This window comes from Talpa europaea (assembly GCF_964194135.1).
Source record: "Talpa europaea genome assembly, chromosome: X".
NCBI lineage: Eukaryota > Metazoa > Chordata > Mammalia > Eulipotyphla > Talpidae > Talpa > Talpa europaea.
The window spans coordinates 9666845-9788740 of record NC_140081.1 but is presented as its reverse complement, the minus strand read 5'-3'; the positions used below and the strand labels follow the sequence as shown (position 1 = coordinate 9788740).

Sequence of the window (121896 nt, the reverse complement as noted above, 5' to 3'; positions counted from 1 at the left end):
CTAGTTTTATTAAAGATCCTTCCCATTAAAGTCTCCTATGTTTTGTGTTGATGCGGCGGATGGCAGAACCCATTTAGAATAGGCAGGTTTGCGGGGCTTGGGCTGCCCCTCTCCCTGTCCTATAACACTAAGTGCGCCCTTAAGCAACTTTTTGTGAATACACACCCTAAGCTGGGCCAGGCATTTTGCTAGGGTCAGGGATGGAGTAGAGAACAAGGTTAATGTCCTCACTTTCCAGGAGGCCAAGGTCCAGTGGAAAAGAAAGACAGCAAACTGATACTTGAAGTTACTATTTGCGATTGTGACAGTGATGAGGTCAGGCTTGCTGTTACAATTTTTTACATTATTACAGTTTGTGATGTGACATTTATTTGTGTGATTCTATGATTAGTGTCTATCTCCTTCCCTAGGAGAAGGACGCACCTCCTGCCAACAAGACTGCGCTATTCCTGCCACCAGCACAGGTATGCAGTAAATATTTGTTGCTGAGGAAATCTCTGAATTAAAATCCCACATTCTCTTGTGAGATGACAGTCTCAATCATCTGGTTTTTGTGTTTAGTTTGGGATCCCCAGCACCTGTCACAGAGTAGCCCCACAAGGAATACTTAGTTTTTAATGACGTACCATTGTTTTATAGCCAATGAAATCTTTGTTGAATGATTTTTTTTTTTAAATTGAGAATAAGTATACCAGTTTGCATGGCTTGACTATACATAGCAGGTTCCAATATTAAGGGCATTTATTAATACATTACAAGCTCCAAAGGCTCAGAGACGTCAGGATTGTGGGGCAGCGCTTAACTTGGAGAGTCTTGGCTCTTAAGAAGATTAATGGGGTTACTGTGGCACCAGCATCCCATCCTCATATCCTCATGATCAAAGGCCTGAAGAAGTCAGTGGCAGGCTGCTCTTTGTGGCATGCCCTCCTTTGATATAGAAACCTTTCCCAGAATCTTCCCCCAGATTTATACTTTTCATTGGCCATTACTGGATCTGACACTGACCCCTAAGCAAATCACTGAACAGAAGGAGAGGATCTCATCGCAGTTAAGGTAACATTAACTTTGATAACAAAAAACTCTCCCCAATGCATAATGGCTCAAATATAATAGAAGCTTTTTCTCCCTTATGTGAAACTCACAGGTGTGCCCCATCACAACTGCCCTCTGAATGGTAATTCAGGGTCAGGCTCTTTCCATCTTGTAGCTCCCTCATCTTCCAAGTTTACTAGGTTTTTCTGCATCAAGTCAACAGGAACTACACTTCCCAGCATCCCTGGCATTTGTTCTTGCCATTGAAATGTGAGTGGAAATAGTTTGGGTCCTTGAGGGGCCAAGGTGGTTGGGAAGCACATTTCTTCTTACCAGAAATACTGCTACACTGAGGGGAGAGTAATTTGGTGGAGTTAGTTGTCTTTGCATGACTGACTCAGAACAGAGCTGCCAGCAGGAACAAATGTGAGCCGCCTGTGTGGTTTTCAATTTCCCAGGGTTGGCCCTGGCAAAAGAGGGGCAGTGCGTACTTTGTACTAGTATATAAACTACCCAGAGTCTGTGATGTTCTCTTTCCTACAATCTAAGGGAGAGTGAGAACTGATGAAACTAGACCACTACCTCTCACCATGCACAAAAATCAACTCAAAATGGTTAAAAGAACTGGACATAAGACCTGAAACCATGAAATATATAGAAGAAAATATAGGTAAAACACTACAAGACATACATCTCAAAAACATATTTAAAGACTCATCACCCAAAGCAAAGAAAGTCAAGGAAAAGATAAACACCTGGGATTACAGAAAACTGAAAAGCTTCTGCACAGCACATGAGACATTAACCAAAACAAAGAGACACCCCACCGATTGGGAAAAAAGTCTTTGCACTCCATCCAACTGATAAGGGACTGATCTCACAGAACTCACACAACTCAACAAAAACAAACAATCCAGTCAAGAAATGGGCAGAAGAACTTAAAAGGCATTTCTCCAAAGAGGAAATGCCCACATGGGATGGAAGAAAGAGGAGGAAACAAGGCCGGTGAAAGATGATACATCAACTGTCATTACCAGTGTTAAGCAACATAACCAAAGTCAGAGAGTTAATGAAAGGAAAACTCACCTAGTTCTGTGAGTCCTGAGGCTGAAGGACTAATGCAAATGCTGATGGCATGAACGACACAATACAAACCATGGATACAGAAAAATCTGGGCCAATGATGTCAAGGGATGAGAAAGTGATTTGTCCTACTTTTCCTAATTATCTTAATCTTAAACCAACATTTAAAAAAAAAGCTAGCCAGAAGGACGGCTAGAGATATGTGCCAGGGCAGCTGGCGGGTGTCCCCAGAAACTGAGTCCCTCCAAAAAATGACAGTGACAGTGGACACTTGGCATAAGTCTATATCAAAGCCTGCTTTGTTTTTTTTTAACTTTACCTTTTTTTCTGGTTTAAGAATTAGTAGCTTTATTTTTCATTTTAAAAGGACAGGTTTATTAGGAAACAGAGAAAGGAAAAGGGAGACACCTGCATAGACACAGGCAGGCAGAGAGCTGCCGCTGCTGCTTTGCAAAGGGAAAAGGTTTGTGAAAAGAAACGCCCGCACAGTCACAGGTGGGAGGGCCAGTTGCCAAATTAGTAGCTTTAAAGCAAAGGAGCGACACACAAAGCAGTACAAAGCCATGAGATATGACTGCAGAACTGGGGCTACCAAAAAGAAAGGGTGGGAGTGGGAAGAAAAGGGGAGAGGGAGCCTAGTGGACTGGGTAGAGGATTCTGGAGGGTGGTATATGGCGTGATGGCGTGCGCGTGTAGCTGCGTGAACCTAAACTCCCGCAGCTTAAAAAACATTCGATGTCAACATTATCTCAATAAATATAATTTTAAAAAAAGAGTTAGTGGTGGGCGTCCCTCGTGGCGCAGGGGTTAAAGTCTCAATGCTATTAAGCTATTGCCAGCCACTGCGGCCTGAGTTTGATCCCAGGCCAGGGAGGTGACCCACATGGTGCAGCAGACCTCTCCTGTCTCACCCAGTGCTCCCCTCAGCAGTGTATTTCAGTCCGTCTGCCTGTTCTGCTCCTCATTCTGTCTCTGGTGAATCCTCTCACCCCCTGCACCTCTGGCCTACACCTCAGTTTCGGTATGCATAAATAAATTAAAAATTCGGCCTTCCCTGTGATAAGGGAGGGTCAGAGGTGGTACTACTTGACAGCACGAACCCTGAAAGAGAAACCTGACAAGCAGTAAAAAGACTATCAGTGTCATGTCACCAGACAAGGGAGCAGGCCCGGGGTACCTCAGCCCAGTCCCAATCTCCAACACAAAGAGGACTCCACAGACACCGGTGAGGGCAGGCAAGCAGTCGGCGTTTATTGATCAGTGAAAACCTAGACTTTCATCACCTTATACTGTTGTATCTCTACAATCTTAAACTTACAAATCCATTTACTGGCTCTCATAACCCTTATCCTTGCAATCGTATGTCTCCCTTAGTCTCAATGTACTTGTTCTTCAAAGACCACAGAGACCCCACATTCCCTGAACCTGCTACCTCACTTAAGTCCCTGGCCTTTAACTTCGACCACTCTTATAAGCAGAACCTCTTGTAACACTACTGTTTGCAACTTAAGAGCAAGACAGAGCTCTGCGGAGACCTCTCTGGGCATGAGAGACTCTGAGACACCAGGGTTAGGGGTCTATATAGGTTTTAGGGCTGGGGCTTGAGAACGAAGGAATTAAATCTTACTGGGAATGCAGGGAAAGTGGACTTGGCTATAGTCCATTCATTGTTGCTGGCTGTGAGCGCCTGTCAGCAGCAGCTTGGTCATTGTGCGGGGTCGTGACCATCTCCAAGGTGAACATCCCATCCAAGCCGTGTGCTCCCAGCTCGTTTGAACCGGTCTGGCCTCAAGGTGTGTGACTCTTCTTTTGGGTCTGTAATTCCCTTCTCTTCCCATAGCAGCCAACTTGATAAGCTGGGGAAAGATAGCTGAGGATTCGACAAAAAATTGTAACAAATACAATGGGCCAAGGAAATTTATGGCAGCAGATGCCCGGACTAGAGTCTGTTGTTTGTTTGTTTTTTAACCTCTTGTTTACCAGACTATGGGAAAAGCAAAATTTTTGTCCTTAAGCCCGGTCCTTGTCCGGGAACGCTTCCTGCCTCACTCCCCCGAGAGTTCTTTCATCCTCTTTCTTCGTGAAATGGCCGTCAAGCTTCTATAGCCATTTCCTCTAAATGTGAGGGTAGTCCCTGCCTGTGAGAGGAATGAAAATCCCCCTCAAGTGAGAAAGCTCCAAGAGTGCCCACCTTCTGCCTTTGGGGCTGGTAGGTGGACTGTGAAAGGAGAGACATCAAGAGTAGGCCAAAAGAGTCCATGTTTTGTTGTTGTTGTGTTTAAAGATTGATTTATTTACGCATACAAGAACTGGGGTACCGGTCAATATTTTGGATGGTGGGGAGGTGTTGGTAATTAGGTGGTCCGGAAGGGAGGGTTTGTTTGCAGGGGCGTGGCTTACTCTGAGGCCCCGGGCAAGGGTTCCATTAGGGAGGCAGGGAGAGAGGCCATGGCGGTGCAGGTAGACCTGGAAGGGTTCTGAAGGGTTTTGGGGCCAAGGTAGGGGTTGGAAGGCCTGTGAGGCTCGTCTGTACCACGGCCTTTGCCTCCGGGCGCGCCCCGTTGGCTCGAGGCTAGAGGGCCCGGGGGACCCCGCGGCAGACTGATGCTCGCGCCGCGCGCTGACCCCCTAACCCCGTAGCCTAAGGTCTGGAGCGCCCCGCGCCTCTCTCCGGGTAGGCGGCCCACCGCGGACGGCGCACGCGCTCTCCACGGAGCCGCGGAGGTGGGAACCGCCGACAGGGGGCGCGGGCGCTCTGGCCGGACACCCGGGGCGGGGCGCCCGCTGGGAAGGCGTCGGGAGCGGCGGCCGCGGCGGGAGAGTCGGCTGCGCTCCAGGCCGCGGCCAGTGGGCGGGGCCGGGGCGGGGCGGGGCGAGGCGGGGCCGGAAGGAAGTGGTTCCGGGTCCCGCGGCCCGCCCGAGCGGCCGTGGTGCCTCGGCTGTGGGAGGCGGCGGCCGGGTGAGGGGCGAGGCCGAGGGGCCGGCGGCGGCGGCGGCGGCTGCGGAGCCTTCTCTGCCGGGTGAGGAGCTCCGGGGGGCGGTGCGGCGAGGAGGCCCGGGCCGGTGGGGAGGGCGTGTCCGCCGCCCGGGAGGGGCGGTTCTTGGGGTGGCGGTTGGGGTGGCGGTGCGGTTGCGGCCCCCAGGCTCCGGGTCCCGGGTTCCGATCCCGGCCGCTGAGCGCCTCTGGCCGCTGGGCCGGTCTCTTCTCCCGCGCGGCAGCCTGGGCACCTGCTGTCGCGGCCCCGGTGCTTCCCGGTCGTCCAACGACTGCGGCTCGGGTGGTTCGGAGCGTCTACCTTGGGGACCGCGGGGGGCGGTGTCCGGGGACCCTTGTCGCTCAACGGTCTCCGGGCGTGTTGCCTGCGGGACCCGAGCCTGGGAGCGCTGGCTTTGTCCTCCGGCGGTTCTGCCGCGCAGCGGCATCTTCCTCTGCTGGCGACCAGAATGAGCCGTGCAGGCTGCTCTTTATGTTGCAAGGCAAAGTAAAACTTGCCTTTTAAGAAACGTGTACTGAAAATTGGCGCATCCCTTGTGCTTCTGTCGGTTGTGTTAGGAAATTGGGTCAGTTTCTGGCAGGATTGTCCTGTCGGTAGGTCGGGGAGGGAAAGAAAGGGGAGAGAAACTCACTCTCCCAAATATTTTCCTGCCGCTGTGCTCTTCGAACCGCCTCGTAAGTGATTGCTTTTCTTTCCTGGAACTACAGGTAGAAATCAGAAAGGCTCCTGGTCACAAAACCGTTTTACCATTTTCGGAATGGGAGAAAACCGAAAATTTGAACTGGTTTTGCTGTGTGTTCATGTATAAGTGCTTTATTTTTGCAGTGGTGTTTTACTAGTAATGCTATGGTGCGGTTTGATGTTTCAATGGTATTCTTTTAAATGGCTGCTAGAAATTTCTTTTGAAAGCCTGGCTGTTCCTCCACCCCCCCCGCCCCCCCCCCCCTTAAGTGTCTTAATCAAAAACATTTGTACATGGAAATATTTCGACTCACCCCAATATAGAAAATTTCCAAAATATATAAAGCCACAATGAAGAAAATACTACCATTCCAAGTGACCATTGTGAATTTGGTTACACTCGCTTTACAGTCTTTTTCAATGTAGCAATGAATGCTTGGTTTTTCAATAGTGGATTCTCTTTTGTAACCTTTTTTTTTTCTGACTGCATAGCTTGCCACTATATTGCTTTAGTAATTTATTTAGTTGGTTATTTCCAGTTTTTCACAACTTCAACACATTGTTGGAGAAATGTAAAATCTGCACATCCATGATTACTTCCTTAGTGTACATTCCTAGATGATTGAATTGTGTTGGGCAGAGTATGCACATAAGGGGTTTGTTTTTTTAAATGTAAATTACTCAATTTCCCTCTGGAAAGGGGGTGCTATTTTGCACTCCCACCAACAATCTGTGCATGTCCTTTCTTACATCCTAGCAAAAGACAACATTTAAAGGATTTCTATAGGAGCACTTTTAGGCCATTTATGTTCTAACCTCCTACCAAATACAGGTATCCTTTTCTAGCTATCATTTTTTTTTTCCTTATTTGTTGAGAGCAATTCAGTTTCTCATGTCTCATTCCACCTTTACCAGTTTGGTAAAGGAAGGTTATTAGGTGAAGCAAAGGCATCGTAGAGTGAACAGATTTTGAACTCAGCACTTCCTTGAACTCCAATATATCTGATTACCTTGAACGAGTCACATAACTTTTCTGAGGGATTTCCTGAACTCTGGATGAGGGATTATAGTGCATTTACAGATTGGGTTTAAGGTCAAGTGAGACATTTATGAAAAGTACATTTCAACATACTCTGTCTTGTTGCTAATTATTGTTGTAAAAATTCCAGAGCCCAAAAGCATGTTGATTTGCAAAGCAAATTTCTGAATTCAAAAAGCTATTCTGTGATAGATACCCTTTACCCCTGTGCACTTTCACTCCTTAAATACTGCTGCCCGCTCTAGATTATATCCAAAACGTTATCAGAATTATGAAATTAGGTGAGTGAATGAATCTGTACAAAAATTGGAGGAGTAAATCTCTAAATGCATTGTATATAAAGCTGAGGGGGACAGGATATAAAGCTAAATGAAACACAATCCTTGAATTGTTACAGGGCAGGGAGAGGGGCAGCCCAAACCCTGCAAACCTGCCTGTTTTAAATGGGTTTTGTCATCCACCGCATTAACACAAAACATATGAGACTTTAATGGGAAGGAACTTTAATACAATTAAGAAACAATACAGAAAGGCAAAGAATTTAGTTCTTAAATTAAGCACCCAAAGTTACCCGTCCCCGCGTGGGTAAAAGTCCACCCATGCAGGATTGGCCCAGAGCAAGGTCTCGAAGCCTGTCACAGGTCTAAAACATCTTCCAGTGGGGACCCACAGAAAGGGGTCAGAAACAACCAGACAAGCCCGGAAGGAAAAGAGCAAAATCAAAATTAAGATAAAAACCACTATTGTCACCTCCCCACGGGTCTCACCCACATCTGTGTCACCCAGTCTGTAACAGGGTGGTCCCCAGGAAAGGGGGAGGTTCCCTGCCCCACCCAAGGGAGGGTGGAGCTGAGCAGGGAGAGGAGAAGCTGCAGAAGAGACCGAGGAAGGAAGCAGGATGGAGCCAGGAGACCTGGAGGAGGCGCATGGAGCCTAGAGACACGTGAAGAAACTGTGCTTGTCTTTTGGTCGTGGACTGGGTGACACAGATGTGGGTGAGACCCGTGGGGAGGTGACCATGGCAACCTTTATCTTGATGTTGATTTTGCTCTTTTCCTTCCGGGCTTGTCTGGTTGTTTGTGACCCTTTTCTGTGGGTCCCCACTGGAAGGTGCTTTAGACTTGTGGCAGGCTTTGGGGCCTTGTTCTGGGCCAATCCCATATGGATGGACTTTTACCCACGAGGGGACGGGTAACTTTGGGTGCTTCATTTAGAAACTAGACTCTGCCTTTCCTGTATTGTTTCCTAGTTTTATTAAAGTTCCTTCCCATTAAAGTCTCATATGTTTTGTGTTGATACGGCGGATGGCAGAACCCATTTAGAATAGGCAGGTTTGCAGGGTTTGGGCTGCCCCTCTCCCTGCCCTGTAACAAGTCCACAACCAAAAGGCAAGTGCTGTTTCTTCACGTGTCTCTCGGCTCCATGTGCCTCCACCAGGTCTCCTTTTGGCTCTGCATCCTGCTTCCTTCCTTCCTCAGTCTCCTCTGCAGGGTCTTCTCTCCTTGCTCAGCTCCACCCTCCATTTAGGTGGGGCAGGGAACCTGGAACCTCCCCCTTTCCTGGGGACCACCCTGTTACTGGATCATGGTAAATAAAACATAGCATTTGTGCCCTATAGGCTACAAAATGTCCAGGCAGCTGAAGGATATAAAGCTGCGTTCCAAATTTCGAACCCAATTTTATTTTTATTTTTTAAAGATTTATTTATTTATGCAAACAAGAGCTGGGGCACAGGCCAGAGGCGTGGGGGGCGAGAGGACTCACCAGAGACAGAGTGGGGAGCAGAACAGGCAGACTGACTGACACTGCTGAGGGGAGCAGCGGGCAAGACAGGAGAGGTCTGCTGAGGCATGTGGGTTGCTCCCTGGCCAGGGATCGAACTCGTGCTGCAGAGGCTGCAGACAGCCTCATATTGCTGCATCTGTTAACAAACCCCTTGTGCCACCAAGGAGGCCCCTGGGGCGCAATTTTAGATGTGATGCAGGACTGTCAACTTTGCTAGGGAGTGCTAAAGTCCTCTTTAGTGCTAAAGTCCAAGCATCTGTACAAATGACCAGGCAGTCTCTTCAGGGTCATCTTTCTGAGGGTAGGAGTTGCAAGGTGGGGAAATGATAGTATTGAAGTATGAGAACCTGGATTCTAGTTTCAGGCCCTTCAGGGTGGATTGGTTTCTTTCTGAGGCGTGGTTTCTTTACCTAGGAAATGAAGGTATTTCCAGCTTCTTCAAAGGCTTGTTGGTAGTAGGGGGTATAGCTCAAGGGTAGAGCATTTGACTGCAAAGGCTTGTAGTAATGATTAAATGAGATAGTGTTTGCAGCACACACTGTAAACCAGAACGTACTGGTTGCACTTGTGATCATTCTTATTCACTGAAGACTTTGTTCCTCCAGGTAAGACCCTAAAGCTCTTCCAGTCTTGTGTCCTTCACCCCTACCAGTCACGGGCACTTAGTAATGTTTTCTAAATTAGCAGAAAATGTGACCACTGATAAAAAAAAATCCAATTTGGTCCAGTGCGGAATATTGGGAGAATTTGACTGCGTTATTTGGAGTTAATATTAAGGAACCAAAGGAAACATTGACTAAGTGGACCGAGGCTCATCTCACTCTGACTGTCATTCAGTTTATATCCTCACTCTCGGCCACACCGTCCCTTCAGAGCAACAATAAATCTATTCAAGTTGCTCCCATTTCAAAGCCTCCTCCCTAGTCCCTTATCACCCAGCCCGACCCAGATTCTCTCCTCCCCTGCCAGCCAGAATGCTTGAAGGAGTTGTTAATAATTGGCTTTCTCAGTGTCTTCACCTTCCACGTAGTCTCAAGCCCTGTGTTTACACTTTTCATCCCCTTTGTTGGGTCTCTGTGGTGTTTACCATGAAAGTCTCCTTTCTGGAAACATCTTTCTTCAGCTTCTGAGACTCTGTGATCGAGCTCCCTCCTCCTTCACAAGATGTTCCTTCTCAGTCTCCTTTGCTGGCTCATCCTCCTGGAAAGAGTGCTGTTTCTGCTAAGCTTGGTCCTTCTCAGGATATACTGCTTTTGGAATAATTTATAGAACATCGAGGCCACTATGTCTTTGAAGTTTTGGTAGAATGATCCTGTGAAACTACTCGGGCCTGATACTTTTGCGTGGGGTAGTTCCTTAAAATTTTCTCTGCTGCTTCTATGGAAGTTGCTCTGTTCATGCTTTCTAATCTAGTGGGGTCACTTTTGATAATCTGTTTTTTTGTAATCTGTATTTTTCTAGCAAATGATAACTTTCATCTGGGTTTTCAAATTTATTAGGTAGAAGGCTACAAAATAATCTCTTCTGATTTAAACTTTTTCTTCTATCAGTATTTCAGTGGCTATTTCCCCCTTTCTGTTTCTTATTTTGTTTTCTCCCATTTTTCTTAATCAAGTTATATAGTAAATCTATTTTAATTTTTCAAAATTACAGATTTGCTATTATTACTTATTATCATTATTACTAAACCTAGTTTTCTGTTCTCTTCCTCATTCTCTTCTACTTTTATCTTTACTTCCTTTGTGTGCTTTCTTTGTTATTTTTTATTCCTTTGACCTTGGTTAACCTCTTTTGGTACCAGCATCTGTTCAGCATCCTCCTGGATATGCACAAACCTGCTGACCAGCCTTCTTTCTTTTTTTTTTTTTCGAGCCAAAAACGCACGCCGACTTCCCTGCAAAGTCTAGCGGCTTCTTTATTATGTGTAACAGGCAAAACCAATCAATAAACTTGTGCAGAATTTCACTTTGGTTACTCCCATCATTTAGTTCCTCCAGTTCCGATCATCCTCTTCAAAGTATCTCTCTCACGAGAGCACACCTGCACGCATCAGCCCTTGACAGTTGCTTTTGTTGGGCTCCTGCTGTCCTGCTGAAGAGACCAGGCCCCTGAGGGCCCTCCAGATTGACCAGCCTTCTTTCTGTGTTCAAGGGCAGACCACTTTGTTCACCACCTCTGGGCCTCTATAGTTCACTCTGAAGTAGCAGTATGAATGAATTTATCTTCTGTTATTAGCATCTCCTCCCCAGTCACAAACCTGCTGGTATTTCAATCTTCTCTCTCCTTCTCTTTTATTAAGCTGGTTCCTTGATTAATTTTGCTAGGCAGGGCCTCCCCGGTGGTGCAGTGGTTGAGCGCTGGGTTGCGAAGCTGCCCGCGGCCTCTGCAGCGCCGGTTCGATCCCCGGCTGCTCCCCGGCCACCAGAGGAGGGTCCCACATGGCGCGCAGACCTCTCCTGCCGCCCGCTGCTCCCCTCAGCAGTGTACCTCGGTCCTTCTGCCTGCTCTGCTCCCCGCTCTGGCTCTGGTGAATTCTCTCACCCTCCCGCGCTTCTGACTGTACCCACCGCTTGTATAAATAAATAAAAATAAATCTTAAAAAAAAATTTGCTAGGCATAGGTAAGTTTTTTTTAAAAGAGGTCATTTTATGTAAAGGACCAGATAGTAAATATTTTAGACCTAATTAGTTGCAATCTCTCTTGCTACTGTTGACTCTCCTCCTTACCTCCTTCTGATTATTCCTTATTCCCCCTTTAAAATTACAAAAAGCATTCATAGATCAGACTGTAGCTTTAAATTAAGTCTTATTCATTAACCCCCTGAGCCAGTACTTTTCATTACTAGTTGATATGCACTAAGCAATTGCAGTAGTTACCTTTTTAAAAAACAGCTTTATTCAGATATAATTTACAGGTTGAAAGTATGCATACACATTTAAAATGTATTTGCAGAATTGTGCAACCATCTGCCTAATATCTGATCTAGTCTTGAAACATTTTCATCACCCCAAAGCCTTCATTTTTATAACTTTAAGTTATAATTTATATGCAATAAAATCCACCCATTCACAACAGTGAATTGTTTGAATTTTAATATTAGCAAAGGAAAATATTTTAAATACTTTCTAAAATCACATAATCAGTAAACCTCACTTGTATACATTTTCTCCCAAATTGCTTCCATCTTTCCTTTTAAACAAGTGGTTCTGTGGTCCCTGGACTGGCAGTATCCACATCACTTTGGGAACTTGCTAGAAATGGAGCCCACCCCTGGAGTACGGTCCAGCAATTTGTGCTTTAGCCAGCATTTCAGGTAATTCCAGCACACACAAAAATTTGAGAATTACTGTTGTAAGATATATCCCTGATTGTAATGCTCTGGGTTATAAGCATGTTCAATTTCAGTGGGTACTGTTAGCGCCTTCCAAACTGGGGCTACACGCATGTCTACTCACCTAACAGTATATAAGACTCCCTGTTACTCCACCAGCAGTCTGGAATGTGTAACTTTCTTTTTTTTCTTTTTTTTTTTGGTCAGTCTGATACGTGTGAAATGGTTATGATTTTATTTTTTATAATGATTTATTTTATTTTATTTATGCATACAAGAGCTCTGGGGTATAGGCCAGCAGTGTAGGGGGTGAGAGGATTCACCAGAGACAGAGTGGGGAGCAGAGTAGGTGGATCTACTGAAATACACTGCTGAGGGGAGCAGCGGGTAAGACAGGTGAGGCCTGTCATGCCATGTGGGTCAGCTCCCTGGCTAAGGGATTGAACTCATGCCACAGTGGCTGGTGATAGCTCGATAGCACTGAAACTTTAACCCCTGCACCACCAGGGAGGCCCCCTGGTTATGATTTTAAATTTTGCTTACCCAGCTACTGATGAGGTTGAACCTCTCAGTTGTCCAGAGGTCATTTGAGTTTGTGTTCTGTGATATGATGTTTGGAGTCTTTTAAATATTGAAATAAATGCAGTTACATACACAAATAATCACATTGTATTGAAATAATTGCAGAATAATTCCAGAATGCCCAAGAAAGAAACTTGGTGGGGAGGGGGGAAGTGTTAGGAAAGAGGTGATGGTTAAGCAGACCTAAAGGAATAAGGAGTGGTCAGGCAGAGTGAAGGAAGGTCATGGGTGCATAGGAACAGTGTGGCCTGATCAGGGAAAGCCAGGTATGTGTTGTGGTAGAATGATGGGGTGTGTGGAGGAAGAGATACACCTAAGGCAAGGAGAAAGGCAGGAGGCTGCTAGATGTATATATTTTTTAATTTTTACTGATTGTTGGACATTTAGACTGTAAGTAGTGGGTTATTATTTTTCCTTCCTATAATAAATAAATTGTTATGAACAATTTAGTATGTAAAACTGCTTTTTTTCTTTTAAATTATTTTTGTAGGATAGTAAGTTTAAAATTGCTAGCATAATGGAAAGTAGGCATGATTAGTTTCATAATTTCTTACATATTTCAAGATTACCTGTCATTAGAGAAATACAAATCAAAATTATGATTCCACCCCACTAGGATGACTATAATAAAAAAGACAGACAATAACAACTGTCAGTGAATGTGGAAAAATCAGAACCCTCGTACTTTGCTGGTGAGGATGTAAAATGGTGCCGTTACTTTGAAAATGTTTGGCAGTCTCTCAAAAAGTTAAGCAGAGTTATCATATGACTCAGCAGTTCCATCCCTAGGTATATACTCAAGGGAAATGAAAGCATAAATCCACATAATTGTTCATAGAAACATTATTCATAGAAACAAGTCAAATGTCAATTGAGAGATGAATAAACAGAATTTGGTGTGCCTACACTGTGGAATATTATTCATCCATAAAAAGGAGTGAACTACTAATACATGCTACAACAGGGATGAATCTTGAAAACATGCTAAGGGAAAGAAGCCAGTGACTAAAAACTGCATTATTGTACGATTATTTTCAGATGAAAGGTCCAGTAGTCCAATCCAATGAAATAGAAAGCAAATTAGTGCATGTCAGGGAGCTAATTGAAGGAGAGGAGTGATTACTAATGGAGTTTCCTTCAGAGGTCATGAATATGTTCTCAACACAATCTTTGGGCTTATTATTTTTCTTAAACTTGTATAAATTTGACATGATACTCAATATTTCTTTAGTTACTTCATACACTCCTTCATTAGATTGTAAGTTCCAAGAAGATAGGCAGTTTTGGCCTTTTTTGTTCAATGCTGAATCTCCAGAATAGTGCCTGGCAAATAATAAGTACTCAGTAGTATATGCTGAATAAATTCATTTTGATAGAATTAGTTTGTTTCCTTTATCGTCTTAGTTCCATAGTATGTTTGAATTAATTGTTCTCTCTTGTCTTTTTGGAAAGAGGCAGTGTGTATAAGTAAATAAGTTGAACAGAATGTGCTTTTCCTATGGAGTGATCTGGTTCAAATCTTTTGACCTTATATGATTTACCTTTATTCTGAAATTCATTATAGCTTGTAATACTATGAGGATTCCTTTTTTAAACTGATGTCCACATAGTGATGATTGTGCTTTTTGTATCATTCAGTGGAAAAACTACATGGTGACAAGAAGCCATTTATATTTTAACAACCACCACAGAATCCTAAGAAATTTGTGAAAAAGAGGTTATACTATGTGAGACATATACTTACTATAATGAGACTTACTCATTCTATCCTTATTCGTTCATTTATTCTGTGCATGGTTTCGGTATGTATTATTCATGAACCCATGCATTAATTGTGGAAGCCGCCAGGGATTTAGGGCCAGTAAGTTGGGAGCTACTTAATTGTAGTATCAGAACTGAGGAACAATACTGAGATGTAAATAGTAGCGAGTATAGGAAATTAGACCCTTAATCACATATTTTAAAAAATTAGCTCCTAAAGCTATCAGTTTCTTTTTAAGACTGAAGAATATTTCCAAAATCAAATTTCTTTTAAAATTTACTTATTTGACATTATTTTGGCAAAAAACCTCAGAAACAACTGTCTAATTGTGCTCAATTATGTTTTGGTATTTTTATCTGGTGGAAGTTAAAGCAGCAATTGAGTACTATAATTAGGCTTTGTAATTCTTATTATCAGGCAATTTAAAAAGCAGGATATATCAAGTATTCCTAAACATTTTGACTGTGATTATATGAGTATTCATGTACATGGCAAAACATGGGAAGGAGTAGTGGTTGTGTTCATTGAGAGGAATTCTGGGTAATTTTTTCTTCTTTGTGGAATACTTATTTAGCAGTGCTGTGTGCCAGGCATTATTCTAAGCTTTTTAAATCACTAAACTCAGGGATCATCAAACTGTAGTACATTTGGCCTACAGGGCCTGTTTTTGTATAGTCCTTGAGCCTAGAATGGTTTTTACATTTTTTTTTTTTTTTAGAAAATATGATGATGTGGTAAAGATTTTATATGCCCTGCAAATCCTAAAATAGTTTCTATTTGGCCCTTTACAGAAAATGTTTGCTGACTCCTGATTTCCATCACCCCCCCCCCATTTTACAGATGAGGAAACTGAGGCACAGAGGACTTAAGTAACTGTTGGTGGCATTCTGTTTTTAGAGCAGATTGCAGACTCTTTCTACAAACTTGCTAATACTCTGTTTCTTTGCAGTGTAAAAAGTGGATAGTGACTCACGTGTCAAAGGATGGCACGGTCACGCTCTAGATCCCCCAGGTGGAAATACAGGTGAGCAGTTCTTAGTTTAGCGGAGTAAGCATGGGGTTGGGGTGTGCTTTGACTTTCAAATTCATCAGTATTGTTAAAAACCTATTTTAATAATATCATGGGTAATTCACAAAAGTTACTTCATAGTGATAGAGGTAATTTTTCTAGGTACTGGGAACTGATAGCTTTATTTACAATAATTATGGCAGGCAGCTAGAATTAACCCATAATAAAAATAAATGCAACGGCCTCTACAAGGGACAGAGAAACATCTTAGAGAGTGTTACATTTTTTGCATCAGTAAGTAGTTTAGAACTCTTTGGTATATTTTACTTTTTTCACAATCAATATGTTTAAAGAAATTGGGAGTTTCCTATTTTTTCTTCTTCATGGGAAAATAATAGCGGTTTAAACTACTCAGTTGTAGTTCAGCCGTCCTCTCTTTCCTGGTCCGTAGAGTCAGTAGTATAGATTGGAACAGCTCAACCAGTATTTGTTGTGTACCCGCTGTGGGCAGCTGCTGGGGCTGCTAAGGCAAATATAACATATTAAGGAAGTCTCCAAAGAAGTCATGAGATTTTAGCTGTCTGTTAAGCATGAGTAGAATTCCTAAGGGCAGAAAGAAGAAGAAGATTCCAGTTTAGGGGGACAACAGGAGCAAAGTCAGAGCTGTGAAAGTGCCAAGTGGGTTCTAGAACTTAAAGAAGGACCATGATTAGATATATAAAAGCAAACCAAGATTTTTCAATTTAATATGACTTGGCCATTGGGTTTGTTCATTATGGTTCTGTAATGACTAGTTAATCATGCTTCAGCAGTTTTCATTTTGCAATGCACCAGACCAAATTGTAAAGGAGAGGAGCTTCAGAAAGAAAGAAAAGGGAATGTAGAGAAGTGAATGATTTTACCTGGTGGGCATCACAGAGAGCGTTTCGTTTTGCCCTTTTGTGGTCGTTCCTGGTGAGGGGGCATAGAGGACTCTGCCAAGCTTAGTGTCTGGTTTCTAGATTCCACCTCAGGACGCCATCAGAGCAGTAAAGGGTCTGATACTTTACCCTCCTTGAAAACTAACACAGTAGCCTGCCAGGAGGTATTCCTGGGTGAGAGATGCAGACCTTTATTACTCATAGTGCAGCCGCCAGCCTAAGGTTCATTTTCCTGTGTTCCCTGAGTCCCTGAGGGCAGGTGCTGCGCAGTGAAGCAGCTGAGGAGCCTGAGCCACACCGTGGACTTAAGCGCACCCACCCAGCCTTTGCCTGGAAGAGATGTTGCCTGGTATCCTGGACAACAAATACATCATTCCTCTATCCCAAGGAAGCTGTATCTCCATCTCTCAGGCTGTTTGCCTTGGAACGAAAGCTTTCAGTTCCTCTACTCACAAGGCGTTCAGGATGCCAGAGACCCATGGAGAATTGTCTCCCAGCAGATTTCTTGGGTCTCTTTTGTCCCTTTAGGGGAACTGAAAAATGCTAACGACCATTCTAGCAACCTTCCTCAGAAGACGGGGGTCCTGTACAGTAAAATACTGATTGAAATAGAACATCAAAGTGGTATTAAACGTGAGGCGAGGATTGCAGTAGGAGATTGAGTATTGCATCCAGTTTGGCGATCCCTGCCTCTGGTTGCCGGCTTTGCTCCTTAGCGGTAGAAGAGGCTCAGAGGCTCCAGTTGCTTTCTGCTGTGATGAGGTGCAACGGGGTGGATGTCAGACTTTCTGCTTCAGCTAAATAACACACTTGCTAGTGCGTGTCCTTGGGTGACCCCAGAGGAAGATGTTGCCAGGTCCAGTGCATGAGCACCAGTCTGTACTTAGGGAAGCTAAATCTGCTTCCTTTCTTGTAGAAAGGACTGTCAACAAATGAATGGGTTTTACTCATGGTTGCACCAGTTGCAGAACCGCTTCTAAAGACAGGACAGTGACAGAAACTGCAAGAGCAGCTTCTTTATTGATAAGAAGACATTAAACCCTAAGAGAAAAGACTAGGAAATTGCACAGATGGGAGGAAACGTCCCCACCTGCAAAATTGAGCTTTATTGTATTCCTGATAGTGGCACTCTTCTCTCTTATTTTGAAGTCTGGGCAACCCAGACAGGTTTTCCTGGATATAGGTGGCTTCATCCTCTGTGGGAAAGAAAGTCTCCATGTTGGCAACACTGTGGTGATGGAGATGGTAGTTAGAGAAAGGATGTGCCATCCAGGGAGTGTTGCATTAAAACACATTCACCAAAGTTACATGCTCTGTTTGAACACCACTTTTTTCATTAGATATACAAGGGGACAGGTCTGGGAAAGAAAAGTAGTCTATATTAATACAACTTATGGAGGCGCTAAGCATGAGATTCAGGTTTTAAGATTTTCTCACTGTGCTCCATCCCTCCCAGTTTAATTATATCATTTTTGCTCCTCGTTGCTTTCATGGAGAGGATAGACAGTCAATTGGAGAAACTGTAGTCAGTCTTGTGTCTGAGTTTGGGCTTGCTGTGGCACCATAAACTCTCAGAATCTGATTTAATTTCAGGTATTATGCTCACTTTGCCAGAGACTCCCACACATTTCTTTGTATAGGTCTAGCCCTCCATCTGCTTGTTTCTTACCTGACTGTTGAACCTGATGTAAGCTTTTGCTTACTGACCTTTTTGCCAAAACATTGGCGTCAGCCATGTTGCAAAATGGATCCTGCTATGTGCCTAAGCTGGTCCTCCTTCAACAGTGAGGGTGTGCTCATTCCATTTGATATGCACATGGGGTACATTGGTTCACCTGGAAAGAATCTACTTGTTGAATTGGGCATAACCACAGTCAGACCCCCAAAGGACAATTTAGAATGCAGATGTAGCAAATTGATGACTTAAATTTGAGTGGAAGAAGCAGTGGAAAGCCAAGTATTTTATTTAAGTAGATCACATTTGGGCAAACATAGTTTATTATTTTTAAATGAACTAAAGTTTTATGTTTGTTTATACAGGTCCTTATCACCAGTACCTAGAAATTCTGAACACTACAAGCAAAGGCATCCTTATGGACTATATTATGACTGTGAATATAGGAAAGATCCACAAAGACCTCTTGGTTGGAGAATGGACGATGAGAAATATGGGCAGAGTAAACCAAGGAGTCCTCCTCATGGAAATATACATTACCGATCTTATGAACATCGATCACCTTCCCCAAATATAAGAAGAAACTCTTTAGAAAATGTTTATGCTTATAAGCCTCATGGAGTATATTTACCGGGAAGAGGGGACGGTAACAGAAGGTCTCAGTATCTGCCCAAATACTCAGAAGATGTACCCTACAGTTCCCAGAGGAATTGTTATCCCCAGAATGTGCAGGGAAGATACGTTCCTGATGACCACAGAGTGAGAGGAAGTGGAAAAGGAGGGAAACCACCTCCGAGGTCAACAGCAGATTCTTACAGATTCGAAGAAAAATGGCATGAGGATGAGTTGAGGTACCAGAGGATAGAAAGTGAAAAATATTCTCAGTCATTTAGAAGAGGATCCGAAGATTTTGAGAAGAGGAACTCTTTTCAGAAGAGGTATGGGCAAACAGTAATCCTGGGCAACTTGGTATAAAGCTTCAAGTGAAAAGGTCTGTTTCCTTCATGGTTGAGGATAACCACCTTGAAAGGCTTTTGTCTAAAAAGATAAAAAACATTGTAATGTAATCATGGTCTACTGGGAGTCGTGAAAGTGTTTATTTTTGGAGTAAATCATGTTAATGTCTAGAATATTTTTAAAAGATGGTATTTTCCTCTAACTGCCCTGTGCCTCTGTGAATTGGTTTGAGGGATTACAGGTTCATTTGCTACTGCATTCTGCAGTTAAAGCCAGGCTGCCCAGCAGTCCACTTATGTAAATTCTCTCTTTTTTCTAGTGCAAGTGTAAACTTCTTTATGTCAACACAGGTATCCTGAGGATCGTGATTTCAGAAAATATGCACACTCATCAAAAAGACCTAAAGATGTGGAGAGGTATGAAAACCGAGAGCCTGTCAGAAACCCACAGTGGAAGTCTGGGTATTCTCTTCTACCTTACCAAGAAAAGAAAGATCAGTGGAACGTTGGGCCCCAAACTCACCGACATCCTCAGAGGGAACCCCCAGAGTCCAGTTCAGCAACCAGGATCTCCTGTGACTATCACCACAAACGTCACAAGACCTCAGATGGAGACCAGGACTTTTCTGATGGAAGAACTCAGAAGTACTCTAAGGAGGAGGAGAGAAAATACAGTTCTCAAAAAGGTCCTATAAACAGAGAGTCCAGCTGTTTTAATGCTGGGAGAGGAAGAGAGACTGAAGGGGAGCAAGTCAAAGAACCTGTTAGACCATCCAAAAAAAGCAGCACTGCCAGTACTCATTCCAGTAAAAGTGATGATGGTATGCGGCCCTATGCTGACAAGCGGAGAGACAAAGGAAGGAAAGACGGGGACGGCAGAAAGGAGAGCAACTCTTCCAGTGACCAGCTCGATGGGACATTTTCTGCCATGAAACCTTCATCTGACTATCTGAGGAAGAAATCCCTCACAGTTAAAGTAAATGTGAAGAACATAGCAGATACATTCAGGTATTATCTTTATTTTTTTCTTATTGATATTTAATGAATATTTCTGCTGCCAGTTTTATTTGAAACTTGGAAAGTGGTATTGGCAGTGTGTTTAGAGTCCGTCGAGGGGGGAGAACACTTCAAACATGGCCTGTAAAGAGGATGAATCCTGTGATTAGACACAGGGTGAGCTCTTGCCTGCTTTCTCTACATTGTGTCTCAACATGCTTTTTAGGTGCAAGACATTCTACAGAATTGTTCCTTTTCATGAATTTACATGTTCTGATGCTACCAGATTTTCTGTATCCAGGGAAAGATAGGTTGGGTGGAGTTCAAAGAGACCTATTCCTTGTTCAGTTTCTCAGCGCCTGTTTCCACTGTTTCCTGATAGTCAGAGTATTTTTGACCTGGAAGAGACCTTCGCGAGCAGAGATTTTATAGAGAAGGCTAGTGAGGTCTTGAGAGATGAAGTGGCTTATCTGAGTCAGGGCACCGGAGGCTCAAGTCCCCATATCCTCTTGTGACTCAGGGAAGCGGGTGACTTAACATGGTTCTTGTTGCCAACTCGAAATGACTAAGGTTCAACCAACTCGATTCTGCTAGATAGTGGAAATTAGTTTAAAAAACAGCATATTTATGCTATTTGGTTTAGCTCTTACTATTTTTTTAAAAAAGCAATCACGATAGTCATAATAGACATGTTCTCCTAAAACAGGCTTGCGTGCTTTGTTGCATTGTGAACAGTATCTCTGTTTATGATTCTGAGGATAGTCAGGCACTGCAATTAGGTATGTCAATGAAGTCTGTTCATTTCCTTAATATACTACCAGTATGTGAATAGAAAAGTGATGGACCATGTTGATTTGGTATGTTTATGTTCAGAGTTGACTCACCGGTTTTTGCATCAGAAACAAGAGAAGATTAAATCTGATGTTAGGATGTGCTTGGGAGGCAGGTGAACCCACAGTCCCTTCTTTTTTTTTAAAAACAAAATATATTTTGTTTCTTACAGTTAGATATGACATTCCCCCCCCCATATGTCCTTACATTCATTGTCCTTGCAAAAAATATTTTAAATATACATACATATGTTTACATGTGCATAGAAAGCATTTATAAATGCAATTCCATTATATATGTGTGCATGACACAAATAGAGGTGAAATTCACTCATAATCCTACTACCCCAGGATAGTTTTAGTAATATTTTAGTAAGTTCCTTTTGCTATTTTTTGATGTATATTTGTACCTAGTTGTCATAACACTGTATACCCTATTTTATGTAATCTTAAATCATTTTGTTCTATATTTTCTACTAGTTCTTAAGCGTGCAAAGGTTGCTGTATTAAGTTTAAGGAGGATACTTTAAACTTTTTTTCTTTTGAACATTATATTATGAAAATGTTCAAACATACAGAAAAGTTGAAAGAATTGTACTGGAACACCTGTATACCTGCTTCCTAGAGTCTGCAATTAGCATTTTACTCTGCTTTCCATAGTAACATATTTGTCAATCTATTCATCTTTTATTCCATCATACTTTTGTTTGATGCACTTCAAAGTGAATTGCAGGTGTCAGTACACTGCCCTTTAAATACTTCGCTGTTTAATTTTTTATTATATTTTTTGAGGCAGAATTATATACGATCAAATCATTAAAATCTTGATTTTTTTTAAAATAAAAGTAATGCTACCCCATGTTTAGTAACAAAGTAGTTCACACATAAAAGAGAATAAATTGGCTTTAACACTTTTAAAGACTGTAGAAATACCAATTTTAAAGAATTTCATTTTTCATTTACCTATTGAAGATAACATTAAATTTTATAATTTGATTTTGAGAAATAGAAACTCCAATTCATGTATCACAAAAATGAACTTCCTAAAATTATGGCTGCTGTATCTCTTGATTTGAATTTACAAAGTATAATTTACTGAGATTTCATGACCTGTCAGTGGGCCTGCCAGCACTTGTTTGAATTACTTGACAGAGGCCTGTAGAACTACTTGTGTAATAAAGAACTTCTACTGCAAATCCTTTCTATTCAAAGACCTGAAGATAAATGACTTAATAAATACATGCATCTTTTCAATATGATAAAGTGTCATAGTTAACAAAATCTTTCTCTTTGATTATAATTATTTATTGATGAATGAATTGTGGAAGAGTTTTGTGAGTTTGAGTTTAATTATGTATGAACTGATGGAGTGTCCATAAAACAAAGATAGTTAATGCCCTCAGTAGAGTCATGGTCTCAACTGTTAACATAAATTAGCTTTTTCTCCACTTGAACAGATTTAGGTAAACATAGAGTGGATAGAGAGGTTTCTTTGTTGGTTAAAATCTAGAGTTTATTCATTTTGGGGAACTACTAGAATGGCTCATAGGTGTATTTTTTACTTTGTTAGCTTTGGTCAGGTATTGATATTCTTCTAGTTAACAATGTGGTTGAAAACAAGGTTATCACTTAGTGATTTTTCTAGATTTCACTTTGTATCTAGAACAGCAGTAGGTAGACACTTGCTTAAATATTCACTTCTGTTAACAAAGACTATATTCTAGTGACCCACTTTATCAGAAATTGCATTATCAGAGGTAGAAGTTACGTGAGTCATAATTTTATGTTTCAGAATATAAGTTAGGTAATCACAGTATGAACATTTATACTAAGGTCCTTATAAACCCCAGACTGTAACTGTTATATATATCTGGAAGTCTTAGGGCAGATGTAGGGAGTTTTGGTTTCATGTTGGGCAAAGTAGTTGAGAGGCTGAATCTTGGACGGGCTAGAAAGGAAGTGAAGGGACCAGGAGGGGGGTCAGTTTCCAGAGAAGAACAAGCTGGTTCAGATGGACCTGAGACTTCTTTGATCACTCCAGGTGCTGGTATTAGGTTGCTAAGATAGGAGGTTGGCTATCAAAGTTGATGGTGAACGAGTACACAGCTGCATTTGCACTAAATCCTTTTATCTCCCACTGAAGAGCTAGACAGAGGGCCTTCCTACTCCCATCAGGTCTTTCTCCATTCTGAAAGGGTAAGAGATGGGTGACTGGCCCCTGAGGACACTGAAGTCCTCATGCTCTGAGGAAGAGGGTGCTGAGTAGGCAGAGAACAATGTGAAAAACCATTACCAGGTTATTTACCACAACAGAGAACCTTGTTTACAAGGTTACCTATGAGGACTACTGTTTTCAGTCGGAGACAAAATCAACTACAGATGGAGATGTTTTGTGATACACACACCTACTGCATGGCTGTCATATATCAAAATACTAAGGTTTTTTTCCTCTGTTAATTCTCATATACATTTTTTAAAATAAAAAATTTCTTTAATGAATACCCCCTTTCATTCCGACTTTTCACTCTAGCTTCTGTTAGTATATCTTAGGGGTTCTAGTACAGGGAAGTGAACATTCTGTTGGGGGGGTGGGGGTGCATAGGATTTTGCTTCTCTGGTGGGCTACTAAGCAGCTTTGTGACAGTGGGGAGGTCACCTGGCCATACATTTTGGGACCCAAATTAACCTGTAGTTCCTCCTGGGTCTACAAGTCCCCTTGTATTGGCCCTGTGTGGATAACTATTGCTGTTGGGTTGATCAGCTCCTCATAGGATTCTCTGGTTTTTATATTTGAGGTTTTATATTATAAAAAAATAAATTTTTAAAATTTAGTCTAAAGTAAATTTTTTTAAATAAAAAGCCACAAAAGGTAAAAAACAAAATTAAAATTTTAGACCTCAATTACAATGTTGACATCTGTCATCTCTTTAGCTGAAACACTCATTTCAATTTGACTAAATCATTTTCCACTTATTTATATTCATTCAGCAGTATTTTTTGGAGACCTGTCCCTCTGTGAGAATGCCTGTGAGGGTACCCTGGGACTATAGATTGGCATAGCATTAGATTTCTTCTCTGGTCTTATAAAGATAGGGGGCATTGGTAAGTACTGTGCACATAGTGAGTGACATAGGAGGTGTTGTGTGATTCAGACTATTTCAAGCTGGGAGCTTCAGGGGAATACTTCTTTCAGAAGTTGATGTGTGGGGCCTCCCTGGTGGCGCAGGTGGGTGAGTGCCGCGCTGTGAAGCTGTCCGCAACCTCTGCAGCGCAGGTTCGAGAATCCCACATGGCGCAGCAGACCTCTCCTGTCTCCCTGCTGCTCCCCGGAGCAGTGTATTTCAGTCAGTCTGCCTGTTCTGTTCCCCGCTCTGTCTCTGGTGAATCCTCTCACCCCCCGCACCTCTGGCCTGTACCCTGGTTCTTGTATAAATAAATAAATCTTTAAAAAAAAAGTTGATGTGTAAGGTAGGCTTTGAAGGTTGGTGTGTTTTAGACACATGGAGATGAGACGAGACATTTATGTTTAATAGGTTAACAAAGGCAGAAAACATACACAGGAACTTTGAACTGTGTGGTTCTCAGCAGTCGAGGAAAGGAACAGGCACCTTGAAAGTAAGACTGCCAGCCTGATTTCACAGGATTAGTGGGCAGACAGCTGAGTTCTGGCTGCTAGAGGACACTTTTGTGAGGTGGCTTGGAAGAAGGGTATTAGAGCTGGTGAGACTTGAGAGAAAGGTAATGAGACACTGCGTTAAGGGTATAGCAGCCACCCTAACCCTTTTCCCTCAACTCCAAAAATTCTAAATGTGTTCTTTGGAAGACGTGATCAGATTATATAGTAATTGGGAAAGTGCTCATGATAGTTATTAGTTGAAAGAAAACTGAGAAAGGAAAGCTTTGTATGTGTCATGTCAGTTTTGTTATATATTAAGAGCCTCAAGAGGGTAGGGATTATCCATTGGCTTCGGTTGTTGTCGGTTTTTTGTTAGTGTTGTTTTGCTGTGCAGTTTTTTGTTTTTTGGGGTTTTTTTGCGTGGATCGTAAATGTATACAAAAGAAAATCAAGGTTTAATGTAGCTTTGTAGTTTTCTTAGAACATCAGAAAAAATCAGAAGTGGAGTCGGGGAAGGAACAAACGAACCTGAAAGATGTATTAGAAGTAGTACAAAATAGGGCCTCCCCTGGTGGTGCAGCGGTTGAGTATTGGGCTGCGAGGCTGCCGGCAGCCTCTGCAGCGCTGGTTCGTTCCCCGGCCGCCGGCAGGGGAAAAAAAAAAAGTAGTACGTAATACAGTTGTTTGGCTATATTTTAATTGTTATAAACATCTAAAATGCATGTCAAATGTTTGATCTTTTTAGCTTGGCTATTTGTATTGGGGATATCTCCTGAAATTACTAACTGGCTAATCAGGACATATCATATAGTAAAAAAGGAAAGTGTCAACCATGAGGTGATTGAATTTACAAATATCTTGAGTATTTTGTGTTCTCCAGTCTCAAGAAGTCTTTTCAAAAGACTAAAATTTCAGATTATTCTATTTTAATGTATGTAGTCTAGAAAATGACAGTTTTATTTAGTTTTAATATTCTTCATTAAAAACCTTGCGCTGGGGTAGCTCTAGGATAAATTTGTTAACTGATAGCAAATTTAAACACTAAAACCTCAGTGAGGCATGCTTCAAAGTGAACCATGGGTTCACTCTCATGGGCCAGGGTTGGGTATGGAGTGGGAATAAGAGTTATACCAATAATTAACTTGTAATAAATGACAAATAAATTTTAATAATTACCTGGAGAAAAACTGGACGCCTCTATCAACTGGTTTCTTCTTGGGAGAAATAGGTTGCAATGAAAAATATTATCTACTGCTATTCCTTTATTTATGGGGTGTTTTTTAAGCTCAAATGAGACATCTTTTCTTGTAAAATGTTTTTCAAAGCTATATTTTTAGTATGGAACAGGTTTTCTGTGTCATTCAATCCTTTTAAACAGATAGCATTTGTACTTCTTTGTTAGTGGAAGTTGTTACAAGGCCTTGTCTAGCTTCTAGTGCTTGTCACTAAATGTCTCTTTACTAGTTTTCAGGCAGCTTGGAGCAAATTAGGAAGAACAAAAGGAAATGGACCTTCTAATGAAAGTCCTTCTAATGAATCAAGGAAACCACAGCAGAGTTATCAACCTGGTGCTTAATCACTTTTCCATGTTTCTACCATCACAAGGAGTCTCTTTACAGTGCTGGTTTGAGAACAGGAAACATGGAAAGTCAGATGGAAGCCTTTCCTCTGATAAGTTAAAAATAGGTGCTTCAAACTGTCTTGTTAAGGGAGTTAATTTTTTTTTTTAGTTAATATCCTAGGCCCCTTATAACCCTGGAGCATTAAAAAAAATGAGTAAAATGTGTGCTTACACCCACACCCCAAAATGTACCTGTTTGGTTCATTTTTGTTATATAAAGAGTTAATTTATTCCATGGTGTTGCTATGGTTTAAAACATACTTCAGGCTCTCTTTTAGATTTATCCTTGGAGCCTGTAATATACCCATAATGAACCCAGTAGTTGTAAATCTTGATTCTTTGGATGGTGAATTTGATTTTTTGAAGAGCCAAAAGCTATAGTTAGGGTGAAGTACAGAGGAGTAAGATGGGTGCAAGCTGGGTAGTGCCATTTTGGGTTCAAAATCAGGTATAAATATAAAATAATGAAACATTTCCTTCTGTGATGCAAAAACTGCCTCCAGACAAAGAAGTTAAGAGTAATCTTAAGCAAGAGCAGCATTCTTGGAGTAAGGTGTAGTTTCGCTTTTAGACACTTGGAAGGATATGAATGTTCAACTCTGGGATGTAAAGCAAAACAACCAGGATATCCATTCTCAGTGCCATGGCACCTTCCTCTCGGGGCTACTGTAAAGATTAAATGAGGTAATGCCTAAAAGTCCCCAGCCCCTGTGTTTGACCCATGGGTAAGCCCTCAATAATTGGGAGCTGTGTGTCATCATCACAGCTTTGTAATGGTACCTAATGGTCAGGAGAGTTTGTAATAAAAGTTACAAAAATTCACAAAACATGAAAGTGGTAAGGTGCCTGGGGTTATTAACAGATGGTAGTATTTTTTGAAGGATATATTTAGGGGAAACATTGTAATTGGTTCTAATGGATATAACTTTGCTAACAACTAAAAGTCTGTTTGCTGAAAGTCAGTGATTAAGCTAACCTGAATGAAATTTAATTTCAAAATACCATTATAAGCTTCTCATTGCTCATACAGAGTTATAAAGATTTTTATGAAGTCAGAGAAGCTATTATGTTTGATACCAGCTTTTAAAGTGTGGTAGTATTTCAAGGTAGTATAAGTTTGCTGGATTTACAATTTTATGGACATTTGGAGTAGAAAATAATCTAATTGATTATTTTTTGAATATTGAGTATCTTCGATGCCTTGTATTTTTTGAGGGGAAGAAAGGTTTTACTGAGAATTTTGAGGATTTTATTATTAAAGTGGTGAATATCTAATAAACTCTGATTTGAACAGGAGAATTCAAAACCATGTATCGCTATTTTCTCCTCATTATTATACCTGTTTTATGGCATACAATTTAGTGTTGTAATTATAAGAAAAGATAAATTTCTTTTTAGTTTTATAGCTATCTTGATTAATTTTACTAAGTTCTTTTCTCACTAAAATAGTTTCAAATTTAGTTAAACATTTACAAATTATTCTAGGGTTGCTTCTAGCTTTTCCACAGAGAGACAGATGTCACATGATTTGGAGAGACAGATGTCACATGATTTGGAGAGACAGATGTCACATGATTTGGTTGCTGTTGGCAGGAAAAGTGAGAACTTTCATCCTGTGTTTGAACATCTTGACTCAACTCAGAATACTGAAAACAAAACTACAGGAGAATTTGCTCAGGAAATCATAACTATAATCCATCAAGTTAAAGGTTGGTATATTTTGCACATACATTAGGGATAACACAAAAATAATGTACTGACTGTTCATGAGACATAGGTAATTAACATTTCATGTGTATAGTAATTAATATTTCATTGTAAGTTAGATCATTAATTAGGAAGACTGGGGGAGAGAATAGGTATTAATCAGACGTAGTTGTTCTTTATTTGTAGTTTTAATAACCTCATGCTTCAACTCATAGTAGTCTAGAAATTGAAAGAAAGAGGTTGGCTGCTGCAAAAGACAGGCGTACTCAGAGCAGCAAGAAACAATTAGTGATAACCAAGCAGGCAGGAGGAAGCAACAAAATCCAGATAAGAAATTTAAGAAATCTGGAAGTCTAGGTTGATTGGTGATATTCTTAAAACTCCAGAGGGCATCGCTAGGACTTTGTGCCATGAGGATAATGCTAAGTGATCAGTAAGAGTCCAGTTTGACTTAGCATGCTTTATGACATCCGGGAGTTACTTAATAAATATTTTAAAGATTTGCATTAAATTGTTGTGTTTTTTTTTCTTCTGGCCAATGTCCATTAATTGGAAAATTCAGTCGTGTAGAGCAACTTTCTGCATTAATGCTGTATAAATAAGGTAATTGTGGGTGTTATAAATTGGAGACCTTCAAGAATTTCAATTTTTATTTTCCGTTTCTTACTAGATAATTGCATTAATCTTTTTGCCTTCCTAAAGCATATTTTGAAAATGAATTATTTTCTCTGCATTTCTCAAACTAAAGCATATCTTTACTTTAAAGCATGTAATTCACCTCAATTGCAGCCCCTGTCACCCAAAGCAAGTATGATTCTTGGCAAAAAAAGGAAGCTGGTATTACAGAAAAAATCCAGGAGATTGTTCTAGAAAAGGAGCAGTAAGTTAGAGAAAAGGATTGCTTAAGTAGTATTTTGATGGGTCATGTGTATTCTTTCTCTCTGTCCTATCTAAAACCTATAACATAACTGATTTCAGAGTATCTTCATGAACTTCAGTTAATATTACAGCAAAATGGCACTGAGAAGCCCTCTGTGGTATGTAAACATAACATTTAGCATTTGTTCAGAATTGTTTGATGTTTCAGAGTTGTTTTTGGAGTCATTTTTACTTTAGGTGAACTGCAGAGTGTTGGACCATCTTTATTTCCCAGATAAATAGTAAGGTCTTACCTTTGAGAGGAAACTTTCTCTCTTTGAGAGAGCCACTGTCTTTTCCCCTGACAAGTAAGCAGGCACTCAAATAGGAACAAAATCTTTGGGTTGATAAATCAGGTAGTTTTTTGTTTGGCTGTTTTTTTTGTTTGTTTGTTTCATTATTTTCTACTGCTCGGACTTGAAAAGCACATGGGCACTCTGAATTCTGTGCATTAAATTAATCTTCATTTTTTCAAGAGCAAATAGGTTGGATTTTTTTTTAATAGTTCCTTCTGTGTTTATATGTAGTCTTAAGTAGAATCAGTTTTACACTGAGATAAAACTATTTTTCTTTTTTCAGCAAATTTTTTCCCATCACCTGGCATTACCCTACATGAGCGTTTCTCAAAAAGAGAAGATACACAAGATGCAGATGTAAATGAAATTACATTGAATTCTGATCCAGAAATTCACAGGTAATGATTGATTATTTATACCTGTTTACTTATGGAATAAGCATTGACACATGTGGGAAGGTGCTGCCTTCTGCACTCACCTGGGCTTGCTATAGACTCTCTGGGACAGCATTTCCTACCTAAAAATAGGACTGACCCAACAGGTATTGAGCCAGTGCACTTTGATGAATAGGTTGTGGTAAAGCCATTGACTAACTAGCACTGTTAGAATATATAGGATTTGGAAAATATTTGCTTACATGTATTTGATTCTGCTGTGTCTGTAGTAATTGCCTACTGAAGTTATCACTGGAAGAATGAAAAACAGTTGTCAAGCCACTGAAATCATGTTGCTTCATGTGGTCAGTAATGGCTGTTCTGAGGGCAGCTGGGTGAACACGTATGTCATCGTCTACTGATACCTGTCCAAATAGGTGGTGTGCCCCGTCTTGTGAGAGCTGAGCTGAATTAATGTTAGAATGCCGTACATCACCAGAGCACTTACACAGACTAGTGATTTGAGAATCACTAAGTTGTCACTGTGATGTTCATTCACAGGAGATATATGTCCTAGGAGACTGCCATGTAGATGAAAAACCAGCTGGAAGCAAGTTTCTTTTGCTTCCTCTAAGACATACCAGCTTCATTTCAAATTCTGTTCTGTAGTAATGGAGTCAAGGCATCAGTGTATAGCAATTATTTAATTGTATCATGTGTTTTTAATTTTAGGAGAATAGATATGTCTTTGACTGAGATTAAGAGGAAACAAAGTATGGTATGTGAATCAGAACAGGTAAGTGAATACATATTGTGATGAGATTATCTTATTGTTGGTATGCTAATGGGAAGGGAAACTGATGATAGAGGGGTTGGTAAAGGGAATTAAAGTACATGAGGAAGAAAGACTAAGACACAGGAATCCAAAATTTACAAATCCCCTAGCTGATCCTATGTATCAGCCAGGTTGCAAATAACAATGAAAAAAAACAAAAATATTGCCTAAGAGAGGCAATCCCTAAGAATAATAGCTTTATAAAATTGACACAGAATTTTTGCCTTTAATATTCATTCCAAAACTTCACACTGTGAAGCTTGCAGAAAGTATGGTTGATGCCATATGGAATATATATTTTTAATTGTATGTGGAATGAATGCAGGGAAACTGAGTTTCGCATTATATTGCCCTTCTGATTACTGTCGAATGTATGAAAGATTCTATGGAACATCAACTAACAAAATGATGGAAATAACACTGAATATTTATTGTCACATGTTGTGCGTGGTAATTTCCATGCCACACCTCTCCACCCTGCCACCACTTCCTTGCAAATTAAAAAAACTACCTTGACTAACCAGGGGGAAGAAAACTAGCTCTTGTTTTAGAAAAAGTATATCATGTTCTAAAAGAACAACTTGCTTATTCATTGAGCATGAAGATTTTTTAAAAAGAAATTTTAATACATTTCTGATAGAACATACAATTTTTTCACTGTAGAGTGGTTACAGTTTTTATTTAACGTATGAAGATAGGTTAGTTTATTAAATAAATTATATTTTCAGAAAATGTTTTCTCAAAGTCCTGTAATCAGCTGTAGGAATTTGGCAATTTTTAAAGACTTATCTCTAATTTAGCCATTTAACACAAAATATTATTTGATTGTGTGGGTGTTTTTTTAAAGATTTATTTTATTTTACATATACAAGAGCTGGGGCACAGGCCAGAGGTGTGGGGGGTGAGAGGATTCACCAGAGACAGAGTGGGGAGCAGAACAGGCAGATTGACCAAAGTACACTGCTGAGAGGAGCAGTGGGCAAGACAGGAGAGGTCTTCTGCGCCATGTGGGTTGCTCCCTGGCCGGGGATCAAAGTCGTGCTGCAGTGGCTGCAGACAGCCTCATAGTGCACCATCTGTTAACCCCTTGTGCCACCAGGGAAGCCCTATTTGATTGTGTTTTTATTGCAGTTTTACATCTGGTATTTTAACATAGTTGCTGTCATAGTATATGCAGTTTTGGATGCCTTTTTTCTTTTTACTTAAACCCTAATAACACTCCTTTAAAAAAATTAATATTACTTATTTATATATATTTTACAAACATTCCTTTTATGTAAAATCTTTGACCCCTCTTTATTATTAAGGCTTTTAAAGTTTAATTGACTTTTTCCAATAAGTGTTTTTCTATTTTGACTTCTACAACATATATTACCATAATTTAAATACCTGCACATTATTCCTTTGACTTTTTACCATAAAATCATTTCTTCCCTTTAATTTTTTTTTGCACTTGAGTTGCTTCCATCTTTTTGTTATTTGAAATATAACACTTTGAATATAATTGGGTGGGTTACCTTTTCTTGGGATAGTATCCCAGAAGTGGGATTCCTGGTTTGAAGTTATGAACTTTTCTGATTCTATAGGCAATTGTATCTCAAAACATTTTTATTGGTTTGTTCTACCATTAGCAGGATGAGTACAAGATAACTTATTTTGGATTTTTACTTAAGGTTTTTGTGCAGCTAACACTAATGTGAATTGTTTGTCTTCTGTCAAAATTCCTCAGGCTCTGGTCAAAATAATAGATCCGAATGACTTACGACATGACATTGAAAGGAGGAGAAAGGAACGGTTACAGAATGAAGATGAGCGCATTTCTCACAAAGCCGGTGCTGCAGAGAGGTAATCAGTAGGTGAAAAACATTCTGTGACCAGGAACCTTTTGGTTTCAGCAGTTTTCAATATTTTGTGTGATGATAATTTTCATTTTAGTGTAGGGATCTGATCCTTCAAGTCCATATTATGGTTAAGTAAATCTATTAAAATGTTTCAGAGTTACTCAGTGATCATATGCTATTTGATTTAAACAACAAAATTATTGGGTAGGTGAGTATTTCAAGTCTTTGTAATTCCTGGGAGGAATGTAACGGCTTTATTTTATTTTATTTTTTAAATTTATATTTTATTTATATTTATTTTATTTATTTATGCATATAAGAGCTGGGATGTAGGGCAGAGTGGCACCATTTTATAGTCCCACCAGCTGTGTCTACAAGTTTCATTTTCTCTACATCCTCACCAGAAGTTGTTATTCTTCTTCTTTTAAAATATAGAAACTTTCGGGCCTCCCTGGTGGCACAGCGGTTGAGCACTGGGTTGCAAAGCTGCCCGCAGCCTCAGCAGCGCCGGTTCGATCCCGCCTGCTCCCCAGCCACCGGAGGAGGGTCCCACATGGCGCGCAGACCTCTCCTGCCGCCCGTTGCTCCCCTCAGCAGTGTGCTTCGGTCCTTCTGCCTGCTCTGCTCCCCGCTCTGGCTCTGGTGAATTCTCTCACCCTCCTGTGCTTCTGACTGTACCCAGTGCTTGTATAAATAAAAAAATAAATCTTTAAAAAAAAAAAAGAAATCAAAATGGTATAAAAAAGAAATATAGAAACTTTGGAGGACTTCCTGGTGGCACAGGGTGTTAAGTCTCAGCACTATGAAGCTATACACAGCCACTGCAGTAGGAGTTCGATCCCTGGCCAGGGAGCTGGCCCACATCGCGCAGGAGACCTCTCCTATCTCGCCCGCTGCTCCCCTCAGCAGTGTATTTCAGTGGATCTGCCTGTTCTGTGCCCCACTCTGTCTCTAGTGAATCCTCTCACCCCTACACACCTCTGGCCTACACCCCAGTTCTTGCATGCATAAATAAATAAATCTTAAAAATAAAGTATAGAAACTTTAATCTCACTTTATGCAAATTCAATTTCCTTGTCAAAATAAGAAATACATTTTATTTAACCTTTTATCCTAGAAATTCAGTTAATCAAAATTGACCATTAATATTTTTGCATAAACATTTTAGTAAGGTCTGTTTATAGATTTCCATAGAAATTCAGGAGAAATGAAATCATAAATCATAGGCTATAAGTGATTTAGCAACTGTGTAATTTTTTCCCTTAAAAAGTTGTATGCAATCTGTCTGTATTTGCTCACAACTGTGTCCGCACTGCTTAGAGCTCAATTCATAATTGTTGAATAAATGAAGAACTTTCCAGAGAAATAGTTAGGACAGAGGATGTTGGAATTATAATGTATTTACATTGAGATCACTGTTTCCTGATACCTTGGACTCTTCTTCCCAAACAAACCTAATACTGGGGCATCTTGTCTAATCTCCAGGATTCTGTTATTCTCTATTTCCTCTGATTTCTGGCTAACCTCTTACCCTAATGTCTCCATGTCTTCTCTTGACATACTTTTTCTTCCTCTTGTAACTAGTATTACTAAGTTCCCTACCTTGGTTAGAGGGCCCACCAGAGACAGAGTGGGGAGTAGAACAGGCAGACTGACTGAAATACACTGCTGAGGGGAGCAGCGGGCGAGACAGGAGAGGTCTGCGCCATGTGGGTCAGCTCCCTGGCTGGGGATCGAGCTCATGCTGCAATGGCTGGCAATAGCTTCCTAGTGCTGAGACTTAACCCCTTGCACCACCAGGGAGGCCCAGTTTTTTTTTTCTTCTTTTTTCTAATGGCCGTCCTAGTGGGCATAGCATAGTATCTTATTGTGCCTTGGATTAGCATTTCCCTAGTGACTAGTGATGTTTAGTGTCTTGTCATATGCTTTTTCTGTGTTCGTTCTTTGCATAAATATCTATTCAAAAACTTTGGCAACTTGATAATTGAGTTATTGTCTCTTTATTATTAAGATGTAAGACTTCGTTATATATCCTGAATTCTACTCCTTTATCAGATATATGCTTTGCAGAGAGGATATTTTAAAGTTTCATTGTTTTGTTTATAGAAATAGTTGTACATGGCCTCCCCGGTGGTGCAGCAGTTGAGCGCTGGGCTGCAAAGCTGCCCGCAGCCTGTGCAGTGCCGGCTCGATCCCCGGCCGCTGGTGAGGGTCCCACATGGCGCGCAGACCTCTCCTGCCACGCCCGCTGCTCCCCTCAGCAGTGTATTTCGTCAGTCTGTCTGTTCTGTTCCCCGCTCTGTCTCTGGTGAATCCTCTCACCCTCCCGTGCTTCTGACTGTACTCAGTGCTTATATAAACAAATAAATAAATCTTTGGAAAAAAAAAAGAAATAAATAGTTGTACATACCAATGATAAACATTTGGAAGAATAGAATAAAGTATAAAATAAAGTTTTTAGGGCATTCTTAATTTCATTAGTCAGAGATGATCACTACTAATATTTAGTATATTTTCTGTTACTTTTTCTGGGTATATATGTGTCTATTTTAAATAATTGAATTTATACTCAAATAGGGTTCTGTACCATACTCTTTGGACTTCTTATCATAAGCATTTTGACAGAACATGGGTTTTTTTTCTTTTAACATTTCAAAATACTCTGTGAGTGGCTATTTCATGTCCACATCTAGGGGTTGGAGCTAGAGCCCTTAAAGGGACTGTCCATAGCTCCTGTTCTGAAGGATCGCGCCCTGCTGGGTTAGGCAGACAGGTATGCCTACAGTTGCTGTTACAGGTGACACCTGTTTAAACCAAAATGCTGGTTTTGTATATAGCATGGTTACCTAGTTCACTTGAGAGGGGTCTAGGAACGCCTTCCTGGAGGAGAGGCACATGATGCTAAAACTTGAAGTTAACTAAGTTAAAAGGAAATTACAGCAGAAGGAACTGTATGTGCAAATGTGGGAGCAGGAGAAATTGTGACTTGTGCCAGGACCTGTACATCGCTAAATGTTCTGAAGCTCAGCATGCTTGTTTGGAGATTGATATGAAGTAGCCAGTGAGGCAGTAACTGTTGGAGCGCAAAGCACCTTGGGGGACCTGAGGAAGAATGTGGATTTTCTCTCAGTGTCAGTGGAGCACCTGTGGGAGGGCCTAAGCTGGGTCACGGCAGTGAGCAGTTTGTTCACCAGAGAGCATCATGGGGAGATGTGGGATGTGACAGGGAGAGGACTCCCCAAGGACTATGAAAAAGAGACCCCAGAGTTCAGAGGAGGAGTTCAAGGAACAACTTCCCTCCCCGAAGCCGTTTGTGGCCTCCTGACCTGGGATGAAAGGAGAGAGAGCTGTCAAAGACCCCTCTGCCAGAGACAGGGTCTGAACTACCAACATGCTTGTCTCCAGTGCTTTTGTCCAAAAAAAAATCTGTTGGCACGGGGGGGTCTGGTGATGCTAAGGCTTGAGAGGAGTGAGTATCCTTTCAGAAAAAACACCTCTGAATGGTCCAGAAAGCCTGTCAGTCAACCCAGATTGAGAACTTTGGTCCAGGGAATACGTTTTTCCTTTGTTGCTAACTTCCAATCTAGCTAAATAATGTTTGTAGAAAAATGAAGGTTTTAGCCTTGAGAGTAATTTTGGTAATGATAGAGCATTGATGGGTTGTTGTTTTTCTTAACTGTTGTGTGGACTTTAATTCTCTCTGAAGGGGCTATTTGGATTTTTCTTGTTTGTTGGATTAAGGTTAAACTAACAAAAGATTATTTTCTCTTTTATTAGGAATGAACAGCATTCCAATTTTTCAAGCTTGAAGAATACTCATGATGATGGATTCCAAAAACCTACACATTTTATAAAATCAAATTTTAGAAAATTTATTCAGAAACCTCAAGCTGTAAGATTACAGTTCCAAATTTTTCATTTTTATAGATTTCTTTCTCCTTCTCACATCTATATGTACAGGGATCACCAATATTTTTCATAATACTTTTAATTATTCATTAAGTACATATTATACTATTCTTTTGTATTATTATGACAAAAACAATGGTCATCTTTTGTTGGACTTACCAGGATTTTACTGTATGTTATATGGTACTAGCTTTCTTAAGATTTTTTGGAAATAGTTTTATTAAGGTATAATTTATGTGCCATAATATTAATCCATTTTAGATGTGCAATTTAATGATTTTATATAAATTTACCAAGATGTGTAACAGAACTGAATTATGATCATAACTCACGGTCCTGGTAAGAACTCCCATGCCTGTTTAATTAGTCCCTGTTCCTGCCCCCAGCTAACCACTAATCTACTTTCTGTTTCTGAAGATTTGTCTTTTCATGGGGCAGTTCATGAAATAGCCACTGGCTTCCATAAGAGCCAGCAAGTAATGGCTAGAGAGACAGAAACTAGATTATTTTGTCATTTAACCATAGAAGTGACATGACATCCCTTCTACCATAGTTTGTAAGAAGCAAGTCACAAGGTCTAGCCTGCACTCAAAGGGAGGGAGGACATAGGGGCCTGGATACCAAAAGGTGGGGATTGTTGGGGACCTGGTCAACGCTTCCTGGTACAGCCCTCCCTCTGGTCCCCAAATGATTCACATCCTATCACAAGCAAAATACATCCCTTCCCTCTCGAGATCCCCCAATGTCTCATCTCATTAACATATATCTTTATGGACTTGTGCAAATTTATACTTATTGTAATTTCAAGGTGACTACTATGAAAAGGATATGACTTTTAATATACTGAGGAGAGGCCTCCCTGGTGGCACAAGGGATTAAGCACCACACTATGAAGCAATCCGCAGCCTCTGCAGCATGAGTTCAATCCCCGGCCTGCCAAGGAGAAACCCACATGGCGAAGCAGACCTCTCCTTTCTCACCCGCTGCTCCCCTCAGCAGTGTATTTCAGTCAGTCTGCCTGTTCTGTTCCCCACTCTGTCTCTAGTGGATCCTCTCACCCCCTGCATCTCTGGCCTGTACCCCAGCTCTTGTATGCAAAAATTAATAAATCTTTAAAAAAATATACTGGGGAGAAAGATCAAGATGTGAAAAAGGAAGATTTGTGGAAATTATAGACTCCACAGCAAATGGAGTAAATAGAAGGTTGTAAGACTGTTGATGTTAGAAAAAATAAACCATCTTCAGAATGGGTTCCATTCTGGAACCTGTGGGTGTAGTGTACAGGGCTCCTTTCAAGTTAGACAAGAGCAGGACGCTTGATTGCCCTGGGGCAATAGATGTACCTCCCGGATCGGTGGGGGCAGGAGTATAGACTGATGTGCTTTGCTCCCCTGGGACTGATCAATGGAACTCCTTGTTAATAAGATTGGGGGGTGGGGAGTATATCAGCAGACTCACCCTCCCTAAAGCCCTAAGTCCAATATTCGGTTTGACCCACCCTTTTCTGTCAATAAAACGGCCGGGATTGTGCTCTTGAACAGCATCCTGCATCCTACAGCCTGCTCCATGACTCCTCTTTCTGTTTTTTTTAATCAGTGTGTGTGGTGTTGCTGACTCAACAGGAACCAAAGGATTCCAGTTCTTATAGTTTATAGTCTTTTTTTTAAAGGTTTATTATGCATACAAGAACTGGGGTGCAGGCCAGACGTGTGTGGGGCGGGGAATGTGAGAGGATTCACCAGAGACAGAGTGGGGAACAGAACAGCCAGAGTGACTGAAACACACTGCTGAGGGGAGCAGCGGGTGAGTCAGGAGAGGTCTGCTGCGCCATGTGGGTAACTTCCTGCCTGGGGATTGAACTCATGCTGCAGTGGCTGCGGTCAGCTTCATAGGTTGTGTCTTAACCCCTTACGCCACCAGGGAGGCCCTTAGTTTATAGTCTTAATAGACTAACTTATTACACTTTCCTGGTTATGGCATGAGCATCACCTCAATCAGTTATCTGAATCAGAAAATTTGCCTCATGCAGTACTGAAAATTTGTTTTCTTCTTAGGTAGTGGGAACTCCTTAGTGACTCCAGATAATAATAGGTTTATTTCTCTTTTGCTTACCTAAATAAATACAAGATTTATAGTACATTTTCTAAAAGTTATCTGTTGTGTTATACAAGGCTTTTTTTTTTCACTTCTAACATTTGTGAATTAAATTAACCCCTCAAAGCTAGCCTAGGAAGATGTGTGTATATTCCTGTAGTAAAGCTATATGCTCCCTGTTTTGTGTTCTTAATCCTATACATTTAAAATGTATGTTTTTAGTGGAAAAATGAACTTTTCTAAATAAACTTTAAGGTATATTAACCCATACTAATACTTTTTTCATGCAGAATTATCCTACTATGCAGAGAAAAGACACCATTCCTTACAAGCCATTTGAAGGTGGGGGAAACTACCAGAACACAAGAGGCTTTAGAAAACCTGTTAAGGTACTGTGTGTTACTTTCCATTTGATTCCAGCTTTGGGTTTATGCTTTGAACATACCTTAGAAGTATCAGTAAATTAGAAATCTTTCGTGATTTTTTTTTTCAAATATCTATAAACCAGCATTTATGGACATTTACAGTTAATTATAATCAATTTAATTATGATCCCTTCCTTCAGAACGTTTCCAATAATTGTTACCAGTGGAACCCTTTTTCATATATTACATGGAAATGCAAACACATAAAACAGAACAGATGGATTTGCTCTAGGTGAGGAGGTGGGCAAAATCCCAATCCCTCCCTTTAAACCTACCCTGTTACCTCTAAGATTTAAGTGCAGAGCTATAGAAATTTTCCCAGAATTCATGGGTTAAAAAACACTGTCCATAGACCCCTCAGAGGATACGCCCCTCAGAGGATACGCCCCATCATCGAGAAAGATTCTGGTCTAGCAAGTTTTGTTAAAGTATATTTCATCGTATTCTAATTATTTGTATAGCTGTGTCTGATGTGATAGTTTTATGTCAACCAACATGTTTGATTATCCAGAACACCTTGTTTCCCAAACATAAAGAATAAGAATTATAATGCAAAAAATACTGTATTTCTCTCTGCTGGCTCTCAGAAGTTAAGGTGCTTTAAAAATGCATTTTGATGGAATTTCCTGCTTCTGATAAGTACTTTGTTCATATTCTTCACTCTACCATGTCTCTTTTCTCCACTTCCCAAAAGAAAAGAATCTGAGGGGGTATGTGTGTGTGTGAAGAAATAGTAGTAGTAATAGTAGTAGTAGTGGTGGTGGTGGTGGTGGTGGTGGTGGTGGTGGTGGTGGTGGTGGTGGTGGTGGTAGTGGTGGTAGTAGTAGTGGTAGGCAGCAGACTACATAGTCTAGTTCACCTATCAGGAAGAAGTTAATATGAGCAGAAAGATAGTATAAATTATCCTCAAACCTTAGACTAAGGGGGTAGTTGAGTGATCTGTTACTCTCTGACTTCTTGAGAGTCAGAATTTCTAGATGTGGAAAGATACTTTTCCCCTTGGGAGTGATAGAATTTGTAGGCATCTCATACGTAACATTTTTAGTTAATGGTTCATATACCTGAAAACATGTGTGACATTAGTTTTTCTATGGCATATAATATAAAAACATGTTTTATACCATCTCTTAATCTCTTGAGTAATGAGCCATGAAATCAACTGACAATATGATATCTGCATTAGAGACTGTGTACATGTATTTTCAGATGACAGGGTTTCTGGTACCTATACTGCTCTTCTTATTAGTCAGGTAATTGATTTCTAAGATTATTTTAAGTTCTGTATCTTGTTACATTTTCTCCATAAGGGAAAGTTTTTAGGCATTAATTATAAATGTGTTTTTAAAAATAAATGCAATAATCTTTTGTTTTTATCAATTATTTAAACCTGTGTAATGTTATATGATTATTTAGAAGTTTACAATTATTTATAGCAAAATATGAAGAAGAAATAATCCTTCCTAAGAAAAAGAGCTATTTTATTTTGAAAAATACTTTTTATATAAAGTAGACTAATTCAAAGCCAGATAGTAATCATCATATTAGAAATGTAAAAACGGACTTTGTAAATCTCAAGATTAGCTCTGATGTATTGCTTATGCAGATAATTTTAACAGAATGACAGTATCTCATTATAATTCTGTTTAACCTGAAATTTTATATAGCCTTAAGAAGAAAATTGTAAAAGAGGCCTGGCATAATTATTTTTTAAATAAATTTATGTGATTCATTATGCATGACGCATTCATTTTTAAATAATCATGGAAAGAGGAATCTCCAGTAGTTTTAATAATTACTCCATGGTAATATACCATTTGTACATTTCCCACATGGGAAACACATAAATATTCACTGTCCTCTTACGTCTTTTGTAATACTGGACTATAACATGCATGCAGGCCAGGAAAGAGCTTTTTAAGTATAACTTTCATCTTGAAAATATTTGCTGTAACGGAATTTATATGGTAAAGAAAGATTGGCTCAAAAGTGCTGACAAAAATAAGAGTTTTGATGTTGATACTCAATTCCTTAATCCCCAATTTGGTAACTGATATATTTCACTATAAATCAGAGGGATAATTTTAGCTCATTACAAATTTGAAAGTTGTGTTTTTCTTAACATGATACATTTCAAGAATTTCTTTTTTTTAACTTAACAGTTTAGGAAATTGGTTTTATGTAAAATGTTTTTAATTATTATAAAAATTATTATTATATAAAATTAAGGTAGGAAGCTCATTTGAGGAAAGTAACATCATTTGAGGAAATTACATCATTGACCTCTTCCCTTGTAACGCCTGTAGTGTCTGGAACCAGGGGCAGCTCTAAGTACTGGACATTTTTCCATTTCTTATACAAATAAAGTAGATTTAGAAGCTATGGTTTTAACATTTAATTATTTTTTCCTTTACAGACCAACTTTAGAGGTGGCAAGCTCCAGCCCCATTTTAAATCAGACCTAGTACAGAAGAGTTTGTACATTCAGGCTAAATATCAGCGTTTACGGTTCACTGGTCAAAAGGGATTTATCACTAATAAATTCAGAGAGAAATTATTGAGGAAAAAAAAGGTTAGTTTGATTATGATCATTTAAAAATGTTGAGTGATTTTTGAACTCCTAAATTAGCTATGTTTAATAGATAAGTTGGGTTTTTTATTTAATTTTGATTTAACAACCTGGATTAAAAAAAATGTTCTTACTGCATGATAGTTGAAGAAAAATGTTAAGGAATAATGGCAATAGAATTGTGAAACTATTTAATCTTAAAATGCTTTCAGCTGTTATACCTCAAATACTTTGACTATGCCAGCTTTTTTAACTTTTTACTTTTAAATTTCTGTTGTATGACTAATCTTTGAAATGGAAATTCAGGTAAAGACTTTTAACTGATATAATTTAACCTTTTACAATGTGAATTATCTAAGTACCAAAAAATATGGAATTGACTATGTAAAATGGGTACATAATTGCAAAATATACTAATTCTTCTTTTACTTCATGTGTTTTCTTTATTGTGATAAAATATATCTAGCAAAAAAGATGCCTTTAGCCATTTTTAAGTATACATTAACATTCACAATGCTGTGCAACCATCACTAGTATATACTCACTCTTAATGTTAACTAATAAAAGTTTCTTTCCTTGATAATTTGAATTTCATGCTCTTTTAGTTGTGGGTGATTTTACTTAAATTTGCCATGTTGGTACTTGAAAATGCATTATGAATATGATATAAAATTACTTTCTACATGCTACATTTTAAATGAGAACAGTAGCATTACATCAATGAAGTGAGGCATGTTTGTCAATTTCTTGACTCATTTTTGTTAATAATTTTGGGCTAATATTTCTTCTGAGAAATGTATGTTTGTTTAGTATTGCTATCAAATAGTCCAACTGTGGTTTTATAAATTCTCTGATCATAAATGTTTCCTTAAATACTCATGCTTGTGAAACCTTTACATTGAATTTGCAACTGGAGTTGACAACTGATTTTTTTTTTTAGCGTTAGCTTTTTTTTACCCTTGGCAAACAGCTTCTGTCCTTCTCACCTCCTAATTTTAACTGAGTACTTTAGAAGAGGTTTCTAATTTTACCAGGAAAGCCATCTTTTCTTTATAAATGTGAGCATAATTGGACTCATTTTCCCCTCTTGTATATCTCCCTGCTGTTGGATTGGGGTGCTGTTTCTCTTCCTGTCTAGTGCAGCAGGTTTCTTTGCAGCAGATCTTGTAGGCATTTGTCCCCAATCACAGGTGGCAGCCTGCCTGTTCTTGGGGAAGTTTGTCTTTGATTTCCATCCCAGGGGGAAGGCTGAGGCAAGCCCTTTCCTCATGCACATGGTTGGATTTCAGATATGTGTTGTATTTCTCTTCCAGTTAGCTCTGTGCTAACCTTTGAGTGCTAGCTTCATTTAACTCCATTTTAACCTCTATTTTAAAATGATTTGGGGCTCCTGAATGCTTATTTGACTTTCTGCCTCAGCCTGTAGTTTCTGAACATTCATCGAATTTGTTCTGTTTTGTCATTCTTTTCTTTGCCTCACCTTGCCCAATTCCTGCTAATCACCACATTGACCATCCTGCCTGAACAGCAAATAGGAGCCAGACATCAGGGTTTCATCTTAGGACATCAGAAGTGTGTCTTAGAAAGCGCCACAACCTGCTATATTGGCCTCCAATATCTTTAGAGTCTATGTTTGTGTCATCTAAAATGTAGCAGTTATAGTTAGGGCTCACTGAAAGTCATGGTCCCACTCTCCCATTGCCTTCTGCTGTTATTTGGATCCTTTAGAAGTGGTTCCTAAAGCTGGATTTTTAAAAATTCAGTATCTACTATTTTTCTTGGGTCTGCCTTGTGAATACCCTTTCACTTATCTTTGTATTGTAACTACTTTGACATGGACATTTTCAGATTGGCTACCGTTAGTGCTTGCAAGCAAGCCTGTAACACATTTTATAGATTTGTGTTTGAACGGGCCCCACTCTGTGAATGATGAAATCGGGTACTTGACTATTAACACCCTACATGATTGACTAATTAATCTAGGTGGACTGGAACCTCTTGAGTTTAAAATTAGATGTGAATCTACATATTCCCACATGCCTCAAAGTCCTGTCTAAACCAAGGAGGTTTAGGTCAACCTTGTCTGGATTCCACTCCTCTGGTGAATTGAAATGCCCATGCCTGTCATTCCTGGCTTGAAGGTCTGGTGACACTTATCTGAGTATGGTCTGGCTGCTGTGCCATCAGACTATGTGCCTCCTGTCTCCAACACTGAACACCTTCAGGGAAAGTTGGGGAGATCCTAGATATTCTTCTAATATGTCCTCTGCCCACTTACCAGATAGGAGTACAGCTTCCATAAAACTGACACTTCAACTGCCTGCAAAGTGGTATGATTACCAGGTAGTATTGGGAAAGCACACAGCTGGAATTCACCCATCATGCACTCGTCTTGTTAATCCCATTCTGGCACCCAGATTCCCTTTTACTGTGTTTCCTTTCTCTTGGATTCTCTGCTCGGGCTGGAAGATGAAGGGGCAAGAGGAATGTCTGTTACTCCTTGGAATAAGACTCGTCTTTCAGCTACTGTCATTCACAAGTGCCCTCATCAGATGTCCTCTGTTCATGGTAGAAAGTTTTCAGAGACCCTTGAGGTTCTGACTATGTACCAAAATAGGACAAAGAGCCTAATAAGAATTTATGAAGCCATCTCTGGGAACTTTGCCTCTGAAAAACAGTAATTGTGTAATTTGTCTGGAAGTTCCTTAGCACATAGATTCTCCAGGACTCCTCACGTGCCTGTCAGCCAGGTGCCTACCAGAGCTGTCTGTGGACAGGAAATGGACACAGGAGCAAGCACAAAGACACTGCAGGAAGGAAGTTAGAGACTGGGATTCATGTTTGGGTTGAAAGAAACTTGGAAAGTCATAGAATAAATACAAAGATAGAACAGTAACCAAGATTAGGTAAATCAACAAATACACCTGTTGTGTCTCTTGTGCTGAAGTGTGCCAGTACAAAAGAAGTCTTATGGAGCAGATTTATCATCTTCAAACCTTTGTGGTCTGGAGCCTCCAGTTTTAGTGCCTACCTCTCTGATTTCCCTGTCTTATTTGTACTTGTGTTAGCATTCCCTAACATCATTTTCTTTCTTCTCTTTGTGTGTTTCTCTGCTTGTCACCTTTAAACAAGGTTTTTCACCCTTTACACCTGTTGATGTCTTCAGCCCTAATTACTCTCCAGAGCTCCAGATTTTCAGCTGCCTCCAGACACCCTCACATGGGTGTGAAGGCCCTCACATTTTGCATGCTCAAAACCCAACTTGCACCGACACACACTGTAGCATGAGTGACCCTTAGAAATATGACACCATGTCACAGAAGCCAGTCACAAAAGACCACATGTTGTATGGTTCCATTTATATGAAATGTTCATAATAAACCAAGCCATAGAGACAGAAAGTGGGGGTGGGAGGCTGCTTATGATTGCTAACAGTTTAAGGTTTCTTTAAAATCTGTGAGGTTTCTTTTGGGGTGAGAAAAACATTCTTAAACTGATTGTGGTGAGTGATGGCTGCACAACTCTGTGAATATACTAAAACAATGTTAAACTATACTAAAACAATGTATGCTTGCAATGGGTGAACTGTATAGCATGTAAATTCTATTTCATTAAAGTTATTAGAAATAAAATGAAACTTGCTCTCCTCCCCAGACCACTGGTTTCTTCTCCTGGTCCTTAGCTCGCACAGCTAGCCAGCCAAGCTAGAGACTGGTCCTACCAGACCTCCTCCTACTTCCAACTTTAGCCATTTTAAATTTACTTACTTCTATCACTCATTCATTACTTCATTCTATCTGTTTATTTGAATGGTAGCATAATATTCCACTCTGTGAATGTGTTCTTTATTTCAGTGCTCTTAAACTTTTTTGCTTACATATGCTAAAATGTTAAAAATTTATTTACCTTCTTGAACATTTTTTAGGTTGGTATTTCATATTTTATATCATAAGTTTATGTTGTTATAAGGATATAATTTCTGGCATATTATAAATATTGACAGCCTTAAAACTGTTACATCATTCTTTGAAATCTCTTCAATGGAATCTACACACCATAGGTGTGTAGATTCGTCTTTCAGCTACTGTCATTCACAAGTGCCCTCATCAGATGTCCTCTGTTCATGGTAGAAAGTTTTCAGAGACCCTTGAGGTTCTGACTATGTACCAAAATAGGTTTTGGTACATTTTTTAAGTATGCAGACAAACATTTTCATTGTTTTATCTCTGACAACACAATTTTGCCCTCCTTCAATTTATTAGACAAAGGCAGAGAATAGAAAACCTTCTGACTTGCAGAGATGTGCTATTTATTACTAGTTGCTTGGGTTGGTACACTTTCGTGATACCATTACCAGTATCTCAAATTGCCTCTTTCTGGGGGAACCACAGGTGATGCAAAGTACTAAGATTCAGGATGAGATGCTGTATCTTTCTTGTTGTATAAAGTAGGAGGAAACCAGCCTTAACCAATTGTGTGGGTAGGTTAATTTTGGAAAGCAAATATTGAAAATTTGAGGCTCTTGAAATTAGTTCCCTCCAATTGTCTATATCTACATATTCCTTGGAAAGTCTTCAAATAGCCTTAAGGATATGCTCACCCCAGTTTGATGATAGCCAACTGACTTCACCAGGCCTCTGTGCTTCACTTCAGGATGGCTTATCAGTGTTCATTTTTAGTAATGCTATGTGGGTCCTTCATATTTTGGCACCTTGTCATAGTACCCCTTTACACATTTATACTCTCACCGGAAATACATGAAATGGCCTGTTTACCTACACCCTAGCCAGTACTCCACATTATCAATCTTTATTATCCTCTGTCTCTCTAACATTAAAATTCTCATTTGCCTTTCTTTGATTAATGACAAGACTAGATCATATTTTTATGTGTCTACTGGCTATTTGTATTTCTTCCCACAATTTCTTTATTTCTATACTTTTGCCATTATTTCTCTTGAGGGATGGTACTTTCTTTTATTGATTTGAAAGAGCTTTTGATCTAATGAGGGTATTATTACCCTGTCATACAATTGGCTGGTATTTATGTTTTTCAGCTGTTTATGGCAACTTGCAGAACTTGTGTCATGATTCTGTCAGTTTTGTTCTGTGTGGTATCTAGATTTCATGTCATGCTTATGCTTATAAAAATTCCTTACTGTGTTTCCTTTATTAAACATAAATATTTAATTCATTTGTGTAATGTTTTATGATAGAACATTTGGTCAGGATCTAATTTTTTTCCTAATGGATAGTTTTTCTAATACTGTTTATTCAATAATTTGTCATTTCCTACCTGTTGAAAATGTCATGTTTACTATATGCTACATTCTTATGTATCCCTGGTCTATTTGGGGGGATCTTTGAAGACTCTAACTTGTTTCCTTGCCTCTGATTTTCTTATTCTATCCTTTCACTACTAGCGCAGTTATGAGCTAAATCAAAACTGGATTGAATCATACTACTCTTGCACAGATGCCTTCCAAGGACTATGTTGCCTATGAAAAAAAGAATTGTTAGCCAGGTTCAGCTGTAAGCTACCTTTCTAAGCATATTCTTCCATGAACCCTCTGCCTTTTGGAGCATAACATATATTTTCATGTATTTGTACTTTTGTTCCTGCTGATTTCTTGGCTAAAAATAGCCCTGTGATCTCCATTCTTTTCTCACTAAACCCTGCTTAACTTTAAAGACCCACTGTAAAACTTTACCCTAACTGCCTCTTTAGCACATTCCATCTGGTTTCTAACTGTTGTGGCTTATCTTCATATTTCCACAAATATATGATCAACTTCTTGAGAATAGAGGATATCTTATTAGTCTTTACATCTTCCCCTGTTGCCTTTTACATAGTCTTTAGAAAATGCTTATTGAAGGGCATCAAATCTGATCATTTATGTGGACACACACACATACATGCATACATACCACACTCACAAACATCCAACTATAGTTCTAAAAAGTTAGTAAACAGCAATCATTGTGTCAGGGGTCCCAAGAGCAACCATAGCTTTGATGATTCACTAGGAAGACTCAGAGGACTGAGCATCTGGTAGCACTCATGGATGCGATGTGTCACAGCAGAAGGCTGCCTGGCACAATCAGCAAAGGGAATTGGCACATGGGGCCAATACCAAGGGGTGCTGGGGCAGGTGTCCAAGCTCCTTCCCACACAGGATGGCTCGATTTCCCCCAGCCGTGAACCGTGACAACACCCGTGAAAGGTTGCCAGCAGAGAAGCTCCTTAGAGACTCAGTGCCCAGGGTGTTTACTGGGGGTCAGCAGCCCCTGCTGGGCACACACCCACATTCCAGACTCTCAGAAGAAAGCAGGCATTCAGCATAGACCACATAGCTTGAGGGTTTGACACTCATCAGTTCATGAAGGGAACCCCCCCAGATACCAGCCATGGGCCACCCTTGTAAGCAGGCCTTTCCACACACCGCAGTCAGGTCTGCTCTGTCCACTCTTTTTGGCACAGCTGCATTTTTGAAGAGCTTAATTTCACAGATGGTAAATACCTAAAGAGAGGAGGAAACGAACGCATGTTAGGAATGGTCAGGGAATGAGTGTTAAGTGCTCTAATTTCTCCTCTCTCCTTAGAGGTAGGTTGTAAGCTACCTGGAAGAGGGTGGTGCTCGTATACCTAGCTCAGTGCTCTGCTTAAAATAGGCTTTCAAATAACTGGAAGAATGGCGGGATCAGTCTTAGCAATGGTGTGGAAGAAGCAATGTCAAGGGTGAATATGGTTCAAAATAATTGCACATTTTTACAAGATATTTCAGCTGACCATTTTTTTAGACTTATTGTAGTTAGAATTTCCTTTTAAAGTTGTTAGTAGACAGTAGATACTTTATTTGAAGATCAACATAGATGATTTTTATATAATGAGTAAAAGAAATAGGATACAGTAAAATTTGTCTCTTTAAAGGAATGATGTTGACAAAAACATATATGCATATATTTTGAACATTTTGTTTACCAAAATAGAATAAGAATTTTCCATCAGCACTGTTTTTGTTTGGAATTAAACATTTCCATACTGATAAAAATGCCAAAAAATAAACCAACTTTTAAATTTCTTGCAGTTTTAATAATATAAGATCCTAGTGAAAGGTAAGGATATATGTATTAATAAATTTATCGATGACCCTGAAAAACATACCATTCTTCCATTTTTGCTCTTTTATTGGTTGCATGGTCTCATGTCTAGTTTGAAGTCGGTAATTTAATTTTTGCATAGCATCACAGTATAGAGTCCATATTCATTACCCTTTGATCATAGTCTTGTTTTTGTGAGTTCCTTTTCCCGTGTTTATTGAGGCCGTGCATCTTTCTATGTTGTAGGTAACCGTCCAAAAGCAAGAAAGCTTTCCTCCCTGTAATGGCTTTCTTTGCTGTTTTCAGTCCAAATAGAAGAGTCCATATAGTTTTAGAGTTAAAGATGCCATATGAAGACAAAGATAAAATACCAGTTTGAGGTTGTATTTCTGTTACATCAGGCTCTGTGCTTGAGGGGGCTAAGGTTTAAGAGTCTTCATTTTTTTGCCAGGAATGACCCCAGTGAAACTCACTCAAAATAGAGTGCCATTTTCATCAGCTTACTAATACCCATATATGGAGTGCCATGATTTCCTTTGTCCTACTGATTTATCATTTTATATCCACTTTGATGTGTTCTGTTGCTAGTTTGTATCTTTTGGGTTCCACATAACTTTTGTGGGGCTCTTGGGTACAAGTAAACTATGTAAGTTAAAATATTTTGAAAATTGTAGTGTGAACAAAAAACTAGTTCATATGTTATAACTGATGCTTCTTTTGAAGTCTGTATCTCTCTTGTTTTCTCTCAATAGGAATATACAAACGTTGCCACGGCAATCTAATCTGGAATTGTTGCAAATGGAACTGACACTACAGGACGCTATTGGGGATCATCTCTTTTTGTCAGGAGTTAGAATTGGCACTAAAGCACTAATACTGTAATTTTCTTGATAAAAAAGTTTATTTTTTCGTAGTGGAATGCTGCAACTTTTTAAAACTTAATCTTCGCTTTTAAATTGCAGTATTTTATTTAAAAGTTGTATTAACTTTTTTTTTTTTTTTTTTTTGCAAAAAGTCTCAAAAGGGCATTATTTGTGGATGAATTTTTCTCTGAGCACGGTTTCATAGAGAGAACTGAGTTATATCCAGACATTTATATATTGAAATTTTGCTTATGTATTAAAAACAAAAGTATCTAAATTGTATAGTGTCTGTACGTGGACTTTATACAGTGGCCTTATGGTAGCAAATTTTATACCAGAATTTTCTTTACCTGATGACATTTTGGCTTATAACTTGAAGTTTTCTTAAGTTTCTGAAGACTAAGGCCTATATAACTCATACGTTTCATGGTATGACATTAGAAGGTTAATGAAAAGGTGCTTCAAAATTTCCATCAGGTAGTTGTGAGTGCACTGAATTTTTACTAATTGGTTTATTAAGGGTCTTCCACAATGATTTGCTCTTTTCCAATTTCAAAATCCTATTATGGAAAATATGTAAAGATTTTATAATCTATATTCCACCTTTCCCTCAGGGCAAGCTTGTGCATATAATGTTTTTAAAGGCTTTTTAAACCTCTGACAGACAAAATCTCATTCAGAAATTGTACTTCACTACTACAGCATTACACATTTTGCAGAGTGTTTATTTTCAGTTCAGTTGATATGTATTGAGTACCTACTTTGTGTAAGATAAAATTGATTGCATTTAAATGAAATTTTAGATTCCAATACCTTATTTCTTTGTTTTCTGTGTTCTGCCTATAGTAGTATACATTTTCAGTTAAGTTTTTGTGAAACATTTATTTGTAATAAAATATTGTTGCTCCTTCTACTTGAAAAACTTGTCAGTTTATGAGAACATTATTTAATTTATATGAGGCTTCTAGAACCTGTTGATATAAAATAGTGTTCTGCACTTGCAGAGGTAGAACTTTCAAAATCTGGCAAGAACTTGATTTTTCATGACGGGATTATAAAATATCTTACTACAAATTTTTAATTTTCTTTTACTTAAAAGATAAGGGAGCCATTTCCTTGGTGGATCAGCCAAAAGGTGGGCAAGAGCACTTGATTAATTAAAATTGCGTAATAAATTTAGGTAGATGGCCCATCTCATGCTTTGTACCATCTTCATAGGTCAGGTTTTCCAAGCAAACATTCCACTATGGGAAGAATGAAATGCATGTACATGGTAGTGGTATGATAACTGTTATATTGTATTAGGTGCCCATAACATCTGCCTTAAATTTTAAAATATTTTTTTCATTTATTCCCATATCTTGGGAGAACAAAGAGCCTAACATTTAACTAACACATAATTATTGTACAGATTCCATCCTAAAACTACAGCAGTGATTAAGCGTGCAAGATACATAGAGTCTACCTTTATATAGTACGGTCTGATAGGGAAAATGGACTTTAAAATGTAAAATTTTAACTTGGTAAACAGCATTGTTCTATTTTTAGTTACTGTAGCATTTTTTAAGGGCAAGATGGTTGATTCAATATTCATCATCCCACAACTGAGTTCTTATTTAGACATACTTGGATATACTTTTGGCAGTGTCTCAAAATGCAAAGCATGTTATTTGCAAAATGCCTACTTGTAGCATGTGTGTATTAGGAAAACATTGGGTGCATACGATCTAACTAAGGGCTAAAGAGAAAGACTTTATAATTCAGAGTATGAAGTAAGGATAGGGACCATGTATGTTTTGTTGACCAGTTCCCATTCTGTTTGACATGTAGTAGTAGGAGCTCATTAAATAGTAGTTGAGTGAATGAGTAATAAATAGAATGTGTTTAGTAAACTAAATATCTAATTTTCACATGGAGTATGAACAAAAGGCTATCCACAGCAGTTTTTTGTTGGTTGGTTTTTACTGGTAACAATTTGAATTCTCCAATGCATCAGACTTTAGAAGAGAAATGTCTTTGATTTTATATACCATTTCTTGTCCACTTCCTCCTCTGTGTGTTACGCCCTTCTCTGGCTTAGGGAGGACAGAAGATAGTCCCTGCTCTGAGGAACCTCGTGCCGTTGGGGAGGAGATTCACAAAATAATGAATTGCAATATAGATTGTTAAGCAATAGACTGGACATAGATGTAAAAGGTCGAGAGAAATTTAGCATTCCTGATTGAGCATTCCCTGGACACATTTCTTTCTTACTAGTTTCACAAACCTCAGAAGGCACTATTCTATTATGGTTTTACTGTTTTTAATATCTGTGGTTTGTAGGAAACTGGGTAAAGTTTACACAGGATTTCTGTTTGTCCTGTAGCCGCATGTAAATCTACAATTTTATCAATATAAATTTCAATTTAAATCACCCGTAAAATTATTGCAGAGAAAACTGCTGTATTTTGGAGGATACATTTTCATTCTTTTCTATTAGAAAAGTTTTTACATTATGATTTATGTGGATGCATAATTACAGACCCCATTTTACCCAATATATCCTTTGTTTTCCAATTTTTTTTTTTTGAAAGACTGGAGATACTTCCAGGTGGAACCAGAAAAAAATGAAGCTGGATCAGAAACTTTTTGCCATTATCTAGCAAACTCAACCATCATCAGCTACAAATTCGCCAGCAATAACCACACCAGGAAGCAAACACTGAGTAAATAGCCAGAGTGAACAGCGTCTTGGTGATGATGGACCCCAGTATGGTCACAAGGACTGCAGGGAAGGTGAAGTCTTTGCCATGTCTGAAGGCTTCAGTGGAAGAGGCAAGACTCCCCAGGACCAGGCACTTCCCAGGAAGCCAAAACTTGCAGGATAAGATGCACATTTGACTGGGTCCATTGAACCCTGATTCTGGACATTTAATGGGAACCCAGAAGAGAAGGGACACCAGGTTGCCCAACAAAGTTCCAGTAAAAGAAATTGTTATGAGCTCTGAGTCCATTAAAATACAGGAGATTTGAAAACAGGGATTACAGCTGTAGAATTCCGGTACACTGATGGATTGGGGCGCCAGGAGGGAAAGTGAGATGAAGACGAGCTCACCGCCGCTTCATCTCTCTTGGCCAGGTGTCATGTCAAGTTATAATGCCTAGCATTACATAATACAGAAAAGCAAGTGAACAGCCTTAAGTTTTTCAGTCCTTCACACAGTGGTTCTCAAAGTGAGGTCCCCAACCAGTAGCATCAGTGTCACCTGGGAACTTGTTCCCTACCCCAAAACAACTGAATGAGAAGCTCTGGGGGTAGAACCCTGAAGTGTGTTATAATAAATTCTCCAGGGGTTTCTGGTGCAGGTTCAAACCTGAGAGTCACTGGCTTATGTGGTAGCTCATTTAGGAACCAATAGCCCTTATGATGAGACATTTTTCTAAAGTTCAGCCCCTTCAGTTTCTAAATTTTTTTCTATAACATCAAATAAAATTCACTGTAAAATTTAAAAAGTGTAATGATTCCCACCATCAATCCTGTCTGTATATATGAATAGAGAGGTCTGGAAACATGTCCACCCACTGTTAACACTGGTGATTTTTTAGTGGTGGGATTATGAATGATTGCTTTTCTGTATCGGTTGAATATAATGAATGTTGTATTATTTTATAGAATAAAGTCATTCTTTTAAAAAATGTGGCTAATGATATCCATTGTATACCTGTTACTAAAATCGATGTAAACAAGCTTTACCTCCTAGGACTGCCTGCTTCAACACAGTGCAGGGGAGCTGAACCTATTGCCATTCTTCCTCCCGCATCATAAAAGGTAAGTAAGCTTATTTTTTTTATTTTTTTTTTTTTTAGATAATAAATTTTATTGTTATATTCCCCATACAATTGCAGCGCCCCCATTCTGACCCCAATAAGTAAGCTTATTGAAGCTTGTGTTGTGTTGACTTTTTAGTAAAATTATTGATTTATCATTTATTATTATATACAATATTCATTTTCCTGCTGATCTTTTTGGTTTTCTTTCCCTCCTCTTCCTCTTCTTTTTTTTTAAAAAAACCTTTTATCCCTGACTATAAAAGTACATAGACTAGTATATAAAAGGAAGAAAAATTCATTCATAATTTACTAGCATTTTGGTATTTTTCTTTAATTTTTGGTAGATAAGGCATTTTATATATGTATATTCAGTCTTTTCAGATAGTCACATACATGTCTAATGTCTTTGAAGTTCAACCAGGTTTACCTATTTTTAGGGCAAGAGATAAAATCCCATTCCCAGAAAAACATCTTTGGAAATTCTGAAGTGTCATGTGAAAGTTCAGAGGGCTTATTATTATTATTGTTTTACACATCATTTATGATGCTAAAAACTCATTATTTTACAGATTATTTTCTAAGTCAATTATCTCAATTCTGATCCTTTTTTTAACTTTTTTAAATGATTTTTTTAACATTTATTTATGATTACAAGAACTGGGGTACAGGCCAGAGGTGTGGGAGGTGAGAGGAGTCACCAGAGACAGAGAGGGGAACAGAACAGGCAGATAGACCAAAGTACACTGCTGAGGGGAGCAGTGTGCGAGTCAGAAGAGGTCTGTTGCGCCATGTGGGTAGCTCCCTAATCGGGGAGCGAACTCACACTGCAGAGGCTGCAAAAAGCTTCACAGTGCTGTGCTAAACCCCCTGTGCCACCAGGGAGGCCCCAATTCTGATCCTTTTTGATGGTACTTAATGTTCAGTACAGAAGAAGTTGACTTTAATGCTGAGAAGTGCTTGCTGATGGCAGATCTCTGCAAGGGATTGCAGGGGACATAATGGTGCTAATTTACTGGCCTCTTATCAACTATGGCTGAAAAGTTGCCCAGAGTCTCCTCAGAAAGCTAAAGAGAATTACCATCTGGAATCAATTCCACCCATAGGTATCTACCCAAAAATTGAAAACAGGGACTCACATACCTGTATGCTGGTATTCATTGCAGCGTTATTCCATATAACCAAAAGATGGAAACAACCCGTGCCCATTGACAGTGTCCATTTTGGATACTGTGCACCCAGTGACCCGTGTCCATTTTGGATAATCAATACATGGTTTGTCCGTAGAGTGGAATCTTACCCAGCCATAAAGAAGAATGAAGTGCTACAATGTGCGCAAGTCTGGAAAGCATGTTCAGTGAGATAAGCCAGTCATAAAAGGACTATTCCTGCGTATTGAATAATACCACTTATATGAAATATTCAGAATAGGTTGGAAATAATTTTCTCTTTACTTTAAAAACATTCATCCATTACTTTGGCACCCATTCTTGTACCTGTTGACTGATTTTCTTTTTTAACCTCTGAAAGACTTAGGATTTTCTGATGTTTTGGAATTTATCAACAATGGGTGTTTTTGGTACGGCTCTTATTCACTGTGCTCAGCTCCGGGTGGCTCTCTTCCACCATCTCTCTTCTGAAGCTCTGTTATTAGCTCTCTACCCTGAGGGTAGCACTTGGCTCTCTGGACTCATTTGCTTTACTCTTTTGTCCACTCTACTATTTTTTAATTCATGTTTATACTTACCGCCCCTATCTGTTTTGCTGTTTGTGGAATTCAGTTGCTTCCCTTACAGCACCTCTGCCTTGGGCCTCTCTCCTTCAGCTCCTCTGAGGCTTCTGCCCTCTGTCCGCCCTCATGTATTGGTGTTTCTAAGAACTCAGTCCTGGGTTCTTTTCTCTCCTTCCACGTTTTTCTTGGATAACTTAGTGTGTATTTTGATACCATGGGTTCATCAATATATTTTTTTTAAATTGTCTCCAGTCTCGACATCTCTCCCCAAGCTCTATGCACTTACTTCCATTTGCCACGTAGAAATTTTCACCTGAATGTCCTACAGTGTCTCAAACTCATCCTGTCTGAAACTGAACTCCAGAAGTGTTCTTCCTCGGGTCATGATCTCAGTTAATGACCCTCAAATTCCGGAGAGACTCAATCCAGGCAATCCTCTGAGATTCTGCTTTTCCCAATTTTTGGGAAAAAATCTGTCCTTGGATGACGAGCCATCACTGGCTGTCACCATTATCCCATCTGATCTTTGTCAATACCCAATATGGTATGCAGAGCAGGTGACAGGTAATAGTATCACAACTTAGGTTTACTGGAGACTTCCCAAAGTTAAGTAGCTTTCCCAAACTTAGTTATGAGTGGTAGAACTTCAGACTCAGATTCGCCCCTCTTACCATAAGAATAACAGCTCACATGTAATAAACAGTGTCAGGCAATGTCTGGCAGTCTCTAGTATCTCATCTTCACAGGAAACTTATGAGGTAGTACTACTATTGTCCCATTACACAGATGAGGGAACTGAGGCACAGAGGAGGACTGTATAGGATTGACAAACCAATCATGTAACCACCACCACAATCAAATTACAGAAGCTTTTTCTTTTTGCCCCAGAAAGTTCCTTTGTGCCCCTTTGTGGACAAGCCCTCTCCCTATCTCAACCCCAAATAAGGATATGTTTTTCCTGTTCCTATGATTCTGCCTTTTCCAGAATGCCATATATAAAAGGAGTTACACAGAATGGAGCCTGACTTCTTTCACTTAACATACTTTTTAGATTTGTCCATGTTGCGTATAATTCACTAATGCTTTCCTTTTTATTGTTAAGTCTTTGTCCATTGTCTGGATGCACTATAATTTACTTCTTCACTACTTGATGGACATTTGTTGCATTTATCTTTTGGCAGTTATGAATAAAGTGCAGGTCTTTATGTAAACATGTTTTCCTCTCACATAGGTAAATGCTTAGAAATAAGATTGCTGGGTCATATGATAAGTAGATGTTTAACTTCATAAGAAATGACTAAGTGGCTGGATGACTTTCTACTCCCACTGGCAATATATGAGAGTTCCAGTAGCTCCATGTCCTCACCAGCTTTGGCTATTTTGTGTTTTAGCCATTCTAGTAGGTGTGATGCAGCATCTCACTGTGGTCTAAATATGCATTTCTTTAATTAATAATGTTGAACATATTTTCATGTGCTTATTTCCCTACACTCTCACCCACTCTGCTAGCCTGCCTCCCAGCAGAGTGGACCTACCCTTGAAGTCCCTCAAATGTGCCTCACAGTCCTGCCTTTACCTGCACACATGCTCTTTCCAGTCTCCATTGTCCCAAATGACCTTTCCTTCTATCTGCCTGGTCGGTCGATTCATACGTATGTAGACTCTTAAGACTCAGATTGATAGCTTTGCCAACCAAGTCTCACAGGGTTAGCTGCCCCTCCTCTGGGTTCCCAGAATACTGAAACATGTCCCTGCTTAAGCCATTAAGCAAACCAAAAGGGGACCACAACCTATTTCTTTATTCCCCCTAGCTTGGTGCCTGACAGCAGTCACTCAATAATGCTTGTTGAATGACTAAAGGCTTCTACATTAGCTAAAACCTTACGATGACTTCTTCATACCTAGAGGGAAAAAAGGGGAATCAAATTCTAGCGACTTGATTATGAAACATTTAGAGAGAAATGCAGGGAGGTGGGCTGCATTTCAGTTTTCCTATTTTCCCAACTGTATCTTCCAGGAGCCTTCTGCTTATGTTGTAGTTTCTTGAAGACAAGGAGATGAAGCATGAAGGGAACCACAAGACTGGGCCTCTGCTCCATACCAGATACTGGGAGGAAAATTGTCTCCTTGGTTGCCTTCAGAGGGCTTTCCCCTGACCCCAAGCCTTGGCTTATCCTCATCCACAGCCTCCTCCCTCCATGCCGCCAGTCCAGGTTCTATTTATTTGTCTTCCTTTCCTCATATCAGATTCTTAACATCTCCAGAACAGACATCTTGTAATTTCCCTTACTTTGTTAGTCTTGAGTCCTACGAGCCTCAGAGCAGTCCGCAGTAAATGTTACAAGAATTAAAAGGAGTAATGAAATATAGAAAAAAATTACATTTTTCTTAATAGATCAGTGCTGGGGATGGGAAACTGTCACTATTTTCAAGAATAGAAAAGCACAGTGCTATGGTTCAGTTACTTTTTTTTTTTTAAAGATTTATTTATTTATTTATACAAAATTGATTGATTGATTGATACAAGCACTGGGTACAGTCAGAAGCGCGGGAGGGTGAGAGAATTCACCAGAGCCAGAGCGGGGAGCAGAGCAGGCAGAAGGACCGAAGTACACTGCTGAGGGGAGCAGCGGGCACGGCAGGAGAGGTCTGCGTGCTATGTGGGACCCTCGCCGGTGGCTGGGGATCAAACTGGCGCTACAGAGGCTGCGGGCAGCATCGCAGCCCGGTGCTCAACCGCTGTGCCACCAGGGGAGGCCCCAGTTACTTTTTATCTCCACCAAAGTTAGATGTCTTTATCATACATTTCAACCATTTGCCTATCTCAAACTTTAAGAAATGTTTCAAACTTAACTGAAAAGTTGCAAGAATAATATAATTCCAGGATCAAGGTCAGCTTATTGGCAACGTCATTTCCACCTTCAATCTTAATTCTTTTTGCCATGTAACCTAATATAGTTACAGAGTCCAAAATCTTGGACTTGGACTCTGATTGGGATGTGAAAATCTTTGAGGGGTCATAATTCGGTACTGACTTTGTCAATTGACCCAATAATCATCTTCATAGCACAGTACAGATCCAAGCTCGGAGCACTCATTACATTTTTTTAGATGATGCTGCTTATTTCCCTTGAATCTGGTATGAACCCTCAGCTTTTTAATTGTCTTTAAAAAAATTTAAGAATACAGGCTCTCTTTAAAAACTAAAATGATATTAATTTGGGGGTTATCTAATGTTTCCTTTTGATTAGACTGAAGTGGTGCATTCCCAGACAGAATACTCTACCGGAGATGTTGTGTTCATCTCAGGGTGTCACATCCGTGTCGAACTGCCTTTTGTTGGTGATGTTACTTTTTATTACCCAGTCAAGGAGTTGTCTATTCTCTCCACATATAACTACTGTTTGTTTTTCTTGCCTTGCAATAAATAAGCTATCTTGGAGCAGACAATGTCAGACTTTGAAATAGCCTGCTTCTCATCAAAATTGCCCCAGAGATTCAGTATCTATGGAGGATTCTTATCTGAATCAATCTTTGTGGTTATGGTTATGAAATGTTTTTCCAACTCCAGTATTCCCTCTGCACCTACCAGCTGGCATTGGCCTTCTTTAAGCAAGCTTCCTCCCTTCCCTTCTATTTATTTGTTACTAAAATGACTCATTCCTACTATTTCAGCAGTTTATGATTTATTTTGGTGCTCAAGTTTTGTGCTTTGATCAGTGGGATCCACTTTAGGTGATTGCTATGGTTTTTATTTAATAATACTTTTTAACACTGGCTTTGTGACATAATAAGATGCTCTAAGCTCATCTTGGATATTCCCTGCGCCACCCTTGAAATCAGCCATATCTTCAACGAGCTCTGGGTCCTTTTAGTGGGGAATAGTATTAGAGACCAAGATTTGGATTCTAGTACCTGAAGGTGCCCAAGATACATCACCCCAAGATTCTCAGAATTGGTCTCCTCCAGATGCCCTCCTCTGGCATGCAGAGTATTTGAGCTAAGTATAATGAAAGCACTGGAGGGTGATGAGAAGCTTTTGCCTTTACCTGATGCCTTCATCCTTCCTTAATCTAAGAGGAGATCATAACTTCCTAAGCTTTCGCCTTTTCAAAATTGAAGAAACAATCACTGCTCCCATTTTTATGACCTAGAAGAATGTAGCTTGGTTGGGGGTGGGGATGTCATCCAGGTGAAGGTTTATCTCTAAACATGTCCACTATCTGAGATCTCATCTCTACTCTGAAACTAAAAATAAGGTCATCCTCTCCTTGCCATGTGTAAGGATGATGTCATCTCCCCTCGCTGTGCTGCCTTGGGCTCTCAACTCAGGATTTGTAACCTTTTACCCAACCAATGACAGGATCTGCAGAATCACTGTAACTCCCCTCTACACATTATTATTTCCTTTGCTAACCCATCTAATACTGTTTTTTTTTATTTTTTTTTAATAGAGGCATGTTTTATTTATTTGTTTGTTTGTTTGTTTTGTTTATACATGCACTGGGTACAGTCAGAAGCGCGGGAGGGTGAGAGAATTCACCAGAGCCAGAGCGGGGAGCAGAGCAGGCAGAAGGACCGAAGCACACTGCTGAGGGGAGCAGCGGGCGGCAGGAGAGGTCTGCGCGCCAGGTGGGACCCTCCTCCGGTGGCCGGGGAGCAGCCGGGGATCGAACTGGCGCCGCAGAGGCTGCGGGCAGCTTCACAACCCAGCGCTCAACCGCTGTGCCACCGGGGAGGCCCCATCTAATACTGTTTTAATTACTTGTCCAGCCCAAAAAAGAACCCAGTAGAATTGGAGATTTCCCCTGTGCCTCGACATACCCATGATTCAATATTGGGGTGTCTTTACTTAATAAGCTTATAAGCACTTTCAGCATTTATAGCTGAGAAACACTCATGTATGTTCTCGCATATTATATATACATACATATTTTAGAAATAACAAGGTCGCACCAAACCTCCCATCGAGCTCCCTGGCTCCCAACATCAAATCATTTAATCATTTTCTCAGCCCCACAATACATCTAAAATAGTTTCAGAAGGGCCTCCCCGGTGGCGCAGCAGTTGAGCGCTGGGTTGTGAAGCTGCCCGCAGCCTCGGCAGCGCCGGTTCAATCCCTGGCTGCTCCCCGGCCACCGGAGGAGGGTCCCACATGGCGCGCAGACCTCTCCTGCCGCCCGCTGCTCCCCTCAGCAGTGTCCTTCGGTCCTTCTGCCTGTTCTGCTCCCCGCTCTGGCTCTGGTGAATTCTCTCACCCTCCCGCACTTTTGGCAGTACCCAGTGCTTGTATAAATAAATAAAAATAAATCTTTAAAAACAAAAAAAGGAAAGAAGCCAAAATTAAAAAAAAATAGTTTCAGAATTGCTTCACTCATACCACTACAGGGACGAAACCTACTAAAAATAGTTAAGGGTCTGTTTGTAGTTTTCTACCCCTTACCCTTACAGATAGATGGTTTACAGATAAATACTGAATTCAAAAATCACTTGGATTAGTTTTCTCTACCCCAACCCACATAACACAATTGTGTTAATCATTGGAAATACAGTTGACTTTTTAAATTTGCTTTCAGATTTAGCTTGTTTCCCCTTCCCATCCTTGTTGATTTAATTTGATTTTTGAGTATGTAGATCATGAATATGCTTCCACAAATCAAAACTACACAAAGATATACTTAGAGAAGTGTCACTCCCTCCCATATTCCTTCAACACCAATCCCTCCCACTCCTTGTAGGCACCAACTTCTGGCTTTTTCCTTTCAATGATTCTTTTGGAAAAGAAAAGCAGATATATGTATGTTTTTTTATTCCCCCTTTTCCCTTACACAGAAGATAATATCCTCTAATTCTCTTTTGCACTTCCCTCTTTTCACTCAAGAAATCCTGGAATGGCTCCATATCAGATAGTGATTGTCCTCATCTTCATTATTGCTGCATAGTACTCCCTTTGTAGCTGTGTCATTATTCAATCACTTTCTTTTATTTGAACTTTGGGTAGTTTCTGTTATTTTACAATTATCAATGATACTACAATTAATAAAATTGTGCATATTTATTTTCATCTTATTGGAGGTAAATTTTCAGGGTGATTCCAAGAAATCCAAGAAATGAGATTGCTGAGCTGAAGGGTATTAATATGTATGTGAAATATTCTTAGGTCTTTCTAGCTCTTCTCCACAGAAGTTGTACCAATTTAAATACCCCCACCCCAAGAATTTAAGAGTGACTGTTTCCCCACAGCTTGGCCAATGACAAAATTTTGAATTTTTGCCAATCATGAAAAATTGTGTCTCATTGTTTTTTAATTTTCATCACAACCAGAAATAATTTAATTTAATTTTAAAATGTTAGAAGGAAGGCTTGGTTTCAGGTGTGATTATCAGGTACTGAAACACAGTTTATAGACTTTTAACTTGGTATTTTTGAGAAAACTCTCGAAATAGTTTTCATGCTAGAAAAATTTTAGCACACATCCTACCCAAATGGATCAGATGACTTCTGAGTCCTTCCAACTGTTCTTTTTTTTTCCTTGTTTGCAATTTGGTCTTTTCCTGTTCATGCCTTAGCAAGTGGGGACACTTGTAAAGCTTTCTTGCCCCACCTACTGGGCAAGGAAGGGAATTGAGAGCTGCTTTTTCGAATGCTGCTTAGAGATCAGTTGACTTTTTGCACCCATCAAGATATTCTGCCTCACAGATTTTAGCACAAAACAAGAGTCTAAAGTGAACAAGATATGGCGATTTATAGTCATCACTTCAACATATTTCTAGAGCATGTCTAGCTAAACCACATTTTAGAGAGTGTTAATTAATAACAGTAGTTGACATCTTTTCTTGGCTGTGCTAATTGCTACATGTGTAATCTTTGGTGACAGCTGTTGCTATAGTTAGTCTCTAGGGCTTCAGATGCTCATTTTTAAAAGTTCTTTATTTATGCAAAATGGAAACAACTTTTTTTTTCATGTATAAGAATAATGCATGCTTGATTGGGGGAAATCCTAGCAAGTACAGGAAAGCATAAAAAAGAAAATTGAAATTACCTATACTCCCACCTCTTGGTGGTAACCATAGTTAACATTTTCGTTTCATGTTTTTGTTTTTCGGGTTTTTTTTTAAGATTTACTTATTTATTTTTATATAAGAAACGGGGTAAGGCCAGAGGTGCGGGACGGTGAGAGGATTCACCAGAGACAGCGGGGAACAGAACAGGCAGAGTGACAAAATACACTGCTGAGGGGAGCAGCGGGCGAGACAGGAGAGGTCTGCTGTGCCATGCGGGATTCTTGCCGGCCAGCCAGGATCGAACCCAAGCTGCAGAGGCTGCGGAGAGCTTCACAGTGCAGCGCTCAACCGCCTGCGCCAGGGAGGCCCTGATCTCAGTTTTTATGAGCCTTGGCATGTATACCATGCACGTGTGTATATGGACACACATAAATATACAAAAACGCTCACATTTTTCTACATATAATGCATATAATGCACTTTCTTTTTTTACAAAAGATAGGCAGTAACAAACTTAGCATTTGTATGTTGTCATCATAAAGGTCCATAGCATAGTGGCTAATTACTCCCAGTAATCTTTATAAACCTTTTTATCATGAACATGTGGTTGCTTATGATGTTTTAGTATCATAAAGAACACCTATGAACATAGATTTTTGTTCACATGACTATTACATTAACCTTAACTTCTAGAACTGTTGGATCAAGTAGTGCATGTTTTTAAAAATTGGGGTATGGGCCTCCCCAGCTGTGAAGCTGCCCGCAGCCTCTGTGGCGCAGGTTCGATCCCCGGCCAATGGCATGGGTCCCACATGGCGCGACAGACCTCTCCTGCCCTGCCCGCTGCTCCCTTCAGCAGTGTATTTCGTTGGTCTGCCTGTTCTGTTCCCCGCTCTAGCTCTGGTGAATTCTCTCACCCTCCTGCACTTCTGACTGTACCCAGTGCTTGTATAAACAAATAAATAAATCTTTTAAAAAAATAAAATAAAAATTGGGGTAAGCAGAATAACGCCCCTTCACCAATGCTGTCCCTGTGTAATCTCAGACCCCGTGGCTATGCTACTTTACCTTACCAGGCAAAAAGGATTTCACAAGTGTGATTAAGTTAATGGTCTCCAGATTGGGAAATCATTATGGATTATCTAGGTGGACCCATTGTAATCACAAAGGTCATTATGAGGGAAATGGGTAGACAAGAGTCACAGAAGGAGATGTGATGCCAGGAGGTAAGATCAGAGTGATGTGGTTGCTGATGTGATAAGGGCGGCAAACCCAGGAGTGCCTGCAGCCTCTGGCTTCTAGAAGCTGGAGAGGGCAAGGAAAAGAATTCACCCCTAGAACTTCTGGAGGGAGTCCAGCCCTGCCAACACATTGATTTCAGTCCAGTGAGACCCAGTGTGGGTTTCTGATCTCTTAAGTCCAGAACTTAAGATAATAAATTTTTATTGCTTTAAGCCACTGCAGTGATGAGAAATTGATACACACAGTTTAAAAAAATTGTCCTAAATAAAGCTTTTCTCCATATGCAGTGGTCTCCTGCTCTACCCCTTTGTATTCTTCAGTTCCACTCCCCATGGTGAGCCACTTCTCTTTACCCATTTCTTCTGGATTTATTTCCCTATATCATAATAATATGCCTATACTGCTATTTCCTGATTTATTAATATTAGGCACTATTATTGAGTTCCTTTCATAAAAGATGAGGGTTCAAGTCCGTATTACTCTCCTCACTTCCAATCCCAGTCTCCTAGTTGCCATATTTTTTGTTAATTGATATTGTTTTACATTATATGACTACATAGAGCACTTGTTTCCTTTTAAACAACCTATTATTTTTATTTTTCCTGATGTTAATTGCTGCCTTGATTTTCTGATTTGCTGGGTTCTTAGAACTCATTCAAATCCTCTGTATGAGTTTCCTGTTATTGCTTACAGTAAGGCTAGAAGTCCAAAAGTGGGTCTCACTGGGCTAAAATCAAAGAGTTGGCATTGCTGCATTCCTTTTGGAAGCTCTAGAAGAGAGCCAGTTTCCTAATCGATTACAACTTTAAAAGGTTGCCTGTATTCATTGGCTCATGGCTACTTCCATCTTCCATTTTCTTTTTTTTTTTTTAAATAGAGGCATGTTTTATTTATTTATTTGTTTGTTTGTTTGTTTTGTTTATACAAGCACTGGGTACAGTCAGAAGCGCGGAAGGGTGAGAGAATTCACCAGAGCCAGAGCGGGGAGCAGAGCAAGCAGAAGGACCGAAGCACACTGCTGAGGGGAGCAGCGGGCGGCAGGAGAGGTCTGCGCGCCATGTGGGACCCTCCTCCGGTGGCCGGGGAGCAGCCAGGGATCGAACCTGTACTGCAGAGGCTGCGGGCAGCTTCACAACCCAGCGCTCAAACGCTGCCCCACCGGGGAGGCCCCATCTTCCATCTTCTAAGTCCCTGGATAATCTTCCAATCCCAGAGTCAACCGATTAGCAACCTTAATTCCATCTGCAACCTTAATTCCATATAACCTAACATATTCACAGTTTCTGGGGATTAGGATGCAGGCATCTTTGGGTGGAGGAAGCATTGTCCTGCTTGCCACATTTGCCATCGAATCTTATAAAATTTATCAGTAACACATTCCACATACTCAATTAAATCAGACCTTCCTCATGGTGCTGTCCATTCTGTTCAAACTGAACTGATTGCTTGCCGGTCCTGGTGCAGTTATCCAGATATTTTTCTCTCATTGCTCTTTCATATGCATCCTCCGTTTTCTGGGTCTCATGTCTTTTGCTTAGTTAGTATACTTCTTTCTTTTGCTAGAGCACATCTTCCTGGCATCTCTGAAGAAAGAGTACCTGGTAGCTATTCGTTTGGAGTCCTTCCATGTTTGAAAATGTCATTCTTCTACCTTCATATTTGATTGATGGGTCTGGCAGGAAACAGATTCTGCACTTAAACTAGGCCACAGATACTGGATTAATAAAGGATTATTTATGAAGTTGTGGGCAGGGTTTAGTTGAAACAGCAAAGAATAGATTAATATGCTATGGGTAACAATAATGGAGAGCTTTTACTACTTAAGGCCTAATGGGCAAAAGGAGGCGGTCTTGTTTCAAATTCTGTAAGGGTCTCCATATGGGATGGGGCAGCAAAGGGAGCTGTGTTCTTCAATAGAAGACACAGTCAGTTGGTGACATGGTCAGAAAGGAGTGGAGGAACTCTATATACCCTGACTTCCCTCCCTCTGTCCATCTCTATTCGTTCTGTATATGAATGAACTTGACAAAGAATCCATTTGCACTTCCAGGACCCAGAGCAGGTTGGAGGAGAACCAAGAATGGAAAAAGAAGATACAAACTGTATCAGGAAGACAAGGAAGCATCCCGGGACAAGGACAGAGCAGGACTCAAGGACAAAACTTTGCTGATGCCACTGGCTGGTAAACAAAAGGTTAAACAAACCTGATGACTCTAGGCCCACACACCTGCTGCCATAAATTTCCTTGGCCCATTGTTAGTGGGTCGTTTTTATGTTTTTTGGTTTTTTTTTTTTGGCATTCAAAAAAATCATGCTGTTCATTTATTGAATGACCCATTGTGTTTGTTTTTTGTTTCTGTTTTTTTTTTTTTTTTTTTTTTTTTTTAACTAATTCCTCCCTGGCCTCCCCTGGTGGCGCAGCGGTTGAGCGCTGGGCTGCGAGGCTGCCCGTAGCCTCTGCACCACCAGTTCATTCCCCAGCCACCGGTGAGGGTCCCACAAAAAAAAAAAAAAAAACAAACAAAAAAACCCCACTAATTCCTCCCCTTCCCTTCCTGTGCATTCCTGTGCTATCTCTTTACTGCTTGTCAAGTTGACTTATGGAAGAAAAGAGCTATAGTCCTTGAGACCAGACTGATTCAAACCGGAGCTGTGATCACACCGCCTCCATGTTCACCCTGGAGATGGTGTTGCAAGCCCTGCACAGTGACCAAGCTGCTGCCGATGGGTGCTCAGAGTAAATGGGCCTTAGCCACATCTACTCTCCCTGCTTTCTTAGCCAATAAAATTTAATTTCTTTGTTTTCAAATCCCAACCCTAAAACCTATCTAGACTCCTGGCCCTGGCACCTTGAGGAGTCTCTCATACCCAGAGAGGTCTCCCCAGGCCTCTCTTCCTTGCTCTTTTGCTAATCAATAAGTGCCAGCTCATTAGCTGCCCTCACTGGTCTCTGTGGAGTCCCTTTCAGCCTTGACCAGAGGGTCTCAAGTCCCTTCCCAGGCTTGGGAGCAGGGACCCTCAGTCCATCCCTCTGATTTCCAGTGGGTGGAGCAGCGGGCAGCTTCTGGTTCCCTCCCAGCTTCTCCACCTGTGGTGGGGCGTGGGATCAGGCTGAGGGTGTGGGCACATCCTCTCCCAGGCCCAGTGACATCAGTATGGGTCTGGTCAGGAAAACAAGCCTCTCTGCATGTTTCACATGTAGAAGTTTGAAGGTAGAATGAGGGGCTAACATGGGACCTGGAGGAACTAGAAGGGGTGATGAGGGTAAAGGGCTGGGACACTGTCCAAAAGGTCAGAGGAGGTGACACTGAATATCTTGGCCTAAACACCCAGGACTGGCATAGAAACTGCAGCAATTCTCAAGAACTTCTGAGAAGTTCCCAGCAGTTGCCCCAGGTTGCAGCAGTAGTGTTTTCAAGGCTTAGTGGGAAGCTGCTGTGAACCTCATCTGTCTGGTTTCCAAGGCCTCCAGGGAACTAGAGTTCAATTTCAGTTTCTCCCACGTCCTCATCTAGGAGACTCTTTCCTCTAGGCTCCTTCCACGTTTCTGGAGAAGGAGCCTCTCCTCCCATGGCGTGGCAGGGGCAGGGAGGGCACCAGGATGGATGGCTTGGCTTGATACTGGGGCTTTGGTCACTGGATCCTATAGGGTTTCATGTTTGCAGAGAACAGGGCTCCTATCTCGTGCCTGGAGGGTCACCCTGGTGGAGCAGGGTACGAAGGGGAGCAAGGGAGCAGTCCCTCAGTGTACACTGATGCTGTCTCCTGACCTCAGTCCTGAGTCTGCCTAGGATCCGCTGGGCGGCTTCCTATTACCCTTTTAGGCCTGTTACCCTTCCCAGGCTGCTGTTTGAACCCCCACAGCACTTGAAATGCCCAGTCCTTTGGTATTTCCTCTCCTGTCCCCCTCTCCTTTGGGGTGTGTTCCTGCTTTATTCCTTTATCATCATTTCAGCAGGATTCAAGAAGGAAAGATGTTAATACAAGTAGCCAGTGTGCTAAGATTAATCAGAAATGTGCATTTTTCAAGACTTTGCTATAATTGTTAAGTTAGAGACTCACTTAAAATGTCCTGCAATGATAATTTTTAAGTGTTTATTTGTTCAATCATAACATTTTTCTAAGATATTCAAATCAGGGAAAATGTGAAGTAATTAACGTAAAGTAACCTTAGAAACAAACTTTTCTGTTAATAAAATTATGCTCTTCAAAGAAAATCTGGCATAGTGCCATGCACTGTGCTGAGCACTTTACAAGCTTGACCCGTTATAGTCTCACACCAACCCACTCTCCAGATGAGGAGCCTGGGGCACAGAGAAGTTAAGAAACCTCCCCAAACTGCATGTCGGCGAGGAATGGTTGAGACCTGAATTGTTCATAGTCAGGTGACAGAAAGGAAAAGGATCAACTACAGCTACATGACTCTAAGGTGCCTTTCAACCCTTTGGAGTATTTGCTGCCACAGTTTGGCATGTATTTTCCGCTTAAAAGGCACTTGCATGGATAAGGTATGTACGTATAAGTCCTTCCTCCCCAGGGTTCTCAGATTCCATTATCAGACCACCACGGAGGAGGTGCCAGCACAAAAACATGACAATTATAGCATGTGGAAGTCATCAGATATTTTAGTATCGTTACCCATTTAAAAAAATGTCTAAAGGTAGGAAAACAAAAAAGACTGATGTTATGATTTGGTAAATGTGTGTTTTATCACTGTGTTATCAGCATTTTATATGTATACAATTTTCCTGTTGAGCCAACACAAGGATCCATTTAAATTTTATATTAAGATCATTGAATAGGAATTCTCGACCATGAAAAACATTGGGTGTTTTGTTCAATTCCAGATGGATTCCTAGCTTTTCATATCTGCTGTTCAAATGGCAGTCTTTCCCTGGCCTTCCTCTCTCCTGCTAATGTAGCCTCCCTGAACCCCCGGCTGTTCACTTGTAAAAGGGGGATGGTAACATTTACTTCACACTGTTGCTGTGAGAACTTAAAAGAGGATGAAAGAAGCTCCTTGTTCCTCCTTAAATGGTAGCGCTTATTATCTTAAGATCATCCCTGTTGCTCAGAGATATTTTCAAAAGATAGGTCACAAGCTGTGTTTTTATCTAAGGTTGAACCATTTGATTCCTTTATTTGGGCACAGAGAAAAGGTCTAGTCCCCACCTGACAGGATACTCGTGCTGTTTACAGTTGGGAAATACTGAAGTGTATGTAAGAGTTTTTAGGAAATTTAATTATGAATGCATGAAGTTTCCTTTCATGATTCCCTCTTGGTCAGGATGCTTCCTGGGAAGGGGATGGTTAGATAATCATCTTTTGATGGGACACAACTTAAGCGAGTTAGGCTAAAGATCACTAGATTCTTGAGCTGAGGTCAGCTGAGAGGCTGAGTGTGCAGGAAGGTAGCTAGTGTCCTGAAAACAGCTTAATTTCCTTATAGAATCTCAGAGAATTCCTTAAGAAATCTTACCAGGAATTCTAACTTCTTCCCATAAGGTTATGAAATACATTCCCCAAAAGTTCTATTCCAGACAGGTTTAATATTTCACAATCAAATTTATGAGGAAAAAATGACTTGAGAATCCTGCAAGAAAAAAGCTCCCTCTCCCCAAGCTTCTCAGATTCCATTATTAGAACACTAAAGAGGAGTTGCCAGCACAAAAACATGACAATTATAGCATGTGGAAATCATCATGTATTTTAGTGTTGTTACCAGTTTTTAAAAAGTCTAGAAGTAGAAAAAAAAAGCTGATATTACAGTTTTTATGATTACTCACATTCTAGGCTGGAGCTTGAGGAAGCCAGTTATAATGGGATTTCATTTTTCTTCTTAATTTTGTCTCTTCTCTTTTCCCCCATTAAAATGAGGCATCGTTCCTATTTGATGTGAAGAAAAACAACAACACATTTTTTTGGCATAAGGTCCTTGTTCTCAGCTGACCAGAGGCAGATGGGCTAAAACTAGAATTACATATTCTTGTAATTAATTCTGTGACTTTAAGGGGGGCTTTGGGGCACAGAGAGAAAGATACGGAACCCCATAGCAGGGTTACCCAGCTGCTCTTGCCACCCCAAATCCTCATACCCCCTAGGGGCTGTGCCCTGGTCTCCCCCAGGCATTCAGCCTTGACACACCAGCACAAAAACTGTGAATAACTCACCCCCAGATAGCCACAGTGAAAAATTCTAAAGCCATCTAGCGCTTGCTTATTATTAGTAACCACCTTGTCAACATCTCTTTTTCCCCCCAACACCAGCCCTTATTTCCTCTTGACCCTTCCCCCACCCCCTCCCTCTTGACCTCAGAAACCTCACTTTGTTCATTAATGACCGCTAGTTTTTATATGTATTTTTACTTTGTTGAATTGTCCACTATGTAAGTGTCCAGGATTTGTCTTTGTCTTTATGACGTGCCTTACTGCACATAATCCCCTCAGACTCCTTCTGTTTTGCTGTAAATGCACATTTCATCTTTCCTTATGGTTGAATAGTAGTCCCTGTGTGAATATGCCACATCTTCTTGATGTAATATTATGTCCATGGGCATTTAAGCTGCTTCCATGTCCTACCTATTGTTAAGCAGGGCTGCAATAAACATGGCAGAGCATATACTTTTTTGATGGTTTCACGTTGTTTATATAGATGCCAAGGAGTGGGACTGCTGGGTCTTATGGTATTTCCACTTTCAGTTTTGTGAGGTAAATCATGATCGCTTTCCAAAATGGTTGTACCAGCTTACATTCCTACCAAGAGTGTAATAGGGTTGCTCTTCTTTTTTCACATCATCTCCAGCCCCCCTTTTTTTTTCTAAATCTGTGCCATTCTCATGGGTGTAAGATGATACCTCATTGTGTTTTTTTTTTAAGATTTATTTTATTTATTTATTATACAAGCACTGGGTATAGTCAGAAGCGTAGGAGGGTGAGAGAATTCACCAGAGCCAGAGCGGGGAGCAGAGCAGGCAGAAGGACCAAAGTACACTGCTGAGGGGAGCAGCAGGTGGCAGGAGAGGTCTGCGTGCCATGTGGAACCCGCCTTCGGTGGCCAGGGAGCAGCCGGGGATCAAATCGGTTCTGCAGAGGCTGCGGGCAGCTTTGCAACCCAGCGCTCAACTGCTGCGCCACCAGGGAGGCCCTAATGTGGTTTTAACTGGCATCTCCCTTATTAAAAATGAGATGAGTAGTTTTCCATGTGTCTATTGGCTTTCTAGATACCTTCCTGGTGAATCTTCTGTTCAGATCTGCTGCTCATTTATTAATTGGGTCATTTTAAAATTTGTTGAATTGTATGTGTTTTTAAAATATATCTTGGACATTAACCCCTTGTTTGTTGCGTAATGTGTAAATATTTTCTCCCATTCAGAAGGGTGTATTTCTAGTCTACTTATATTTTGCTTTAGAAAAGGTTTTATTTTTATTTATTTATTTATTTATGCATACAAGAGCTGGGGTACAGGCCAGAGGTGTGGGGGGTAAAAGGATTCACCAGAGATAGAATGGGGAACAGAACAGGCAAACTGACTGAAATACACTGCTGAGGGGAGCAGCAGGCGAGACAGGAGAGGTCTGCTGTGCCATGTGGCTTGCTCCCAGGCCGGGGATCGAACTCATGCTGCAGTGGCTGTGAAAAACTTCATAGTGCTGACACATAACCCCTTGAGCCACAGGGAGGCCCTCTTAAAGTTTTGATGAATTTTTTTTTAAGTCTGGCCCTGGGGGCCTCCCTGATGGCGCAGCAGGTTGGGCGCAGCACTGTGAAGCTGTCCTCAGCCTCTGCAGCGTGGGTTCGATTCCCAGCCTGGCCAGGGAGCAACCCACATGGCGCAGCAGACCTCTCCTGTCTCGCCCGCTGCTCCCCTCAGCAGTGTGTTTCAGTCGATCTGCCTGTTCTTCTCCTTGCTCTGTCTCTGGTGAATTCTCTCACCCCCTGCACCTCTGGCCTGTACCCCAGCTCTTGTATAAATATATAAATAAAATCTGGCCCTGGGTTTTTGTTTTGGGGGAGATTGTTTTAATTCTGTTTCAGTTTCCATGCTTATGATCAGTTTTTTCCAACTGCTATGTTTCTTCCTGGTTTAGTCTTGGTAAACTATATTATTCTAGGAATTTATCCGTTTTTTTCAAGGTTATTGAATTTGGGGGCATATAAAACTGTACATAGTAATCTCTTACAATCCTTTGTATTTCCATACCATTTGTGGTAATTTCTCTTTCATTCTAAATTCTCTTTATTAGTGTTTTTTCTCTTTATTGTTAGCCATTCTAGAGGTTTATATTTTATCTTCTCAAACAACCAACACTCACTTTCATTGACCTTTTGTATATAGTCTTTTTGATCCCTATTTCATTTATTTCTACTCTAATTTTTATTATTTCCTTCCTCCCATTGGTTTTGGGTCTTGTTTATTCCTCTTTTTCAAGTGCCTTAGGTGTAATATTAAATTGTTTATTTGGGGTTTTTCTTGCTTCTCAATGTGGGATTGTATAGCAGTTACCTTTCCTCTTAAGACCACTTTTGCTGCATCCCGTAATTCTGGTAGCTTGTATCCTCATTTTCATTAGTTTCAGGTATTTTTAATTTCTGTTTTAATTTCCTCTTTTGTCCAATAGCTATTAAGCAGCATGTTGTTTAGTCTCCATGTATTTACATTTTGTTTTTGTTTTATAGCAGATTTCTAACTTTGTGGCATTGTGGTTAGAAAATGGCCTGTATCTCAACATACGGTCATTCTTGAAAATGTTCCATGTGAACTGGAAAAATGTGTATGCAACAATTTTGGAGTAGAATGTTCTATATGGTCTAGCCCCTCATTTAAGGCCATTGTTTCTTTATTTATTCTTTGTCCTGTTGACCTATCCATAGTTGTAAGTAGGGTATTAAAATTCCCTAGTATTATTTTGTTGTTGTTAATATTTCTCTTTAGTTCTGTTAGTAATTGTCTAACGTATCTTGTTCCTTCATTATTTGGTACACACATATTTACAGGTGTTATTTCTTCTTGTTGCATTAGGCCCTTAACTATATTATAATGTCTGTCTTTGTCTTTTATAACCTTTTTAAATTGAAAGTCTATTTAATCTATTTTACATTTAAGGTTGTTATTGAGATATAAGTGTTCATAACCATTTTTTTAAATTTTAGTCTTTGTCTTTTTATTTTTGACATCTTCCTTTTTGTTTGTTTAGGTTCCATTTCTGATGTTTTATGTGTTATTTCTATTGATTTTTAAAACTTTTTAATGATTTTTTAAAAGATTTTTATTTATTTATTTACACAAGAACCAGGGTACAGGCCAGACTCGCGGGAGGATGAGAGGATTCACCAGAGACAGAGCGGGGAACAGAACAGGCAGACTGACAAAATACACTGCTAAGGGGAGCAGCGGGTGAGACAGGAGAGGTCTGCCACGCCATGTGGGACCCTCACCGGCCGGCCAGTATCGAACCAATGCCAACGCTGCAGAGGCTGCGGACAGCTTCACAGCGCTGTGCTCAACCGCCTGCGCCACCAGGGGAGGCCCTAATGATTGTTTTATTACTGTTGTAATGCAAGTTGTTGGTAGCAGTTTACCAATTTCATTGGTGTGAAATGAGGGCAAGACTGTGACCGAAGGCAGGTAAGTCTTAACTCTGGTTAAATGTGCAAGCAAACTTTAGTGTACCTATTGTCAGGGTTGACCTTATACCACTAATATCTTGTGGTGCTCTGGAAGATTGTAATTGTAGTAACAGGATATAAATGTAAACTTTAGCTCTGCTTACACAGAACACACAATATAGTTTGACATTTTCATTTCAGCAATAAGAAATTACCATTGTCCCTTATATACCATCGTCCCTCTGAATTTAGTTGACCAAGTCTAAGAAGTCGTTATACAACTAGAGCTGACAAAGTTGTTTTTACAACATTTCTTCCCCTTAAGTTTAGATAGCTTATTTCAGTTCCACACTTTCTGTATCTTTGTCATTAATAACAAAATATCCATTTTCAATGCAATACATTTGCCCCCTGAAAAAGATGTCTGGAGGAATATTCCATCAGAAGTTAACAGTGTGTCAATAAGTGACACTCAAACCTTCACCCCCCCAAATCGGTTAACAGTGATTACCAATTATCTCTGCAATAATTCATAATTGTGATATTATGGAAGACTTTCCTCTTCTATACTAGAATTTTAAAGTTTTAAATATATTTTTATTAAAAAATAATGAGCAGGTATTATATTTATAAATGACAGTAAACACCAAATCAATCTTAACCTGCAGCTGGTAGTTTTGTTACTAAGTATCAACCAGTTCATCAGATGAGCAAACTGGTCAACAACACTTCTCATACTTCAGCCGCATCAGAAACCCCAGAAGGCTGTGTCAAATGCAGATCATGGGGCCCACCTCCCACCTGCAGAGTTCCTGGTTCAGAAGGTCTGGGGTGGGGTGCAGAATGTGCACTGCTAACAAGTTCCCACAGGCTGCTAATGCTGCTGCTGCTTTTGGTGGTCTGGGGGCCCCCTTTTGAACCTCTGTAGTCCACGAAGATGACATCAATAGGGGAATTGAAGGCAAACAAAGATGAGCCTCACTTACTTTCCACTTTTGCCTCTGGCTGGCCTGTAATTATTTTTGAGGCGAGGAACTTGATTTGACTGACTCTATTTAATAAGAAGCTGCGCTAGAAAAGGTTTGCACCTTATCTTATTAAGTGAATGCCTGGTTCAGAGACTTTCAATTAAGTCCGGTGGCCCCTGAGGCTTGAGAACCCATCTGGGGTTGACTGTGCACCGATGGCTTTATGGCCTGGAAGATGGCTGTGGCTCCGCCTCACCCTCAGTGCTGGCCACAGGACGTGGTTTCTCTAAACCCTGAAGAGGTGACATTGGGGGTGACAGGGTAGCGGTTATTGCAGGGATGGTGTCCTATTTGGGACACAGGTGGGACTGTTGTCAGAGTAGGTGAAACCCAGGGAATGCCATCCTCACTGAGCTCCATGTAATAATCCACCAATCACGGATGTCGTCATTTGTTTATTGTGGTAAGATACACATAACAAAATGGAACCATTTTAAGTTCCTAAAGTTCACTAGCACTAAGTCCATTTACACCCTTGTGCAGCCATCACCACCATCCACCTCCAGAACTTTTTATCTTCCCAAGCTGAAACTCTGTACTCATTATCACCATGTAAAGGAAGGAAGGAAAAACGTTCTCAGGGAGTGAGTTTATCCAGCGGAGGCTCTTGTGTGTTTTATTTATTTATTTATTTATTTATTTATTTATTTATTTATTTTTTAAATGATATTCTTTTTTTTTTTAAGATTTATTTATTTATACAAGCACTGGGTACAGTCAGAAGCGCGGGAGGGTGAGAGAATTCACCAGAGCCAGAGCGGGGAGCAGAGCAGGCAGAAGGACTGAAGTACACTGCTGAGGGGAGCAGCGGGCAGGAGAGGTCTGTGCACCATGTGGGACCCTCCTCTGGTGGCCGGGGAGCAGCCGGGGATCGAACCGGCGCTGCAGAGGCTGCGGCCAACTTCGCAACCCAGCGCTCAACCGCTGCGCCACTGGGGAGGCCCTCTGTGTGTTTTAGATGCAAGTTCCTGAGACCTATCAACTTTGAAGTCCATTACACAGACACTCTTTGAACATTAATTAATTAATTATTTTTTTTAAGCACTGGGAAGAGTCAGAAGCATGAGAGGGTGAGAGAATTCACCAGAGCCAGAGCGGGGAGCAGAGCAGGCAGACTGAGGAAGTACACTGCTGAGGGGAGCAGCGGGCTGCAGGAGAGGTCTGCGCGCCATGTGGGACCCGCGCCGGCAGCTGGGGATTGAATGGGCACTGCAGAGGCTGCGGGCAGCTTCACAACCCAGTGCGCTCAACCGCTGCGCCACCAGGGAGGCGCTCTTTGAACTTTTTTTTTTTTTTAAGATTTTTATTTATTTATACAAGCACTGGGGTACAGTCAGAAGCGCGGGAGGGTGAGAGGATTCACCAGAGCCAGAGCGGGGAGCAGAGCAGGCAGAAGGACCGAAGGACACTGCTGAGGGGAGCAGCGGGCGTTAGGAGAGGTCTGCGCACCATGTGGGACCCTCTCACCAGGAGCCGGGGATTGAACTGGCACTGCAGAGGCTCCGGGCAGCTTCGTAGCCCTGCACTCAACCGCTGGGCCACCGAGGAGGCCCCCCCCCCTTTGAACTTTTAAACAAAAACATGCTATTTCGGTTTTACAGCCTTCTGGCATAGCACATTTCGCCTTCTAGTTACTTCCTTTACAAAGCAAGCCTTTTCTACAAACCTTGTAGGGAGAATCATAGTTTAGCTGTCTTATAAATGATTTACTTCTCTGATTTGATTGATTTGCCTCTCCACAAGGCTTGTAAAACCAGTTTTCTGGGATTTGTTGGAAGAACTCACTGAAAAGGGGGAAAGAGGGAGTGAGTGGGTCATTCCAAAAGAGGTTATCAAGCCAGGTCAAGTATAACAGAGCAAGATGTCATTCCTAGGGCTTTGGATCTGATCCCAACAACTTAGTTCTAACCCGGTGTATGTGAAGCAAAGGAAGACGAGAAAAGCCTGCTTCAACTGTCAGCACGGAGCCTTGACCGTCTGCTTGACGTACTGTCTGCCAGTTTCTCCCTAAACTTGCCCCTGCTCACTTGAGAACTGCATCAGTTGTTACTGTGGCATTCTCATGGGGGGATTTTTCTCTTTCTCTCATTTCTTCTACATTTATTAATCGGAATTCCTCTGTAAGGAAGACTTGTCTCCTCCTGCCCTCAACTTATTTACTTATTCACTTATATTCATATAGATGTGACTTGTATTCTGCCGGCTATAATCCAGTGGAATCAGTTCTTTTGTTGCTTGAATGGTTCCAGCTTTGACCTTTGGGAACTCTCAGGTTGGTATCAGCCCTTTCTACTTGCCCCATCATTTTTATCGAGCATTTCCTTCCTTTTTTTTCACATTTTTTTACAATTTATTTATTTATGCAAACAAGAGCTGGGGCACAGGCCAGAGGTGTGGGGGGTGAGAGGAATCACCAGAGACAGAGTGGGGAGCAGAATAGACAGATTGACAGAAGTACACTGCTGAGGGAAGCAGCGGGCAAGTCAGGAGAGGTCTGCTGTGCCATGTGGGTAGCTCCCTGGCCGGGGATCGAACTCATGCCTCAGAGACTGCGGACAGCTTCATAGGTTCGTCTTAACTGGTTGCGCCACCAGGGAGGCCCCTCCTTACTTTCTGATGCTGTGAGATTTTTACTTTTCTCCATAAATCTCCTCATAAGCACTAGATAATGACCATCTTTTGTAAAGCACTCTGCATGTAATTTATATTAATGTAAAGATGATACTGATGACTATCAAAGCAAAGTGTCATTCATTATGTGCAAATTACTGATGTCCAGTCTGAGTACATGCAAAGAGCAAAGCATGACAGGCTAGAAGTGCTACATAGGCAGTGGCTCAACCACCTTCTATTTTTATCTAGAATGTCACCACCACTGAGCAACAAAGTATGACTTTCTAAGTCATGTGATATCATTTTAAGTATGAAAGCTCAGACCTCTCCATTCCCAAAATGCATTATCTCTTCTGGTAGAAATGGGAGTTCAGGGGGCAGAGATGTATTACATGCATTTGTATTTCTCTGGCAGTATTCATGAGGTGAATTCACATCGTTTGTGATATTGCACTAATCTTCAGTTAAGAAATACTCTTGTGGGGACGCGGGATGAGGATACACTTCTCTTCCTGCCAGCAACAGGATTTGAATCTTCATAGCAACTTCCTTTGTGCTGGTTAGCAGAAGTTTCTCAAAGGAAAAATAAAAGGACAATAGGAACAGTTCAGAAGACCCAAGCAACAAGTGTGTGTGTGTTTAAAAGGGATGTCAGTTTTTGTCACTTAGAGAAGCGTTAACACTTAGAGAAGTGTTAAGTCTTATGAGTAGTCTTTTGTGATAAAATGATAAATCTGTCCTAGCGGAAAGCATGCCCAGGCCGAGTGAAGACACAGTACTCTGACTCAAGAAGGGGTCAGTGTGGTCTGAAACACAAGACTCAAGGTGGTCTGTCCTCACTGTGTGAAGCTGGGGAAAAAGTTAAACAGGAAAACTCTTCCCCTGGTGGGACAGTAAGTCAGTAAGATTAAGCAGGACATAAGAAACTTTTTTAAAATTTATTTTTCTGAGTCCTGCAGAGTTCAGCCACGACCTTCTGGTTTAGCCGCACGGGTCTGTCGTGTGCACGCCCAAACGCACCCAATCACTCTCCGGGATCGGAGTCTCCTGGAGAGAGGGAAAACTAGCCGACCGACCTAGGACTGAGCAAAGAACCACCATTGCAATTGGGCAGACTTCAGACCAGGTCTATCTGGGTGAGCTTCAAGACAAATCAAGTCCTATTAAAGGTGGGCCTTGGCCAGGCGCCCAGGCTCCCATCACAAGGCCTCATGGCTCTGATGTGTCAAGGCATGCAATGACCTACGCGCCCGGGGGCCTAGAGCCTGGTCCACATCCGCGGTAAGGCAGTACTCATCCGCAGCAACGCTTCAGATTGCTCCTGTCCCTGTTGTTTAACCCCTTCCTTAGAAGTCCCGATGACAGGACTACCTCCTCAGCAGCTGCAGGGATGGGTCCTCTGCTCCTCCACTAGTGTCATGTTTGATTGCTTTGATACGTATGTGAAAAGTATTTAGAAAGATGATGCTACAGATCTCTTGTTCATAAGACCTTGGCTTTGAGGGTTTTTTTGTTTTTTAAAGCCAATGAAACAATTATAAGTACATCTTTCTGCAGAAATCCCAGGATGTAACCAATTTACAAGAGGTGTCAGTTTTGTCACCTATGGGGCCACTGATCCTCACCCTCCCCCATTTTCCAGAGAGCAATGATCTAATTTCTTTATTGTGTTACTTTGTTTGAATCTCTCCCATCTATTTCACTATCTCTTCCGACCACCAGATGGTGGAAAGGGAAAAGGAAATAAAGGACAATAAATGACTGGTGGCTGGCAGAGTGGCTATGGCAAAAGGTGAAGAATGGCCCCAAAAAGGGGCTTGAGCTAGCGCCCAATGAGTTCCCACCAATTCCAGTTTTCACTCCAGCGCCCACAAAAGGGTCGGCTGCCCAGGTCCTGGGGGGTCAATGTGGCACAAAGACGCCTATTAGGGAGGGGGCCATTCATTGAGGGGGGGGGGCTACCTGGGAAGATTGGTGAGCAACCAAACCCCACCTGGCCCAAGCACAGGGGTGAGGGCTCCATGCTGGGCCGTGTGTCCCGCTGCGCCCTTCATTCGCCAGCTGCGTCCTGCCACCGTCTCACGTGGGAAACTCGCACGTGGCCTGCGACCCCTCCCTTGCATTGACAGGGTGTAGCGTCCCTCTCCTTCCACAGGGACCCCTTGTCCTTCCCAAGCGCCCTCTCTGAGGGGCTTGATTCTGGGTCGCCTGGACCTGCCCGGGCTTACCTGCCGTCATACTCTGCAGGTGTCAGGCCGCGCACCTGCCCGGGCCCTCCCATCCCCCCGCCCGTCCTCCGCCGCTCTCGCGGCCGCCCGCCCACGCGGCCCACCCTGCCCACGTGCCCCTACCCTCGGACGCCCCCTCCCCCACGGGCCCCTTCCCTCCTCCGGTCTCGAGGAGTCTCGCGGCATTTCCTGGGGCTTGAGCCGAGCCGCCGCGGGTAGGGGGGCGGCCTCGCGGAGCTGGGTCCCTCCCCACGGGTGGCGAGGGGGGCGCCCGAGCGCCGCAGCCTCGGGGACGCCCGGGCGCGAGCCCCGCCCCTCGGGGACCACGCCCCTCGCAGGCCCCGCCCCTATCGCAGGCCCCGCCCCGCCCGCGAGCGAGCGTCCCCGGCAGGCGGAGCCGCGGGAGCACCGAGGAGGCGGCGGCGGCGCGAGGAGGAGGGGAGAGCGGGCAGCTCGGCCGCTGCTGCCGGGCGCTGGGCTGGGCGGCGCTTTTTTTTTTTTTTTTTTTTTCGCAATTTCCACTCGCAGGGAGCAGGAAACCCGGCGCAGCCGGGCGCAGCGGGCCGCGATGCAGCAGCAGCAGCAGCAGCAGGAGTCGCCCCGGGGCAGCCGCGGCAGCAGCAGCAGCAGCAGCACCAGAGGCAGCAGCGGGCGGCGCTGAGCCGCCGCCGCCGCTACACAGGAGGAAGCCGGCCCAGCCTCCGCCGCGTCCCGACCCCCGCGCCCCGACCCCCGCACCCGGTTCCGGCGTCCGGACCCCGGCGCCCGCCTCCGCCAACTTTCACGCTGCCTCGGCGGCCCGGCCCGGCTCGACGCCAATGGGTGAGTGGGGGCCGCCGGCGTCCCAGCGCCCGGGTGCCCACCTCAGCGGGGGCGCGGGGGCCTGTCCCAGAACCACGGAACCGGGGAGGGCGCCCCGGGGGCAGGCCCTGGCGGGTGACAACGCGGTGGGCCACCTGCCTGCGTTGCACTCCCCCATCCTCTCCCCCTCGCGCCCGCGTCTCCGCGGAGCCCGTGCCGCGCCGACGGGAGCCCGGTGGCGGCCTGGGCGTGGGATCGCGGGGGCTGGCCCGGAGCGGTTCGGGCTGAGGGATTCAGGGGGTGTGGTTCGCTCTTCGGGTGGGCGGGGAGAGTTTGTCTTGGCCATTTTCTCGCCCCGGCGCGTGCTCCTCTGCGCTGTGGACGCGGGCAGCCGGAGCCGGTGGGCTCCGGCCCGGTGCGGGGCTCGCGGTGCCCACCTGGTCTCACCAAAAGGGAAGCCGGCATATCGGTGTCTTGGGGAGGCCGGGTTGCCTTTGCTGGGGACCTACGTGGGGAGGGGCGGGAAACGCCCCGAGCAGTCCCTGGACGCACATCTCTGGGCGCCCCTCTTCCACCCCGACCCCCTCTCTGGCTGCCTCGCTCCCTCTCGCCTGGGTAGCTCTCCACTGGGTGATGCTCAAAGGCCAGACTCCCCAGTCCTCTAAGTCTGCAGGGTCGGGGAACTGCAAATGGTGATCCGTTCCCTGACTTACTGATCAGTTACAAGTACGCAACTAAAACCATTAAGGCCCCCTGGGTCCCATCTGGTGTAGACCTTGGGGAATTGGGCCACCTTGTTGCCCAGAGGATCTGGCACTTTATTGGGCAAAGGAATTGCAATTGCCTGGGTTATTAAACGTTCGGCCCACTCAGGTAAAATTCTTGCTGGCCGCCAGTCTCTTTTTCATGCCTTTGGTAGATTATTTTTGGGTGTTTCTAGGCCAAGCGTAGGAAAACTGTAGATTATAATACATTATAATAAAGTGACATCTTTCCCTGTTCAGGTAGTAGGGTTTGGACAGGTGAGACATTGACACTCCAGCCATCACAGGTTGCTCATGAAGACAGATGTGGTAGAACAGGGGAGATTTAGCCCTGTCACTGTTGACAAAGTTAAATATCCCATTTGCTGTCATCTACCAGAAAGGTTTTCCTTTTCTGAAGGGTGCTGATCTGATGGTCTCTCAGTTTCAGTGTCACTTTTGCGCACAGCCCTTTTCTGATCCCCTTGCCACTAGAGCCTGAATTAGCTCCTCTCTGTTATCCTTTTTCCTGGAGTATCTTTTCTTTCTGTAGCAGTCTCGCACATTGATTTGAGTTTGTTTAACATTTATCTCCTCTACTGTAGCTCCATGGCCACATGGACAGCCCTGCATGGCACAGTTTTAATCAGCACTGTTTTTTTGGTGCCTGGTACAGAGAAAGCTGGAAATAAATATTGATTGATTGATTGATTGAATGAATGAATGAGTAGCTCAGAAATCCTCCTGCTTCACAGAGCAAAAACACTTAGCTTGCAGTCTTGCTTTGACACGTAATAAGGTGATTAACCAAGGTATATACTTTAAACATCACTGATCACTTTGATAACAGATTGGTTTCTCCTGAGGTAACCAAAATTGCTCTTTTGATCACCTTCCATTTTGGGTGGGTCACTGGGAGGGTGGCACGCAGATGTCTCCCTCGGCTGGATTGTGCTCTTCATGTTTCAGTGAGAAGGGGACTGAGTCCCGTTTAAGCAGAAACAGACCTGCTTATCATTCAAGTCTGATCTATTTTCATTATCCAGGTCCTCCCAAGAAAATTAGATAGTGCTCCTGCAGTTTATAGTTCTTTTTTTAAAAAGATTTATTTATTTATACAAGAGCTGGGGTACAGGCCAGATGCGCAGGAGGGTGAGGGGATTCACCAGAGACAGAGTGGGGAACAGAACAGGCAGACTGACTGAAACACACTGCTGAGGGGAGCAGCAGGCGAGACAGGAGAGGTCTGCTGCGCCATGTGGGACCCTCCCCGGCCGGCCGGGATCAAACCAGTGCTGCAGAGGCTGCGGACAGCTTCACAGCGCGGTGCTCAACCACCTGTGCCACCAGGGGAGGCCCAGTTTATAGTTCTTTAAAACTTAATGTTTTTTACTATAACCATTAAAAAATGGGGGGCGGGGGGAGGGAGGCGCAGAAAGTGATTTTCTTTTATTTTAGGCACTAATACTAGTGGCAGTAAGATAAAAATGAATACTGGTCATTTAATCATGAAAATGTTTATAGTGGGACTTGAGATACCTTTAGTAGTTTGTGGCTAAAGATCACCTGCTATCTTCTGACGCATCTTCAGCAGTTTATTTGTGATCAAGTGCAGATATTTAATGATCTATTGCGTATGTCTTCTGATGGAGCGACCCAGCACTGCTGTTTCCGTGCACACACAGGCGGTCCTTCCTTCCCAATCTCCCAGGTCTCTTTGGTTTTCAGATTTGTCCAGTTTATCAATTTGATACACTCGCAGTCTTACCTGGCCTCATACAGATTTTTTGGTTGAGGGATAGCACAATAAAATGGTATCATCTACAGGCATACCTCATTTTATTGTGCTCCACTTTGTCGTGCTTCGCAGGTATTGCACTTTTTCAAAAATTGAAGGTTTCTGGCCACCCCACCCTGCCTCGAGCAGATCTGTCGGTGCCATTTTTCCAACAGCACATGCTCACTTTGTTTTTCAGTTTTTAGCAAGAAAATATTTTTAAATTGAGGTATGTGCGTTGCTTTTTAAGTATACCATTGCAAACTTAATAGAGTATAATGTAAACATAACTTTTATATGCACTAGAAAACCAGAAAATTCGAGTGATTCACTTTATTGTGATACTTGCTTTCTTGGGATGGTCTGGAACTAAAACTGAGGTGTGTCATCTTTGAGGTGAAAAATAACTGCGAACCATCACATCCCTAACCCTGAAATGGAGCCAGTTAGTTAGGAAATGGCCTCTCGCAAAAGCCCTCTCAGAATGTGCCCTCTGAGCTCTCTGGGAGATGCCTCCAGTGCTAGGTACAGAGAAAGCCTCTGGTAACCACGCAGATATCACCAGCCCAGTCTGTGCGTAGTGAAGGATATGCACTCGCAAGCCCAGCAAGAGGTTTCTGTTTAAGGAACCCCAGAGTACCAAGAGTTTGGACTGTTTTTAGCCTTGTATCGGATTGGTGGGGACTACCTTCTGCTAAACTACGGCTAAAACGAACAGAACTCCACCAACTGCTTGACTTACAAATGGAAGAAAAGGCTCCACCTTTATCAAGCATGACCTTTAGTTTCTTTACCCCCTGATGTCCACCAAACCCAAGCCAAACTGGCTACCAGCCCGGTTGCTCAGACCTTGATTGTTTCTCTTCTGACCATTCCAATTCCTTGTGCTCTGCTGACATTCTCTCATCAGTGCTGGTATTTGGACATGCTTGAATGCACCCTGAATACAGGGGTGGGTGCTCATCCATCTATCCCTCACAGAGTGCCCGCCGACCTCCGCTTTGTGCCAGGTACCGTGCCAGGAACAGGCTTACGGCACACCTACACTGTGACGGGGCTGTCGGTCTAATGGGAGAGAGGCTTGAACGCAGAGGGCAGGGCGACAGCAGTTGTGAGGAGGTTGGGAAGTGGGAACCTCACGTGGGCTGCAGTGGGTAGGGACCTCTTAGTAGAGATCGCATCTCAGGAGGAGCTTGTGCTGGAGCTGAGGTCTGCAGGTTGAGTCATCGCTGCCCTCCAGCCACACCCCGGGAACAACCTGGGATGCAATGAGCCGGTGCTCTTCCCTTTTTTTGGGTGAACGCACACTGTGGGGTAGTTTGGGGCTTCCCAGAAGAGGGCGTTAGAAAGGACCCCACATGGGCTGGGGCCTGTGCCAGGTGCTCTGGGGGAGCTGTCAAGGAAGTGGATGCTGTTGGGGGCCATTCTCTGATTGGGTGTCTTGCTGGATCTTTCTAGAAGGAGGGGAGACCAGGCGATGGCGGTGGTTGGTCAAGCAGCCGCTGCTCCTTAGTTATGCACAGGCCGAGGGGAGGCCGGGGGATGTTTGTGGTTTGGGGGAGGCTCACGTGTTCTCGGTGTCAGGCACGTTCCGGAGTGGCCTTGCTTGCGTCCTGTCCCACCCTGCTCGCCCAGCGGCCCTGTCCGCCGCCGGTGCTCTGGAGGACTGTTCACGTTCACCAGAGGTGTTCGCCGGCTGGCGGGGGCCGCTTTTCTCTGTCCCCCGGTTAACAAAGTGGCAGGTAGGGACAGGAAATACAGGTGGCCGGGGAGGAGACTGGCCTCTAGGTATATTCTGTGGCTTTTCCTCCAGCTCTAGTCTGGGGACTGTGTGACCATTGAGCCGAATGGAGGGCGAAGCGCTATTCCCAGGGAAGAGATGGGGTAACACAGAGCAACCTGCTGACAGCCAGACGTCAGGGCTCTTCATGGGAAAGATACAGGGCAGCGAGCCTGGAAGCCTCTCAGTCTGAGAGGAGACCCTCTAATGCAGTGGTTCTCAGAGGATGCGCCCCTGACCAGCAGCGTCAGCCGCCCCTGGCATCCCATCGAGCTGCAAGTTCTCTGGCCTCAACTCTGACCTGCTGAGTTAGGAACTCTGGGAGTGGAGCTCAGCAACACATGGTTCTGATGCCTGGCCAAGGGCAAGTGTAGAGCCTCCTTGCCTTGCTGAGGGCACAGCAGAGGTTCGGGGTGTGAGGGTTACTGAAGAGCCGCCAGGCACTCTGGTCATAAAATAAGCTGCTGTTAGAAGTGACACATGACCTTCGAGCCAGCCCTAGAATGGGGCGGGAACGACACTAGCTGGCCCCTGTCACTGTTGGTCCTGGGACTTCTGCCAGAGTAGCCCGCAGATCTTTCCCATCATCCTCTGGCCTCCATCCTCTGTAGAAGGGACATTAGAAATATATTGTTAGCATTATTGGGGTTTTCAGTATTTGTCCATGATTTTCTATACGTGTCACCTGTCTCAGATTCTGATGGCAGCTGTAACAAGTTACCACAAACTTGGCATCTATAAATGGCTCAAGCTTACCGTCTTTTTGTAATTGAGATAACACTGGTTTCCAGCACTGTGTGCTTGAGAGGGGTAGGTTCACACCTCCTCAGATGTACGTTACCACACTTTCCACCAAAGCACCAGGCACCCTCCACCAGAGTCTTCGTTCCCCCTTGTAGGGTAAGGTAAAAAAGTATCAGGCTTGGGCCTCCCCTGGTGGCGCTGGCGGTTCAGGGCAGCGCTGTGAAGCTGTCCACAGCCTCTGCAGCACTGGTTCGATCCTGGCCGGCCGGCAGGGTCCCACATGGCGCATCAGACCTCTCCTGCCTTGCCCGCTGCTCCCCTCAGCAGTGTATTTCATCAGTCTGCCTGTTCTGTTCCCCGCTCTGTCTCTGGTGAATCCTCTCACCCTCCCACACATCTGGGCTGTACCCTGGTACTTGGATAAATAAACAAATAAATCTTAAAAAAAAATGGCCCTCCTGCCATTAGGATGGATGATGGATCCCTGCGGTCCTGAATGCATGCCTGATGGCAGGCACCTGGAGTAGGGTGTGGGCCTGCATAAGTGGGTACACCTGGGCTAAGACTGGGCTTATAAGGGCGGCGTCACAGGGACGCCAAGAGAGCAGAGAAGCAGAGACCACCAGAAAATGCCAGAGAGCCCAGATAGAGTGAAGGCTTGCTGGGGGCTGGGAGGCCTGCCAGCCTCCAGGCCCCCCAACACCCCAGCCTGCTGTGTACCTGGTAAATCCCTGAAAAATAAAAGCCTGAAAAGCCACCGAGGGCTCCAGGATTCCTCCTTCACCCGTCTGCTCAAATTATAGAAAACCTGCCCTGTGCCCATTCCTGCTGCTACACCCCTCCAACCTGCCCCTTGGGTAGCCTCGAATCTGCAGTCGTATTTGTGGGGATTGTTTTGCTTTAGTTTTGTCTGTTCCTTTGTTTTGTGTCTATATATACCACGTGAGTGACTTCTTGGCATAATCCCCTCCAGTTCCATCCATGTTGTCACAAATGGTAAGATTTTATCTTTTTTTAATAGTTGAGTAGTAGTTACTTGTATATTTATATACCACATCTTCTTAGCCCACTCATGTGTTTATTGTCTTAAAGTTCTGGAGATCAGAATTCCAAGACAGGCCTCACTGGGTTAAGGTCAAGATGCTGGCAGGGTTGTGTTCCTTCTGGACCCTCGAGACGAGAATCTTTTCCTTGCTTTTCCCAGCTTGCGGTCTTGGTGGCCCCCTTCCGTCTGCCAAGCCAGCAATAACCAGTCTCGTCTCTCTCCTACCGAGTCACTCTGATAGGACTCTATGCCTCTTTTCCACCTGAAGGGCCCTTGTGATTACATTAGGGCCACCTAGATAATCCAAGCATCTCTCCCTCTCTCAGAATCAGCGAAGAGCCCCCTTAATTCACCTTCGTTGTGTAATCGGATATAGTCACAGGTCCTGGGGATTAGGACCCGGGCACCTTCTGAGGCTGTTATTCCTCCCTTCTAGAGGGTTGGGATATACATTATACATGTAGAACGCTACATGGTTATTCTGCTGTTGGCCTGTCCTCTTCCTTGCCTTTCTCAGCCTCTTTCAATATACAGTGAAGCCACAAATGTTTCGGGAATTCACCCTGCCACTACTACCCTTCTGCAAATCCCCATACCTTAGGGACGTCTTCATGAAACTCAGCAGCCTCCACATGCCTTTTTTCGCTCCACACTCATCCTGACCTCTGAACCTTTGACCTGTGCTTCTCTTCATGGGGACAGATTTCACTTCTCTGCCTGGTTGTCTCTCTGTATTACTCTCCTTTTGCTATTACAAATTACTAGAAACCTTGTGACTTGAAACAACACATTTTGTCATCTTACAGTTCTGGAAATCAGAAGTCCCAAATGAGTTTTACTGGGGTGATTGATATTAAGGTGTGTTCCTTCTGGAGGTCTAGTGGGGAATCAGTTTCCTTGCCTTTTCCAGCTTCTGGAGGCTGCCTGCATTCCTTGGCTTGTGGCTGCATCACTGTGACATCTGCTTCCTTCCTCACACTGCTCTTTCTCCGACCTTCCCACCTTCCTTTTATAAGGACTGTTGTGTGGTATTGGCTTACCTGGGCAATCCAGGCTATCCTCCCCGTCTCCAGATCCTTCTGCTCACATCTGCAAGGTCTCTTTTGTCCTGGAAGGGGGACCCGGATGTGGACATCACTATTATTCAGCCCACCCCACCCTTTTGTTCATCTTATGAGACCTTCTCCAGTAATGTTGCTGTACAGCAGCTCATCTTGTATTCTCTCTGCTCATCTTTGACTGGGTCTCCCCAGCTCCATTGCTTTGCCTCATTGCCTGGTGTCCAGCAAGTACCATTTATTAATGAATGAGTGAATGAGTAACTCTCATCTGACTGCATTCCTACTCAGAATTTTCCAGGCTGCTGGTTGCCAGGAGCGTGTGTGCAGTCGTATAAGACCCCTGTGTAGAGCATGCTGACAAGGTGTGTTTGCTGACACTTCAAGGTGGCCTTCACCGCTCCGGATGAGAAGGGTGATGTCACATGACTTCAACAAAGAGCTGTAAGCTTCGAGACACAAAATTCCCTCTGCCTGTCAAACCGGGGCATTTCTGGCCCCCCGGGGACATTTGGCAAAGTCTAGGGACACTTCCTATTGTCATACCATGGGGAGGGGCGCTGTCAGAATGCCGGCACCCAGTGGGCAGAGGCTAGGGGCGCTGCAGTCCATCCTGCAATGCACAGGATTCCCCCACAACACTGATGTGACCCTGAATGTTGGATAAACCCGCGGCAGGCATTACACAGCACCATTTTCTTCTTCCATCATCAGTTGCTCTGAACACGGTTTTTCTCTGTAGCCACTGTCTGTGTTTATGATTGTCGCCGGAGAGCAGGTCTCTGGCTCTTTCACCATTTTGTCCTTCGAGTAGAAAGTGTTAGAACAGTTCTTGCCCCTCTTCTGTCAATGCCAGCGTGGTTCAACTTCTTTCTCCTGTTTGGCTCTCCCGGGGCTGTGCCTTCCTAGTGGGATGTTTGTGTGCGGCCCGACAGGTGACGGGGCCTGCCGCTCACACCTTGGTCCTGGAACAGAAATGTTGGAAGGGCCCTTGGTAGCTCTGACCCACACCATCAGATGACGAAACGAGGCTCCGGGGGCAAAGTGACCTGCAGAATTCAATTCCCTCTCACTATGGGGATCCAGCGACTTATCTTGGTGCCCAGTGTCAGCTCCTGCTTTGCCCAGTGAGGATCTTTCTGCAGGCTGTTTCCCTGGGAAGTTTTTTAAAGAGAGCTTTATGGAGATGTAATTCACATATCATACAGTGCACCCCTTCAAACGGTGTGATTTGATTTTTGCCATATCGTTAATTTTAAAAATTACATTAAAATATATGTAAGCAAAAGTTGTCATTTTTACCAGCTTGGAGCATACAATTTAGTGGTTTTAAGTACTGCATTCACAGTGTTATTTTTTAAAGATTTATTTATTTATGCATACAAGAGCTGGGGTACAGGCCAGAGATGGGGGGGCGGTGAGAGGATTCAGCAGAGACAGAGTGGGGAACAGAACAGGCAGATTAACCACAATACACTGCAGAGGGGAGCAGCGGGCAAGACAGGAGAGGTGTGCTGCGCCATGCGGGTTTCCCTCTGGCCCTCGAACCTGTGCTGCAGAGGCCTTGTTGGCTTGCTTCATAGTGCGGTGCTTAACCCCTTGTGCCACCAGGGAGGCTCAACATTCACAGTGTTGTACAACCAGCACCGATACCGATTTTGATAACTTTTTCATCACCCCTCCCTGGAAAGCTTCTTACTCAAAGATTTGAATCAGTGCTCCCTGGGAGGGGTGGGGGTGGGGAGTTCTACCCCATCTAACCATTTTGGACAGCACTTGGGGGAACCCAAGGACCCCAGTTAAGATTGCAAAGGAATCTTAAAAAAAAAAAAAAAAAGGCAAGTCTGACTTTGTTGTTTTAATGTGTTTAGCTGATGCTTCCTTTGGGAGGCACTTCGTCTTTCCTCTGTCCCTCCAGGCGCTCCCTTGGTTGTGCAGCATTCATCCTGTGGGGGGATTTCGAATTTCATTTTACATCCTGAAGCATTTGTGAGTAAGTTGCTTGGATAACTTCCTTGGTAGTTCTGGGGCTCATTAAGAATATTTTGATCTCAGAATTCACACGTAGAGGGGTGATGGAGTTCCATGTTTCTTTGCTCAGATCCCTTCAGCTGGCAGCCTGGCTGGTTATGAGCGCTGGTTTTCAACTGGATCATCATTGTATGACTACATAGCTCACCAACAGTTTGATAGTTTTCATAGGGGACACAAGCAAAGCAAAATGTAGCTTGTGGACCCTGCCTCAGTGATCAACTGGAATTCTGTGTAGCCCCAGGAAGAAAAAATACTACTATTTTCTGATATTTGTGCTTGCTGAGCATTATTCAATGGTCCAGAAAAACCTGGCAAAGGCCCCAGCTTATTTCTTTCTGTCACCAGGGTGTGTCGGGGCCACCACAGGAGGCTATCTGTCCCCAGGGGTGGGGGACAGAGTGGGCAGCTGAAGTGCTCAGCGGTTCATACTGCTGTGTCTTCCTCTGTAACTTGGATTAGATACTATAAATATTTAAATGCTCCTTAATTACTCATTTGCATAACAGATTTTAGTCCTTAAAGCACCCAAGTACAGCATGTATAGACAGTTTAAATTATCATTTCTTTAAACTTCCAGTTCTTACCAGTCAGTATGAAAATACCACCCTTGTGTTTTTGCTGGGTTTTTCTGGACTATTCTAGACTTGGAAGACCTGGGGCCATGTTCTAGGTCTGGTCCTCTGGGACTGCACCAGTTTTATCCATCACACACCCACTCGCCATGTGAAAAGTCTTTAATTAGCTTAGTGTCCTCTCTAATTATTCCAACTGGTTCTCAGATTTTTTTTTTTTTTTGGGTGCCTAGAGCTAGAAGGAGGTACTTGGTGCTTGAATCTTGTTTTGGATGAGAACTGGAGGAGGCCTTCCTGGCTTTGTTCCCCTCTCCTCTTAGCCATGGATCTCCATCTTTCTCACTCCACTGTTCTGGATGCTTCTGCTTGAGCAATTTACATGGATGCAGTTCTTGTGACACAAATGGCTTTGTAAATGGACTTTGCCTTTCTCCTATTTTGATCATTAAAAAAACCAAAAGATCTCTAAAATTTGAACAAAACAGGAAGGTTTTTAACCACTTAACCAATGATTTCTCACTGTCCCTTTGTTCTCCATAAAATATTAGGTGGAGATCAGAGGTGTCAACCTAAATACAGTCTGTCACTTAGTTTGTCGGTGAGACCCGGAGCAGGTTGGAAAGTGCTTGTTAATTGATGGTGATTTTTTTTAAACCCTAATTGCCGCCTTTGTGAGAAAAGAAATGAAAATAATTAGTTGGGGAGAGGTTTGGGGGAAAGGAGAAGCAGTTCAGTGTTCATCTGTTGGCGGGGCATGGCATTATAGCTGCTTGCTGCAGAAGAGTTTAAATCATTTTTTAAAATGATTTAAAAGTTAGAGTGGTCCTCCCTGGTGGCGCAGCAGGTTGAGCACAGTGCTGTGAAGCTGTCCGCAGCCTCTGCAGTGCGGGTTCGATTCCCGGCCTGCCAGGGAGAAACCCACATGGCATGGCAGACCTCTCTTGCCTCGCCCGCTGCTCCCCTCCGCAGTGTATTTCAGTCAGTCAACCTGTTTTGTTCCCTACTCTGTCCCTGGTGAATTTTCTCACCCTCCCGTGCCTCTGACTGTACCCCAGTTCTTGTATAAATAAATAAATTTTTTTAAAAAAAAATAAAAGTTAGAGTAGGTCCATGATTCAGGGGGCAGAAGTGCTTACAGTGAAGTCTCCTTTCCAGCCCGCTCTTCCTGCTCCAGTGGCCCTCCCGGAAGGTTGTTGGTGTTTTATTTCTCATGAATTCTTCTAGAGAGATTGCACGCAATTACCGCTAGATAGGCAGTTCTGCTCTTCCTGTCCTTCTTATGTCCTGATTAAGAGGTGATTGGTTCCCTGAAGTACATGGATTGGAACTCCATGCTGGGGTCCTCCACATCCCATGTCTATGGAGGGACAGGTGTGTTCTAGAAGAGTTCCCGAGCAGATGGTGCCTACTGTGTATCCTGAGTCAACTGATCTGGGTTCTTGTAGAAACTTTGCATTGGATCTTAACCCACCTCGACCTTATTTCTTTTCTTTTTTCTTTTTTTTTTAATAGAGGCATGTTTTATTTATTTGTTTTATTTGTTTGTTTGTTTTGTTTAGACAAGCACTGGGTACAGTCAGAAGCTCGGGAGGGTGAGAGAATTCACCAGAGCCAGAGCGGGGCGCAGAGCAGGCAGAAGGACTGAAGTACACTGCTGAGGGGAGCAGCGGGTGGCAGGAGAGGTCTGGGCGCCATGTGGGACCCTCCTCAGGTGGCCGGGGAGCAGCCGGGGATCGAACCGGCGCCACAGAGGCTGCGGGCAGCTTCGCAACCCAGCACTCAAGCGCTGTGCCACTGGGGAAGCCCCTCAACCTTATTTCTTAATTGAGTTAGAAACTGTCTTCCCACTTTTATATGGTGTATGTAATAGTAAAATTTTCTTCAAGAGAGGAAGTCAAGGGCCTCCCTGGTGGTGCAAGGGGTTAAGCACAGCACTGTGAAGCTATCCACAGCCTCTGCAGCATGAGTTTGATCCCTCGGCCGGCCAGGGAGCTACCCACATGGTGCAGCAGACCTCTCCTGCCTCGCCCGCTGCTCCCCTCAGCAGTGTATTTCTGTCAGTCTGCCTGTTTTACTCCCCGCTCTGTCTCTGGTGCATCCTCACCCCCACCTTCCCGCATCTCTGGCCTGTATCCCAGCTCTTGTATGCATAAATAAATAAATCTTTAAAAAAAGAGAGAGGAAGTTAAGCAAAGTCAGCTAACCTGAAAGGGGGTTTTATTCCAGGGCCACTGGGGCCTCTTGTACAACCCAGGGACCCCAAGGAGATCTGGGACCTGAAGTGGGCCTGCTGCTCAGCAAGCCCTCAGGCCTCTCCCTTCTTATGGCTGTATAGCTCATTCGAGGGACACATGCCATAGTTCTAGGCACTTAGTGGGGCTCACTTGATTGGGCCATTGTTCCAGAGTCCCACTGGAGAGCCCCCATGAGTCCCTGGAGTTGATGTCCCCCATAGATATACAGGTGACAGCTCCATATCCACATCTCTGAGGGGAGGGAGTGACCGGTTCCAGTCCTCTGGGAATGTCTCAGGAGGGCCTGCTTGATGTCAGGCGTGTGCTAGATGCTAAGACACAGTGTTGAGCTGAATGAGGACCTGCCTCTGGGAGCAGTGCCCTCTAGATGGGGGGGGGGTACGTCTCCAGGGTGAGGGGGCCCGGGCGGACACTGTAGATGAAAATGCTTGAAATTCATAAGCCAGAATGCTTGAAGGTGCCCATTTCTCCTGGCTTCCCTTGACAAAGGGCGACTAGTGTGAGATTTGTGCTGGGACCTTCTAGAATGTTCCATCCATCTTGAGTCCCTTTCATGAGGCTCTCCCACCTTATGGTGCTTCTGAGTGAGTAACAGGGTTATTTTTACTTTTTGAAGCCCTGAATTGTGTAATTGAACTCGGTTCCTCCTTTTAAGCTGGTGACACAAAAAATATGGATGTGACTCTGGGGACACTTGGATGTGTTGGTGATAGCGTGCTGCGGGGGCAGGGCACAGCTGTGACATTGTCTGGCTCTTTTAGGGAACCTGTGGGTTTTTAAACAGAGGAAGAGATGAAGACATTGTGAAAAACAGCCCCTGCCCCGCTGGGGGGAGGACATGTCCGAAAAGGGCAGGACGCTCCAGAGTCTGCTCTCTAGCCCTGGCCTGGTCTTCTCTCTACTCTTTCTCTTCTCTCCTCCCACCTTCTCTCCCCTGCCCTCTCTTCGCCTACTCATCGGACCCCTCATCCCTCCCTCCTCTCTCCCCAGCCCTTCTCCTTCCCACTTTGCTCCCCCATACTTTGCCGCTCTCCCTCCTGCCCCTTCTCCCCACACTTTGTCCACACTGGCTCTTCCCTCAAGCCCTTTCTCCCCTCCAGGCCCCCACCCTCTGTTCCCCCTCCGGCCCTTCCCCTCAGCCCTCTCTTATTTGTCCCCTCCCCCAGTCCTTCCCCCCAGGCTTTTTTCTCCTCTCTCCCCACCCTGTCTCTCCCTCTCTCCCCCACCCCTGCATCTGGCCCTTCCCCTCACCGCCTCCTCCTCCTTCGTCCCTCCACCAGCCCTGCCTTTCCCAGCCCTCTTCTCCCCAGCCCCTCTTCTTCCTGCTCCCCCCCCCCCCCCCCCCCCCCCCCCCCCGCGCTCCACCTCCTGCCTCCCCCACCCTCCCTGTTCTCTCACCCCCCAAACCCTCACCTAGCCACCAGTCCCTCTCCTCCTCCTCCCTGTTTCTTTCCCTCCCTGCCCCCTCCCTCCCCTAAACACCCCCCCCCTCAAGCTCTCTGTCCCCCTCTCTCCTCAACACGCCCTCTTTCCTGTGGTCCCCCTCTTCCTCACACCCCTCATTCCTTTAAGCTTGCCTCAGGATCTTCAGCTGACACCTCCTTTTTCTCTAAGTAGTCCGGAGCCCTGTACTAGGAGAAACTCCTTTACTCCCCAGCTCCAAAGTCAGCATGGCGGCCTGAGGCTGTGTGGAGAAAAGGAGCTGTTGGGGGGTGGGCACGCCCCTGCGGGGAGGCTCTCCTTACCTCACAGAGCACCTGGGACTGGGGGGGATCAGCTGACTGGCCTGATGGGGAGGCTCCCAGCCTGTCCAGTGGCTCCCAGCCTGATGGTCTGGAGGCTTCTCCCTGATGAGGGGAGGGGCAGGCTTGAGGACAGGGCCCTTAGCTAACCCCATATTCTCTGACCTGAAATCAATTTTTTAAAAAGATTTATTTATTCATGCATACAACAGGGGTACAGGCCAGAGATGCAGGAGGGTGAGAGGATCCACCAGAGACAGAGCGGGGAGCAGAACAGGCAGAAGGACTGAAATACACTGCTGAGGGGAGCAGCGGGCGAGACAGGAGAGGTCTGCTGCGCCATGTGGGCTGCTCCCTGGCCGGCTGGGGATGGAACTCGTGCTGCAGAGGCTGCGGATTGCTTCATAGTGCGGTGCTTAATCCCCTTGCGCCACCAGGGAGGCCCCTGAAATCATTTTTTAAACTATATATACAGTGACTAACAAAGTTCGGAGGGTAGGATGCCGGAGAACGTACATTCGCCTCCGCTCAGTGCTCTCGGACAACCGCTCTCATTTTATTTTGGTGTATTTCTTTCCAGGCCTTTTACTCTACAAGGGGATGCATGCGCGGGCATTACAGAATGTATCGTCGTATGTCCTGGGGCTTTTTTTTACTTAATTTCATACTCCTCTTCAAAGCTGGACTTTTTAGTTGCTGAATATTTGGGGTCATGAATCTTAGTTTATGGCACCGTTTCCCCATCACTTGAGCATTCGGATCGCTCCCACCGTGTTGGTATTACACCTGAGCGTAGGGCGGGCCTGTTTTATCTTTTTCTCCTTGGAGGACATTGGGGTGTCCAAGGTAACATTTTTTCTCTCTTCTTTGTTTCCATCACCCCTCAAATGATTGGAATAGCCTGTAATGAAAAGGGGTTCAGTCTGGCTGCTCCTGGGGGTCCTTGCCTTCCCTGTGTTTCTTTTCACTTTTTGTTCAAGAAACTATGTCTTAATACAGCTTATCCCTTCTGTACTGTATGTGCTTCACACGTGTGTGTGTGTGTGTGTGTGTGTGTGTGTGTGAGAGAGAGAGAGAGAGAGAGAGGGAGAGGGAGAGAGAGAGAAAGAGACTGCTGTGGGGCTTGCCTGTCCCACATTACTGCACCCATTTCACCCACCACTGGAAAGGATTCGTCGTTCAGGTGTGCGATGGGGGCGCACAGTATAAGGTGAAACCTGGCGGGGGGGGGTGATTCCTCCTTTCGCCTTCTCTTTCTCCTCTTTCTTTACCTCGACTGGCACTTAGAGGAACTGTGTGCTGAAGGCCCCGGGTCCTTGATGTGACTTTGTATTGGGCCAGGAGGTGGGGCCAAGGCCCGCGCCCACAGGGAAGGTGGCGTTGACGGTGGCTGTCCCGCAGTGTCCGAGCTTAGCTAGGATCATACTCTCCTTGAAGCCAATTCTTCTCTTAGCTTTGAAGGGTACTTGGCTAGCACCCCAGGATCTAGGCTGGGGGAACTCCTGCCTTCTCTACACACCAGCTTCTCTACTGGCTTTGTATGAAGTATTCATTCCTCAGCCCAAGCGTTTGTCCAGCCTCAGCTCATGGCAAGAGGTTAGTGGAAGTTTTATGATGCCCTGGCAGGGATGAGTTTCTGGGAAACTTTTCAACTTCATGCTAATACGTGGTAGAAAGTGTGGCTAGCTAACCTCTGTGCTCTGTGCTTTCTCCCTTTGTTACGTTCCCAAATGGTGAGCATAAGCTGCCTGCCTTGGTCGGGCCTGCGAGCCACTTGACTCAATGCTGCCATGTATTGGAATTTGGTCAAATTCTGCAGGTGTCTATTGAGTCCTCGCTAAGTATAAGGTTAGATGACCAGAGGGACACACAGATATTTAAAGTTCCACTCAGTGACACATGTTTTTGTTAACTTTCATTTCCCTAATTGGGGGAGAGTGTGATGTGATCATTCCACGAACCACACAATGAAACAAGCAGTTGAACCAAAGGGTATTTATTTGAACAAGTTTTGCTTCTCCAGAAGGAAGGAAAAGCGTCGATGGTAGGAACACACCTCAAGTTAGAAGACAGCTTTCTGAGACACGACCATGCTCCATCAGTCTCTGAACCTCCCTCCCGGCTGGCGGCACGGGGAGAAACACAGCACAGGGCTCCTCAGGCGAGTAACGCTGAATTCCTTCACCGGGCAAATGTTTTCCAAGAATCCCTGGTTTGCCTTAAATTAAGGTTTTTATTGTAGTGAAGTATGTGTAACATCACATTTACCACCATAACCATTTATTCTTGCAGTGCAACGTGTGTAACCTAGCACCGACCTCTGTAGCCATGGCCCCCACAGTCCGCTGGCACCAGCCCATGCCCATGGCTGTGCCACGCTCACTGCCAGTGCCTCCTGCCCTTCGTTGTCCGACGGATACCGCGCGCTCAGAGAACACTCGTCGCCGGCCCCTCCCGCCCTGCCCCGGCCCCCACCTTCCACTTTCTGTCTCTGTGAACGTGCCTGTTCCAGGTACCCCAGATACGGGGACTCACGCAGCACTGCCCCGCTGTGGCTGGCTTATCGCACGCGGCGTCATGTCCTCGGGTTTCATCCATAGGGTAACCTGTGTCAGAAGCCCCTTCTCTTTCCATTGCCTTCAACTTGGAAATAATAATGCTGCTCGGAAATAGAGGCACTTCGTTAGAGAGAAGCCGCTTTTGCTCTTAGCTCATTTCCAAGCATAAACCTGAAATAGATTCATAAATTAAGTATAAATTAGCCCAATAAAGCTCACATCAACACTAATAGGAGCCGCGAGGGCGTGTGTCGGAGTTGTTGCTGGCCAGGTGACAGGCTCCCGTGCTGGTTGTGCCCAGTTTTTACCCGCCCTTGGTTCTTCCTTCTCCTTTCTCGTGAAAGCATCCTGAGACCCGCCCTCCACTCTGCGCTCGCTGAGGCCTCTCCACACGGCGCGCTGCTTCCGAGACAGTGCCGGGGCGGGCCTGCTGTCTGGGGCCCTGGGTGTCGTGTGGACGGTGTCAAGTGTCATTTGTTAATTATTATTATTATTTTTTTAAGATTTATTTATTTTTATATAAGAACCAGGGTACAGGCCAAATGCACGGGGGGTGAGAAGATCCACCAGAGGCAGAGCGGGGAGCAGAACAGGCAGACTGACGAAATACACTGCCAAGGGGAGCAGCGGGCGAGACAGGAGAGGTCTGCTGCGCCCTGTGGGATTCTCGCCAGCCGGCCGGGATCGAACCCACTGCAGAGGCTGCGGACAGCTTCACAGCGCTGCTCTCAACCGCCTGCGCCACCAGGAGAGGCCCCTCGAGCATCATTTTAAAGTCTAACTTTTGAGCCCATCACTTGAGGTGCGCTCTGGCTCTGCCCCTCTCCCTGTCTTTTCTAGAGGAGAAGCCATCAAGAATCTTAAAAAATCATCTTTGCTTCCTTCTTTAAGAAATCATTTTATCATTTCTGTACATACCTCCCAAAAACATATTGATTGATTTTACTTGATTTCAGTTTTATACATCTTGTGTGCACTCTGCGCAGAGACTTGTGATTTGCTTGTTGTCTCCTACTGAGTAGTTATTTTCCTGTCTGGTCTTCCCCTGCTGTGTGTTTAGCTTTCTCCTGGTGATGGGCTTTTGCGCTGCTTCTGGTTTTTTGCTACTGTGAATGGATTTCTAAACTCATTCTAGTAAATGTCTTCTGGTGCCCCTCTGAAGTGTGTTTCAAAGGTACGTGGTAAGGAATGATTTTACTGGGTTTCGGGTTACTGGCTTTCCAGAGTGGTTGCACCAGCCTGTGTTCCCAACAAATAAGCAAATGAAAGACTGATGAGTGAGGAAGACAACATACTCATTGAAGGAGAGGGTTTGTGACTGCTCGGCTCTAAAAGAGAATGCCTACTTGGTTTCCAGAGTGTGTGTTCGCAAAATGTAAACATCTCTCCTGTTCCCATTCCCACCAATATCTGGTACCCTAGATGTGTTAGGGTGTGGTGTTGGCAGAGCTGCTGTCTCAGGGACGCCACGAATAGCTTAGGTGACTCTTTCTCTGTTAGGTCACTGCCTGCCCGACCACTGGATAGTTCAGGGTGGGTGAACGATCGAATCGAACCCTCTCCAGGGTTACCAGGACCAGGTTCCTTGTCTTTTGTCCCTCTGCTGGTACTAGGGTGATTGTCGTGGTGGGAGCTGGCTTAGCAGTGCTGTGCCCACTTTCCAGCCCACAAGGAAGGGAAGTAGCGGGGAAGCAGCTCCCCTTTTTAAAAAGGACATGACCTGAAAATTGCTCATGTCACCCCGACCCCACTCCGTGCAGAGCCTGGCACACAGCAGAGGTGCAGATGAGTTACAAATAAACAACAACAAAAGCACACTGGGCCAGAGCCACATTGTGGGTGAAGACCCCCTTCTTCATACGTTCTGTACACACAGTCGGCCCGACTCTCCTGTTGACAGTAAGTACCTTTAGGCCCTCCAGTCTGTGCGTTCATCTGTTTTCTGTGCACGCACGAGTACCTGTGTGTATGTGCACGTGTGAGGGAGAGGGAGAGGGAGAGGGAGAGGGTGGGGTGCGGAGAGAGAGAACGGCAGACATACAAATGCACATAGAGATCTTTCTGGGCATGTGCCACGGACCGAGTGTGTTCCTCACAACATTTTCATGTTGGAATCCTTATCCCCAGTGTGATATTTGGAGGTGGAACTTGGAGCAGGTTATTAGGTCACCAGGGCGGAACCCTCATGTTGGGGTTAGTGCCCTTATAGGAAGAGACAGGAGAGAGCTGGCTCCCCCTGACCGCTGCCCTCCCCTCCCCCATATGAGGAAACCAGGTCGAGGGGCCTCTCCAGAACCTGGCCGTGCTGCTGTTGGACTTCCAGCTCCAGGACTGTGAGGAAGAAATATTTATTGTTAAGTTACCCAGATTATGGCATTCTTGTCACAGCACCCAGACTGAGTAAGACAGCTGGGAGCGAAGAGGGGGACGGGAGAACCATGGTGGTGTCTGTTGGTCCTGGACTTGATACCTCTTCGGCAGAAGACGGGAATGTTTACGTCAGTGTTGATAGAGATAAAGAAGTTTTAGAAAATAACCCATTGGAATCATCTGAAATTACATCTAGTTTTTCTTCTGTCAGAATGTAGTAATAACATTAAACAATCAGTACCTACATGGCCAGCAAATTCAGTGTCTTCGAATGGAGTGTTGCACTTAGTCATGTGGCCTGAGAGAGGGCATGCTGGGAACACTGGACTTAGAAGTCGTAGGTTGTGCAGAGGGTCTTTGCTGTGGGGGATATCTGTGGTCTTTGCTGTGGGGGATGCTGAATTTGGAAATTCAGCATAGGGAATACTGTTAGCATTGTTAGGAACTGTGTGAGCCACACCATCTGTATTGAAGTGGCCTGGGGTGTTTTATGGATCTGGAATTGCTGATGTTTGAGAGTCAGATCGAGATTCACATACCATCTTAGATCCCTGGCTGCTCTTAAATACCAGGTCTTCTGATAACCTTGAGTTGACATTCCTGCTTAGCTGCGGTCATGTGGCATCTGTTCATGGTAGCTTTGTTCAGATGGGCCAGCAGTTTTTTATTCTCCCCACCACTCCCTATTGCCTCCTAGACATGAACCATGATTAACTATTCAATTGCTAGAGACAGTCAGGCTCATGCTATGATTCCTGGATCTTCTCCCTGTCTTGGTGCCCTGTCTACCCCAGCAGACTATTGAGTTGGCCATTAAAAACCCCTGATTTCAAGAGTTTGAATTCTCTCTTGAAATTACAACCAGATTATATGAACCTCTGGGTGGAAGTGTTATTTGATTGGAATGTCCCCGTCATACCCACTAGGTTTGGTATGTTGCTTTTTGTCTGATAATCTTGGCCCTACCATGTGTCTGGTCCATGAGTGAGCAATGCCAATAATTCTCAATATTCCAGGCTCTTGCTACTCCTCTGAGCTTCATTGTGCCACTGAAACACTACCAGTGTCTGCTGCACTTTCTTTAGACTAGCGTCATCATTGACACTGGCTGCTGATATGTGTGTTGATTCTGTGCTGGATGTGCCTTGCTGCTGTTTTAAAATAGAGCACCCAGGTGTTGGACCTTTAGTGACAGGAAAGATATTTAAAGTTACAGTGTAACTGGAGAGTTCTGAATCAGCCCAATTATGGGTGACTTGTAGGGGTGGGATATAGATGAGTAAATTCGGGGCGGGTTTGGGGAGTGCTTCAGGAAAGCAGGTTTCTACATTTCTTCAGGGGGTGGAGGAGAAGGGGGAACAGTGGGGAGGAGCAGGGCCCCATCTGGTTTCTATGCTGGCTCAGCTTACCCCTCTCCACCCTGGCAGCCTGCTCTAGGACTCTCTTTGTTTTGTCTTCTGCCATCGATTACTTCCTTCTGAGAATGGTTGGCTACGTTGACAATTTGTCGAATTTATGTGCAGCAACTTTTGGATATAAAGTAGGGGAGACTTTGTGTGGTGACGAGCTAGGAGTCTACAAGACTCATCAGTCTTTCACTGGCTCCAGCTTCATCCCGGACACCTTCCTGTTGCCTCCAGCAGGCCTTGCCTCTGCTCAGTCTTCGCCTGGTTCCTGTCCTGGGAACTCTGGGCTCTTAGCTTGGAGCTGACAGAGTCTTGCTTAGGAGGTGGGAGGGACCAGCACGCTTCACTAACAGAATTCTTGCACGCTGCAGTCACAGCTTCGCTTTCCTGGGCTTCTTGTCATAGCAAGAAGAAACCACCAATTGGGGAAGAGCTATTTATTTAGAGGGGGGAATCATGAGACATCTTATTTATCTTTGCTTTTCTTGGTCTTCTGGAAAATACTAGGAAATCTGGTCTGTTGTTGCCAGACGTGGTCCCTCTTCCCTCTCCTCCGAAACACCTCACCCCTCCCTCAGTGGCTTCTGGAAGCACAGTAGGTTCCCGGCTTGAGAAAAGGTCACATGGTACTGGATGGTTCAAGAAGCCCCATGGGGGACTGCCGGGACCCCACAAATCATGCTCTGTGGACTGTAGTTCCTCAGCGCCAAGGCAGACACCATGGCTGTCTCCTCCACGCTGGTGTGCCTGCACCTGGCACGCTGTCTCAGCCAGAATGGGCAGCAAAAGAAAAATATTTGTTGAATGAGGGAAAACAACATATGATGTTTGACTCTAAAGCCAGAGTCCTGTTTCCCCAAAGCGGGCTGGAAATTGGTATTTAACGTGATCCCTTATTCACTTCTGGAAGGAGCAGTCGGGGAAGTCAGCACAGCTCAAAGTCTTCATTTTGTAAGGTGTGTCCACTTGTCACTACCCTGCCATCTTGGAAGCTCAGTTTACAGGTTTGGAAGTATTTCCTCTGGAAAGATCTAGAGAAATAGGTGAACATCATCTGTGATGCATTTGGTAGAGAATTTGGGGAGTGCCCAGCCCACTTGTAGCGTTCATACGAGGATCTTCCTGTGGCCCTTGACGAGTCACAACAGACCTTTCTTTTGCACGGAACTTGTCAAGAACAGACCGGTGCTTGGCCCGCTGTGCAGGGTGCGCCGTGTTAGGGCCCCTGAGTTTGCTGATTGCTCACCCACCATGGCAGCGATCTTCTCCTTTATCTGTCAGAATTGTGGGCAGCTGTCAGCCTTGCCACACTTCCTCCTGGGTGTGTAATGAAGCACATGTGTGCGCCCTGGGTTGTGTAGAGTAGATTCAAGATAAGGGAGCCAGAGCGCTCATTTCTGGAGGGTTCTCATCCTGCGTTTTAGGGAAGTGGCGCTGACCTGTTGTCCTGCAATGCACGATGTTTTTCTTTTTTCTTTTCGCTATGCTTTATCTTCAGCCTCAGCCGGTCCCTGGTGTTTGGTTTGAGGATTCTTTTCTTCCTCTTTAGGGAGTAATTGCTTAGCAAATGCCCTCTTGTCAAACACATGAAGTCTCTAACATCATCAAATGGTAGCGGAAATGCCTCTCTCATTTGGCTTAATATTTTAACTGCTGCTAATGGTTAAGAGATCGCCTCGTGATGGCAGGTCCCCTTGGAAGCCAGTTGGTCCACTTGACAGCGCTGCCGGCTGTCTGCTTCTGTCAGCGTGTGAGCACTCATCTGGGGATCAGTCCACTTAGCACAGACACTGCAATCTTTCCGTGCTCTGGAGAATTATAGGCGCCATATGCTGCTTCCCAGGTAACCAAGACTCGCTAAAAATAGAGCTTCAACGGCCCCACTGTTCTGGCATTGGAAATCATTGGAAATCACGGGGTTTTATTTTTAGGCCAGCCTTTGTTAACTCTAGCTACCTTCAAGTCTGGGTAACGGGAGTCACTGTGCAAGACCTTGTCCATTGGACACTGTTAGAATTGGAGCCCTCATGCCCCGACTAGTTGGCAGGAGAGTCCACATCTACTGAAATACGGAGCGCTGACCACCATGAGCACCCCCTTCCTCAGCCACCCTGTAGTCCGGAGGATTCTGTTTTGCCAGGCCTTTAGGGCTCTCGCCACAAGAAAAATAAATGGAAAAGAGGGAATTGTGCCTGTGAGTTTATGGCACTGGTCAAACAAATAAATAGAATGGGGGCGGGGCATATGCCAGCTTTGAGGCCACGGGACAACACTGCGAGTCCGACCTGCGTGCTGTGGGGTCGGGGTGGTTGGAAATGGAAATTGCCTTCACCATACTTGGTTTCAAGTTGATGCATTTCATGACAGGTAAGAACAGGCTTGACTTCCATTGCTCATTTCGTAAGTAATCATCTCATTTTACTATCCCCATTCTTGCCCACCTTCGGTTACAGAAATAACTCTGAGTGGGTTTTCTTTTTAAAGATCTGTGTCAAGCAGATACCTCATAGAAATGGCACAGGCGAAGTGTTCTATTTAGAATTGCCCTGTGACACAAAACCACGTGTGTTTTCTGTCCCCAGGCGCTGGTTTCTTTGGAAGAGGTAAGGCCGCCATGGCCTGTGGCCTGGAGCCAGGCCTTCATGGGAGGCAACTTGAATGCACTGTGGACTTTGCATAGATCCTTTTACCTAAGTAAGAATCATTTATTCATTAAGATGGAAACAAGCTCCCAGGGCACTTGCTAGCCACGAATCTCTGTTTTCTGTTGCTACCCTAACAGATTAGCACAAAATTAGTGGCTTCAAACAACACAGATTTGTTATGTGACTATCCTGCATGTCAGAAGTCAGATGCGGGCTTCCCTGGGCTAAAATCAACATGGAGACAGGGCTGTGTTCCTTTCTGGAAACTTGAGGGAAAATCCCATTTCCTTCCATTTTCAGCATCTAGAAACTGCCCATAGTCCTTGGCTCTGGACCCTTCCTCCATCTTCTAAGCCCACTGTAGTGGGTCTTTCACCTCACATCACTCTGACCTCTTAGACTGCGAGGGCTCCTGGGTTTACATTAGGTCCACCTGGATAATCCAGGCCACACTTCAGCTGACTAGCAACTTGATTAGCAACTGTAATTCTGTCTACAACTTTCATTTCCCTTTGCCAAGGACTCACAGATTCCTGGCACTGGGATGTGGGCATCTTCTGGGCGGGGTGGGGGCACCATTCTGCCTATCATGGCAGAGACATGTTTTTTCTTGATCTCTGCACCAGGTAGGGCCAAGGGGATAGTCGTTTTGGTGGCAGTCTGGGGGGAAGACAGCTTCCATCTTTGCAGAGTTTGAGGAAGTTGAAAAGGAGGTTCCTCTCTGGCCAGTGGGTGGTAAAGTTTGTCAGGTACCTTGTTTCTTGTTGGTGTTTCCTGGGTTTTTGATGATCCCAGCTGGGATTCTTACCCAGGGCTCCCCTCCCAGGGCTGCTGGGGCTTGGGGTGGCGTTAAAGGAGGGCAGGGGTCTGAATGGCTGTAACAGCTGGACTGGCCAGCAAGAGAGGAACGAGGAAGCAGGGGGATGAGGCAGGAAATGGCAGATGAGGCTGTCTCTTGGGAGAAAGAAAATAGATGATGGGGTGGATTACATCTGGCCCCCAAGAAAATGTGAGGCTGGACTTTTTGTCATGTGCTTTGTGATTGATCCCGCCGTTGAGTCAGTTTAGAGGCTTTGGGCTAAGTTGGTGCATTTAGTCATGTTTGGGTGCTCTGGGCGCTCCAGCCACCATAAGCCCCGTGGGTTGGTGTGGACACTGGATGTCCCGGGGAGGCTTGTCACCGTCAGAAAGGCTCTCTCTGCAGAGAATAGCAGCCCGTCTGGTGTCCTTGTCCTGATAGGCTTCCATTCAGGGGGAGGGGCATGAAGACCCGGCCTGGCACCTGCTCTCAGAACCTTAATGTGTTAAAGGCCTCCATGGTGGCACAGGCCGTTGAGCGCAGCACCGTGAAGCTGTCTGCAGTCTCTGCAGTGCCGGTTCGATCCCCACTGGCTGTGGAACAACTCACATGGCATGGCAGACCTCACCTGTTTTGCCCGCTGCTCCCCTCGGCAGTGTATTTCAGTCAATCTGCTTGTTCTGCTCCCCGCTCTGTCTCTGGTGAATCCTCTCATCCTCCCGCACATCTGGCCTGTACCCTGGTTCTTGTATAAATAAATCTTAAAAAAAGAACCTTAATGTGTTCTTGGGAACCCTAAGAAATAATCTGTTGTGAACTGGCCTAACTCACTTGACCTGTGGAAAATTGCCATGTTCTTTATGGAAGCAGTTGATAGGAACCTTGTGCATCCTTTCTCAGTCTCACAGCCAAGAGGTAAGTTTCAGGGAAAGAAGTCTCGGTCCCCCCACTCATTCCGACACTTGGTAGCCAACAGGCAGGAAGAGAGCCCTCAGTCAGCCCTTTAAACTCAGCAAAGTATGAAGTCTCTGGCTAATCCCTTTGTGGGGAGAGTCAGTCAAGGCACCTGAGATGGTGTTCCAGGGGCAAGATTCAGCTAACCTGTGGGGGGAGGGATGGGGGTGTCCTTTAATGCACAGACCCTGGGCTCTCTGAGGGAGTGACTTCTGGTTTTTCTAGAGTCTTTTAAGCAGTTCTTGCAAGTGCTGAGATGCTGGCATCATGTTTTCACCCAGTTCAGAGGGCAGAAGCCATAGCTAATGAGCCAACTCTAGTGCCGATGGACATGGTCAGTCTTTCAGTTGCCGACACCCATCCCTGGAGCGTTCATGTCTGAGTTGGGTAAATTCACTTGTGAACTGACTGCCTTCAAGGTTAAGATGAACCAGTATACATCTGTATATGACACTTTTTTGGGAAGGGGTGGATTCATTTAAGTTTTTTAAAAAAAAATTTAGTTTTTCCTGTAGACTTAAGGAAAAGATGCAGAAACAGTATAGCGTTTCTAGAAACCCCTCACTCAGCTTCCCCTAATGTTGACATCTTACATCATCACAGTACTGTTATCAGGCTAGCAAATGAACAGTGGTGTAATACTGTTTAGAAAAGATCTTATTTAAGTTCATCAGTTTTCCCACAGATACATATTTTCTTGTTTTTAAGATCCTTTCTAGAATCCTGTGTTGCATTTCTTCATTAGTTCGCCTTAGTCTCCTGTAATCTGTGACATTTCTCAGTCTTTCCTTGTCTTTCATGACCTTGACACTTTTTAAACAGTATTAGTCACTTATTTTGTGGACTGTCCACTAGATTGGGTGTTCTCATGATTTGACTGAGGTCATATATTTTTTTAGTGGTAAAAGATACGAAACACAAGATTTACCATTTTTTAAAAGATTTACTTATTTTTATACAAGAACTGGGGTACAGGCCAGAGGCATGGGAGGGTGAGAGGATTCAGCAGAGACAGAGCGGGGAGCAGAACAGGCAGATGAACCGAAATACACTGCTGAAGAGAGCAGCGGGTGCAACAGGAAAGGTCTGCCACGCCAAGGATTTACCATTTTAAGTATTTTTTTAGTGTGCAATTCAGTGGCATAAAGTACATTCATGATGTGTAACTATTACTACTCTCTATTTCCAGAACTTTGTCGTCCCCAACAGAAACTCTATTTATCAGACAGTTACTCTCCGCTTCTCATCCCCAGTCCCTGACAACCTCTGTTCTTTCTGTCTCTGTGCTTTTGCCTCCTATAGCAGAATCCTAAAGCATTTGTCCTTTTTTAAACTGGCTTCTTTCACTTAACAAAGTGTCCTCGAAGTTCGCCCATGCTGGAACATGTGTCAGAGCTTCATTCCTTCTTTAAGGTTGAGTAACACTCCATTTTATAGCTAGACGGCGTTTTGTTTGACCACTCGTCTCCCGATGGCCGCTTGGATGCTTTCCACCTTTTGGCTCTCGTGAGTAACGCTGCTGTGAACATAGATCTATAAATAATTGGGTCACATTTTCAAAAGGAATGTGGAGACGCTGGAGAAGATACATTTTGGAGTTGGCAGGGAAAATGTACTAATCTGTTTTTCCCATCCCTAACTAAAGTGTCCCCAGAAGAGAGGGGAATTGGGGTGAGATGGGGCAGGGCCATGGCAGAAGGTTTCAGAGATGGCGCCAGAGGCTGAGGATCTGGGAGAAGAGAGATCCCAAGCTGCCATACTTGCCGAAGGCACCACCTTTGGCCGTGGGCCTAGAAGGTGCAAAGCAGGACCGCTGGACAGAGTGGAAGGCCAAGGGGAAGGGATAGTGGAGGACAGGTGAGGGCTGTGGTCCTGGGTAGTAAGGGTAGTTCATTCCTCGTTGCCCGGAGCTATGAAAGAGGGAGTAGGAGCTGGCTGCGTTGATCTCTTCCTGCTGTGCTTCAAATGTTTGTGACCAGCTTTCCAAGTAAGGAATATGCTTCATATTTTCACCTGGTGCACACATTCATCTTAAGTTGTGATTGAAATACTTCACAGAAAAGTTTACTTTTACTATATGAGAACATATTCTGATACTTTCTATTCAACTGTGTTCTATTAGGGAAAAATAGTATATATTGACCTGGTTTGCTCTCACAGCTTGAAAACGTAGTGCTGTATGAAGCCCCCACATGTAAAGTGTCTTTCTGCCAGTTTTTTTTTTAAAAAGATTTATTTATTTTTATGCAAGAGCTGGGGTACAGGCCAGAGACACAGGAGGGTGAGAGGATTCACCAGAGACAAAGTGGGGGACAGAACAGGCAGACGACTGAAAACGCTGCTGAGGGGAGCAGGGGAGGTCTGCTGTGCCATGTGGGAATCTCCAAAGCCGGCCAGGAATGGAACCTGCGCCACAGAGGCTGCGGACAGCTTCACAGTGCTGTGCTCAACCCTCTGTGCCACCAGGGAGGCCCTACTTTTTCTATGTCCTCTTCCCCCCATGAATGATGTAAACCATATTATTGGTCATGCTGCCCTTTTTGATTTGGCTGCCAGGGAACTCAGCCAAATTGCTTACCAAGTGGCAGGTCTCTGTATGGTGGGCATAGACCATCGACGTCGATGCCTTTCCCTAGCTCATGCATTTTAGCTGTATTTTCCCTGATGCTAACTATTCCTATATTTTTGTTTTCCTGTATGAATTCTTGGGAGCTGCCACACCTCTGTGGAGTGTGGTGGAGCGTGGTGATACAAGACATAAGACATTGTTGTGAGCATTTGATCTCAACTGAGAAAAGCTGTGGAGTAAAGTCTGCATATTCAAAAATGCTTATCTATACCTTGTATTCATGGCAATATTCCAGATAGTGGCTAAGAGTAAATAAAAATATATAACACCTGGTTCCTTTTTTTAAAGAACTTAAACCTGCCTTCGGGGTGCCAAGATATACCTGTTAAGAAATAATAGGAGGGCCTCCCCGGTGGCGCAGCGGTTGAGCGCTGGGCTGCGAGGCTGCCCGCAGCCTCTGCAGTGCCAGTTTGATCCCCGGCCGCCGGTGAGGGTCCCACATGGCGCGACAGACCTCTCCTGCTACGCCTGTTGCTCCCCTCACCTGTGTGTTTCGTTGGTCTGCTCTGCTCCCCGCTCTGGCTCTGGTGAATTCTCTCACCCTCCCGCCCTTCTGACTGTACCCAGTGCTTGTATAAATAAATCTTAAAAAAAAAGATTTATTTAAAAAAAACGAGATAAAATAACAATCTAAGACGGGTTGGCAAGCGGTGGCCTATATATCAGGCCTGCTGATTTCTTTTGTAAATAAAGTTTTATTGGAACACAGCTATGTGCATTTGTTTCTGTGTTGGCCATGCTGCTTTCTTGCCTTAATGACAGAGTTGAGTAATGGCAACAGACCATGTAGTCCACAAAGCCTAAAAGATTTATACATAGCCCTGTAAAAAAAAGCTGGCACTGAACTCATTCTATAGAGGCATGTTTTTATTTTATTTTATTTTATTTATTTATTTGTTTGTTTGTTTTTTGTTTATACAAGCACTGGGTACAGTCAGAAGCACGGGAGGGTGAGAGAATTCACCAGAGCCAGAGCGGGGAGCAGACCAGGCAGAAGTACCAAAGTACACTGCTGAGGGGAGCAGTGGGCGGCAGGAGAGGTCTGCGTGCCATGTGGGACCCTCCTCCAGTGGCCGGGGAGCAGCCGGGGATCGAACCGGTGCCGCAGAGGCCGCGGGCAGCTTCGCAACCCAGCGCTCAACCGCTGCGCCACTGGGGAGGCCCATGAACTCATTCTAGACTTTTTTCTCAAACTCCTCAGATTCCCTTCTCACTCCTGACCCTCACCAACGATGACCCTGATTCCCCTGGGAGAGGAGGTGCCAGCTCCCTGTGTGCCCTCATGTTTCTGTCTTTACATTGGCGTGGGAACACATAGCCCCTTTGGCCTCTTTTTTATCTAGTTTCAGAGAAAGAAGTAGCTTTCCTTCCCTTTTACCCTTTCTTGACTTCTTTTCTGTGATGGGCCCCTGAGCTGCTATTCCCGTTGTCCAGCCCAGTGCCCCTACCCCCAGTCTCCACAGATCCATACTGGATCAGGGAGCTATTCTGTCTGAGACAATGTCAGCTAAGGATGGAAAAGATGGGAGGCTGATTTGGCCGGGTATGTTTGAGCATGTGACTTGTGTGCAGCTCGCTATCTTCACATTTTTATCTGTGCAGCCACAGTGTCCAGAGCTTACAACTTAGACATTCTTCATTGATTGAAAAGATAGGAGCAGGAACACGGGCGAGAAGACAGGCTTTGCATCCAGACTGGCTAGCGACTGGCGCACCAGCTCCTTGCCCTTGGACCAGTGATGTGATATCTCTGGGAACCAGCATCTTTGTCAATGAATTGTGTGCCAGTCAATGAATTGTGTGCTGCTGCATGACAGATTGCCCCAAGGCTGGCATTTTACTAGACTCACTGGTTTTGTGGGTCAATAATTTGAACAGGGCGTGGTGGGGAGGATGGCTTGACTGAACTCCCCTGGGGCCTCAGCTGGGAGGACTAGGAGGCTGGAGGTGACCCAACAATGGAGGCAGGGGGCTGGGATCATCGGAAGCTCTGTCACTCACATGGGGGGTGTGGCTGGGATGGTCAGCAACTTTGTGACCCATTGGAGTGCTTGGTGTGGGCACCCCGGGATGACTTGGCTTCTACGCAGTGTGGCAGTCTCTGGGGTTTGCCAGCAGGTGAGTGGGAAACTGCAGATAGTCAGTGCGGATACGTTCTGAGTAATGTGTTGTTAGGTGATTTTGCAGTGGGAAATATCAGAGAGTGTAATGTGATGGATGACATTAGATGTGACAGTCTACCACACACCTGGGCCACATGGTGCAGCCTGTTGCCACCGCCGTCGGAAATGTGGTCTGGTGCTGACCCAAACATTAAGCAACATGTCACTGTACCAGCCGTTGGCCGCCCAGCCTCAGAAGTCACGCGGTGTCACTTCCCTGGCTCCCCCAGCCAAAGTACTCAGAAGCCCACCCCAGATTCAAAGGCCCAGAGAGGGAGATCAGATTTCCCCTGTTGATGGCTGGGGTCATATTCTGGCAGAACAGGCCGCTGCAGTTAGCTTGGAAAATAGAATCTGCCTGAGTGGTTGTTACAGTTAAATGATGTGGTGAGATAACGGCTCCTGGCACCTAGAAACTAAGGGTGTATTTCCAGCCCGCAGAGATCTGTGTTCTTCCTTCCGTACGCCAGACGCTAAGCCAGCACTGGGTCTGCAGGGCGAGCCCCGCTGATGGGCTCTCTCCCCCTGTAGCTTTCACTCTAGCGGGGGGTTGAGGGAGTCAGGCAGCAATCCAAGGTGGTTAGACCTATAACAAGGCCTCAAGATTCCATTTCCCGTCACAGAGAGAGACTGGTTGAGTGTCTGGATTTGTTTATTTCATTTGAAGTGAGGATGAAGTGAATTTCCCTCGATGACCAGCGGTGGAGGGCAGGCTGCCCTGGGTTTGCCTGCACTGCGTGCTGCTCCCCTTCAGGGCTGCCTGCTTCTGCAGACTTGTAGTCTGGCAACCTTGGAAGGTGGCTCGGAAATCCTCAGCTCCGGGTCTGCAAACTCCCCCGGCTCTGTTGTTCAATGCAGACTTATGTTCCTCCCTCCTAAGAAGGGGTGTAGGGCAGTGGGGGAGGTGTAGAGTCATTGGGGGAACCATCATCAACTTAGATATCACCCCTCCATCTGATGTGAATCAGGTGGGGTGGGGGAAAGGCAGGAGGAGGCTGCACAGGTGCTTCTGACATCTGGGTGAGGAACCCACGTTGGTAGATCGGCACTTCCCAAACGATGACGACGACTACCCACGACAACGACCGACCGAGCGATGACCGACCAACGACAACGACTATGCATGTCAGACGACGACGACCGACGACGACGACCAACGACTGACGACGACGACGACGGCGGCGGCGGCGACGACAGCGACTAGGCGTGTCAGTCCCCAGGGGATCCTGTTCCACTGCAGCTTCTGATCCAGTGGCTCTGGGTGCGGCCAGGCCTGCTGCTGAGGAGTGCAGTATAGGAGGTACCAGCGAGGGCCACCAGGCTGCCATGGAGGCTTGGTCAGCCAGGGGAGGTGGTCAGCTCTCAGAGGATAGGGTGCTGACAGCTAGACAGGTGATCTGCCACATGTGTGCCATGTTTCAGCACAAATTTCCTAAAGGGAAGCCTTTGTTAAGAACAAACCATCATCATGATGCCACTTTTACATCTAAATAACCAAAACCACAGCCTTCCTTATACAAAGCACATCTCAGGAACCCCCAAATCAGGATGTAAATTTGTACAGACACTATGGAAAACAGCATGGAGCTTTCTAAACAAAAAGTTAAAAATAGAACTATCACGTGAGCCAGCAGCCCTACTTCTGGGTATATATCCAAAGGAAGTGACATCAGTATCGCAAAGAGATCGCTGCTTCCCCCTGTCCACTGCAGCCTTATTCACAGTAACCAAAACTTGGGAACAACTTATGTGCCCATCAGTGGATGAATGGATAAAGAAAATGTGGTTTGTGTACGTAGTGAATATTATTCAGCCATGAAAAGAAGAATCCTACACTCGAGGGCTTTAGGCTAAGCGATGCAATCCAGAGAGAGACAAACATGTACACCATTTTGTGGAATCTAAAAAGGCCAAACTCATAGAAACAGTGTAGCATGGCTGCCAGGTGCTGGGGGTGGGGAGATGGAGAAGATGGTGGGGAAAGGGCATCATCTTGCAGTTAGAAGAGGAGTGGTTCTGGGGAAGTAATGTCCAGCGTAGGGACTCTGGTCAGCTGTACTGTGCTGTCGCTTGAAAGTTGCTAAGAGTAAATCTTAAATGTTACCATCTCCACTACCACAATGAAACTGTAGTTCTGTGAGGTGGGGCTGTCTCAACCAATCCTAGTGTGGTAATCATATGATGATACATGTGTATCAAATCATTAGGTTGCATGTGTTAATTATATCTCACTGAAGCTTGGAAAAAAGGATTTAAAGCATGGCAGATAAAAATAAAGTTACACCCTCACTCCTCAAAACACACACACACACAAATCCAAGTGCAGACCATTTAGAGAGGTGGCCTTGAAGCTTTGTTCCAAGGTCCCTGGTCGTAGACCCAAGTAGTGGAGAACACATTTTTTATTGTGCTTGTTGCTTATTGTATTTTGTAAGTAGCTACAATGTATCTCAACAAAGGAGTCAGTACTGTACAACCTCCAAAATCAACAGAGTCCGAGTGCTGATAACACAATTTTGAGGAATATTTAATTATGAGGAATATTTCACAATTATTCGTAGAGAATAAGTTATAACACTATAAAAGAAAATATTTTTCCATCAGTTTTTTTAATTTAAAAATGTTTGTAGATACCTAGTGCCCTTTATAAATTTAGGTATTAAAATGACACACACACCCCAAACACTTTCCGTATTTGTTGCCTCAATGTCTCCCCCGCCCCATCTCCCTCTCTGTTCAGGTGCTGCTGAGGATTACAGGTTAGTTGTATCATTTGTGAAACCACTCATTACGCAGCTGCAGTTATGCCAGCGCTGAGATTGTTCTCTTCATTTCTTAGGTTCAGTGTAGAACACTGTTCTACTTGCACATTTAGAACATTTAAACAGTTCAGAAGAGTTTCTTTCAGCATATATTTCTAAAAGATAAAGACTCTATTCAAAGCCAAAGTCATATCATTTTTCTATCTACAACTAACATTATTTCCTTACCAGCTGACATCCAGTTCAAATATTCAATTATTACACGCAGTTAACCTATTGAAAAAAAGCATTTGTTTGGCTCACGATTGCTAGGCCTGCACTTTGTAATTGTTTGATTGTTTCTGAGTCTCTTTTAAGCTAGGTTCCCCCACCTCACTTCTTTTTCCTTTGCAGTATTTTTGGGGGGGCAGCTAAAGAAACTAAGTCACTTCCTTATAGAGTTTCCTACAGTCTGGGTTTTGTTGATTGCACCTTAGGGTGCCGTTTGACATGCCTGGGCTCCCTTGTAAAGTGGCAGTAAATTCAGAGGTGACTCAGGTTCAGTTGACAAGACTGCTTTGTGAAGGTGGCCCGCACTGTGCGGCAAGGTCTTGGAAGCCTGGGTATCTCTCTCTTAAAAATTTTTTTTTTTAATTTTTGCATAGAAGAACTAGGGTATAGGCCAGAGGTGTGGGGGCTAAGAGGATTCACCAGAGACAGAGTGGGGAGCAGCTTGGGCAGATTTACTGAAATACACTGCTGAGGGGAGCAGGACAGACAGGAAAGGTCTGCTGCGCCATGTGTGGATTAGCTCCCTGGCTGGGGATTGAACTCAGGCCTTAGCATTGATAGCTCTGAGACTTAACCCCTAGGCCACCAGGGAGGCCATGGGTGTCTTCTCTTTTTAAAGTGTTAGCAGCTCTTAGTGATCATCGCCCAGGTGCTTGGTTACATTAGAGTTTGCTAAAAGTTGATTGTCTAATTCGCTCATTTCATTTCATTGATTACCCAAAATAATACTGTAAGGAGAAATGGCTTTGTGTGACTGTTTGATTTTCCTGAATTCATTTAGGAATGGCAAGACCGTGATTCTTCCCCTTAATTTACCAGTTTTCAGAACAGTAAGTTGGTTCCCTAGTATCTTCCAAAAGTGACCATTGATTTTTAAAAAAAACTGTCACTGGGAAACACGAATCCCATAGTATGTATTGATTTGCAATATCACACCTATTGGATGTGTTTCAATCTAGTGCAATCTAGTATTCTTACTGCTGCATAGTGTCCCATTCATGGTCCCTGGGAGTTTTTTTCTCCTCTTCTGACTTCTTTTGACACCACTTTACTAGTCTCTGATGGTTTCTTTGCTTTGACAAGATAGTTAATGTTTTTGACAAGATGTTTGTACGGCGGGATGTTTCAGACTTATCACCTTTCCTGCTGCAGACCAGGAATCAGCCATTTCTCCAAAGCGACCTGGCTTTTTTGTGTGTGTATGTGAAAAATGGTATTTATTCTGAAAAGAAAATGGTACAGTTATTTCTAAAAGCAAATGTTGCTGTTCTCAGATCATCCTAGAAGCTTTTTGGTGTGGGGCTATTTATCATTTTGGTTTTATTTATTTTTATTAACCTCATGTTTTAGTTTTGGACAGGTCTAAAAAAATTCAAGCCCCAGTCCAGTTTATTTAGGCAGTTATTATTGTTATTGTCTTGCCATTCCTAACAATTATTATTGTTAATAACAATGATTATTGTTCAATTTGTGCAGCCTTAAATTACAACTTTCAGAGGCAAAAAAAAAATGTTGAATTTTAACATCGCTTCTGTTTTGTGTTGCTGTGTAGCTAAATCCTAAGTGGTTTTCTAATTCTGTGACAAAGTATTTATAATGGAATAGATTAAGAAAACATTCTTGAAGTAGATACTTGACTGGCAACTTCTAGTTGAAATTGTTGTTCAATTAAAAAAAAATCAACCAAAAAAGACTTGCAAACATCGGTGATGCTAGATTCAGTCACTCTACAAATCACACGTGAAACTTGCTGTGGAATGCACTGTCCCTAAGAGCCTACGTGTTATGGTGTTGCAGCTGCTCTAGGTGTCTCCCCAGATGGATGTTGGGGAGGTCAAAGTAGATATGCTTATGGTACTTTGAGAGTCCAGAAGGCTGTTCTAGATGGCTTAGAAGAGCCCTTATTTTGCTGTTATCTTGCAATCTCAGCCCTGTGCATTTGTCTCAGATCCCTTCTTCTTGGAGTCTCAACTTCTCATCAAAATACCCTTGCAAGTTCCTCCCCCGCTCAGCAACAAGCATTTCTTGAGTGCCTCATGGGGCCAAGCACTCCACTCGGCCCTTGAGGGCGGAAGATGTATTGGGCAATATGACTTTGCTTGCGAGAGGCCAGCAGCAGACTGCAGTCTCCCACATCGCTCCTATCACCCGAGACTCCCACTTTAGCAGGGTTGTTAGACCTGCAGAAATGAAGCCCAGTGAGGCCCCCTAATTCTGCGGGGGAAGGCAGTGAAGGGTTGCCCGGCTCCCGCTCCCTGTGCTCTCTGTGTCTTTCCCTCCCGCCAGGCGGTGCTTGCGTCTCTTGTTAACAGAGGGCCCTGCCGTGACTCAGCCCTCACCCCCCACCCCCGCTGTGCAGGCTGACAACATTTTTCGGTGGAATTGTTCTCCACTTCCCTCCTTTGACCTGGTTCCCCACTCTTCTCGACATTCTTGGCTCTGACAGTTGCTTCAGCTTGGCTACACCGAATCAATGCAAAGGCTTTCGCCGCCTTCAGTCATAGTCTCTCTAGCTCCCCGGGCAGGTCTCCGGCCCCCACCCCCACCCTCCCCGTGGGCCGCTGGAGACTCTCTGCAGTCCTTACAAAGTGTGTGTGCTGCAGGGCTCTAGGGAGTTATTTTGAATAAAGAAGTTTCATCTTTTCAATACCTTATCTGTAATCAAATGTGTTTCAGTCGCAGTCGCCCATGCAGTGTCTGTTGAATGAAATTGGCTTATGAAATGAGAGGATGTTGAGGGGAAAGCACTGTTTTCTAATTATTTTAAGGAGTCTCAAATCAAATCAATAGACAGTATAAGTGGACATTGGACTGTTTCTTTTTTTTTTTTAAGATTTATTTATTTATTTATACAAGCACTGGGTACAGTCAGAAGCACGGGAGGGTGAGAGAATTCACCAGAGCCAGAGTGGGGAGCAGAGCAGGCAGAAGGACCGAAGTACACTGCTGAGGGGAGCAGCGGGCGGCAGGAGAGGTCTGCGCGCCATGTGGGACCCTCCTCCGGTGGCCGGGGAGCAGCCAGGGATCGAACCGGTGCTGCAGAGGCTGCGGGCAGCTTCGCAACCCAGCGCTCAACCGCTGCGCCACCGGGGAGGCCCTGGACTGTTTCTTCTTCTGGGATGAAACCTTTTCAGTCTTCTCACTAAGAAAAATAGGGGACCGCCTTCTAATCAGGCACCTATATTTGCGGTTTCTTGGGGTCTGAGAACCAGGCTGTCATCATAAAATCCGGAAAACAATGCCATCTCTACTTACCCTCAAGTCTTTTTTTTTTAATATAAAAATGGTCAAATATTTCTACAAAGCAAGAGTCACGTGCTTTCCCTCTTCTACCCAAGAAAAGGTTATGTTTTCTTTCCGTGGCTACACTAGCTTGACTTGTCTGACTTTATTACTTTGGTTTCCAAAGATGTCATTTATTTCCCTCTGTGATTGTTGTATAGAACCATTCTCTGTACAGATTTATCCAGCTACAGTCAATCGTCTTTATTCTTTGCTAGTTCTTTCTCTGCAAAATCATCTGCACACTTCTCTGTGTTTTCTTTTTCATTTAAAAGTCTTTTTCTGGCCAAGTTATTCTTACCCAGTCTGTCGAATGCACATTCTTAAAAGAGCTGCGTGTCTTAGGGCTGCAGGGTTAATTTTAGCCAGGAAGTGCTTAATAACTCGTTGTTCCCGTGCTCCTTGGGCAAGGTGCTGGCGAGGCAGAGGCGGCCTGGGAGGGAAGCTAGGCTTCCAGGCTTTGTGAAGCGCTTCTTCACTGAGGGAAACAGGCAGCTCGGTTCTGTGTCCTGTTCAGATCTTTGATCGGTGGCCGCTGTGCCTTCAGGCACCGTGGTCTGGGCGGAGGTGGGAGTACAGTGGAGACAGATCACAGTTGCGCTTGAGAGGCTTGGACCCGTGGGTCATATTTGCTTTGTGACTAACTGGTCATGCTGACCTTGATCTTTATTTAAAAAAAATATTTATGCATACAAGAGCTGGGGTATAGCCAGAGGTGTGGGGGGTGGGGGGTGGGGTGGGGGGTGTGAGAGGATTCACCACAGACAGAGTGGGGAACAGAACAGGCAGAGTGACTGAAATACACTGCTGGGGGGAGCAGCGGGCCAGACAGGAGAGGTCTGCCTTGCCATGTGGGTCACCCCGCAGGCCAGCCAGGGAATTGAACTTGTGCCGCAGTGGCTGGCGATATCCTGAAAGCCCCGTCTTTAGCCTCTGCGCCACCGGGGAGGCCCGCCCACCTTTAACTTTCAAGTAGGACAACAGGGCTCATCTTTGCAGCTGCTTGAATCATTAGGGCTGGTTTGGGGATAATGCATTTTTAGGAAACACACTTGATCACCAGCGTTTATTGAGTACCCACTATGTGCCAGACACCAGGACAGGGTGGGGGAGAGATGCTCCTGCCCTTTAAGGGCTCCCGTGTAGGAGGCGGACAGTGAACCCCTCCTAGCACAGCATCACCCAGGCCTGTAAGACTATGGCTGTTGTTTGTGGACCAGTTTCGGGGTACAGAAGTTTACAGGCATCATCCCTCAGCCATGCAACAGCCCTCTGGGTAGATCAGCTCCCAATTTTAGAGAACAAGCAAGGCACTGGCCCCCTGTCACATAGCAAGTAGATGTCTAAGCTGGAATTCACTTGCAGGCCTGCCAGGCTTCGAAGCATGGATCCGTTCTCCTACCCCTCATGCCCTCTCTGAAGATGCTTAGATGCAGCAGGAGTGCAGAGATGGGCCAGGAGGCCCTGGTCCCTGTGCTCTCCTGAAAAGCAGTGAGTGACAAGAGCGTCCACAGTGTTGCCGGAGGGCGTCAGTGGTGAGCTCCTTTCCTCTCTCATAGCTGGGCTTGTTCTTTCTCTTCTGTCTTTTCCCCCTTCCCTGCTGATGCCCAGTTCTGGCCACTACTGACATTATTTAATCCTGAAGGAAGCCGTCTCGGCCAAGTTTACTGCCTCCTGTCCAAGGGGAGACTTCAGGCCCGGTAGTTCTTGGCTCATCGGGGTCTATGTTCTGAGCCTTCCTACCTAGGGGAGGCTGATTTTCAGTTTTTAACAGATTCCAGCATCAGGAGTGACCCCCTGGTTGGCTTGCTGCTCTTTAGTCTCATGCTTGTAAAGACATGGAAAGAAAATATGGTGGCCTGTCAAGCACAGCCTTGTTGGATTTGGAGAACCCTGACCTGGGAAGCTCAGTGTCCCAAACCCTCAGTGCTGACATGCTGGGAAAGCATGGCCTGGTGAGAACCGGGCCTTGTGCAGCCCAAGTTAGGAGGAGTCTGGGTTTTGCGATGTCGATGCATGCATGTATCTGCTAGGGTTCTCTGGTTGCATGCAACAGAAACCGACTCTCTCTGACCAAGGTAGGGGAGAGAACTTCCTGAAGGCTGTGGGCTGGTTTACTGGGTAGAAGGAGAAGCTGGAGGATCAGGGTGAGGAAAGATGGCAACCAAGCAGTGCCAGGGATCTCTTCCTCTATGGGGGCCCTGCTGGGGAATCTGTTCCAGCCATTTGCAGTTGTTGGCAGTTGTCTCTGCGAGACGCAATTGGGTCCTGTGTTGGCAGAGGGCAGGGCAAGTTGATGGGCAGGCCTGTCAGACTGCGTCTCATGGGAGAGGAGTTGTTTCCCCGTGACCTCCCCTCCCGGAATGCACCCTCGGCTCTCCCTGGGACACAGTGACTTATGAATATTCACAGTCATAACTTCTGAGATGATTTGTTTGAAAGCTATGTTGAGAGATACAATTCCGCCAATTTGAAGTGCTCAGTTCAATGATTTTAATACATTTATAGCGAATAACTTTAGTAAATTTACTGTGAAACTCACTACAATTTATTTTAGAACATTTTCATTGCCCCCAATATATCTCATCCTTCTGCAGTCACTTCCCGCTCTCACTTCCAGCCCTCGGCAACCACTGATCTCCTTTCTGTCTTCTGAGATTTGGACAAAGGTTTTTTAAATTCAAACCCAAATTTTTTGAAGTGAGGCAAGTTCTCTTGGTTAGCTCATTCTTTTAAAATTTGTATTGAAGTAACATTTTATCCTATCATTATAGATGAGCATGGGTTCTTGCTTGTTGCTAACTGGCGTGGGAACACGTAGTGGTTTCTGGGTATTCTGGAAATGATGCTATATGTGAAGGAAAAAATAACACCAGCCCAGTGGCATGGAAGTCAGTAGCTCATGGGTCTGTTTCCTCTTCTCTTCACGGTAGAGCACCCCTTCCTTGCCTGGACTGTCACTTGGGCGAGCTTGGTCCTGCTCTTGACATGCCTCAGTCATGGAACCTTGCAGGCCTTGGTTCCTTCAGACCCATAAAATTAAAGAAAGGATTTCATAAGATAACTGATGTTCTTTCTATCCCTAATAGATCTGTGATCGTGACCTTTTTTGGTGAAATATTTTTTGTCGAAAAATTACTTCTTGAATTTTTCTGCTCCCTTCTTTGAGAGAACTGGAACAAAGCATTAACTTTAAGAATTTATTCTTTGAGGGCCTCCCCGGTGGCGCAGCGGTAGAGCGCTGGGTTGCAAAGCTGCCTGCGGCCTCTGTGGCGCCGGTTCGATCCCCGGCTGCTCCCCGGCCACTGGAGGAGGGTCCCACATGGCGCGCAGACCTCTCCTGCCGCCCGCTGCTCCCCTCAGCAGTGTACTTCGGTCCTTCTGCCTGCTCTGCTCCCCGCTCTGGCTCTGGTGAATTCTCTCGCCCTCCCGCGCTTCTGACTGTGCCCAGTGCTTGTATAAACAAAAACAAACAAACAAGCAAACAAATAAATAAAGGAAAAAAAATGCCTCTATTAAAAAAAAAAAAAAAGAATTTATTCTTTGAAATGCACAAAATGAAGTAAGCATAAAATCTATTTGTGACATACCTCCTTCTGACGTTCTTCAAGCTTAGAACTGCACCGAGTCACTTGTGACATCATCTAAGTCCTCACCTAATGTCATCTTGGAAACTATGACCTTAAGTGAAATGCAAAGCTACATCCTTGAATAACTCTATTTCCCTCAATGTCATCTGGGATTATTTTTTCCTCATTGATGCTATAGCAAACTGATAATGTAAAGATATTATTTGAGGACCCGCTGTGTATGTATATATAAATGAAGGAAATTAATTTGGAACATTTATTTTCCATCATTTCTGCTTTTTTCCAAATATTTATCAAGGCTCATATGATGCTCGGCCAGGAAGGTAACTCCTGGAAAGGACCAGGGCCTTTCCCAGATGGAGCTTACTGTCTGGGGTGAGCGCTAGAAGCTTGCAGCGCAGTGAGCGCAGGGAGGGAGGAAGTTCAGCACAGGCTGGGAGGAGCCTGGCCACAGAGGGGAGCCTCCATTTGCTATGGGCAGAACTTCCTTTGAGAAGCTGCCTGGCAGCTGTTTTAACCATCCACCATTAAAAACCACCCATTTCATCTTTTGGGGGAGGAGACATTCCAGCAAGTTTGAAGGCAGTGATAGGGGAGGTTGAAGCCATTTGCAACTGGAACCAGATCTCTTATCTCCTCTGGCTTTATCTTTTTGTTGCAGGGTTAACTGTAGCTTCAGCGCCTGCACCAACAGTAGTGTAGCAAATCGTGGAGGCTGGCTTTTGGCACAGCAGGCAGCTGGAGGGTGCTATTTTTCTGACAGGGAGATGTTCTAAAGTTTTGTAATTTATTGTGTCTTTAAATACGGGATTTTGTTTACTGTTGCTCTAATTACACCTCTGATATTTTATTTAGCTTAATGCTTTAATTTTGTGCTCATGCCCAGAGATAGTTTCCCAAAGGATACCATTTAAAAACCTTAGGTAGTGTTTTATCCATGCTGCAGCTACCTATGTCAGGGGGAAAGGATGTCCTGAGCTAATCCCATGCAGGCTTTGTGGACCCCACCCCTACCCCAGACCAAAGCCATCAAGACATCGGGAAAGACAAATCCCGTCACCACCAAAGGGAGGGTGGCTGGGACCTGAGGGTGGAGTTGGGCAGCCAGGTTGGGTATAAAAACCAAACACGTGGGCCTTGGGCTGGCTGGCTCGCTATCGCTCGCCTCCTGGCTTCACGGCTCCTGGCTCACGGCCAGCTCTCAGAGAGCCATTTGGGGTTCCATATCGGCGGATCGGGTAGGACGCATTTAAAATTTTGTCTCCCACTTTTCTTCCTGAGCTGTACATTTCCTCATTTCCCCTTCCCTTGTAAAGAAACCTTTTATGAACCTCTCGCGTGTGCCTGCGGTAGAGCATGGAGAAGTCCTTTTAAGCGCGTGGGTGAGGACCCACAGTCAGGCACCCCGTTTTGTATCGGGGCTGCCTTATAACACCTACAGCATCCGGAAGGCAAGGGAATGGGTTTTGGGGGTGCTGATGTGCTCATGGGCTCTTGTGAATGTTTTGACTGTGTGTACAATGTGGGGTCTTGATCTCCTGTCTGCCAAGTATTGTCCTAAACCTTCTCTGTCCAATACAAATATACTACTAGCCACATAGGCGAGTTTAAACGTTGCATTAATAAAACATCACATTAATAAATTGAAGAGAAATATGTGAAATTAATTTGAATAATTATTCAACCCAGTGTATCTAAAATACCCTCATTTCAATATACAATCAATGTAAACATTGGTGAGCTGTTTAACTTTTTTCCTAAGAAGTCTTTGCAAATTCCTAGGTATTTTACAGCGTGTCTCACTTTGGTCCAAACCACACTTCCAGGAATCGATAGCCACATGTTGCTGGTGACGGGACAATTGACGCGAATGTTCTAAGCCTTCCAAGGTTTAAACAGGACACAGGGAAGAATCTTCACAGGGAAGAGGAGAGACATAATCTCCTGGTCTATGAGCACCTTTCAAAGCCATGTATAGGTTTCCTCCTCTTAGAAAAACCCGATATGTAAAAATTCTTCTTGACAGGAAAGGTAAAGCAGGAAGTGATTATTCATGTTACAAAAGAACTAACCACAGGTTCCTTTAAATAGCAAACTCCCTTAGTGCGCTGAAGAGTCTGACTCAATTTGCTAAAATATGATTGATACTTGGCATTTTAGCAGCCTCTCTGTTGGGCAGAGAGCTCACTGCCATTATCAAATGCAAGCTGAGCTTTACTGAGCACCTACTACATGTCATGGATGCTCAGAGGGGTCACAGGGAAAGTAAGGGTGTTCCTGAGCCAGCAGGCATCTAGAGGCGCATGTGCAGACTGATGTGCAGCTGCCACTGCGAGGGACTGTCTCAGGCCAGGAGCAGTGAGGCCTGGAGGCTGGAGGAACCTGGAAGGTGGCACTGGGCCACCAGCGCCCAGCTGGGGCTAGAAGGCAGGCAGGGGCCATGGGATTACTTACATGTATGTGAGACTAAAGAAAGGGTAAATCAGCAAAGACCTGCTCAGTGGGATATCGGGAAGAGTTAACCAGGATGCAGTTAGGTTTTATTTATCTCTGAGTCCCCAACGCCTAACCCCAGCCTTACCCAGTTAAAACGTGTCATCATAACGAATGAGACTGAAGCAAAACCAGGAAGAACTTCCCTCTAGTGTGAGACAGCAGGCAAGCCACTCTTCACTTCTTAGTGATCGTCTTCTCGGAGCGGTTCCTTTGTTCTCTTCCAGCTTTGCCCTGGTCAGCCGCAGGTGCAAAATGGAGAAAGTAAGATTTACTATTTAGGGAGGAAGAAACAAGGTTGTGTTCTGGAGGTTAATTCTATACTGAGTCCCCCATACAGGGTTTCTGTTTAGTGTTGTCATGTATCTTTCACCCCCTTCCTGGTCTCCCGCCCTCTCCCCAGCCATGGTCCACTTTCTGTTTTCCCGCCCAGCTTCACTTGGCACAATTTCCTGTTCCCGCTGGAAAACCTGTGTATTTTCATCTGCAAGTGCACATGGAATCAGCCTCGCTCAGTATTTTGATCCTTTTCTTGTTTAAAAAAATACCTAATACTAGACAATAATTGAGTATATCTACATATATTTATTTATAGATCATGTGTCTTTTTTTAAAAGATTTATTTATTTTTATACAAGAACTGGGGTACAGGCCAGAGGTGTGGGAGGGTGAGAGGATTCACCAGAGACAGAGCGGGAAACAGAACAGGCAGACGGACCAAATAACACTGCTGAGGTGAGCAGCGGGCGAGGCAGGAGAGGTCTGCTGTGCCATGTGGGTAGCTCCCTGGCCGGCCGGGAATCGAACCCGTGCTGCAGAGGCTGTGGACAGCTTTCCAGCGCTGCGCTCAACCTGCTGCACCACCGAGGAGGCCCAGATCCTATGTCTTTATTACGGTATTAGTTGATTGAGAAAACTCCAAAGAAGTCTCTAAACATTTATTATTGTTTACTGTGTAGTCTTGCTGATCCCAATCTTTCCATCCTATAATTAGGTAATTTATAAACATATCAAAGGTGGAGGAAGACCCATATTATAAATTGTCTTGATAATTTGGAGTTTTTGATTATTACCTGTAAGATTGGATTGGCTCGTCCATCTGTTTGCGTCCCAGTGTGCTTGGGAAAGAGCTTCCCGCTAGGAGCAGGTGTGGCGGTCATTTCTGCCATTTTCTTGTTTCTTGACCCCATATTGAGTACTGTCTACAGCCTGATTTTCTTTACACAAACCTTTTTGAACCTCTCATCCATTTTGTGAGGGTGATTTTAGTTAAAAGGGGTAACAGCCCTGGGCCTCCTCTGGTGGCGCAGCAGTTGAGCGCTG

General features: G+C 43.8%; 1 protein-coding gene across 1 annotated transcript; it reads left to right on the top strand.

Moving 5' to 3' along the window:
• Window positions 1–15274: 15274 nt before the first annotated feature.
• On the top strand, window positions 15275–48761 carry BCLAF3 (BCLAF1 and THRAP3 family member 3; the record flags this gene model as incomplete). The annotated part of the gene is made up of 11 exons (XM_084258195.1): window positions 15275–15315; window positions 18261–18833; window positions 19203–19859; window positions 27400–27623; window positions 29119–29233; window positions 29942–30005; window positions 31774–31889; window positions 35663–35777; window positions 38179–38277; window positions 40727–40882; window positions 48732–48761. The coding sequence occupies 11 exons, from the start codon at window positions 15275–15277 to the stop codon at window positions 48759–48761; spliced, it is 2190 nt and encodes a 729-aa protein (XP_084114321.1).
• Window positions 48762–121896: the final 73135 nt, after the last annotated feature.